This window comes from Lygodium microphyllum, chromosome 12, assembly GCF_053477565.2.
Source record: "Lygodium microphyllum isolate KBCC chromosome 12, Lygodium_microphyllum_v1.1.10, whole genome shotgun sequence".
NCBI lineage: Eukaryota > Viridiplantae > Streptophyta > Polypodiopsida > Schizaeales > Lygodiaceae > Lygodium > Lygodium microphyllum.
Window position 1 is genome coordinate 101,145,489 of NC_141146.1, and position 144,179 is coordinate 101,289,667.

A 144,179-nucleotide genomic window follows, 5' to 3' on the forward strand; every position below is an offset into this window, starting at 1 on the left:
AATGTTGAGTTCAACTTCCACCGAATAACAATCAGAACACTACTTAGTTATATAACATCAAGGAGGTACCTGAATACACTCCAAATTGAACTATGGATACATTGAAACAAGATGCATCAAATCAGGAAAAACTTACTACAACTATTTTTTTACATGTCATGATCTCATTTAAAAAAATGGGTTAGGAGGTTACAAGTAGAAACTAATCCTACAAGGTTAAATCTACATTTTAAGGCATTAGATATTATGGAATACAAAAAATCAAAGGGTTAGAAATTTATATGGGTCCATATAAAGAAAAATATATCTTTCTAGTTGCATCTCTTCAATCATCAGATATCATACTTTGTATGACTTTCAGACATCAATTTAATCTTACCATCAATCATCATACTCACACTATAACTTTTGAATTCCAAGGACAAACAATTTATTTGACTACTGACCTTGAGATTGAATTATTTCCAATGATTAGTCACATTCAATCTAAAAGAGTACTTAAAAAGCAACAAAAGATATGCATGATTTTTATGACTAAAGTAGAAACTCTAAAATCTTTTGTATTCACATCTACACAATGAAAGTTTTTAGATTCATATAAACATTATTTTACCACTGAATTGCCACCATCTCAAAGAGATTTAGATCACAAATTTGAACTTTTTCCAACTTTTTCCTAGGATTTCTCCACTGCATAGAGCTCCATATAGGCATAGTTGTTTGTAACAAAAAAGAAATCCAAAGACAAGTAATTGAACTATTAAATAAAGGTTTGATTCATCCTAGTTCTTCTTCTTTTGGTGAATCTGCCTTATTGGTTGAAAAGAAAAATAAAATATATTGAATGTGCTAATATATCATCAAATTCATATGGATTCATCTGATGTATCTAAGATCCCATGTAGGACGTAGTTTGGTCACTCTATGAATTTATTGTTATGCCCTTTGGTCTCATTAATATACTAGCTACATTTACCCAGATGATAAATGTAATTTTTTCAAATTATCAAGGTTTGTGATTTTTTTATTTAATGATATATTGATTTGCAATAAATAAAAATAGAAACATACAAGACATCTTCACAGTGTTTGATTTACTAGATAAAAATCATTTATATGCAAATCCTAATAAAAGCTCATTCTTTCAAAATCAAATTAAATATTTGAAACACATAGTTTCTTATTAGCGTATCACTATTGGTCCTAAGAAAATTCAAACCATAAAAGACTTATCTAATCCTAAGATTTATTAGAAATTTTTCATGGATTACATTGCCTTTAACTATGTTGTTGTGTAAAAAAATTATTTATTGTTTGGACTCTAGTTAACAGAAGTCCTTTGACACTTTGAAATATATTCGAATCCATACACCTACCCTTCAATTGGAAAATCATATGGATTGCTTATATCTCCACCTATGTCTAATTAACTATGGAAATAAATGTATATAGATTTTATTATTGGTATTCCCACAACATCCATACACCATGACATGATTTGAACAATAGTGAATAAATTCAATAAACAGACTTATTTTATTCCTTGTATAAAGATTTTGTCTACCCTACAAGCAGCTAAACTTTTTATTATTAGTATCTTTCCTCATTGCAAACTTCCTAGGGCCATACTTTTTGATCATGATGGTTGATTTTGTAATCTTTATGGGTAGCATTGTTTAAAAATATAGATTCTAAGATGGACTTTATATCATGAATCACATGGTGGGAGGACTTGCTTGAGTTGTTGTGCTAAAAACACACCATATATATAAGAGGAAGCTCACTCAAGAACATAGGAAGAGAGATGGAGGCCAAAACATTTTCTTACTGGTTTTTTCTTTTTCTTCTTTTTACACACAATAAAATGTACACAAAGTATAGATAAGATACAACATAAGGAAAAGTGGCCTACTAAGCCAAAAAATGCATAACTGACTATACTAATTGACTGATGTTATAATTATACTAGTTGTAAGCAGGTGCAACAAACCAAACATAATAAGTGATAAGTCAGCGACCATATGAGGATCAAAATGACCACTGACGTGCTAATTGTAGATGTGTGGACCTATCTAACCAAGCAGTACATCATCAATGTCTACATGCATTGAGCTTGCCATCTCAACACTCCCCCCTCAAGCTCAATTGTATCTCTACAACTCCAAGCTTCAAAATTTTTGAAGCTTCTTTGCACCTAATGCCTTTAGGAAAATGTCAGTTATTTGATCTTGTGTGTTGACTTATACTAAGTCAATATCTCCTGCAAGTACTTTCTCTCTCACAAAGTGGTAATGCACCTCAATATGTTTTATCCCCACATGGAACATTGGGTTCCTAGCTAGCTGTATGTTGCTCATGTTGTCACAACGAATGACAACTAGATCATCTCCCTACACATCCAAATCACCCAATAAATTTTGTAGCCATACTACCTCACATGATACCATAGCAACACCTCTGTACTCAGCCTATGTACTCATTAAAGCGATTGTAGGTTGCTTTTTGCTAATCCATATAATTGCTACACTACTAAGGGAAAACATGAATCCACTGGTAAATCTTCTGTCAAACATACTACTAGCCCAATCTTCATCTGTGTATCCAAACACTTGTATATCCTTATCTATCTCATAAAAATTCTATAATGCAAAGTGGATTTCACATACCTCAATATGCATCTAATTGCATCCAAATGACGCTTTCTAGCCATTTGCATAAACTGACTGACAAGGCCTACAACCTAACTGAAGTTTGGCCTTGTGATAGTCATGTAAAATCAAACTTCCTACTATCCTCCTAAACATAGTTAAGGTTTTCTATCTCATCCCCAACATCAACACTCAACTTCACATTTTGCTCCAACGGCACTAAAAGAGGCTTACATGATGTATACCATACTTAGACAATATATCCAAGCCATACTACCTTTGGGATAGCCATATATCATCATCACATCTAATCACCTCAATACCAAGAAAGTACCTTAACTTACCTAAATCCTTTATCTCAAACTTATTCTTCAAAAGGTCCTTGAGTTCAACAATCCCACTATCATTAATATTTGTAGTAATCAAGTCATCCACATATGTCACAACTCTATAGAAACAGAATTTGTATCCTTTTTCATTAATTTGTCTATATAATGATTTATTAAATTTATTTCCTTTGCACTAATTAGATATAAAGAAAAGTGCATTGGAGCTGGCCACTGATGAGTGGTCACAGGTTATGGTGGACCCACGCGGTGGGTTAGAGAAAAGATAGTTCACACTTCCACCTATATGACCCGATTGGGCGCCTGTGACTAGAACTCACGCATATCAGGGTTAGACTCGCACACAGAAAGGATTGATACCTTGAAGTGTGGGCTAGATCCACCAGAACAAACAGTTACAATCAACAAGATGGCATGATCATGAAATGCTTGTATAATGTGCATGTGTGGACTGAAAGCTTGAAATGCACATTTCTTTGCATAGGAAAGTCACATGAAGATTCGGATACCATTTTTGCGATGTACACGGAAAAAGCTTTCATATGACACCCATATTGGGGGGGTCCCTAAATTTTAGGAGATCCCTAAATTTTAGGAGGTCCCTAAAATTTAGGAGCCTCGAATTAGCCTAAAAATATTAGTCCTAAAAAATAGGGATTTCATTCTAAAAATAGTAAGTTCTGTACTCTGACTGTGCTTACTAAATTTGGTTGTTTCTATTCTTGACAGTATTCAACCCAAAAAGGAAGGCCATAAAGAAGAGACAAGTGTCAAGACACTTGTCACACAAGTTTCCAAGTGTCCCACCACTTGTCACATCTCATGACATGTGGCTGGACACTTGTCTTGTGCTACTCCACTTTCCCCTTTTGTACTAGCTCTCCCCTCTCTTATAAATAAGAGCTCGTTTTTCTTCATTCAACATCATTTTTCTTTGCTGTAAACTCATGTACAGCACCCACAGATAGCCAGAAATTGGCCCCATCCATCCCCATCATCATCCCCCACTTCTCCATTATCAAATTCCTCCATATTCCCTCTTCTATCACTGCTATTTTACAGGACAGCAAGCCTATAAATTCATTACAGCACCTCCTTCTCGAGCTCTTTCTTCCATTTTAGCTACAAGAAGCAAGCCCTATCCATGTACTGCTAATCAACAATGGAGAAAGGCTGAATTCCCCTTTTTCTTCTCTCATACTGTAAAGAAATCAGTTATTATCATTGCATAATAGATAATGCATGTGTGTTTGTACATCTTTGCATGATCTTGTGAGAGTGAGAATTACTTCTTCTCACTCTCAGGTTGATTGTAACTGAGCTCTTCCCTAAGGGACTTGGGTTGAGCAGAAATACATTCCTTCGGGGGGGGTTGCCCATCTTCAACCCTCAATCTTGTCTCCATTACTTTTACATTTTCATGGCTGTAATTTTGTGAGTAATTTTCATTTTCAGCTTTAAGTGTTCATTCTCTTTTATATTAAATCTCGAAAACAAGCGAATATCATAATTGTTAAGCATACTACGTTGTTCGGGGCGTTTACAGTGGTATAAGAGCTTTGGCTCGGTCCTCACCCCAACACTGGTAGTGCTTACAACTATAAGTTTGTTTTTTTTCAGCCCTTGCATTGAGTGCTTGAGCATATTTTTTTTCTTTAGTCTCAATGGATCAATCGAGTGCTATTCTTCAAGCCATTCAAAGACTTAGAGAGGAGAATCAGCAAATTCGTGAGCAACTTCTCAAACTAGAAAAAGTTGAGAATCCCAAAGAATTCAAGGAAAGAAGCCCATCTACTTCAAGGAGACAAAGCCATACCAATGAAAGGAGCCGATCAAGAAGTCCAACTACTTCTAAGAGGCAGTCCCATTCTACTTCAAGACAAAGAAAGAGATCGTGTCGAAGCTCATCCTCTTCTTCAAAGTCATCTGGCACCTATTTTGATGGATCCTCTTCTAGTAATGAAGAGTCACACCCTTCTCGTGGGAGACCTCATCATCGTCAAAGGCGTCGACATTCTTCACCCTCGTCTCCATCTTCATCCCCATCAAGCACTTCATCATCTTCAACCTCAAGATCCGAGCATGGACGAAGGCATAAGAAGAAGAAGAAGACTAAGTCACTATCTCAACTTGAAAAGAAGATCAAGTTCAGTATGTATGATGGTTCCCGAAATCCTGATCTTCTTCTGAAGTTTATTCGTCAATTTCAAATTTTGTATGGTCGTGACAAGTATAAAGAAAAAGAAAATATTAAGTTTGCAGCTTTACATTTAACCGACTTAGCCCATACTTGGTGGACGGGGTTGGAATATGATCATGCTGCCCCAAAATCATGGCGGTCCTTTGTTCGCCTGATTACAAAGCCAATTTCTTCCTGTTCATTTCAAAAGAGATGTAAAAATGGAATGGGATCGGCTTTGGCAAAGGAAAAATGAGTCACTTGGTGACTATACCAAGAGATTTTGGGAGCTACTTTTGAAGGTCCAACATTTCAAGAAGATCAGCAGTTCGGAAAAGCTTAGGAAGTTTCAAGGAGGTTTGCATTTTAAACTTCGTACTGCTCTTAATCATTATCATTGTTCTAGTCTCAGGGAACTCATTGACCATGCTGAGACATGGGAAATGGAGCACAATGGCAACAAATCATTCCAAAAGAATGATAAGAAGAAAGTAGCTGATGATGAGGAGTATTCAGCCCCAAATGAAGGACAAAAACAGTGGCAAAAGCAGCCATCAAATCAAAAGAAGATAAAGCCCTATGCACCTCCTAATGCTCCTCAATTTCTCTCCAATCTATACCCACAAGCAAAGCAATTTTCCGAAGAAGAAAAGCAACGCTTCATGAAAGAAGGGAAGTGCTTTAAATGTGGACAAACAGGCCACATAGCGAAGCAATGTCCAAACAAGGGACAAAGCAAGGTTTCTGACAACAAGCCTAAGTCGCCAGTGAAAATCAAAGCTATCAGTGATGTAGTTGCAAACACAACTCACACTCCAGAGACGCGCAAATTATTAAAAGCTTGGGGACAGTTGCAAGGTAAGCAAGCACTATTCTTGATAGATCTTGGGGCGAATGAAAATATCATTTCCTTGCAATTAGCTAAAGAGCTTGGATTAAAGAATGAAGAGATGGACACTCCAGCAGAAGTTTGCCAAGCTTTAAATGTTGATGAAGGTGACACAGTGAAGACTGTGATACCCTACATTGGCAAGCTCAAGTTTCAAATTCAAGGCTACAGTGACGAAGATACCTTCTGTATCGGAGACCTTGATGGTTGCGATGTGATTCTTGGCATGCCCTGGAATCATAGAGTAGATTCAACCATCTTCTCTCAGAAAAAGAAGGTAGAACTCACCAACAAAGGCAAGAAGTACGAGATCCAAGCTGGAGTTTCTGGAGACACCATACCTATGGTAAGCCATATGCAAGTCTCTAGAGCAATTAAGGATTGTGTTCAATGTTTTCTGCTTTATGTCACTGATGTAAAAGATAATATGAATGCTGAAAACCAAGAGCAACTTCAGCTCTTGGAAAAGTATAAAGATTATTTTTCGGAAGATCTTCCTTATCAGCTTCCCCCAGAAAGGCCAGAAGACCATCATATTGATATTATCCCAGGCAGTTCTCCTCCTAATATAGCACCATACCGTGTGAGCCGTCCTCAACAAGAAGAAATCAGAAAGCAAGTCGAAGACCTACTCAACCGTGGGCTAATTAGGCCAAGTAGCTCACCATTTTGTTCACCGGTTCTTCTTATTCAAAAGAAAGATGGCACATTCAGGATGTGCATTGATTATCGAGCCCTCAACAAAATCACTGTGAAGAATCGGTTTCCTATTCCCAGAATTGACGACATTTTGGATCATCTAGGAGGCTCAAAGGTTTTCAGCCGCATTGATCTAAAGAGTGGTTATCATCAAATTAGGGTAATACCACAAGATGTACACAAAACTGCTTTCCGCACTTCATACGGTCTTTATGAATTCTTGGTGGTTCCTTTCGGATTAACCAATGCACCAGCCACCTTTAATCGAATGATGGAGCGCATCTTTAGAGAGCATCGACAATATGTCGGTACTTTCTTTGATGATATTCTTGTCTTTAGCAAGAATGAAGAGGAGCATCATCAACACTTGGAAATTGTTCTACAATTACTACAACAAAATCAACTCTTGGTAAATGGTAAAAAGAGTGAATTTTTCATGCATAAAATAAATTACCTTGGGCATGTCATCTCTTCTGAAGGGATTCAGATGGATCCTGAAAAGATCAGGATAATCCAAGGATGGCCTCATCTTCGTGATGTACATGAGGTGCGATCGTTTCTTGGCTTATGTTCTTATTACCACCGCTTCATCAAGCATTTTGCACATATGGCTTCTCCACTTCATGACCTTACAAAGAAGAAGATCTCTTTCCAATGGAAGGAAAAAGAGAAGGCAGCCTTCACAAGGCTGAAAACAGCTATTACTTCTGGACCTGTTCTTATCATTCCAGATCTGGTAAAACCATTTGTGGTGGAAGCAGATGCTTGCGGTGATTGTATTGGTGCAGTGCTAAATCAAGAAGGCCATGCCGTAGCCTTTGAAAGCCGTCGTCTAAATGATGTGGAGAAAAGGTATGACATTTATGAAAAGGAGCTCTTAGCAGTGGTTCATGCTTTAAAGATATGGAAACATTATCTTTTAGGCAATGAATTCCTTATTAAAACCGATCATCAAAGCTTGAAGTATTTCAAGACTCAAAAGCATTTGCAGGAGAAACATGCAAGATGGGAAATTTTATTGTCTATGTTTCATTTTCAAATTATGTACACTCCAGGGAAACAAAATGTAGTTGCTGATGCACTTTCTAGAGTGCCTCGCATTGCAACTATTACAGTGGCTCATCATGAAGATTTTCAAACGATGAAGAATACTTATGATGAAGATACTGATTTTGTAGAAATTTGGTCAAATTTACAGCAAGGAGGTTTTCATCCAGATTATTCCATCAAAGACGGTTACCTTCTCATGAACAATCGCCTTTGTGTCACTCTTCCTGTTCGACAAAAGGTGCTTAAAGAAAGTCATGAACCCCCTTATGCAGGGCATAGAGGGAGGGCAGCCACTCTAAGTGCAATTGAGCGCTACTTTTATTGGCCAACATTACGAAAAGATACACATAACTTCATTGAGGCTTGTCTGGTATGCCAAAAATCCAAATATGATAGGCAGAAGATTCCAGGATTGTTGCAACCTCTTCCAGTGCCCAAAGATCCATGGGAATCTATCACAATGGATTTCATCTCAGGTATTCCAAGAACACCTCAAGGTCATGATATGATTTGGGTCATAATTGATAGATTCAGCAAACAATCACATTTTATTCCATGTCATAAAACATTGAAATCCGCACAAGTTGCAAGACTTTTCATTCAACATATCTTCAGATTACATGGTATGCCTTCTGAGATCATTTCAGATAGAGACTCCAAATTCACAAGTAACTTTTGGCGTGCTTTATTTGAGAATTTGGGAACCACTTTAAAGTTCTCCTCAGCTTTTCATCCTCAAACTGACGGCCAAACAGAGGTGATGAATCTCACTCTTTTGGATATGTTGAAAGCTTATGTTAGTGAACATAAGTCACAATGGGAGAAATATCTTCCATTATTGGAGTTTGCTTACAACAATACAGTGCACTCATCCACAGGGAAAGCTCCAAATGAAATAGTACAGGGTAAAGTGATTCCTCCTCCAATTATTCGCACTAAAGATAAGATTTTTGCTGCTGATGAGTTTGCTTCAGATTTAAAAACCGCAATGGATCAAGTTCGAGCCACTATCAAAGTTGCCCAAGAGCGACAAAAGAAGCAAGTAGATAAATGAAGAAGACCTTTGGCTTTTGAAAAAGGTCAATATGTCTTACTAAAGTTTGATAAAAGCAGGCTCAAACAAGGTTCTGGTCAAAATTCATCTTTTCCAAAGCTCTCCAGTAGATACTTTGGACACTTCAAAGTGATTGAGAAAATAAATGAAGTTTCTTATCGACTTGAGCTTCCTACTCATTGGAAAATACACAATGCTTTTCATGTAAGTTTGCTAAAACCTTACATAGGACCAGAACCAAAGGAACCCATTACTGAAGATCCCCCAGAAGTTGAAGAAACAGAGCAACTCTTGGAACCTGAAAAGATTTTGTTTCTCAAGGATCGAACCACGAGAAGTGGCCTTGTGACACGAAAATTCTTACTAAAATTCAAGAATCTACCCACAACAGATGCACAGTGGGTAGATGAAAAATTCATGAAGGATTACCCAAATATTCTACAGCAATATCAAGAAGCTTTTCAGTTGAGGACAACTGAATAAAAGCCAGAGGGCTGTCACAACTCTATAGAAACAGAATTTGTATCCTTTTTCATTAATTTGTCTATATAATGATTTATTAAATTTATTTCCTTTGCACTAATTAGATATAAAGAAAAGTGCATTGGAGCTGGCCACTGATGAGTGGTCACAGGTTATGGTGGACCCACGCAGTGGGTTAGAGAAAAGATAGTTCACACTTCCACCTATATGACCCGATTGGGCGCCTGTGACTAGAACTCACGCATATCAGGGTTAGACTCGCACACAGAAAGGATTGATGCCTTGAAGTGTGGGCTAGATCCACCAGAACAAACAGTTACAATCAACAAGATGGCATGATCATGAAATGCTTGTATAATGTGCATGTGTGGACTGAAAGCTTGAAATGCACATTTCTTTGCATAGGAAAGTCACATGAAGATTCGGATACCATTTTTGCGATGTACACGGAAAAAGCTTTCATATGACACCCATATTGGGGGGGTCCCTAAATTTTAGGAGATCCCTAAATTTTAGGAGGTCCCTAAAATTTAGGAGCCTCGAATTAGCCTAAAAATGCTAGTCCTAAAAAATAGAGATTTCATTCTAAAAATAGTAAGTTCTGTACTCTGACTGTGCTTACTAAATTTGGTTGTTTCTATTCTTGACAGTATTCAACCCAAAAAGGAAGGCCATAGAGAAGAGACAAGTGTCAAGACACTTGTCACACAAGTTTCCAAGTGTCCCATCACTTGTCACATCTCATGACATGTGGCTAGACACTTGTCTTGTGCTACTCCACTTTCCCCTTTTGTACTAGCTCTCCCCTCTCCTATAAATAAGAGCTCGTTTTTCTTCATTCAACATCATTTTTCTTTGTTGTAAACTCATGTACAGCACCCACAGATAGCCAGAAATTGGCCCCATCCATCCCCATCATCATCCCCCACTTCTCCATTATCAAATTCCTCCATATTCCCTCTTCTATCACTTGAAAGGTGAGAAGGATCGAAGCTTGCACGCGAGCTATGGCGGGAGAGCAAGAGCAAGAAAGAGAGAGACAAGAAATGGGAACTCCAAGAGTCACAATGTGTGACCGGGCCTTCCTTTATTCAAACTGTCACTAAAAGAATAAAGAATAAAGTGACGTGACGGGCGCCCGCCACCTGCAGTGTGCAGTGGCGGGTACTGTCAGTGTAGTAATACACGGGGTGGCACGGCGGAGGCGCCTTTACCCCCAACAACCTCCCACTTAAAGGCAAATCTGCCCTAGTGAGAGAGAAAAGAAAAAAGAAAAGACAGTACAAATGTATATAGGTACAAGGGATGAGGAAAGGTGACATCTCATCCAACGCCCATCAACCTCCTGAGGAAGGCAAAGCGCTCAGTAGTGAGGCTCTTCGTGAGTAGATCTGCAGGATTCTCGTCAGTGGAGATCTTGACAAGGTCAACAGACTTGTCCTCCACGACACCACGTATGAAGTGATACCTCATCTCAATGTGTTTCGTCTTCGCATGGAAGACCGAATTCTTAGCCAACTGAATGGCACTCATAGAATCTGAATGCAGTGTAGGTGTAGCATCAATCCCAAGGTCAGCAACTAGACGGCCTAACCATATGGCCTCCTTGCAAGCCTCAGTGGCTGCAACATACTCGGCCTCAGTGGTAGACAAAGCCGTACACTTCTGAACCCTGGACATCCAAGAGACAGCCCCTCCAGCATAGGTGAATACATAGCCAGAAGTGGACTTCCTACTATCTGCATGTCCTGCATAATCGGAGTCAGTGTACCCCACGACCCCTGTATCCTGGCTGCCATAGCAAATACACATATCTGCTGTGCCCTTCAGGTACATCATGATACCCTTCACGGCATCCCAATGTCTGCTGCCAGGTGTAGCCATATAGCGTGCCACAACACCAACTACATGCGCAATATCTGGACGAGTGGCTATCATGGCATACATCAAACTGCCCACGGCTGAAGCATAAGGGATCTTGGCCATCTCGGCCCTCTGCTCATCTGTCTGCGGACAATCAGCCTGTGATACCTTCACATAAGAAGGTAATGGACAGCCAATAGGCTTTACGTCCTGCATGCGGAAGCGCTCAAGGACTTTATGAATGTACTCCCGCTGTGAGAGATACAAAAGCACCTGATGCCTATCGCGCTTAATGCGCATCCCAAGTATATGTGAGGCCTGTCCCAAATCCTTCATCTCAAAGCTCTTCTTCAGCTGAGATTTAAGAGCATCTAGCTCATCATGAGCTTTCCCTGCTATCAGCATATCATCAACATAGAGTACCAAGATAAGCAAACTGCCATCACGGGCTTTCTTCGTGTAAAGACACGGATCCATAGCACTCCTGCTGTAGCCCTGTGACTGCATAAAGGCATCAAACTTATGATACCATTCCCTAGGTGCCTGCTTCAAGCCATACAAGCTCTTCTTCAACTTGCACACTAGGTGCTCCCTGCCAGGTTTTGCAAAGCCCTTAGGCTGATCCATATAGATCTCATCATGCAAGTCCCCATGTAGAAAAGCCGTCTTGACATCCATCTGATATAGATCTAAGTCAAGCTGTGCAACCAAAGCCAAGACTAAGCGCAGGGTGGTCATCTTAACCACAGGAGAGAAGACCTCATCAAAGTCCACACCATGTTCCTGCTTAAAACCCTTTGCTACCAATCTAGCCTTGTATGCCGGCTTGGGGTGTCCAGGGGTACTTTTTAGCTTGTACACCCACTTGCATGGCAAAGCCTTCTTGCCCTTAGGCAAGGCAACCAAATCCCAAGTCTCATTCTTATGCAGGGAGTCTATCTCAGACTGCATAGCCCTCTCCCAGGAGTGACTGTCACCCCTGCGCATAGCCTCATCATAAGTGAAAGGCTCTCCTGCATCTATAACCAAAACATAATGCATAGAGGGCTGAAATCTGTCAGGTGGACGTCTATCTCTAGCAGACCGTCTCACCGCAGGCTCTGTTGCCTGTCTAACTGCCTGTCCAACATCCTGGCCCTGTGGAGAAACTGTTGCAGGCTGTACTACTGGCTGTGCTGTAGCTTTAGGCTCCTCCTGAAAGATCACTTTGCGGATCTCAACCACCTTCTCAGGCTGCCTGTGCATCTTGTCTTCATGGAAGACGACATCATGGCTGCGTACTATTTTCCGCGCCTGCGGATCCCATAGGCGATAGCCCATCTCTCCTGACTCACCATAGCCAAGGAATATGCATTTAATGCTCTTTGGATCCAATTTACTCCTCTTGTCCTTGGGCACATGGCAGAATGCCTCACATCCAAAGACACGGAGATGCGCATAAGAGGGTGGCTTACCAGCCCAAACTTCCTCTGCAACCTGGAAATCCAATCCACTAGAAGGCGATCGGTTTATGACATGCACTGACGTACTAACTGCCTCAGCCCAAAAACTCTAGGGTAGGCCTGCATGGCTAAGCATAGAGCGCACACGCTCCTGAATAGTCCTGTTCATGCGCTCAGCCAAACCATTTTGGGGTGGGGTGTAAGGGGCGGTCAACTGACGCTTAATACCCCTGTCATCACAAAACTGCTCAAAAGCATGCGAGACATATTCTCCCCCATTATCTGTCCTAAGGCATTTCAGCCTATACCCAGTCTGGTTCTCAACAAGAGCAAGCCATCTCTGAAAAACTGCCAAGACATCGGACTTCTGCTTTATGGGATAAGCCCACACTTTCCTAGAAAAATCATCAATGAAGGTAACAAAGTACTTCGCACCACCCATAGACATGCAAGGCATAGGCCCACAAATATCGGAATGCACCAATGCCAAGGGCTCACTCAGGCGTGGCCTACCCGATTTCTTATGCGTAGACCTATTCTGCTTACCATAAAGACAATGATCACACGAGTCAAAACGTGCATAGTCCAAAGGCGGAAGATACTGCAAACCAGATAACATTTTCATTCCTTTCAAAGACATATGCCCCAAACGGGCATGCCAAAGTGATACATGTGGGATAGAGCCCACTGCCAAAACATGGTCTACAGAAGACCCAGATACAACAAGAGGATAGAGGCTGCCAACCTTGGCGCCTCTAGCAAGCACAAGTCTGCCTTTGGTAATCTTCCAGGCAGAATCCCCAAAACAGACATGAAACCCTGCATCATCCAACTGTCCTGCAGACATAAGACTGCGCGTAAGCGCAGGTACATGACGTACATCCCTAAGCAAAAATGAACTGCCAGTGGAAAACTGCAACTGAATATCACCCATGCCCACAATGTCAAGAGACCTGTCGTCTCCAAGTCTGACTGAACCAGATATAGTGCGGTAAGAGTGGAACCACTCACGGTAAGGCGTCACATGGAAGGATGCTCCTGAATCCAATAACCAGCACTGTGCATACATACTAGGTGTCTCAGTCAAGTGTGAAGCATCAAAAGAACTAGCTGCAAGTATAAACTCATCACCACCATCGGACTCCTCAGTCTGCGTGACATTAATTTCCTCAATCTTGACGTTGGACTTCGCAGGTACTATGCTGCGATCAGAGGACTTCTCCTGCACTTTCTCTTTGCCCTTATCCTTGCACTTCTCATTGCGCAACTCATGACACTGTGGTCTAATATGGCCCTTTTTCCCACAATGATGACAAGTGACATTTGCATTGCGCCCACGCGACTTACTACGCGACTTGCCACGAGATTTAGACCGACCCTTCTGCGAGTCACGGCCTCGGCCATTACCACGGTCATACCTGTCATTCCTGCCTCTAACTGTCAAAGCATGACTACCACGAGAGGCATCCAAGTTTTTGCGACTCACCTCTTCCTGAAGAAGAGCACTCTCAACATCTGCCAATTTTAGAGTAGCACTAGAGGCACAAAGAGCAGTATGGAAAACATCCCATGACTCATTCAGAGTCCCAAGCAAGAAAAGAGGAGTTACTTCCTCTCCAAAGGTGATATCCTGCGAATTCAGGTTCTTCAGTATAGCATGGAACTGGCTCAAGTGAGCAGACATAGTCGCATTATCCTTCATGCGCAGATCCATAAGCTGCTTCAACCAGTACATTTGACTCGCCGGACTTTTCTTATCATAAAGATTCTTGATCTTATTCTATAGATCCCATGCACTCTGTGCTTCCTCAAAGACATTATAATGTACCTGTTCAGTGAGAGACAATACAATCGTGGACTTGCATAGCTCATCAAGTTCAAGCCAGTCGTCATTGTCCATAGTTTCAGGCTGCTCCCCACTCAACCGAAGTGGCTTAATCTGAGATTTCTACACCAAGACCTGCCAAATTTGACTCTTCCAGTAAGAGTAGTTGGTACCATCCAACTTTGTAATGTTAAAGATGGCACTATCATGCGAAGATGACGCCATTATGCAGGCTGGAAATGCCCAAACAGTCCAAAACTGCTTGCTGTTTTGCTGCAGAAACTGCCCAAAAATGACCAAAACGGGGTCCAAAGGGTGAGCAAAGTGTGCCAAAAGTTGCTGCCCACTTAGTACTAGGTGCGGTACACCAAATCAGGATATTTCAGCATGAAAAGTACACCTCAGTCCACCAATAACTGCTTGCTGTAATAAATTGCAGGTATGCAGTCTAGAGAGCAAACTGTCCCAAAATAGGATCCAATGTCAAGCAAACAATGCTAGGTCCAAAGCCGGCATGAAATGGACATAAGAAAGGCCAATGACAGTGAAAAGAACATGAGCTCAACACCGAAGCATGTCAAAATAACATCTGCCAGTGAAAGGCACACCCCCAGACACTCTAGGCAAAGTGTTCTTGTAACTGTCAAAACCTGACACAAATAGGTGTCTGCTCAAAAAGAAAGATCCAAATATGAGACTTAGCTCATAAGCATCCTGTGAACCAAGAGTACATCAATGCATATCCATAAAGATCGGAGTATGATCCCAAAGTCTCAATGCGTATGTAGCTGCTCAAGACATAAACTGCTCCAAATACATGTAAGTGCTCCAATAGCATGCAACTGTCAAAGGTCAAGCAAGCATGTAAAATGCTCCCACTGGCACAAAAGGCGTACAAAGCGAGCTCAGAAGCTCAAACAACCCAAGAGAAAGCACCAGTGATAAGTGACCCTGTCAATGCATCAAGCGCATCCAAGAGAGCATGACATACATGAAGCACCGGTCGTATTAACCATGAAGCAATACATAAGCCCAAATAAGCTCTCGGTCAACTCAATGACATCCAAATAGCAACCAAGATCAGTGATCAAGTAAGCCGGGAATGCTCAAATACATCCAAATCCAAGCTCCAAATGTCGGTATGGCATACACGAACCAAATAGCATATGTCACGAACCAAAGCATGTAATGCAAAAGCCTAACTGTCAAGCAGAGACATGAGGCATAGGCGGTCCACAAGCATGCCAAGTCGGTCCAAATGCCAGTGAAGACGGAGCTAATGCGAAGCTCAAAAGCATCCCATAATCTCATACATATGCTCCAAGCCGTCCCCAAATGTCAGAGACATCATGCCAAAGCTCAAAGCATACATCCGGTATCGGTAGGTAAGTGCCAAAGCATGTAAAGTACCTTCAGCCCACTGTTATTCCAGCATGGATTTACTATTCTAAACAGTAGATTTCAGCCCCGAATTCAAGCCAAAATCATGGTCAAACCAAATGCATACATCCCCAATACATCCGGGTAGGAAGTAGACCGCATACGGGCATCAAATAAGGTAACCGGAGTAGAGTATAAGCATCAAATGCCAATGCCAAGTGTGGCTGCCCTGTTTCCAGCACTATATGACAATAAATAACAGTCCCAAATCAGCCAATATTTCAGGCCAAAAGCATGGCATAATCATGTGCACACATTCCCAAGGCACTAGGCATCATGTAGACCGCATATGGGCATCAAATAGCACAACCGGAATGGAGTATAAGCAACAAATGCTAATGCCAATGGTGCTGGCCTGTTTTCAGCCTGTTATGACAGTTTATGACAGTCCCGAATCTGAAGAGATCAGCCCCGAATGATCAAGACCAATGCTTAAAGCTTGAATGACATCAAACATGAAGTCTATAGCCCTCTTGATCAAGGTAGAGAGCAAGAAGCAATGGCCAAGTGTGGAGCTGAAGTAGATGAGTGCTCACAGCCTGGAAAAAAATGATGCAATCTGCCATGTTGGTGCTGAACTTGCTGCTGCTCCACATGGGCTGAAAAGGGGGTAATGGGGGGCTCAATGATGGCCCAAGGTAGGCACATACCAAGCCATGAAGGCCCAATGCAAAGGGGAGGGAAGATATGAGCTATGGAGCTCAAGAAGAGTGGCTGCCCTTTGTTCCTGCCCTGTTTCAATCTGAGAATACACTCAAATGCCTGCAAATGCTGAAGCAATACCTCAAGGGCAAGGCCCTGATGAAGCTCAAGAAGGCCAGGATGGAGCTCGGGAAGCCGGGGAGAGTCGGGAGCTCAAGAGGTCGGCTATGGCTGCCAGGATGGAGACCCAATGCGTGAAGCGAGTCAATGCGAAGGTCGGGAAGCACCCAGTCGAGCTCGAGCAAGAAAATGCCAAGCTCTGATACCAGTTGAAAGGTGAGAAGGATCGAAGCTTGCACGCGAGCTATGGCGGGAGAGACAAGAAATGGGAACTCCAACAGTCACAATGTGTGACCGGGCCTTCCTTTATTCAAACTGTCACTAAAAGAATAAAGAATAAAGTGACGTGACGGGCGCCCGCCACCTGCAGTGTGCAGTGGCGGGTACTGTCAGTGTAGTAATACACGGGGCGGCACGGCGGAGGCGCCTTTACCCCCAATATCACTACTGTTTTACAGGACAGCAAGCCTGTAAATTCATTACAGCACCTCCTTCTCGAGCTCTTTCTTCCATTTTAGCTACAAGAAGCAAGCCCTATCCATGTACTGCTAATCAATGATGGAGAAAGGCTGAATTCCCCTTTTTCTTCTCTCATACTGTAAAGAAATCAGTTCTTATCATTGCATAATAGATAATGCATGTGTGTTTGTACATCTTTGCATGATCTTGTGAGAGTGAGAATTACTTCTTCTCACTCTCAGGTTGATTGTAACTGAGCTCTTCCCTAAGGGACTTGGGTTGAGCAGAAATACATTCCTTCGGGGGGGGTTGCCCATCTTCAACCCTCAATCTTGTCTCCATTACTTTTACATTTTCATGGCTGTATTTTTGTGAGTAATTTTCATTTTTAGCTTTAAGTGTTCATTCTCTTTTATATTAAATCTCGAAAACAAGCGAATATCATAATTGTTAAGCATACTACATTGTTCGGGGCGTTTACAACATAGATGACTATGATGTCCAAACCTAAATTTTCCTTTCTCACATAAAGTGAGCGATCAACATTAGAAACATATAGCCAATGTTGACAAGGTACTCTCTAATATTGTCAAAAACCATTCTCTAGGTACTTGCTTCAGTCCATAAAGTGCCTTCTTTAACCTGCACACATATGTGGGATGCTCTAAATCCTCATAACCTATACTAGTTACTCCATATACACCTCTTCTTGCAATTCACCATGCAAGAAGGTATTCTTTACATCCATTTGCTACAAACTTCAATCGAAAGCAATCACATATCTAACAATTGTCATCCTAGCAACAACTAGATTGATTGTCTCTTCTAATCTATGCCACATGTTTGAGCATAGCCTTTTGCAACCATCCTAGCCTTATACCAACTAACATAATTATTTGCATTATGCTTAATTTTGTAGATCTAGTTATAGCCAATAGCTTTCTTTCCCTTAAGCAATGGTACTAGACTCATTAGAGAGGTACTCTCCCCCTCCATTTGATCTCAAGTACTTAACTTTCAAGCATGTTTCTATTTCAACAACAGCCTTGAAAGTTTTAAAGTACTCAAATACATCACTTTTTTCCTTCATGAAATACATCCACAACTTTCTTGAACAATCATCAATAAACGTGACAAAATATTTGATGCCACTAAGAGATGTATTTTATGTAGGCCCCCAAACACCTATATGCACAATCTCAAGTATATTCCTCCTCATATCTCTATCATGTAAAAAATGTTGTCTTTCCCGCTTACCAAACTAACATGTTTAACACACCTTACAAAATTTTGTAACTCTAAAAGTAAGCAACCATATAACCAACCCTTTAGACTATATTAATTTCAACCTTTGCACATTTGCATATCCAATACATTTGTGCCATATTTCAATGTCTATAATCACTCATTTGACTTTGGCATACATAGCAAGAATTCAAGTATCTAAAGTAAACATGTGTCCAACTCTACTTCATTTTGTGACCAACCTACACTTATCATTAGAATCTTCTACAAAATAGCCTTTTGTATTATTAAATCAAACTATAGTCCTTGCTCTATCGTCTGACCAATAGACATAAATTCTTTGTGATAGAAAGCACATATAATGCATCTGCAAACTCTTTGTTTGACCATCATGCAAGGACAAGGGAACCATTTCAATGTATGAAATTGGGTGATACAAATCATCACCCATCTACACGTAACCTAGATTTTGTAAATCATGTATCTCTCTAAACCATTCAGCATAGTTGATCATATAATCAAATGCAAATGAATCAATATACTATACATCATCATGTGTCCCCTTTCCTATAAGAGTATTCATTATATACTACACAACAAACAAATGCTCATTTTTATCTTTATTTTGTCATGAAGACAATGCATAGTTTCTTTAGTGCAATTTACCACTGTGGGCATCATTCTTCTTAGCCAAATAATGGGCTATAATATGATATGTTTTGCCATAATAATGATAAATAATACCAAAATTACTAGAAAAGTTTCCACGGCCTCTTGGAGCATCTATTTCACCGAATTGTTGATTTAACATATTTTGTTGGTTATATTAGCATGTCCCATACCACAAGCTTTTGAAGAGGATCTATCATATCCCCTTCCTAAACTTGAGTAGAATGCTTAGACCTATTCACTACTTCTTTTAGATAATTCACCCTATATGTTGATCTCTTCAATGATCTCGTGAGAGAGACCAACTCATCAAAAATTGAAAACGGCTTCCAATATATATGTATAGAAGTGACAAATGATTTCTAGACCTTCTCATTATTAAGGCCACTCAAAGTAGATGAAACCAAATCATCATCATAAGACATTCCATCAATAATTGCTAAGACATCTGCAATGCTTCTCACTTTTAAAATATACTCATTTACAAACATATTTCCTTTCTTCAAAGTATTCAACTCTTGCTTGAGTTAAATCTTCCATATCTTTACAAAAAATATATTCTCAAAAATTATCCAAGCTACATGTGAAGTTTCTATATTTCTGATATGTCCTAGCATAGTATTATCAATGACTACAAATAGCCAATACATAACCTTTTGTCTTTTGCATTCCATTATTTCCATGCCTTCAATTTTTTTGCAAATGCAAGATTACTTAGTTCTTGCTCATTTTCTTCACTTTGAAACAAACTCATAGAGGCCTTTTCCAATAAGAAAATTTGTCACACGAAACTTCCATAATGGGTAGTTATTTTTATCCAACTTCTCAATGATGGGGTTTTCACTATTCTTTGTCATTATTATAAAATTGATAAAAAACAACAAGCAAGTCTTCTATAACCTTTCACAACAAGCACATAACAACACACCAAGTAGCATTTTTCATTGGTTGTTTAATAGTACATGTAATTTGTAATCTATAAGCAATTAAAATTTTGTTTGCTTCTAGGAAAACACTTCAAAACTTATAGATTCAAAATCTGTAACATGTGCACCCACTTCCGATTGACACACAAAAATCGCAATATATCCTAAAACTACTTTTTGCAACCTTGCTAGCCTGAAATGGGGCCCAAAACAGCCTTATTTGGACAAAAAAGCAACGAAAAGTCCTACAGGGCTAATCTATAAAATATACAATACTCTACTCACCAAATCTCAAAGCAATCTAAGATTTCTACTCTACCCTACTTCTAGTGCCTCCACAAGCACTATCCAAAAGAGAGGGTGGAAGAATGGGAGAGCTTCTTACATGTTGTTGCTTGCTCAAATTCTTACTTCTTCTCCTTCACTTCAAACTTCAAAACTAGCCTCTCTCAATGGCACCACTTTGATACCATGTATCGAATCCCGTGGTGGAGGGAATTTGCTTGAGTTGTCACACTAGACACACACCATACACACAAGAGGAAACTCACTCAAAAACGCAAAAAGAGAGATCATAGGGGCCAAAAGATTTTCTTGTTGGTTTCTTTTTCTTCTTATTTTTACACATAATATAATATATAGAAAGTATAGATAGTATACAATATAAAGAAAAGTGGTCTACTAAGTCAAATAGTGCATAACTAACTATACTAATTGACTAGCACTATAACTATACCAAGTATAGGTAGATTCAACAAACCAAATATAATAAGTGATAAGTCGTGGCCATGTGAGGTTCATAATGGCAATCCATGTGCTAAGTATAGATATGTAGACCCATCTAACCAAGCAGTCCATCATCAATGTTTGTACATATTGAGCTTGCCATCTCAACACTTTATCTTCGCTTTCCACCCTAAAAGCAATAGACAGAATAAAGGAGCTAATAGTACTATCCTTGACCTTCCTAGATTCTACACCATTAATGAACCAAATAACTGGAATCAACACATGCCTATACTCCATTTTGCCTATAATAACACACCACATTGTGCTATAGGTAGACTGCCTTTTGAATTTGTATATGGAAAAAAGCTATTTATCCCCATGTCCATAATTGCTATTGATATTTCTACTATGGACACTTTGGCTAATGACCATAGAAACATTTTATAGGAAGTAACTAAAAATTTTAAGCAATCACAATTGAGGTATGTAGCCCAAGAAAACAAGAAGTGTAAGGCTATTAACTTTTTTTTAGCAGATTTAGTTTGGCTACAAAGTGATAAAAAGAGATTAAAATATATTAAAAGACATCCAAAAATTAAATTGGCACTAGGGTATTATGGCCCATTTTGTATTATGAGAATGCATTTAGATTGAGAATTTCTCCTCACTAGAAGATTCATAATTCTTTTCACATTAGTTTGTTGAAACCTTTCAAGGAAACACCTCTAGTTACACCTGTTATTGTTTCATGACCTTCCTTTATAAGAGAAAGATACAAAAATTTTAATTCATTAAGTAATCCTTAATCATGACTACACCACAACTAGAACTAGATATCACTATCATATGTATCTAATGATGTGTAGAAATAATTATGTAAAAAAATCTCAATGGATTCAAAAGTCACTGCTAACTCCGACTTACAACTATCTAATAAATGTTTACCACTCACAGTTATATTAAATGTCCTACATTAAACACATATTTGCTACATGATATAATGTTTCATATAAAATCCATGGAGCCTTATTTTCATAAGAAGATGCAAATTCACCACATGATGCAACATAAGCATAAAATTGGCCACCCTTATACTTTTCTTTGTTTTATGAAATGGGAACAATTGCTCTTTAGGCCCTAAGAAATGTTACGGAATTATGATAATCATGGTATGATACCAAAATTCATTATGATCAAAATAACTTTATTTTATTTTATTTATTTTGAATTTAGTCTATTTTCCACATGATCCATGAAAATTATTAGATGGAATTATATAGAATAAATATCATGGATATGATTAAAAATTATATGCTAGATTGTGTGGATAAAATATTATAGTTTTTATAGATTCTCATAAGAGAAAAGATTTTACATGTGTATATGCATAATTGATTTATTTTTTATATATTTATTGTAAAAACTTAGAACTATTATTTTTGTGATGTAAAGCTATTTAGAATAGGTTATGCTAGATTTATTTTGTGAAAAGCAAGTAGTGCAAGAAAAGAAAAAGCAAACATACAAAAATGTGTCTTCAATATATTTTGAGCACAAAAGCCTATTACAAGTTATAAATACATGAATGGAAGAGATGCTCACCCATGTATGGAGGAAATTGTACCCAATCTTGTGTCACACAAGCTTTGTGGATTTCTCTTCTCTTTGTACTATTACTATTCATTGTCACCACACAAGTACTCTCTCTCTCTCTCTCTCTCTCTCTCTCTCTCTCTCTCTCTCTCTCTCTCTCTCTGAAAAGATACACCCACTAAGGGGTCTCTCCCCTCAAAATATTAGCAAGAGAGTGGATAAGAGCCATGGTTGATATTATTCCTATGTATAGATGGAACAGTTTGCAAGCGGAATGAACAATAGAGCTTGATCACACAAGGAACCTCCTCCTTGGTGACCCTACCAAGGAGGACTAATGAGTGTTTGAGTGGTGGGCAAGATCCTAGACTCACACACACACACACACACACACATGCTGTGTGTGTGTGTGTGTGTGTGTGTGTGTGTGTGTGTGTGTGTGTGTGTGTGTGTGTGTGTGTGTGAGTGATCCCCCTCCTTTATGGTGATGGAATCAAGGATGGAATCATTAGTGGAAGTGTTTTTTTTTCAAGTCTGTGGTTCAAAATGTGGAATGTGGCATCTGTCCTAAGGCATCTTGAAATTGTTATCATCACTCAAAAACTCTCTTCTTCTTCTTCTTCTTCTTCTTCTTCTTCTTCTTCTTCTTCTTCTTCTTCCTCTCTCTCTCTCTCTCTCTCTCTCTCTCTCTCTCTCTCTCTCTCTCTCTCTCTCTCTCTCTCTCTCTCTCTCTCTCTCTCTCTCTCTCTCTCTCTCTCTCTCTCTCTCTCTCTCTCTCTCTCTCTCTCTCTCTCTCTCTCTCTCTTTGCCTTTACTTCACAATAGGCTTGGGTTGGTTGCTTCTTGGTTCTCAGATAGTTTCAAGGTTTGATTTATTATTGGGTGGAATTGGGAACTCCTAATTGGAGTACATTTTGCTATACACCTTAATGATCCTTGATTTCTAATGTAAAACCTTCATATGCATGAGCAAAAAGACTCAACACATTTTGACTTCAATTTATGTGATGTATCTCAATTGTGACATATTGAACACTTTTCTCACATATGTGTATATAGTGCTTATAAGTGGTTTTTAGGTCATTTGGAATGCTAGTAAAAATTTTGGTGATTACCCACTTTTATCAGAAAAGATTTCAAACATGAGACAATAGACAATATTTTCCATCTTTGAGCTACATTTTTAGTGGAATTTGGCTAAAGGTTGTCTCATATTTGGATAAGGACATCTAGGAGGACATTTTTCCCTCTAACAAGCTTATCCACATTCTCACTATTTTTGAGATATTGGTCTCCAAAATTATTTTTCCCAACACTTGAAGAAAGAAGACAAACACCTTTTCTTCTTCTTTCTACTATCTTAATAAGCCATGCATGCATGTCAAATTTGGAAGAATGCACCGATAATTTAACTTTCTTTTCTTGGGAAACACGCCATTTTGGGAAAATATTCATGGGTGTTTTGACCATTTTGAACCATTCATGGAAGAGGAAAAGCAAGCTATTGCACTTTAGACTTCTTCTTTGTGATCAATAGATTGAGATTGAGGGTGAGATTTCGATTGTGAAAGTGAGTGAAAGGGAGAGTGCAATTGAGATTGAGACCTGCATGTATGTGACTTGTAATTGGGGGTGGTCAAGAGGTTCAATCTCCTTCTAGGAATGCATGTTGTTGCAAGGTTGTTGCTACCATTCTATGATTCTAATCAATTATAATAAAATGTCATGTTCTATTCTCTTATCTCCATGGTTCTCTATGATCAGTTTGATTTTCTATTTGGTCTAATGTAGTGTGAAGAAGTTACCTTGTAATTTAAGTCAAGGATATTGTTATGTTCTTAGGCTTTTAAAATTTTCTTTGCGTGCAATTTATTTTCTAATTAAAAAGTATAATATAAATGTTGTTGGTTTCTTTTCTTCTTTTATTACTTCCGAAGAAGATAGTCATTTGATATAATATGATATAATATGATATAATATGCATTACTCATTACGAAAAGGAATATGCTTTTGGCAACAATGTTGAGCTATTACCATCACTTAGAGTCATCACTATTGGCTTGAAACTTGCATGTTTTAGGCTTGAACTCGAAAAACAACAAATACAAATAGTTGAGTAAACAAAGAAACATTGATTGCAAGCATGGAGAAATTAGCAAACCATATGCCTTCACTCCTATTTGGAGCTCCTCAACATTGCCGACCTTCTTTATAGTGTCAAACTAAGGACTAGAGAACATTGCACAAATTAGCAAATAGTGGAATAGATTAACCTCCCATGAGGATGGAGCTGATTAGAAAAAATCTTGCGAGAAGCACGACGAGGAGTATGTATTTATGCGCTTAGCACAACATCAAGCAACAGGAGTCAGGGTATGCACACATCGAGGAAAAGGGGCAAGCACACACACAGACACACATACACACAGATGCCAAGATGTGGCACTCTCAAATGAAAGTGTAGGGGAGGCAGAGCTCATGCCACATGGTAGCCTCCCCAAACCTTTCCTTTTATAATGATAGAAGATTTTGTTTCTTCTAGCCCAAATAAACTTGAGAGTAGTAGCATTATCCAATTGGCACACTCAAGCTTCCCTTGATCTCCAAAACACATAGTAGTCATCCCCAATTTGAGCCAGCTCACAATTGTTACAAATACAAAATTGTATTTCTTTTTCCTAGTTTGTCGGCAAGTTATTATTAGTATTCTTTTCCTTTTCTCCCTCTTCTTTTCTTTACCTCAATATGATAACTAAAGCACAAGTATATTTGAGGTCACATTCAATATATTTTTAAGAAATAAAAAGTTCCTAGGGTTCATGGAAAATATTTTTCGAACAATGGCAATACAAACACCTTCGATCTTGAAAATGTACATGTCTTTTATAAAATTTTGCAAGTTTTTTCTAGTAATAATACAATTTAAAAAACCGTAAATTTTGAGATCAAGAAACCTTTCCTCTAGGCATTTCAAGGGTGTCTTTTTTGTTTGAATGTAATGATTCGTTTGACACGGAGCCTCAAATTTTAAGGGAACACTTCGGGAAAAACGCGGAGAGGGAAAGGTTATATGTTGTGTAAGGTCATGTTAAGTAAGGTGTGATGTTTGTGCTATGTGATGGATTAAGTGAAGGATGAGGAGGAAGATGTTGGAGTGCGACACACTTCATGCGAATGAGAGGGATTTCGATGATAACGTGGTGTGGAAGGAAATGAGGTTTGGGTGGGCAAGAAAATATGGGGGCACAGCTTTTGAAAGGTGAAGAAAAAGGACGTATGAGAGTCGTCCTTTAGGAGAGGCACTTTTTTTTAAAAATGCGATTTGATAAATTAATAATTCATTACGGCTGATTACTTTTTAAAGTGGCGCAAGGCATGTATGTGACGCGGGCGTGACGTCAGAGTCTCGGGGCGTGCATTCCGCGAGCGGTTTCCCGATTTCCAGCAGCCACGCCTGGCATAAAGATCGTTGGGACCCCATTTGTTATTTATTTCCGCTTAATATATTTATATATTTGTTTATTCATTCCCTTTTGGCTTCTTCTTCTTTTTCTCTCTTTTTTTTTGAAAATTCCCATCTCCAGAAAATCTCGCACAAAAGTAGTATGCTACTCCCTTCTAGAAAATTCATCACAAGTTATAATCTCATCATTCGCATTTCGACATTAGACCCACCTCCTTCCCCACCTTTTTTGTGTGCTTTGCTAAGGGTTGGGGCACACCCAAGTCAATCAAGTCGACATCGTATGTACTCGACCGCGTGTGGATAAACGTTAGTTCACAAAACCATAACGCAGTGGCACAATTTTATCAAAATCTGAAGAGTTTATGTAGCAATACCCTAAAAAATCGTGGTGTTCCCAACTAATCACCCATGTAGCCTTCCAAGAATGGGATAAATTCATTCCATGAATGGTTTAAAGCTCTCTCTCTCTCTCTCTCTCTCTCTCTCTCTCTCTCTTGGTAATCTAGTGGCTACCCTTGTTCAAATCTCACCTTTCATATAGGAATTGAGGTCAAAACCATCTAGTCACCATGCATTCAACTTAACCAACTCAGCTACACCTGGTTGCAGTCCCCGCCCTCTCTCTCTCTCTCTCTCTCTCTCTCTCTCTCTCTCTCTCTCTCATTGGACTTCATTGGATGTTCATTTGGATCCACACCAAGCTTCAACTTGTGCATGTCTCAATCTGCAAGTCATAACGTTCTCTCTCCTAAGTTGATATACTTGGGTGTGGTGGGGCTTTAAACACTAGCACTCAAAGTTCATTCTTAGATAGACTCCAAAAGCTAAGGGTTATGCTCAGCAGTATGGACTAGACTCTGAAGAAACTTTCAACCATGTTGCCAAGATGGCAACTATATGAATAGTGATTGCATTGGCTGCTTCTAAAGGCTGGAAATTGCTGCAGATGGATGTCAAGAATTCTTTCCTCAATGGTGACTTGGAAGAGGATGTTTATATGGATCAGCCCAAAGGATATGTACACCCTTAATTTCAGCATTATGTACGCAAGCAAGAAAAAGAATTGTATGAGCTGATGCAGAAACACTATGCCATGGAAATGCTAAAGAAATATGGCATGGCTGAATGTAAACCACTTGATGCACCTCTTGATCAGAATGTCAAGTTGGACATAAACACTAGAGCTGAAATTGATGATGTGACTATGTCCAAGTAAATGGTTGGAAGTTTGATCTACTTAACCATCACCAGGACTTATTTGATTTATGTTGTTAGGCTCATAAGTCACTTCATGCAGAAGTCAGAAAGCCACATTTGGATGCTGTTAGACAGATTATGAGATATGTAAAGTCCACTATAGATTATGGGCTGTTCTATGAGAAAGATAAGGCCTTGAAACTAGTTGGATACATGGATGCAAATTGGGCAAGATGCTCATATGATCGTAGGCCTACGAGTGGTTATGCTTTTGGCTTTGGAAGCGGAATGATCAGCTGGAGCAACAAGAAGCAACCAACGGTTGCATTGTCTAGCACTAAGACGGTAGAGTACAGGGGTGCTACATTGGCAGCATGTGAGATTGCATGGCTGCTCAAGCTTATGGCTGATTTGGACATACATGTGGATGCTCCAGTGACTTTATTTTGTGACAATCTCAGTAGTGTACTTTTGGCAAAAAATCTAGTATACCATGCCTGAACTAAACACATTGAGATACACTAACATTTTATCAGAGAGATGGTTCTTGCAAGTAGAATAGGTCTTATGCATGTGAAGATGGATGAACATGTTGTAGATATCTTTACCAAGTCTTTGGGTAAAGATAAGTTCAATGTTTTCTGACAGCTACTTGGTGTACAGATGTTGTCTTGAGCTTGAGGGGGAGTGTTAAGACTTCAAGCTCTTTCACCTTTGATTAGTGTGTACCCAACACTTAGTTGTTGTCACAAGTTGTCTCCATATGTGGATGTTGAATAAGTCGATGACTCTAGGTTTAATCACAATTAGTGTAAATGGCCAGTTAGACCTAAGTGTTGTATTCACTTAAGCTATGTGTGATTATCGAATAATGAGAAATGAGAGGAGAAAGCACACTGCTACTCTATGTTGCCTCAACCCTTCTCTGACTTTCAAAATCCAGGAGCCTAGTTTATTAGGTTCATGGTTGATGAGACTCATGCAAATTGGTTGGCAGTGTACAATGTTTCAACAAGGGATAAAGAAATGTAGGTTGTGCTCCTTCCATTGGGAGAAGAGTATGTTGAAGCATAGAAAATAATGAATCAAACCACAATTTTAACAAGAGCATAATGAGCTGTGCCATCAATGGAGGGATCCACCAAGTGAAGCATTCACTTTGGTAGCAAAGGACAAACTCATAAACTTCTAGAGATTGGTTCATGCAGATGAGGACAAATTATAGTCATTGAACACCTGGATTTCTTTCTAGGAAGTGGAAGGGTTCCATAGTGCAAAGGGGATGCTTATTCAAGGAGATGGAAGTCATTACCTCCCCATAACTAATCTTTCTAAGTGTAAGCATGCATCTATGAGGTCATCTCTTAGATATGCTTTTCAAGTTATCTTGTATTCATTGCAATTATTATTTGATTGGAAGACATGACGGATTTGGACCAAGTCTTAGAAAAGTGCATGGCAGGTTTATGGGACTAAGGATGATGGAGTACTATCTAGAAAGCATTTAGTGTATCTAACATCAATAGTAGTAGAGGAGAAATAGAAAATAAAGTGTTGAATTTATAGAATGGTGACAAATTGTGAATTGTTATGTGGAAGCAAAGAAATGCACATGCAAATATTATGTTAAACACTAGCAATCATAGGCTTGAGTATGGGAATGTCACCTAAAGAGACTGATGTGGATATGAGGGAATGGGTTATTTGTTAGCAATGGTAATTTTCAATCCACATGTTGGGGCATGTTGGAGGGAAGTGCAAAGAGATGTGTGTCCTTTGTTCATGATGGATGATGTGGGAAAGCTAAGGGCATGCCTATGCCATCCTTCAAGTTTGGAAGACATGAAAGGGATAAGGAGAGTTGACAAAAGTCTTGTTTTTCCCCTTAACTATAGTGCAATCAATGAGGATTGATAAAAGCATATTTAGAGATTATATAGACTAGCACCACTTTTATGTAAAGTAGCTAATATGATGTATTTAACTATAGAGGAGACATCTAAGTTTGTTTCCTTGATTTTTTTTTTTTGGAGGGTATGAAGCATAGGGTGCCATATTTTTAGACAATAACTTGCAAGGTGTGCTAGTGAGTAGAGGAGATGGCATGTTACTCATAGGTAAAGAGAGAATTGAGCAAGGTAAATAATGAGTGCATTCACTATACTTATCTTTTGAAAAGAAAAATTGTTTACGAGACTGTAACTATCCATGGAGAATCCCACCTTTTTTGGGTTGAAATAGTGGAATCAAGGAAGAGAGAGATTGGATTTGTTATGAATCTATGTTGATTTCATTTTTTGTGAACCTATGTGAGTTTCCAAGGTGCTTCTACTCAATTTTTCTTTATAAGAATTGAAAAGGGAGACCTATATGCCTTGTGTACATCTATATGTTTTGTTCGTTAGGGTTCTTGGCTTGGAGTCCTAAACACATAAAATTATGCATCAAGTAGCTTTAAGAAAGTTGGACATCACTCAAGCACTATCGAAGAGTCACAATGTACCCTCTATGATTAGTGTTTAGGTGGTTTGTATTTGCAAGTGAAGTTTGGGTTTGGAAGATATTGCGTATTTCACATTTTGATTTTTTTAGGCTCGCTAGTTTCACTAATTAGTAATGGGAAGCATAGTCTTGTCCTCATTTTAATAAGGATGGTGTCCTCTAAATTATAGCCCCAATATCTGTTAATTAGTGTAGGTTGGTGTGTTTGGTTTTGGTAGGAGCATACACTCTTCTCAATAAAAGTATATCATGAAAATAGTACATATTGTGTCAAGTCTCATATGTACATAGTTTTTTTATGTGAGGTTTGGCTTGGTACGCAACATGAGTCTCTTCCTAATTTTGGCTAGGACAATGCCCTCCTAATTATGGCCTAAGTTTGTGTTAGTTATCTTAGACTAGTATGTTTGATTCAATGGAAGGTATAGAAGAATAAATGTGCTATTCTTAATAGATTTATAGTATGAAAATAGTCCATCTTGTATTGATTCACTTGCATACATACTTAATCATTCATGCTCAATTTCTTATGTTGCTTGCTCCACATTTGCTTAGTTTTTAGTAATCCTCAAGAGAAGGGACAAAATTGGTTCATTGGGTTGGATGCCATTGAGAAATTCCCATTCGTCTTGCTCAAGGATCTCTTTGTCAAGTCCTTCACACAGAGACTAGTTATATGATGGTAATCTCATCATCTACTAATGAACATTGAGTATTAAGAAAATGAGAGCATGCCAGACTACATCTTCAAAGTAAGAAGCCTCTTTAAACATATACAAGTTGTTGAAAGACCCACTACCAAGGCATCCATCGAGGGAATCTAAAATGAATAGTGTTGTCACTATCACTAACAATTGTTGAGACCCTACGAACTGCTTATCAAGTTAAGCGTTTCAAGTGCGTGGCAATGGCTACCTCTCACATAGCCATGCACCCTCTTGCACAAGGATGTAGTGAGCTTACTATTTAATCCAATCATTGTATTCCTCTTCCTTGAATCCTTCAATGGCTCAACGATTCAAGGTGCTCGCTCAAGCAAGCTCCATCTCCAAGCTTCAAGCTCCAACCTCCATAGCCTCGCGTGAGAAAGAGAAGAGAAGAAGAAGAAGAAGAAGAGCTTCTCCATCGGTCCCTCACTCTCACACACAATCACACTCTCCCTCTCTCATACTCCCTCTCTCATGCACAAGAAGAAAGTAAGAGAAAGAACAAGAAGAGAGCTAGTTTTGCACAAATACCAAGAATGAGCTTATCCATTCACTTTTTGACTTTTATACATGCCCTTCTCTCCTTGGGCACCAACCCTTTTCCATGAATGGCCATTGGGGCTTCGTCCTCTTCCACTTTCTTTCCTATACTTTTTCTATTCTCATGGCTATTTACATGTGTCTTTTCATTTATAACTTTGCACAAGAGGGAGCCTGATGATCTTTTACAAAAGGTAAAAATGTGATTTATTTCTTGCGTGTCTTGTTTTTTATTTTTAACATTTTTTCCATGCTTCTTGGTCTTATTTTTCCAACAAGCTATCTTTTCAAGCTCCTTCATAAGTCTCTTTGTGCCTTCTGTTGTTTTGCACCTTGTGTCATTCCAAGGGTTAATATTACCCCACTCCTAGCTGAGTGCTAGTCCCATGGCACTAGATGGTATGGGTGGAGAGTTGAGGGTGGTCCGGGAAATGGTACTTGGGACTTTTGGAGAATTGATCATGTAGGATAAGATTGCAACATGTGCTTAGAGATTGCTGGTGTTGAGAACATGTTGACATATCAAAGAGAGCCTCTGGAGTTATTGGCTAGCTACATGGTTGCAAAATGTACCCATAAAGGAAGAGTGGGTGCATTACCTAGGGGGTGTGTCTACCTTACCATGTAGTGTATTGTGCAAGTGGTGGTGGAACTAGGAGTTGGGTTGAGCATGAGGTGTTGTCCCACACTTGAGGACCTAGTTCATAGAAGGGGGAGATGAGGGGATAGATCTATCATAATGTCCTACCCTTGATGTGCCCTAAGTAGTATGTGAAGTGGGAAGGGGCTAGGGATTTAATGATCCCTAGATCGTTAAATCCCTAGCCCCTTCCCACTTCACATACTTAGGGTTGATGTATGTTTTTTATTTTCTTTTTCTCCCTCACTCCCTTTTCTTTGTTCTTTCTTTCTCTTCTTATTCTTCTACTTTTTTTATTTTTAAAATAAATATATAATATAAATTAATTACAAGGGTTGATGCTAAGTTGCATCTTGTTCTCCTCAAGGGCAAAGTTGGGTGGAGGCTTAAGTGACCTACTTAGGAAGGATGGCTCAACATATAGTTTTTTAAGTTAACCCTCACATTTAGAGATGAAATGGACAAAAGTGGGTGGTTACACCTCGTGAACTGACTACTATCACTCATGTCCTCTAAGAGGTTCATACAAAAAGTTGGCTATAAGGTAGCCCTCATCGTGAGCCTAGTCATAGCACAACTATCTATGCCTACATTTACATCAAAAAGGAGGGGCAGTAGTCACTCTTCCTCTATTGCTAGATTTTTCTTAAGTATCCTTAGGAGATGCAAATAGTTATAAGTGGTGATAAAGTTGGATCTTGACATGAAGAAAATTCCCTAAGGAAGTGTGTGATAGATGATTGAAGATCTTTTTCTGTGAAGATCATGCACTCTCCTCAAGGCTCATGGCGTTAACATTGTAAATTCCAGGGAAATCATACCTTACATGCACCTCCAAATCCAAATGTACTCCATTTCTTCTTGGGTAGGGCATGTATAGTAAATTATCCCTTTTGTATGGAAAAGTTCATAGCCCTTAACTATTCTATGCTCCTCCACTCTGCCCTCCCAATATCTAGTGGGTTCTCTCTGCCACACAGTGTTGGGTGTCTTGCTCTTTCCTCGAGCCACCTTTTGCCCACCTTTTGCCCAACCACATGAATAGCTTGATCACCTTCTCCACCACCCTTAGTTATAGCACTCGATTAAGTGATTAGGGGTAGGAGAAAGTAAACTCAAAAGGTTTACAGTAGCTTTCATAGTGCTCCCAAAGGGAAAATTATCATGCCCAATTGACTTGTAAGCATTCTTCACATTGAGGGATTGGGGCTTCAGGCACTAGCTCATTTTTGGCACTAAGCTTCCTTTGTGACAACTGTGCCATCTCCCTCCTTTTGCACCTCATTTTCACAATCCTCTCTAGGTTAGTGAGGTCTTTGTCGTGCTCTTCTGCTTGTGATTCAAGTTGTGGAGGTGAGCTTGGCATGTTAGGCTGCTCTTCTTGATCATTCTACTGCTCAAAATTAGGCCCTTCTTCTAGATCTAGCTCTGCAGGCTCCTAAGTTGGGGGTTGTGCTTGTTGCTCTTACTCTTCAAAACCCAAGAGGTCAAGCTTTTGCCTAGACAAGCTTGCATTGACCAAATGTTCCCTTTGCTCTTCTATGATTAGGTTGGTGCTGGCTCTGGCTGCCTTTTCATGGAGATCATATCTCAACTCTCTCCTTGTGAGTTCTAATTTTCTTTTATTGTCTTTTGTCCTTCAGCCTAAGTGGCATGTAGCACTTTGTTCAAGAAGCCCTCTTGCTATGCCAACATCCCCATCTCTAGCACCTCCGCTTTTCCTTTGCCGATTATGTGCTCACTTTTTGATAATGCTAGGTGCTCTGTTAAATCTTTCATCTGATCCCCATTCCTTTTTTTCCATCCTTTCACTCTCTCTTTCATCAGTTCAAGGCTCTGGTCCTATTCTTGTGAGAGGGTAGTCACCATCTACTCTTGCTCCTTCCATATTGCAAGTATCCTTTCTTTGCCATGGCCTTGACATTCCACTTGCTCCTTTAGGATGGCCTGCTCATGGAGTGCTACATGGAGTTGATTATGCAACTCTGCCTCTTCTTCATGGCCTCTTCATTTTTTTGCATCTTTGTAGCATGCAACTCTTGTCTCAAATTCTCTCTCTCTCTGCCTCTTCAATTCCTTGCTTGCTAATTCCATATGTTTATTTTCCTTGGAGTGTAAGGCGCATAGTGTTGAGATATTGAGCTCCACTCGTGATATGCCAGGGTGACCGTTGTGCATTTATGTCACCGACTTGTTAGCTGCAGATGCAGTTGGTACACCGCCCATGAATAATAGCTAGATGACAGCTATCCTTATCTACTCTAGTTCGTGGCTCAATTAGTATGCCACCTTAGTTAGTTGAGTTTGGTTTGAGACCCATATATAGGGTTCTTCTATTTCTCTGTACTAGAGTTCTTTTGGCTTACACAACTAAGAAGAGGAAAATTGTTTTCAGCCTCCACCTTTGTGTGTATTCCCCCATTGTGTAAGTGAGAAAGCTACAAGTGTGACTCCTTCCTTCTCTCCCACAATCTTGACATGGTATCAGAGCCTGGTTCGTGGTAAAGAGCTCAAGAAAGTAAACCAATTTCGCGTTGTTCTGGTAAGAGGACCAGTGTTGCTTTCATTTTTCGAGTTTGGGAGCAAGTCTTTGTAGGTAGCATAGCCGAAAAGTGCAAGAGTGCATTGTCTCAGATTGAGACGCCCTTCGCGGTGTAGCAAGAGGGCAGTATATGCTGCGGATATGGGCTTTAGCCCTTGGTTGCCCTATTTTTTTGATTCAAGGCCATTTCAGGGCTTGTTCTGGATGCGGAAGTTTTCCGCATGCACTCAGGAAAAGGCCCTATTTTTTGTTGTGCGACCACTATTCTACAGGTCGGTGAAAAGTTACTGTAGAAATTGCATCATATGCCTGTGCACAGAGACATTGGGAGTTACAAAATCATCCTTGTTGCCTGTTGATGCAAAATCGTCACTAGGAAGTGACTGTGTGGTCAAATACCACTTTCGTCAGTTTTGCAGATTTGCCCTTGTGAGGCTGAAGCTGTGTTTTTTGCAGTGACAGAATTTTTTGCAGTGTTCTGTAATGGCGTCTGATTCTCTTTCACAGATTGTCACTAAAAAGCTTGATAATAACAACTTCCAAGCATAGAAGTTTAGAATGGCAAATTTCCTTATGGGAAAAGGATATTGGGAATTTGTTGCAGGAAATGAAGAAGAACCAGTTCTTCCTGATGTTCCCAATCAACAGCAAATGCAAGCATTTAAAGGATGGCATGAGAGAGCTAGAAAAGTTATGTACTGGCTGTCTATCAGTATTTCAGACTCTATGATTGTGTATATTCAGGATGCAAGTACGCCAAAGGAGGCATGGGATACTTTGTCAAAAATATATAGCAAAAATATGCAAGCCAAGAAAATGCAGCTCAAGCAAGAGTTGCACAATATGCAAAGAGAAAGTATGAGCATCAATGACTACCACATGAAGGTGAAGAAGATTGCAGATGCACTTGCTTCCATTGGGTCGCCAGTGGAAGATGATGATTTAGTTTATGTGACCTTGAATGGTCTAGGAAAGGATTATGCACAGTTCCGAATATCCATTTCTGTCCGTGAAAGATTTCGTAATTTTGAGGAGTTGATTGCTCTTCTAATTTCCGAGGAGCAGAGAAATGGTGGTGCATCTTCTTCAGGAGGAACTTCAAAAGAAGCTGTCTTCTACTCAAATGCTGGAAGAGGTAGAGGAGGCCGATCTGGAGGCAGTGGTAGAAATCAGAATATGCAGCAAACTCAAGAAAACCAGTCCTATGGACCGTGGTAACTCTAGAGGCAGGGGGAGCCAAAGAGGTCGTGGTGGATGGCAAAGAGGCCAAAATGCAAACAGCAATGTTGAATGCTACTACTATGGTAAAATGGGTCATATGGCTAAAGACTGCTATAAAAAGCAGAATATCATGAATGGAAAATTGCAACAAGGGAATTATGCATCTTCTAGTAGACAGGGTGATGCAGAAATGAGCATTTGTTTATGGTGCAGCACATGAACAATTCTGTGACAAGTGCAGAAGAAAGCAACAAAGTGTGGTATGTTGACTTAGGTGCGTCAAACCACATGACAGGTCATGCAGAATGGATGCAGGATGCAAGGAAAATGAAAAAACCAGGATTTGTGGAGACTGGTGATGATACTGCACATCCTATTGTGTAGATTGGAAAAATTCCTTTGTCTATGCAGGATGGGAAAAAGAAATACCTATCGGATATATTTCATGTCCCGAATATCACCAAGAACCTGGTTTCTGTTGGTCAAATGGTTGAGCAGGGCTTGCAGGTCAGATTTAATCCTCATGGATGCTTTGTTGAGGATATGAAAAACAAAGGTCGCTTGATAGCAAAAGGAAAGAAGAAGGGCAGAATGTTTACATTGGATGCAGACATGCCTGAATTGAGTGCAGTAATGTTTGCACATGGGACCGGTGTAGTTGCAGATATTGATATCTGGCATAAACACATTGGTCATGTTAATGTACAACGACTTAAATCAATGCAGGCCCAAAATATTGTTGCAAGATTGCCTAAATTTAAGGTTGCAGAAATGCATAAGGTATGTGAAGCCTGTCAATTTGGAAAACAAGCAAGGAAACCATTTCCTAGATATGTTCAAGAGAGTAAGAAGCCATTGGAATTAATCCACTCTAATGTATGGACTACTAAAGCTGCATCTATTGGAGGTTGTCATTATTTTGTCGCTTATATTGATGACTATAGCAAAAAAGTTTAGGTGTATTTTATGAAAAAGAAAAGTGAAGTGTTTGGGCATTTCAAAACTCTTAAAGCTATGGTTGAAAAAGAAACAGGCCTGCAAATAAAATGCCTAAGGTCAGATGGAGGGGGAGAGTACCTCTCAAATGAGTTTCCAAGGTTCCTGTAGGAGCATGGCATAAAGCAGCAATATTCATGCAGTCATACCCCACAACAAAATGGAATTGCAGAAAGGAAAAATAGGCATATTGGAGAGGTATCTCGTGCCATGCTCAACGAAAAATACTTGCCAGATTTTTACTGGGCTGAAGCAGTTGTTACAGCAGTCTACATAATGAACATGACTCCCACTGCAGCAATACATGGGATGACTCCAGAGGAGAGGTATACTGGTAGAAAACCAGATATTTCTCATTTGAAAATTTTTTGTTGCATTGCCTATGTTCATGTGCCAGATGAGTTGAGATCCAAGTTGGATCCAAAAGCTGAGAAGTGCATCTTTATTGGTTACTCTTTGCACAGTAGAAAGGGTATAGATGCTATAACCCTTCTACTCGTAAGTTTACAGTGAGCAGAGATGTTGTTTTTGATGAGATGAGTAGCTGGTATAAAACAGTAAATGTGATTGATGATGTAGATGCACAAAATGGTAATGTTGCACAGAATTCACAGCAACAGTCACAAAATATTAGTGGACGTGGAGTGTCCTCTAGCAGTGGTTCACATTCTTCGCCATGGACAGGCAGATTGAGATCAGGAGAATCTCCTCAAAGCAATGCAGATAGTGGCATTGATGATGAGTTGGGTATTCCTTCTATTGTTACACCTGGAGTAAGGAAGACCAGGGATGTTTTGAGAGCACCTGGGAGTGAACCTACTTTGCGCAGGTCTACCAGAGCTAGGTATCCTGTGGATAGGCTGAAATATGATGGATTTATAACCATTCACTATGCCTATATGGTCAAAGTGACACAGGAACCAGAACCCACTTCTTTTGAGCAAGCCATGGGAAAAGAAAAATGGGAGAAAGCCATCGATGAAGAAATGGATGCCTTGGAAGCAAATGCTACATGGGAATTGGTACCTTTGCCTAAAGATAAGAATGCAATTGATTGTAAATGGGTTTATAAGGTGAAGCACAATGCAGATGGTTCTGTGAACAGATACAAGGCAAGATTAGTAGTCAAGGGGTATGCACAAACATATGGCATTGATTATGAAGAAACATTCAGTCCGGTTGCAAGGATGGCAACCGTAAGACCAGTCATTGCTATGGCTACATCAAAGGGATGGTCTTTACATCAGATGGATGTAAAGAATGCCTTCTTGCATGGTGATTTGCAAGAAGAGGTCTATATGGAGCAGCCACCACGTTATGTGCATGCTATTCATCCTGAATTTGTTTGCAGATTGAAGAAAGCCTTGTATGGCTTGAAGCAAGCACCTAGAGCATGGTCTGACAAGATAGGACAGTATCTTGTCACTATTGGCTTTCAGATTTCCAAGGCAGATTTCTCACTTTATGTGAGAAAAACAGAGAAAGGTATTATGCTACTTGTCATTTATGTTGATGATTTGATTATGACAGGTGATAGTGATGAAGGTATCCTTCATGTGAAAATGCTATTGAAGCAGAAGTTTGAGATGAAGGATTTGGGAGGGCTGCATTATTTCTTGGGCATTGAGGTGATTAGATCACCAAGTGGGATACGGCTCTTGCAGAGGCAGTATGGATTGGACATGTTGTCCAAATATGGGATGACAGGCTATAAGCCTATTTCAGTTCGTTTGGAGCAAAATGTAAAGCTAAGCGTAGATGCAGGTGAGCTTCTCGAAGACCCTACTATGTACAGATGCATAGTAGGAAGTTTGGTTTATATGACTATTACCAGGCCAGATTTGAGCTATGTTGTTGGATTGGTAAGTCAGTTTATGCAGGCTCCAAGGAAACCGCATTTGGATGCGGCTAGATGCATACTCAGGTATGTGAAGTCCACATTGCAGTATGGACTATTTTATGAGACTGGGGTTCAGATACAGTTGCATGGATACACTGATGTTGATTGGGCTTGTAGTATTTCTGATAGACGATCTACCAGTGGATATGTGTTCTCTTTTGGGAGTGCTGCAGTCACTTGGAGTAGCAAGAAACAGCCTACAGTTGCCTTGCCGAGCACAGAGGCTGAGTACAGGGGTGCAGCAATGGCTGCATGTGAGGTAGCTTGGTTGCATAAGCTACTTTATGATATGCATCAGCCTACAGATGGGCCAGTTGTCATTTATTGTGACACCATGAGCAGCATACACTTGGCAAATAACCCAGTCTATTATGCTAGAACAAAGCACATTGAGGTGCATTATCACTATGTGCGGGAGAGGGTTTTACTAGGTCTTATTGATCTAGTTTATGTTGGCACAAAGGATCAGGTAGCTGACATATTCACAAAGGCATTGGACGCAGAGAAGCTGCGCAAGTTCAGAGACCTGCTTGGTGTGTAGGAATTGGGATTGAGCTCGAGGGGGAGTGTTGAGATATCGTGTTCCACTCGTGATATGCCAAGGTGACCGTTGTGCATTTATGTCACCGACTTGTTAGCTGCAGATGCGGTTGGTACACCGCCCATGAATAATAGCTAGATGACAGCTATCCTTATCTACTCTAGTTCGTGGCTCAGTTAGTATGCCACCTTAGTTAGTTGAGTTTGGTTTGAGACCCATATATAGGGTTCTTCTATTTCTCTGTACTAGAGTTCTTTTGGCTTACACAAGTAAGAAGAGAAAAACTGTTTTTAGCCTCCACCTTTGTGTGTATTCCCCCATTGTGTAAGTGAGAAAGCTACAAGTGAGACTCCTTCCTTCTCTCCCACAATCTTGACACATAGTTGCTCTTAAGCCATGCAAATTTCCCTTTCTTATTTGTAAAGGTCCTTTAGATTTTCTTCATGCTGTCTTGCCTTCAAGGCCTCTTTAGAGTTGTCACCTTCTTGGTATATATTTTCATTTGCCTTGTTTTTTTCAATCGCCGAAAGGTTGCAAAAGCCTCCTTTTCTACTTCTGGCTTAGCAAACATAGCTTTTCTTTCCTCATTCATCCTCTCACATTGGTTCTAGAGCTCTTTCATTAGCTCATCATATTCTTTTGTGTTGCATGCTGCTAATGATATCAAAGTGGTGGATACCTCAAGTCTTGGCACCTTTGGACTTTGATGGGATTTCACATCTACTACTATTGGTCTATTGGCTCCTACCATTGGGGTCGCTTCTGATGTTGTTGGTGCTAGCTCATCTACTTTTCTCATTAGGCATTGCACCCATGCCATCATGTTACTTTCATTGACTACCACTTCTATGGCTCCTTGTATTGGGGTAGTTGTGGTGGTCACCATGACTAGTAGTATTGCATGTAGCATGGGGGCCTTTTCCTTCCCTTCTACCATTGGCCTTTGCTTCATCTCCTTTTTAGTGGCACTTGTGCTAGGAATGTTTTCATGTTTGGGCTCATCATGGCTAGCTCTTGAGATTGAGAGGGTTGTTCCACTAATCTTTTGATAGCAATGGCTAGGTACTCCTCCTCCTCCTGTCTTAACCTTTCTTCCTCCTCTTCCTAACTCTTTTTACATCCCTCTTCAAGATTCCTTTACTCCTCTTCAACCCTCTACAATTCTCTACTTTCTTTACTGGTGGATTTATTTCTTCTAATGGGAATCTTTAGCATGATTATTTGCATGTACCCATGGCTGGATGGTGCTGAGCCTTGCTGCCCCTACTTGCTCACCGTTCTCTCGCTTAAGGTTTCTAGTTGTTGAAGTTGATGATCAAATTTCCTTTTCTTAGCCACTTGCTTTGCTTCTTCTTGTTGGACCCTCTTAGCTTCTTCTTCCCCAAGGTTCAATGTAGAGTAAGAGATGGGAGGGCTCACTAGAATGGGTGAGTGGAGATCATGGATCGGCAATTGTTCTGGCATTTCCTTTCCTTCCTCTTCTGTGTCCATTTTCCCCACAACCTCTTGGATTAGTGCTATTAGCACTCCTCAAAAACCCATGTTTGCTGCCTTGGATGTGGGTTTTTTTCTTTCTGACTTGGCCCTCGTCATCACTAGGGATTCTTTGCTCATGGCTCTTAGGCCTAAGCTAGCACCTAGATTATTGTTTGTACATAGGATTTCAGGTTCGATTCATCCAATTCCTTGGCTACAAGGCTCTCAAGTACTGGTACCATTATTATGTTTGTGAGTGCATTGCACATTTGGCTCGAAAAGAGAGCATGCACCATCTTGGCTTCTTGCAACTTGATAGTAGGCTCGGGGATGTTTGCTATGTTGATTCCATCATTTGTGTACACTTGCTTCTTATCGAGGGTAGTATTTCTTGATGTGACTACCATTGAAGTAGGTGTGATGAGGGTAGTATTTCTTGATGTGACTACCATTGAAAAAGCCTATACCCTCTCCTTCTAGGGTTTCAAGATCCACATTTCCTGTTCTACTAATGTTGCAGACTTTAAAATGCCCCAACACCCTAAATTTCATCTTTTATTTGAGACCCTTTATAGATTTCAACTCTAAACCAACTCTTGTGTCATTATTTTTCATAGATTAAGGCATGGATTGCAATGAGCCAAGTTTTTGATAGGCATTCTCGTTCAACTAAGTGATTTATCCATGCTTCCTTGCCATCCCATCTCTCTTGGATTGCTATTCTCAAGCTTGGAATGAAGAACTCTACTGGTAAGATTGCTTCAGTTCCATATGTTAGCTTGAATGGTGTCTATCCTATGGCCATTTTATAGGCTATCCTGTAAGCCCATATAATGTTGCCATTAGCTTATTATCCCAATCACTGCGAGAGGAAGGGACCACCTTGGTTAGGATAGTCACTAGGATTTTGTTCATGGCTTCAACTTGACCATTGGCTTGAGGGTAATACATTGAGGATTTTTAATGGATTATCAAGAAGATGGATAATAACTAGGAAATTACTTTATTGATGAAGTACATGCATTGATCACTAACTAATTCTATGGGACATCCAAACCGTGAAATCACTTGCTTCCAAAGAAGTTTGAGAGTGGTCCTAGCATCATTTTTTGAGCTTTAGTCTATTTGGTGAGATAGTCTATGGCTATGATTATGTAGCTTGCTTTTGAGTATTGAGCTATAGGGCAGCTAATTGGACAGATGAAATCAATCCTCCATTTTTCAAATGGTTGGCATGCTATTACTAGGGTCAACTCCATCTTATCCCTATGAATAGGAACTTTGGTTCATTGGCACTCATCACAATGCTTCACAAACTTAACTACATTGCATATTAGTGTAGGCCACCACAATTGGGATTGGAGCACCTTACATGTAGTTCCCCATTGAAGTGTCCTCCAGCAGTTCCACCATGAGGTTCTACAAGCACATCATGCATCTCATGCTCACAAACACATCTCCTCAATAGTCCATCCTATCCTAATCAATAGAGTTGGTCAGCTAATCAATTAATAGGGTTGAATCCTCAGAATGAGATGTTTTAGCCTAGCCTTCTTAATTGGATGTTCAGGAAATCCATGTTCTAGGATGTGAACTATACCATCAGTCCAATAAGGTGTAAGGTCTGCTCTAAAAAAATCTCTTTTGCTAGACATCCCAAGTAGATGTGCATTGAGTAGGTCATCAATAATGCCTTGTCCAACTGCTTCTCTTATGGTTATGTGAGACATATGGTTAGCCATGTGATGTTGTTTTCCCTTGCAGACTACAACATAGAAGTAAAATTCTAATAGCAAAAGTAACCATCAAGCAATGCATCCTGTTGCACAAGGTTTGTTCACAAAATAAAGAAATGCTTGATGATCAACAAAGAAAGTAAAGGATGTAGCTAGAAGATAATGTCGAAACTTCTTATACCATAGCTAGCCCTTCCCTTTCTGTTGTGAAATAGTTCATTTCCATATCAACTCATGGTCCACTACATCTAGGTGCTCTAACCACATGATCAAAATTATCCTTGAATACTCCTCTTTCCATCCTAAAGGTATTGGCCTCTCGAGGTTTACAGTCTGCTCTTCTTTGCTCGATCACTTGTCCTATGTGTCATATTCTGCACTTTCAGCTTCTTCCTTACCTTTCTTTAGGATTTAAATACCCTCTTGTTGGAGTATGTAACCGAGTCAAGATAAATAAAGTCCTCATGAAATATCCCAATCAAAAGTTGAATTGCATAGAGGTTCATAGTAGCATTATCAAATATGTTAGTGCACTAATGTGATTCATCGCAATCTATATAGGTATGCCGTTGTAGGATATTACATCATCCATATTTGTGACCTAGCTACCACCATAGGAGACTACATGAGAGCATAGCACCTAAGAAAAGAAGAGATAGAGGGAGAAAGAAAAGAATCCAAACCTTGTTAATGAACTAGAGAAAAGAAACAAGAAACAAAGATAAGGTGCTAAGCTTAGCTCATTATCTTCATCAAAAGAATCAAATGAAGGAGAAACTGAAGAAGAATGAGTGATCGCAAGAGTTGCAAAAAGGAGATGAAGGAAGAAGTGAAAAAAGCTAGAAGCCAGAATGAAACATTGCCAAGAGGAACATGAGTGGGAAATTTGGGCTTCCCTTCAGGAGTTCTTGTGCAAAAACATCAATCAATCTCGCAACAAGTGGTGTGGATCTTGACAAAGAAAGGAGAATCAAACAAAAAGAAAGAGAATGTCTCAAAAGAGTCATGATTATTTAGGTCAACGATTATTTGTGAGTTGTGAAATATCCCTTTAGATGGTTTTCCACCAGTATCTCTCTTTGATCTTCTCAAAAGTAGACCAAGCACCCTTTTGAGAAATCCACAAGCTCTCATGAAAATCTCATATGATTTACAAATTGAGTCTTCTTGCCACACACCTCTTGTAGTGGAGAAGCCTTTTTACTCTTTGACTATTTTCAAAGAAAACCATTCTAGAAAATGTAGCCATATTCTTTTCCATTGATTCTCTTGAACTCATCATCAATCCATCCATTCATTCTAGTCAAAGTACTCAAATACTATCCAATTTTAGCCACTCTCCATCATAAAGCTCCTCTGAAAAAGTTTCCACTAAATAATCATGACAATCATGAACAAGTGTAATAGTTGCAATTTCAGTCTTGTCATCCTTAGCCAGCATATCCTCCTCTCATCATACTTGGCTCTAGATACCATATCTACTACTAGGTTACCTTCCCTCCAATGTGTCAAAATTTAGGATTTATAGACTTTATATATGCAATCCATCAGAATAGCTCATTATCATGACAAGCAAAGGCAAACAATCAATATCACAATCACTAATGCTCCAATAAAGTAGCCTTCTCATCACTGTAATGCATCTATCTCACTCCTCTTTGTGTATTGCTACAAAGTACTATTTTTTTAGCCATTTCAACTAGGTTTCAATCATCAACAATGATATTTTCATATTCAACAAAGTCAATTACAACACTTGCATTATTTTCATGACTTGTCTAAATCTCCTATAAACCGATTTCTTCATCACCATGTATCATAGCATGTGTAGGCTCTCCAACAAATTGTCTCTTTTTCTTGATCCTATCAATAATTTCCTTGAGAAACTCTCTTGGCTATGCCAAGAATCTCACCAAGAGTGAATTCAAATTTAATATTTAGGATATGATCCTCAAGCATATTTTCCTAATCTATTGAAGTTTTAATATTTGATTGCAATTTCTGCCTCATCTATTGCCCCCTAGACTTTACATGCTCCTACCTTTTCTCATTTGCAACATCTTCCATTGTACATTCAGGAAAGGCCTAGTAGGAGGTAGCTAATCTAAATTAGACCTACCACTCCCTCTGATGATCCTTTTAGATGTACCAAGATTACTGTCATCCCTCTTACTTTTCTCTTCCACAATCATATTTGTATTTTGCAATCTAGCAATATATGCATAAGCAAAAAATATATATATTGGTGTATCCCAACTTGTCATCTCACAAATACTCTTTCCTACATCATTTAATTCAACCCTAGGGGTTTTCCCTTCCCTATTACATGTATATCATGAGACCAAATTTTAGCTTTCTTACCAATTACAGTACCATAACCAAGAGTTTTCTCAATCTAAACACCAAAACTAGAAGCTTTCAGCACAACATAAGTATTCCATATGACCATCTCATCCACAAACTTTTGCATCCCACCCTTCCCAAAGTTTGGAGTAAGTGGTAGACTAATCTTATACAAGTAATTGGTCTTGCTATATTCAAAGAAAATCAAGTTCTTTTTTAGTGCATCCCTACAATTTTTGCAATCTCTGTGCTTATGTTATGTACTATCATACCAAATACATTGGCATACAAATCCTTCTCACACCAAGGCTCTTGATGCAATAAATTGATCATTTTCTTCTATCCTTGCAAATTTCGAATATAGACCACACGTGTCCTTATAACATACCCAATTTTCCAAATCAATTGCACGCTAGTAGGTGAATTGGGTAGTCGGCCTCTAACAACCCCCCCAAGACAACACCAAAGGATAAAGACTGAGGATCTCCTCTTAACAAAACCCATGAAACAACACCACTGAACACATGATCAAATATTCTTGATCACTCACTCCTCACTAAGACTTCAACTCAACACTTAAGTAGTTTAAACCTTCAAGCTCAAAATTTACCACTTTTAGAGAGAATTTGATGTGGAAATAACCATGGCTAAGACTCTGACAACACAAGCTTTCAGATTCACATAACTCCTATTTTTTAGGGATGGCAACCCCACGCAGCAACTGTCCCAAAAAGCGTGGTTGCTTTAAGCAGTGCAAAACCAGCTATATAGATCCTCTCTGTTCTCCTTTTTTCAAAGCACTCATAAATAAAAACCAAAAACACAGATAACCAAAGCTCTATATGGTGAATTTTCATGCCAATTCAATGGTTGCAAGTATTTCACTATTGTAGACATTCCATTACTGCTTCAAAACAAAGATTACACTGACGTAGCAATGGATAATCATGATGAATTTCATGGGAAACCAAGTTGGTGATGTAGATATTGATGAATTCACCTATTTCCTCATAGAGCACAAAAATTGCCTCATAGAACACTACACAGAACAGTTCATAACTTTCTAACCAAATCTCAGTGTGTGGAGCTTCAAAAAGGAAAGTTGTAGCTCTCTTTCCAATCTATAACTGTTCAGAACAACTCAGATCCAAATTTTTTTATCTACTATCCTAAAATAGCTCTACACAGCCTATAGTCCTAAATTTCTATCGCTCTATACAGCAAACACAACTTATTTGTTCCAAGAAGCCCAAACTTGCAAATGGGAAGACACTTTCTTTGATTTCAAATGATCATTTCAGCATAATAGCAAATACATCTCAACATATCTTGCATTAATGAAGAGTTACGAGAGCTTTAAACTTTATGAACTCTGATTCATCATTTTCTTGGCTACAAATCCTTCCAAATTTCCACTAACTTGAGTCCATGAATTCAATACCTACCCATAATACATATTCTCTACCACATACCCAGTTTCAAAAGTAGACATTCTTTACTTCTATTATTCTCTGCTGTGACAGGAAGCCTCATGCAAACAACTGACATACATCACTCTCAACATGATGAAGGATAGCGCTCTGCTATTTTTCACTCATAACCATACTTCAGAATAGATCTGCATACTCTCTACCCCACTCACCAGTAGAAGAAATAAGACAAAAGAAAATACTCTTATTGCCATCACTTGAAAACTAAGAACTTGCATCATCCCATTGACTTCAACAGCCCTATCATGCTCCACAGCTCTAATAACTTCAGCTTCATGGCCTCTTTCTTCTAAAACTTGTTCTTCTTCTTTTGATCGTCAAATTTCTCCCTTCTCTTCAGGCTGCAAGATTCTTCTTTCCCTCTCTTCCTCTCTCTCACACACATTATGTTGTGTCAAACCTTCTCCCTTTCAACTTTTTTACTTTTTTAAAAAATCCTCACGTTTTTGCTTTTTTTCCTATTTTAGCAAGTTGCCCCTTGCTTCCCCTTAGTTGCTAGATGGCAAACATGCCCCTTGCCACGTAAAATTCCACTCGGGGACTCAAAATCAAAAGCAAAAACACATTCCCTTCTTATCTTGCATGAGGCCTGTGTCTCAAAACTAAAATATCACAACCACGTGTCAAACATACATGGTACCACTTGGGATTTCTATTTATCAACCCGACTCTAGGTATTAGAAAGACAAAAAAATGATATCTGCATGTGTTACCCCACTTCACTTAACGCAGCATTATGTCCCCGGTCGCTCATTTTCACCCAACATGATTAGCCACCCTCTAGTTTGGAACACAAAGTGTGAAGAAACCTTAATTAAAAGCTTCGAAAACATCTAACAAAGACAAACTCCATTTCCTAAAGATTTGCCTCATAGAGCACTGCACAAAGCAATTCATAACTTTCTACCCAAATCTCAGATTTCCAAGCTTCAAAAAGGAAAGTTGTAGCTTTCTTTCCAACCTAGAACTTTTTAGAATAACTCAAAACCAAATTCTTTGATCTACTATCCTAAAACAACTCTGTACATCCTACAATCCAAAATTTTTACATGCAATCCACTTCAGACATCATTCTACAATCCAAAAGACCATAACTTTCACATTCTTGCTCTGATTAACACCAAAATTGATAGAAATCTTTAGTAGGTATCAAAGCACACTTTAAATATTCTGTCCATCATTTACAACCACTTGATTAACACCAAATTTTAGAAAATTAAATCTGCCCCAAGCAATAAATTGGAAGCAACCTACTCTATGTATAGTATGTCCATTACTTCGGAACCCATTGATTCTACTGTTGTGAATAGTCACATCTAAATCATGTAGCAAGTAAGTGTCATTTTTAAACTTCTGATTGATGAGGAAAGGTCCTTCCCATCTAACTCGAAACTTGGTTTGAAAAGTGGAGTCCAAGCTATTTTCATATCTCATAACCATCATTCCCTCTACAAGATTCTTCTTCTTCAACTACGTATTGAACCATTTCCTTCTCTTCATAATCTGTTTTTCATAACAATCCATTGCTTGTTGCCTATCCAAATGTAGGGTATGCAAGTTCAATCCTGTATCAACTCCCAATTCTATTTGATCTAATTGATGCTTTCTTACAAACTCCATTGTAGAAAACATGAGATTCTTTAAGTGGGAGGTTGTTGGGGGGTAAAGGCGCCTCCGCCTAGCTGCCCGTGTATTACTACACTGACAATCACCGCCACTACACACTGCAAGTGGCAGGTACCCGTCACACCGTCACTTTATTCTTTATTCTTTTAGTGATAGTTTGAATAAAGGAAGGCCCGGTCACACATTGTGACTGTTGGAGTTCCCATTTCTTGTATCTCTCTTTCTTGCTCTTGCTCTCCCGCCATAGCTCTTGAGTTCAAGCTTCGATCCTTCTCACCTTCCAATACCCCATGAAGATTCACAGCTTGTTGTCCTACATTGCCTGCAATAGTGTCAACCTGATTGGGTCATAAAAATGCATGCACAAGAATACCTCTTGATTGATCTGACCTCAATTGTATTTTCCTCTACCTTTCTTTGGCTATTTTGACTGCATCTTCATATGTATCAGGGTCTTTGATCAGAATATTTTCTCTAATTTCAAGTTTGAACAATGAAACAAACTTGTCCTTTTTCAAGAACATCATTGGAGGTTGCTTCATACTCTGTGCAATTTCTATCCATTTTGCTTCAAATCTCACAACAAATTTAGAAACTTCCTCATTTTTCTCTTGAAATATCCTTTCCAAATATTTTCATAAACTCTCGAGAGTTTGCTTAGCTGCAAACCTTGTAAGAAACTCATTTTTTACTTCATTCCAATTTTCCCTTGTCTCTTCATTCAGTGAGTTCCACCATAATCTTGCAAAACCTTCAAGCATCAGCATGTTGATCATTCGAAGCTTATCTGCATCAATGTCCCTTTGAACTTGGTAAGTCCTCCACTCCAATCTCTTCACAAACTGATTAGCATCCTCATTTTCAGTACCAAAGAAGGGTTCATATCCAAAAGCCGCCATGCTTGAGTTTGTGTATAGTTTGGTTTCCAAATCTTACACTTCCCGACTAATAAGATCAGCAAAGAGATCTTCAACACGGGAGATCCTCAGCGGGGCACCAATCTATGGTAGGTGAATTGGGTAGTCGACCTTTAACAACCCCCAAGATAATACCACATGATAAAGACCAAGGATCTCCTCTTAACAAAACCCATGAAAAAATGCCATTGAACACATGACCAAATATTCCTGATTACTCACTCCTCACTAAGACTTCAACTCAACACTTGAATTTTAAACCTCCAAACTCAAAAATTTACCACTTTTAGAGAGAATCTGATGCGGAAACAACCATGGCTAAAACTCTGACAATACAAGCTTTCAAATTCACACAACTCCTATTTTTTAGGAATAACCCCATGCAGCAACAACTGCCCCACAAAGTGTGGTTGCTTCAAGCAGTGCAAAACCAGCTATAGATCCTCTCTGTTCTCGTTTTCTCAAAGCACTCATAAATACAAACCAAAAATATAGGCAACATAAGCTTTATACGATGAATTTTCATGCCAATTCAATGGCTACAAGTATCATTGTTGTTGTAGACATTCCATTATTACTTCAAAACAGAGATTACACTGATGTAGCAATGGATAATCATGATGACTTTCATGGGAAACCAAGTTGGTGACGTAGATCCTGAATGAATTCACATGTTTTCCCATAGAGCACAACAATTGCCTCATAGAGCACTACACAGAACAATTCATAACTTTCTAACCGGATCTCAGATTGCGGAGCTTTAAAAATGAAAGTTGTAGCTCTCTTTCCAATCTATAGCTCTCTAGAACAAGTTAGAGCCAAATTCTTTGAGTTGTTGTCCTAAAACAGCTCTACACAACCTGTAGTCCTAAACTTATGTTGCTTTATACAGCAAACACAACTTATATGTTCTAAGAAGCCCAAACTTGCAAATGGAAATACACTTTCTTTGATTTCAAATGATCATTTCAGCATAACAGAAGATACGTCTCAACATATCTTGCATTAATGAAGAGTTAAGAGAGCTCCGAACTTTATGAACTCTGATTCATCATTTTCCTATCTACAAATCCTTCCAAATTTTTACTAACTTGAGTCCGTGCATTCAACACCTGTCCATAATACATTTTCTCTGCCATATACCCACTTTGAGAAGTAGAGATCCTTTACTTCCATTCTTCTCTGTTGACGAGAAGCCTCATGCAAACAACTAACATACATCACTCTCAACATGATGAAGAACAACCCTCTTTTTTTTCACTCTCATAACCATATCTCAAAACAGATATGCATACTCTTTGCCCCACATATAACAGTAGAAGAAATAAGACAAAAGGAAGACTTATTGTCATAACATGAAAACTGAGAACTTGCATCAACCCATTGACTTCAACAGCCCTGACATCATGCTTCGCAGCTCCAATAACTTTTGCTTCATGGTCTCTTTCTTCTAAAACTTGTTCTTTTTCTTTTGATGGTCATATTTCTCCCTTCTCTTCAGGCTGCAAGATTCTTCTCTCCCTCTTCCTCTCTCTCTCTCTCTCACTTATTGTGTTGTATCTAACCTTATCCATTTCTCTTCTTTTTTAAAAACTCCTCACGTTTTTGCTTTTTTTCCTATTTTACCAAGCTACCCCCTGCCTCCCTTTAGTTGTTAGATGGTAAACATGCCCCTTGCCACGTATAATTCCACTCGAGCACTACAAGAATATGGAGACATAGCGACGGCGCTTTCCGACGCAAAATAGTGGCGTCACTATTTGCGTCGCTATTAGCATCATAAATGCGTTGTTGTAGTAGTAGTAGTTTTTTTTCTTTTCTTGTTCATTGTTGTTTAGTTTTCTTGTTTGTTGTTGTTGTTGTTTCTTCTTTTCTTGTTTGTTGTTATTGTAGTAGTAGTAATTGTTGTTGTTTTTTCTTCTTTTCTTGTTTATTGTAGTGGTAGTGGTTTGTTGTTATGGTAGTCATAGTCGTAGTCGTAGTCGTAGTCGTCATAGTCGTGGTTATAGTAGTAGTAGTGGTAGTGGTCGTGGTTTTCTTGTTTGTTATTGTTTTTTTTCTTTCTTTCTTTCTTTTCTTGTTTATTGTTGTTTAGTTTTCTTGTTTGTTGTTGTTGTAGTAGTGGTAGTAGTAGTTTCTTCTTCTTTTCTTGTTTGTTATTGTTGTTGTCGTTGTTGTCATTGTTGATTTTTCTTCTATTCTTATTTATTGTAGTGATAGTAGTAGTGATAGTAGTAGAGAGAGAGAGTTGTTGTAGTAGTCGTAGTCGTGGTTGTAGTCATCGTAGTCATAATTGTAGTAGTAGTACTAGTAGCAGTAATAGTAGTTTTCTTGTTTGTTATTCTTGTAGTAGTTGTTGTTTTTTTTCTTTTCTTATTTAGTTTTCTTGTTTTTTATAGTATTAGTAGTAGTAGTAGTACTTTTTTCTTCTTTTCTTGTTTGTTATTATTGTAGTAGTAGTTGTTGTTATTGTTGTTTTTTCTTCTTTTCTTGTTTATTATAGTGGTAGTGGTTTGTCGTAGTCGTAGTCGTAGTCGTAGTCGTAGTCGTAGTCGTAGTCGTAGTCGTAGTCGTAGTCGTAGTCGTGGTTGTAGTAGTAATAGTGGTTTTCTTTTTTTTTTTGTAGTAATAGTTTTTTTTGTTTTCTTGTTTATTGTTGTTTAATTTTCTTGTTTGTTGTTGTTGCTGTAGTAGTGATAGTAGTAGTAGTTTTTTCTTCTTTTCTTGTTTGTTGTTGTTGTAGTAGTTATTGTTATTGTTGTTTTTTCTTCTTTCCTTGTTTATTGTAGTGGTAGTGGTAGTGGTAGTGGTAGTGGTAGTGGTAGTGGTATAGAGAGATGTATTGTTGAAGAAAATTGGTAGTAGAGAGATATACTTTTTGTTAAAGGAAAAGAGAGAGGGGGAGGAAAAGAAAAAGGAAAAAGGAACGAGAGAGGTAATAAACATACAACATAATAAAGAAAGAGAAAAAGAGAGAGATGAAAGGAGAGGAAAGAATGAATGGATAAAAAACAAAGAGAGAGTGGTGGCGAGGTCCGGTGAGGTCCAGTACAATAATATGAGACGGGAAACACTCCGACATACGTTAATGTGTGGGTAGATGGAGACTTTACATACGTTAATTTTTACTGAGTACAAGAGAAGAAATCTCTTCTCAAATAATTTAAGAAAGAAAAGAAGAATGATAACAAAAATAAATTGTTTGTCGTAACATAGACAAAATAAAAAACGATGAAGGTCATGATGTTCAAGATCGTGAGGCGTATCTTAATCAGCGTGTCCCATGTCATTACTCTCAATGTAAGCTGACAATTAGACGAAAACATCGATTGTCTATAGAACACGTACGACACTTCGGCAAGTTTCAATCTGAGATCATTGATCAGGCGATCTTAGATTTTGAGTAAACTGTAAGAAAAGTTTATATCAATCATGCATTGTATTTGCAAGCTAATTGAATACCATATACAAAAAGATTGGGTGTAGCTGGTAAATTTTCTATCTAGGGAGGTGACATCTCGTCCCAAGGAGCGCACCCTTTGCGGCCAGTTAGAAGATTTCGTGGGCATACAATGGATGGAATGCCTGAGTCAATCCACCACTTGGAAGGTACTATCCAATCTATATCGTCGATACTAGAGAAGACAGACAGCATTCGAGACTTACCTACAATCTTGAAGCCTGAGATGGAGGCAATGATCGATGCATTGATGCCCATGGATGTCAAGATTTCTGATCCGCTTAGAGAGGAAACATCCATACCATTATATGATGGGTGCCGAGTATCTCGTCAGAAGACATTGCTTGCACTCCTAAGTGTGCAAACAAAATACAGATGGAGCAATGCGAGTGTGACTTAGTTGATCAGGTACCTTGTATGTACGCTTCATTGATTTCTTTTCGACACTATCATTAAAAACATTTGTGCTTTTTCAATGTGTTTTATAATTTTTTTCAGGTTACTGGAGTATCATATATTACCACTTACAAAGACAAACCATCACTCAAAAAATTCTTAAGACACTTTTCGCTTATCCTCCGTATAAACCACATGTTTCGTACGTCTGGCATGGCGAGCTTGACAACGTGGCATGCGCAAAATAGGTCCACAGATAGAGTTCAACAAATATCAGCAGACTCACGTACATGGAGCCACATTGACTCTACCTTCCCAGGCTTTGCCCGAGAGCCAAGGAATCTTCGGCTCGGTCTTGCAATGGATAGCGTGAACCCATTCGGTCTCTGCGCTCAACTTCTTACAGTATGTGACCTATAGTCCTTGTCAACTATAATATCCCTCCATAGCTTTCTACGAAGAAATGACATCTCATCCTTAGCTTACTCGTTCTCGATCACTACAAAGTCAAAAATATGGACGTGTATCTTCATCCATTAGTCGATGAGCTTAATATTTTGTGGACACCGTGCAAGATATGAGCAAGCGCGATGGTCGATGGTCCGTCAATATTCGAGCCATTCTCATGTGGACGATGCATGACTTTTCGGGATTCGGAGAGTGCTCAAGTAAGTAGGCTTCCGTTCTCATTGGTAATATCTATCATAGCTCATTCAAGTTTGTATTCATTGGATAGAGATGTTAGGACAGATCTGGTTACCTTAGGTTATCATGCATGTCCATTGTGCGGGCCACAGTTAAACTCTCGAAGGTCACGAACCATGAAGAAGATGATATATCAACAAGAACACGCCGCTTTCTTGCCAGAGTGTCATGAACTCAGGGAAGGTTTTCTTGGACAACCTTCAACACCTATGAATGTCCAAAGCTTGTACGAGCTGAAAATGGTCCACATGGAGTCACATCCAAACGGAATGTGACGGTTCTCAATTTTCTACGAGTTGCCATATTGGACTCACTTACAGATCAACCACTTGTTGGATCCCATGCATATTTTCAAAAACGTGAGCAGCTTGCTATGGAACCACATCACAGAAAAGAGAGAGACTATAGGGGCACGAATGGATTTAAAGGAGGTAGACAAGATGAAGGCGCTTTGGCCGCAGTCGAGTGCTGATGGTCGCTTGTAGCTACCTCACGCTCCTTGGGTTTTGTCCAATAAAGAAGAGCGCATTGTGAAGCAAATAGTCAAGTTTAACCGCACTCAGACATGTATGATGCGTTCTCTCAAGTCTGTGTTTTTCAAAGACAACCAATTATCAGGGCTAAAATCCCATGATTTGCATAAGATATGTTAGGTTTGTACTACGAATGGACTGTAAGTGACATGTGTATTTTGCTATTTGAAGTGTAGTCGTTGTTCATAATGCTTTCTCATTTGTGACAATTTGTACTACCGATCGCAATCGCGGAATGCCTTACTCCAGAAATACGCGGGGCAATTTACAGATTGTCGACTTTAGTGCAATGGATCTCACAGGAGATTAAGACGTCCTCTATTGAATCCGTGAGGCGGGGAGCAATGGAGATGGTCTGTCTCTTTAAGAAATACCTACCTACCAGCATGCTTACAATACAAATCCACCTTATTGTGCATCTTGTAGATGAAGTGAAGATTGTTGGACATGTCCATACGCGATGGATGTTTTTTTCTTGAAGCTCTTCACAAAAATCCTGAAAGGCTTTGTGCGACAACGAGCTCGACCAGAAGGTAGCATGGTTGAAGATTAGTTGGTGTCTGAGGCACTAGTGTATTATTGTATGGTGGACTGATGTGTAGTAGTTTCTTTTTTTGCAGAGTCCGTTCGATGCTCCTTTGTGACGAGACGAAGTTTTGGATGGCGATGATCTATAGCTTGCCCTTGGATCCCTGGAGCTCACACACACTTCCTTTTTGGTCACGTGATCTGTGTAGACATTTTCTATATTGTAGTAGAATCTTGCCATAATTATACCGGTCGCTTTCATTATGCGATCATGTATTTATTTCATATATCAGTATTATAAATTAAATACACTACCTTTATTTACACAAGCATTATACATATTTCTGAAACTATTTTGTATGGCCCAAATAAAGCACACTGCCCTGTCCCAAAAAAAATTATTATTACTGTTGCTATTAGCGTCGCAAATTTACTACATGTGTCGCTATTAGTATTGCAAAATGCATCGCAAAGCGTCGTTATCAACGTTCTTATTTGCATCGGTATCAGCGTCGCAAAATAACGATGCTAATATCGACGTTGATACCGGCGCTAATAGCGACGCTAATAACAACGCTAATACCGACTGTTCTATAGCATCGCCAATAACGACACTTTTTGCAACGACGGGAGCAAATTTCTTTATAAACATTTTCGTTGCTTTTAACGTCGATATAAGGCCTATATCTTGTAGTAGATGACTCAAAATTAAAAGCCAAAACACATTCCCTTCTCTTTCTACATGAGGCGCATATCTCAAAATTGAAATATCACAACCACGTGTCAAACATGCATGATATCACTTAAAATTTTTATTTATCAACACGACTTCTACTACGAATAAGTATTAAAAAGACAAAAAAATAATATATGAATGTGTTATCCCACTTGACTCCACGCAACATTATGTCCCCAGTCACTCATTTTCACCCAACAATACGATCACCCTTATTTTCACTTCCTTTCATGCTTAATGAGTTTTCATGTTTATAAACACTTATAACAGCTTACATTCATTTATTTTTTATCAAATTGACTTAAAATATAATATTATTATTTAAGTATGAAATTGTCTAAATTAAATTAAATTATTACTATTTATTATAATTTATCTAAATAATATTTGATTTTTTATAATGATTTATTATCACTTTTTAAATTATCTTACTTATTTAACTTTTTTAAAATTATTATTATTATTTCCAATTTATTCATATTAATAGTTCTTTTAAATTATTTTAATTTTTTATAAATTTTTATTTATTAATATTTATTTTTAACTTTTTAAATTTCACAAATTTTAAATACCAAAATAGTTTTAGATGTTCTACTTTTTCTAAGGCATCTTTGTATATATTACCATTTGGACTTTCTCTCTCTCTTCACATGTATACCTTTAATGGTAGCACCTTTAGGTTTGGCATTTTGGGAAGATATTATAGACATAAGCTCCTTAGGTGACGATGACCTTAAAGACTCAAGTCCAATATTAGATGTATAAGATGATGGCCATGGATCATGTTCCTAGAACTCCCTACACCATGCGCCTAAAAGCCACACATATCCATCATTATATAGCAATTATATATTATCAAGACTTTATTCTCACACCTTGCACTCAAATAGAGTGCTACTTCTCTGCAACGGCTAGCATGAGTATAGCCAATTAGTCTATGATCATCTATCTCACCAAAGAGATGTCTTTGGTAGAAATTGTGGTGCCACGACAAAGTCATCACACAAAGACCTTCCAAACCTAGAAGCACATTAAAGCAACCATCCAAGGAAGGTACTTATCCCCATCATACCAAATCCAAAAGATGGACGAGTTCTTTAGCTTGAGGCAACAAGGTTTGATAATGGAGGGCTACTACTCTTGTTTCATTACCCTACTAAAGTATGTCCCCAAGATGATAATAACACAATAAGTAGATCATTTTTATCACGACTTGAATCTTGGGAGCACCAAGGTAAATCTTTTCAGATTTACATTGATTGTGATGCTACTCATTCCTTTACGTCTCCTAAGTGTATAAAGAAGGTAAACTAGAATCTAAATTTGCTAGGAAACTAATAATCACACTAGCAAATGGGAAAGAAGTCTATTCAACTCAAATAGACAAAACATAGAGCTCCACTTAGGAAACCAAAATACAAATATAATTTTAGATTTTGTCCCTAGGAACTTATGATGTCTCTTAGGTATGGATTGGCTAGTCCTTAATGAAGTAAGTATCCATTATGGAAAAGGAAATATTACCTTTAATGACATTGAAGAAACCTAAGTTTAGACCCATGAAAATGTAGAAAAACCTAGATTGTAATTAGCCAAAGCTAGCTAGCTAGTTAAGGGTCTAAGGAAAGGACTACCTATATATTTGATCAAGCTAATAAGGTAGAGCTACCTCTGGACACTAAAGAATCTTCTTGGCTTAATGAGTACATTGATGTGTTCCCTAAAGACCTAATGAAATTGCTTCCTAGCCATTAAGTAGATCATGAGATTAAGTTAACACCAGTAGCTAAACTAGTTGTGAAAATGCCTTATAAAAAATATATTTCCAAATCCATTGAACTAAAGGAACAACTAAAGCAACTATTAGAAAAAGCGTTCATCTAGCCCAACAACTCACCTAAGGGTGCCCTTGTGCTTTTCCAAAACAAAAAAGATGAAACCCTAAGACTCTGCATTGATTAACACAGATTGAATTAAGACTAGTGTAGTAGTCTAGTAGTGAGACATGCCTTTAGCTTGTCAAAGCTCTCTTGCTCCTTAGAAGTCCACACTATCTTAGTTTTCTTTTTGACATGTTCAATCAAGGTGAGGTGATGAGGGCATAATCTCTAATGAAGATACGATACCATCCTATGAGCCCTAGAAATCCCCTAATTTCTTGGATATTCTATAAATGTTCCCAATCATGAACATCCTTCACTTTTGTTGGATCAACAAAAATTCCCTTGGTAGAGACAATGAAGCCTAGGTCCACGATCTTCTTTTTGAAGAAGGTGCATTTACCCCATTTTTCATAGAGCTTATTCATCCTCAAGATTTCAAGGACGATTCAAAGGTGATATTGATGGTCTTCTTATTCTTTTGTAAGCCAAGACATCATTGAAGAACACAAGAAATAATTTGTCAAGATAAAGTGTGAAAATATCCTCTACCAATCTGTTGAAAGTAATAAAGGACATAATTGTAAACTCAAATAGGATATCCTCATCTTTTATTCAAATTTGGTAGTATCTTGATCTTAGATCAATATTTGAATATATTTTTGTTCCCTAAAGCCTATCAAGTAACTCATCAATCAGAGGGATATGATATTTATAGTCGTGGATTGCCTACTTTCTCAAGAAAGTCGACACATCACCTATTCTCAAAAACTCAAACCATATGAGAAAATTATGATACTCATGATTTGGAGATACTAGAAGTCATTCATGCTCTCAAAATTTGGCCTACTATCTATTTGGTCATAGATTCACACTTTATTGTGATCATAAGAGTCTTATATAGGTTTTTACTCAACCGAATCTCAACATGAGGTAAAGAAGATGGATGGAAGTTCTACTAGAGTTTGACTTTGAGATCAAATACCATCTTGGAAAAGAAAATGTGGTAGCGGATGCTCTCAGTCGGAAAGTCTTCTTGAATGCCCTAATAATTGAATATCCTTCAAGACAATGCCATCTCAAGACCCTCACCTCAATGTCTAGCAATTCCATTATTGATGCAATGGCCACCACTGACATCCACCAATGATCCAAAATACCTAAGAGATCAAAATGATTGTCCATCTAGAGAAGAAGACCCCAAAAAATAAGGCCAAGTTTAAAAACTATCTTCTCTAATATGAGTTGTCAAACATCCAAGCAATCCCAAAATTCTAAATACAATCAAAAGAAGCTATTGTTGGCCATAAATGAAAAAACATACCCTTAGGTACATGATCCAATGCTTGAGTTATCAAATAATCATGGTTAAAAGGGTCAAATTGCATGGTGAACTACACCCTCTCAATATTTACTTAAATGAAATGAAAATATATCAATATGGATTTTATAGTAGACGTACCCACCACTACCCAAGGAGGACATGATTCCATGCTTACTAAGATAGCTCATGATATCCATGTCAAATCAACTCACAAGCTTCAAATATCACTAGGATATTCATCAAGGAGATATTCTGACTACACAAGGTCCTAAAAAGGACAATCAATGATCATGACACTCCATTTACCTCCAAATTTTAGACTAGTCTCTTTCCGACCATGGCAGACCTATCACCCACAAAACCAATGGGACAAACTGAAAGGGTCAATCAAGTCCTATATGATATTTTGATAGCTTACTATAATAGAGAACCAAAAAAATAGATTGAATATCTTCCATTGGTAGAATATGCCTATAATACGTCACTCCAACAAAGCATCGAGATGACACCATTCTAAGCATTATACAAGTGTGATTATCTTCTCTAAATTTCTTTGAACCTATCATAAAGGTTTAAGGCTCCAAAAAAATGCAAAACAACATGCAAGAGCAAGTCAAAGCAGTCTTCAGATATAAAGACAACCACGCAAAAGGCCTACACGGACCCAAAGAGAACAAATTGGATCTTTACGAAAGACAACATGATCTTTCTAAGGATTCGACCTAAGAAAAGTTTCTTGTCTCTTGGGAAATTCAAAAAGCTTAGTCCCACATTGTGGCCCATATAAAATCATAAAATGCCTTGGGACACATGCCTACAAGCTAGTCCTACCTCCACATCTAAAGATCCATAATCTATTTCATCTAAGCCTATTGAGTTCCAATTAGAGAGAATCTTGGAAATCAAGGAAAAGCCTTTAAACAATCACACCATAGGGAATATCTAATTCAATTGAAGGATTTTCTCAAAGAAGATGCGACCTAAATAGAGGAATCCATTCTCCAAAGGGATCACCCTAAGTTTCTCTTAAGCCAAGGACATCTCAATTTCTTTATGAGAAAGAGAATATAATATACCTAATTTTTTTAATCAACCACTCACATGATCGCCCCTATTTTTACCTTCTCGCATGCTTACAAATGTATTTTCATATTCATAGACTCTTATAGAAGCTCAAATTAATTTATTCTCTATCAAATAAACTTAAAATATTTTATTATGATTTAATTATGGTTTTTTAGATTAAATTGAATTATCTGCATTTCTAATCAAGTTTTTTTTATTTTTTACTTATAATTTATTATCAATTTTTAAATTATTTTATTTATTTAAATTTTTAATATTATTTTTTAGCTTTACTTTTATTGATAATTTATTAGCTTATTATAACTTATTACTAAATTTCTCACTTTATTAAGATTTATTTATAATGTTTTATAAAAAGTTACAAAATTTTTAATACTAAAATATTTACAAAATATTGTATATTTTATTTAAAATTAGATAATTTCTTTAAAAATTATACTTTTATTTAATTTAATTATTTTTATTTATGAATTATAAAAGTCATTATGTTTAAGCTTAAAGGGAACCCAAGGGGAGAGTCCCCTTTATGGAGGTCACACAGTACATGAGAATTCCCCCCTCCTCCTCCTTTCCCTCCAATAAGGGCTTTGTTCCTATACCATGATATTGCTAAAACACCTATATAGGGCGTAGTAACTTTGAGCCTTGTTTGGTTTCCACTCTATGTGTGATTCCCAATACCCAATGGTGAATCCTCATATGTGCCACGTCACGAGGGTGTAGTCCTGGGATGTCCCTTTTTGTGCATGTGTATTACACTTGGTATCAGAGCAACTCTTGCTTGGAGTTGAGGAGTGCTTACAAAAGCAAAAGTGAAGATCGAGTGCCCCAAATTTGTCTCACAATGCCCCACGTCGGGCCGACCCCCATCAAGATAGACCCCTAGTACGATAATCCCGGCACAAGTTACTCTCTGAAGACATGACATGATTTTCCCGTGGCACAACTACCACCCGAAGGCAAAACACGGCTTCCCCGTAGTGACAACCCCAAAGTCAAGGTGCAGCTTCCCACAACATGGAAGACAATGGAGAGAATGCACCCATCCCAGTAGTTGAAGAGAGAAAAATGAGCCAAGTTCAAGAATGGAGAGAAGCTCAAGAAGAGAACATAGTCGAATTAGAGAGGTAATTAGAGGGTATACCAAGCTTGCCAGACTCAATTTGGAAGGACATGCAAATGAAAGAGGAGAAAAAGAGAAGAAAGTTTAAAGAGCAAGGATACATGTAGTGATTGAAACAACAATAGGAGGAGAAAATATGTAAATTACAAGAACAAGAGCACGAGAAGAGACACAAACTACAAGAGGAGATAGATTCGCAAATAAGTTAGCTATGGAGGAAGCATCCATGGGGTCTCAAGACACGAAGAAAAACAAAGAGAAGGAAACTCAAGTAGGAGACAAGAAGAGGGACTAGAAAAAAGATGAAAGACAAAGCAACAAGATGGAAAGGAGAGTCAATGTTTAGAAGATGGCTGTGAAAAGTTCAAGATGCCTCAACCCACCAAGTATAAGGGAGAGAGAGAGAGAGAGGCTGATCTTGAAGAAATGGATTACAAAGGTAGATAGATACTTAAAGTATACTAGGATCATTGAAAAGAGAAAGGGAGAAGTGGCAGCCATCTATACGGAAGAGGATGACACTAATTGGTACTTGTTAGAGCAAGAGCAAGGACGCTCTCATGAGAGGAATTATGAGAGGAGCTCAATGATTACGTCATCCTGAAGATGGAAAAATTCAAAGTTAGGGACGAGTCGAGAAACTTCAAGTAACCACAAGGGTTACCCCCAAGTATCTCTCCAAGTGCAAAGGATACCCTTTCAAAGAATCCACTTGGATTTTGGAAGCAAAGGCTCATGAATACGACAATGAGGCCTTCGCTACCTGGCTCAAGGAGAATACCAAGAATACTTCTAATGTGCCTTGAGTCATACCTTAGATTATCATAGGACTTTGAAGCCTCCACTCCCCAAATGTAATTGAGTCGAGGGTGGGCGGAGCCAAAAAACTAATAAAAACAAAGAATCTAATGAGCGGACACTAGCTACCTTGATAGAAGAAGCTATGTTAAAACCCCCAAGTCATAGTGCGGTAGACACTAACCAATTTGATAGAAAAGATTGTATGAAACCCCCACAAATGAGTCCAATCCTAGTAGACAATGACAAGATGCTAGCATGAGCTATGTTAAGACCCTAGAATAAGTTAATAATCACTACCCTTAGATTACTAAGAACAACAATCCATTACGTAGAGGTGAGTATAAGGGCTTGTAGCTATACCATGGTTTGCTGCCATAAACACCTATATAGAGAGTAGTAATGACTTTGAGCCCTACTTGGTTTCCACTCTACATGTGATTCCCTATACCCAATGGTAGTGAACCCTCATATGTGCAACGTCAAGAGGGTGTAGTCTTGGGATGTGCCTATGTTGTATCATTTCTTTCATTGAATAATACAAGAGTATACCTTGCTCACATATCATGTTACCTTTCTATGGAGTGTCGAGTGAGTGATTGAGTACAAGTGCATTACAACCCCTCCCCCCCCTCCTTATGGGGATCATGCAACATGCGTAAAAATTGTCTTAAGATATTTTTTCTTCCTTCTAAACCTTAATATAAAAACAAAAAACTCCCCTCAAGTAACAAATAAACAAAGCCCTCTTACTAATCAAACAAATAAAGACACCCCCCTTGGAGGGTCCGCTCTTCACAATTGAACTCACAGTTGAGAGGAGGCTGCTCTTGAGAAAGTAAGAGTCAACATAACAGCGAAATAGTGATTAACGAGAGGCGATATAATTTTCACAAGGAGATAGTATATGTTCATACACCAACACTCTACCTATAAATCCCTTCTTTCTATCACCCTTTCTCAACTACCATGGCCCCATGCAACCGTGTTGATGTGGCAGAACCATCGACCAATCAAAACATCAAAAATACGATCGTAGATACAACATATGTTTACTACTTTATTTTGAAAATTTCCTAAATAATTTGTAATATTCAACTTTTAATCATGAAATCCTCATAAATTAGAATTATAACTTATCTTCATTAGCACCACTTGAATTAGTATTTAATGTTTTTGAATTAGAAAATATAGTAGATATTATGCTTAAAATTAATAGTTTAAAGTTGAAAACTATATTTTAACTTGTATAGTAGTATACAATTATAATTAATTAAGTAAAAAATCAAAAGAGACTTAGATAAATAGAATAAATTATACAATAAATTACATGAATAGCTAAAAACTTAATTTTATCAAAGAAATCAATAAAATAATCTTAAAATATTTAAAAGTATTAAAAACGTATAGTTTAACCTTATAAATTATCAAAAATTTTACAAAAATAATAATTTTCAAATGATTAAACTCTCAAACGGATTTTTGGTTCATAATATCAATAATGATCAATGAAAATTAGCATTTTTATAGTCATAACCTAAAAAACATATCAAAAAAAGTAATTTTCTTATAGATTACACGCATCACACTTATTTTTTTGTAGTTAGCAATAATATATATAATAAATTGTAAGCCATTATTTCACATTTTTTTAAGTTAATCAAAAATCAATTTAGATTCCATAATTCCATTAATGTACATTCATAATCATAAAGTTAAACTCAAATTGTGAGTTGAATTTTTAATGTTTGAATTGAAATTATTAAAAATTTATATTGAAAAGTTTAGCTAGATCCTTGTTCGGAAAGGACTAGTTATTTGATTATCTTATTAGGCTAATTTTGATTCCACTAAATTCTTAAAAGAGATTTTAATGATGTCCATGCCTTCAACTCAATGAGGCAGGATTAAGGCCCGCGCCCTCTCTAGGGCCACACCAAAGATCCTACACCTTGAGTTGTATATAAACTCCCTAAGGTAGCCAATCATTGCCTAGGTATGTATGGTCTTCCTTATAGGAAGGTTCTCCCTTACAACAGTTTCAGAACTAGGGAGGCTCTAATCTAAGGTTATAATCTCAATCCCGATCTTAAGTTAGGAAAGAAAATCTATTCAAGCCCATTGTGGTTTAGCATTGGAAAACCCGAGATAAATAGCGTAGGTTGGCAATCTAGTTTTTGGGTTGATTTACTCTTTAGTGCAATTGTAAATATGACAATAATATAATACTATGTTCTCCAAAAGGATTGTATTGGTACTCATAATTAAAAACATGCCAACAAATCGGTGTAACGATTAATTAAGAAAGTTGTTTTATATGTTTCATAGTGTGAGTAGTATGCTTGCTTAGATAACTAAAATACGCCATAATTAATATTTAAGCCCTACTCACTAGTCTCATCTTCCAAAAGTTCTTCCAAGCTTAATTGCAAAGTAGGATCTATAGCTTGTAAGAATAATTTCTATCTTCTCAATTTGAAGAGCCTACTACTCTATATTATCTAGCTATCCAAATCTATACTGAAATCCACACAAAAGCTCTATAGATGCAAGAACTTTTCTAGGTTTCATAACCCACTCCATGAAATTCCTGAGTCACCAAACATATCTTCAATTAAAAAAAATCCTCCATAGCTTTCTTGAACTAATCCTATTATACATATTTCACATAAGTTTCATTTATGTGTAGCTTTAGCTCATGCATTGCAAGCCACATAAAATACTAGCTCATCCTATATGGAGATCTTTTTAGCATAGACCTTCAAATAATTAGAAATGTTTATGCCCCACCAAACAATTTCACCTAGCTTTCCATAGCCTACAACACGTTGTTAACAATAGATTCATGCTTGGAAATAGAATCCAACTGCTACTTCTATTGCTACTACTACAAATAGGCAGTAAAAGTCTACAACATTTGCCTTGCTCATCCATAGAGCTTGTAACATCACCCATCCTGCCAAACTCTTCTAAGATTTTCACTATTTCATTAGTTCACATCTATTTATTGTAGGCCTTTCACGTCGAACTCACTTAAGATGTGGAGAGAATAATTATGCTTGGTCGAAACTACCAAGGTTCTAAAAAGAAAACTTTACAAAAGAAAAGCAAGAGAGTCCCTAGAAGAAGAAGATAAGATTCAATTAAAATAACTGAGACATAGGGAATAGACAACAACTCAACTATAATCTATATTGGGATTCAATACAACATATACAATCCCTTTCAGACAACTAATCTAAGATAACCAAAGAAAATTCAATTTGATTCAACCATTATTTATAGTCTTCTATACATCAATCCAAGCTTAAAATAATGTAATTCTAACACAAAATAAGGCTTTAGACATGCACAAATCAAACTATGACCAAAGCAACACCCTTCAAAAATGCCATGTTCCTCTCTTCAACAAACCCTTGTTTTCAACCTAAACTCCCTACCTTCAGTGATGGAAAAAAAAGTTTCCAATTCTATCTACAACAAACCCCTCAATTGAGAGTAGAATATGCAATACAATCACTCTAAATCAAGATAGAACCTCCTAAGCAAGTAGTGAATAGCATTAAATAGTGTGATATCTTTCTTTAAATATGTCCATAACAATCCAAAGACTCTAAGATTAGTCTTTCCACATACATCCAACCACCACAATCAGTCTTTTATTAGTAAATGTCTATTATACCATGTATTCTTTCAATTTGTGGCTAGCAAAAAGCATATAATCCCTGTCCAAATACACAAAGTAGTAAGCATCCTATTTCAACTTGAAAATTGCACGAAAATTTATAGGCTATCTCTAGTGCGCTTCACATAGCATAAAACTCTATTGTCACTAGTCCAAGTTCACTTAAATGACCACTTACTTGTTTATAAAAGGTGCTATCACTTGGTAAAGACCATCTAGATGTACACTGACTTTTAAAAATACTAAGATCTAGCCATAAACAAAGTAAATTTCAACAATTACACTAACAACCAAGTCCCATAGGCTCACAAGTGAAATCTAGTCATTAACAGTCATAGTGTAAGGTTCAATTTATAGATACAAAACTACGTGACATTGTAAGTAAGAGTTTGATTTCAAACTTGATGAAGAGAGAAGGTTTAGATATGCTGCTTTCCTTGCATCCAATTGCTCATATGAACAGCTACAAAAAAATCTCTATAATTTAAGAAAGACGAGTCTTTGGCCACTACAATTAGTATTACCCAATCTTGCAAGGCTAGTAACTATATATGTATCTATGTAACAATACCAATTAAAACTAGTTACATTGATATAAAGAGTCTTTGGCCACTACAATTAGTAATACCAATATCGCAAGGCTAGTAACTATATATGTATCTATATAACAATACCAATTAAAACTAGTCACAATGATACATATTACAAGTGTTATCATTCCTAACCACTTGTTATTAATGTCAATTATAGCAAGTAGACACTAATCCTAGCTAACCTTGGACCCAAATAAATATGAAATGAGAAAACTACTAATTGTGTATTACTTGATGCAACAAGGTCTACTTTGTGGCTTTTTAATGTAGGTAAGGCCTTTGTCTAGTAACATAATGAGTGGTTACTTCAACTCAATTTCATTTGTACCATACTATGCCTTACCAAAAGTTTAAGCTTAGAATGTTACATCCTAGTTTTGGATCAGGTCAATTTTATACTGATGAATGAAGGTAGTCTTAGGAGTTTAACCCTAAAACTTACCATGTAAATCTAATTTAAGATCTCCTATAAAATATAATTTATACTTTTCCTAATCTGTTGAAAATACCAACATAAAAGTTAGATCCAAAAGTACTTTTGCAATTTGCAAGTACTATCAGAGATCTTCCAAATAGGCAAAACATCATCATAACTGTTGATTCTAAAAGTACTTTCAAAAACCTTCTAATGAGTCATTTTACTTAAACAATTCAAGGTAATTGAAAATATTAAGGATACTGAGCATAGTTCTAAGAATCATGTGTTACCAAAGATTTAGCGATGACTACTCAAGGAATTTCCAAATAAATAGTCTTAGAACTAACAACACGATCTCCCATAAGATATTGGTCAATTGATTGGGGGTTTTTGCTTACCAAGAAGCTTACAATCAATCAACATATTATATATAGTTTATCCTGAGTTGAGAAGGTTTGAATGTAACATCCAACAATACTTGGATTAAGCACATATTTATTATGGAACATAGTCGATTAACTCGGACCATTTCCATAGAATTTTTAATTCAAAATTATATTGCTAATAAGGGGGACAACAAAAGGGGCTCCTATTTTCATGCATTCCCGTTTGCTTGCTTACTCACATGCTGTGGAAATGGAATACTACAAGGTCCAAAGGACAAAAACATAGATCTAAATAACCAACCAGTGGGTTCAAATAAAACTCTATAAGGTTTCAGCAAACTCTCCAATATTAGAGAGCTCCCTTACTATGATAGCCCAAGTGCATCAATCTATGCATAAACATGTGCCCAAAAACATAGCATACATTTACATTAAGGTAACTCACATCTATTTGCTGAAATGCCCATTATATTAAGGACCCAAAGACTCAATATACATCACTTAACTTTAGTGAGATCAATACAACAGCTTCAAAACAGATCAGTAGACACGCACACGCGCACACGCACACACACTTTTTTGCAAATGATTCAATTTTACAATGACTACTAATCATGTGCAATAACCAGTTATTGTACTGCTGCAACAGAAGCAAACACATTTTTTTGGAAGTAAAGACCAAGAATAGTAATTAGTAGAGACATTTGCATCATTAAGCGAAGTAACAAATTCAACCATCACAATCTGACAAATCGAGCATAGAAGATTGAAGACACAGAGGTAGTCCTTTGTTTAAAAAACTGTGAATTTAAAGATTGAGAAAAAACAACATGACATACTAAACACTACTAGTATGCTGTTTCATAAACAGTCCTATAACTCCTTATCAATATACACCTTTTAGCAAGGAACACTTTGCAAGACTATGAGTAGTGTACTTCTACCATGATAGAAAGGTTTGCTCTATTGAAGTATGCCATACATTTTCCAGGGTAATACCCTGATAGAATTACAATTATGTGATTGTAAAGGTACTAGCATGGAGATGCCTAGCACCAATTACTTTATGCAAACTATGTAAATATGTATGGTCAAGCTACCAACTCTAAGCCCTATTAATAGTCAGATAAGAACCCTGCAGATTTTGTTAATGAAAGGGTGAGAATAGTTTATTCTACTCAAGTTTAGGTTTCATAGAAGAGATCCCATATATGGTGTTTATGGAAAAAGGACTGCATAATGCTAACGCTAGGTTTCATGCTAGGGATTTTTAAGTCAATGAAGAGAGGACAGTTATGAACACCAATAACTAGAAGACATAGGTTAAGATGGAAAAGCTCATGCATTCATGAGATATGTACTTTTTCAGCAGACTAGAGCTAGCATATCCAGACTAAGGCCAGCATTTATTGAGCAGACTAAAGTCAGCATATTTAAACAATTCAATTTATGCATCTATTTTAGGTAAAGCTGAGTCTGTACTCCCTGAGCAGCATTTGGACCTTAATTTCATAATATGCTTCCACATTTTATAGTATCTTCATAAAGAGTCATGCCAAAAGGCATGAAAACATCTAACCACTATTTCTAGCTCAGCAGAATAGCTGGAAACCACTTATGAAAATATGCCCAATCTGGAAACCGGCAATCATCCATGTTGAGATGACTCAAATTTACTTTGTTGAGATGCCCACAGTCTGATAGAAATGTAGGGCTGAGTCAAGAAAAATTCCAGCCATGGTACTGTTACATCAAAGGCATCATACTCAAGAACACCTAATTACTAAAGACCATCTGCCTCATCCAGCAGTACTAAATTCATCCATCATAGACCAATAAGGTCAGTATAGGGGACTAGAGGTAGTCTATTTTAATTAGACCTGTGAACATAACCTATATTGCATATGACCTATCCCACTAACAGAGCAGTGTTAATTACAAAGCATGAACCATGCCATGCTGTGCAGAAAAGGTTTAATTTGATCGTTAGTAGAATACTTGAATACCTATATCAGGTATTGTATGTGTCAAATCCCCAACCGGATTAAGATCCTATTCTCTATAATATACTTGAATACCTATCTCAAGTATTGTATATACCAAAACACCAACACAGTTGATTTACCTACTCCCTTTTCAACTTTGGACAGTATATGCAAGCATTGTATACACTTAAGCTTCATGAATCCATCATATGTGCGAGCACAGCTCTAATTCTTTGCGAAATTGCTCAGACCATTAATGCAGAGATCCTATCTTTTCAGATAATGCTTTAGAGAAAGCATGCACTACAAAATTTCAGAAAGGACACCCATATAACTGGTTGAACCAGAGAAGGGGAAGGCATATCATTAATAACTCAGTTTACGAGCCAAAAGTTCCAACATTCTTTCTAAAGCAAAGCAAGATTCTACAACCTAAGAGCTCGATGTGGAGGGAACCACCGCCATATCCTGTGTAGCAGTCGCAGACAGTTGGTGAAGATCCGAAGTAGTGAAAACACCCGAGGTACTGCAGGTATTGCATCCGACTGTATCCTTCTGCTGCGGATCTGTAGTGTCAAATGCCCGACGTACAACAAATGGCGCAGATGATTGAACAGAGAAAGGGGGAGGGATTTGGATCAATTGTGTGATGATCCCCCAGCGATCGCCAACATCCTATCCCGTCAGAGAAGAGAAGAAGAAAAGGAGACCTTCTGTAAGGTTATAATCAAGTGCACATGCACCTGTTTTTATGACAATGGTAACTGTATGTGTGTGTAAAGGTCAACTTTTAAATATACGTAATCAGGTTAACCTTAAGTAATAAATCATCACACTTCATTATAATGGCATGGCTTATTCCAGTCCCTTTTGGGGCTAAACTATGAGGATGACAAAGGTATATTTACTATGGATAGTGCACCGAGTAGTACTACATCTCTAGAGCGCCACATAACTACTAGATCTTAGTTAGGATCACTTGTGGATGCACTAAGTTGGCTTCAACAATGTGGCATTTCCATGCAATTGTTGTTTAGCCACACTGATAGCCCTGCAAAATGACGATGTCAAAGGTGGATGCTGTGCAACTAGCTTGAGAATAATTCTTTTTGTGCCTTTAGGTGTGTTGCCATGTCAAATGAATTTATGAGCTTATGGTAGAATGCTCTCTCTTAGCAAATGAGTCGATTGGAGCCTCCTAAGTGCAATATGCTCACAGTATCACATATCCTCACATTGACCTCTTCAACTATAGCCATGTAGGTTGTTACATGCTTACATATTTGTGTCAACCTGGGATTAGGATTGTACTATATATGTGTCTTTTCTATAATGTAAAATATTAGCTTAAACGTATCTTTAATGCCTAAGAATTTTGAATCTTAAATGAGGCTAGAGAGAGAGAGAGAGAGAGAGACGTGACAAACCTATTAGAGTAAAAATATAGTCTCATAAGGGAGTTTTTTGGTGATAATAATGAAACACTAATTTGAAAATTAGCCAACAGCTAGGTGACTTCTAGACCAAAAACTATCTTGGCTTGTGTTTCACCAACCTACATGAATGAGCCTTGACCAGGTAGATTGCACCACAACTAAATCAACAAGTGACAACCTAGTCACTTATGAAGAACTACGTGGGGATCTTATCAAGTGATGAATCAAGTAATTAGCTAAAATTCCAGTAAAAGAACTACATGGGGATCTTATCACTTCACTTGTAGGTTAATACCTAGCTTGGTGGCTACAATTCTAAGTATACAACTAGTTGGTTTGCTAGATAGTTATTGGATAAGCAACTACCTAGGTAGCCACACTTCCAACTGTTAAGATAGCTAGGTAGCCAGTTGCTAGTTCAATGATGAACAACTAGCTACCTTTCTAATATTCTAGTTTCCTAGACTATTTAGGTAGCTACTCAATGGTCTTCAAGTTGAGAGCTACTTAGGTTGCTAGTTAGGGAATGCTTGGTTCAATAACTACTATGTTAGTCATGATATGCTTAGGTTAGGGATGCTTCGTTAAGGTAACACCTAGTTAGTTAAGGGATGCTTAGGGCAGGGATAAGAACTACCCAGTTAGTCAAGGGACGATTGGTTCACGAAATACATTATTAGTCAAGGGATGATTGGATGTGGTAGGAAAATTAGCTCAAATTGTATGTATAGTCATTCCATGAGGAGATAGTTGTACCTATCATAGACTTTGTAGAGAATTACACTTTTTAAGAGTAGAATGACGTAAAGCTACTTCCTAGTGTTGTTGTTGGTGTCAAGTAACTGGTTTAGAGTATTCATTCTGTACCCCTAGAGTTCTATGAGTTTATATCCCATAGCCTCAAGGTCATGGTTGAAATATCAAAGTTTGGAGAGGATGTTGGAAGTTGTTGACAATGGCCTAAAAATCACCTTAGGCTCCTCCTAATGTTTCAGCTCTCTCCATTATGCTCGATATAGTCTCCATGGTTTCTCACTTCACCAGCTAAATTACATGGTTGATGAGGTGAGGGACAAGTGTGTTTTCTATATCAAGAGAGTGGTTAGGAATAGGGTCTCAACTAGTTATGGTGGCTGGGAGATCATGTTCATTGGATAGACACATGCATCCACATTATAGTTGCAAGCACTCTAGGCTTTCTTCTTTGGTTCAAATTCAATGTTTATGTTGTTTTACTATCATACCCATTTGGTTTTGATAGCTTTGGAATTATCAAAAAGAAAGATGCCACAATCCACAATATGCATCTCATTATTCTTTCTAAGTGCTTTGAGTGCTTTGAGTGTTTATGTTGTTTTACTATCATACCCATTTGGTTTTGATAGCTTTGGAATTATCAAAAAGAAAGATGCCACAATCCACAATATGCATCTCATTATTCTTTCTAAGTGCTTTGAGTGTTGCCATGAGTACTGTATAGCATAAAATCCTCAAAAGTGTGTATTCGGGGTGCCCTATGGTTTATTATTGGGTCATGTTGTGAGTGTGGTTGGCATCACCATTGATCCTACCCACGTTCATGGCATACCCTTGTAGGGTAGGTGTGGATTTTAATGCCACCCTCCATGGGCGTTATGATTTTCCTATCATCTATAACTCTAATGTTGTCTCCTTCGAACATGCCCTCCTCTTCAACTCAGAAAGCTTGGATGACTCCATGACGCGTTTCCTTGCGGATTTCTCTTCATGCCCCGATCCAACTTTCATAACTACTTGTAATTATCTTAGGTTACTTAAATTATTACTTAAGCAGGACCCAACTCCACAAGAATGTGGCTTGCCTCCCCTCTTCTTTGACCCTAACGCCATCGATAGCTGTGCCATGGCGCGTCTGATGATGAGGGCTGGCCTCCTCCCCTCTTTTTGCCTAGCTCTCCTAGAAGACATGAACGACAGCCAACACTAGATGCAATCATCCTTTCCTCTCCACCACCTCCCTCCACATCTGCATGAATTTGAAAGGATACATACAAAGCTATCAATTTTTGAGCAAATCCATCCGATCCCCTTCCCCACCTAACTCGGACGATGAGAATTAGGCACTGGCTGTCGTTCTACGAGTGTAATACTATTATTATTATTATTTTTTAAGAGAAAAGAAGAAATAAAGAAAAATAAAATCATGAAAGGAAAAGCAAGAAGAACATTACACACGGAGTGGACAAAACAACTCACTTGCAGAAGCACTTAGCACCACATAAAGCACGATCACTGCACCTAGGGGTCCTCAAGTTAGGCGTGCCTGGTGGCTTCGGTCGGCTAGCTCCACTCCTAACCCCCTAGCCCTTTTTGCTCCCCCACCTCACGCTTAGGGCCCATCAGGGCAGGACATACCTAGGAGATAACACTCGCCTATGGTTAGACCTGTCACCCTAAGCTACTTGCACTGCACCTCCCTTTACACAAATGAGGTCCTCAAGTGTGGGACATCATCCAAGCTAGCCTGTGGTTAGACCCAACTCCCCATTCCACCAGCACGAGCACAATGCACTACACAATAAGGTAGACACCCCCCTTAGGTAGAGCACCGCACCTTTTCCTTTCAAGCATCACAAAGGCGACAAACCACCAACTTCAAAGGCCCCCATCATCCACTTGCCATCCATTTGGCTTTCCCAACAAACATCATTACCAAGCTTCCAGAAGCACCTGAGTTTACATGTGGCCCTACCCTCACATGACTACTTTGCCAACTGCCTACCATTCCCCAATAGCAACCAGAAGTGCTATGGGACTGGCACCCGTCTCGGAGGGAGATAATGTTAACCCCAAGTCGAGATGGCAGAGAAAGATGACGGAGAAATGAAAGAAAAAGCAGAAAAAAGATGGAAAAAGAGCAAAGACATGCAGGCGGCCTCTAAAGCTAAGTTGGGGCAAAAAGTGCAATTTTAAATGAAAGGCGCCTCAAAAAGCTCTAAAAACTCTTGTAAAAGAGCGCCAAGCTCCCTCCTGTGCCAATTGTAAAATATTAAATGGGTGTAGGCTAGAGGCATAAGGCTAGAAGAGGGAAATAGAGAAAGGACCTTACCACAACGACCGGTCATGTTAAAAAGGGATAGGTGTCCATGGGAATTTAGGGTTTTGTATATAAAGTTCAAAAAGTGAATGAGAGCTCATTCTTTGGTGTGTGGCTAACAAGAGTTCTCTTCTTCTTCTCTTCTTCTCTTCTCCTTGCTTGTGTGTGCTCTTGAGAGAGGGAGTGTGAGAGTGTGAGAGAGTGAGTGTGTGGGAGTGAGGGATCAAGAGGGTGAAGCTCTTCACCATCTCCTCTTCTCTTCTTCTCTTCTCTTTTCTCGTGCACGTGGCTATGGTGGATGGAGCTTGGAGATGGAGGAGGATTGAGGATGCTTAAGCTAGCATCTAGGATCGTGGAGCTACCAGTGTGTGCGAGAGAGGAGGGAACTCATATCGGTATCAAGGTAAGCTCACTACACTCGTAGGATCGACGAGTGTCGGCTAGGTGAGAGATAGCCATTAGAGCTCGCTTGAAATGCTTGAAACAATAAGCGGTCCGTGGGTCTTGGCGGTTGAGCGTGAGCTCCTCCCACACCATGGCCTCACAACCAGGAGCATCTGGATGCTACATTCTGATCTAACCAAAGAAGCATTTGTATGACTTGTAGTCCAACCAATAATCCTTTCCAAACTCCTCACAGGGAGTCCCTACACATATTGGTGTCATACACCTCATAAAACAGACAACACAAGGAGCACCCCTCAGCTAATTGCAATGCTTCCAATACGGCTCCCCTACACCTTGAGGATTGGCCACGAGATGCGTTGTAATTGAATACATAAAGCATGTATGGCACATAATCCTCTCTTTTGAACAATACTTCTAGGAGATAAAAGATAATCCTCACTGTGCACTCCCCAAAGGAAATGAATAACTAGACCTACGACTTGGGATACCTCACTCTCAGCATGGGTCAATATTTATGAAGACAATTTCCATGCATCCAGGATGATACCATGTGTTGGATGCAATGCAACTATGATTGATTCATAGTGCTCAACCATTTCTATTCATTTAAAATAGCATTGTGACAATGTAAAACCATCTCTTTTCATACTTTCATCACCCGAGCATGCTTGTGCTATTGAACCCACACATATCCTATATGCAAAGTGCATTTAAAAAAATCAAATTCAGCATGTAATCAACACTTATTACCCCCTCCTCTCCCTACCATTTAAGATTATGCATTCGGTGGTAGGTTTAGAGAGCGTTTTGATGTATTTTTCTTCAAAAAGGGCATTAAATACTCACTTTAACATAAAGATAGTGCTAAACTAAGGCTAAAACTCATGCTTCAGTCATACCATACATCCATGGACACAAATATTATTTTCTTCTATTTTTTGAGCGTGAAAACTCTATTTGTTTCAGTTTTTCTTTCTTTTTTTCTATTTATTTATCAATAAATACTGATATTTCCTCATTTTTTAATGTGAATTGATTAGACTTGCTAGGAAACATTTTCATCCCCATGCAGACACATTAACACATCAAAATCCCTAAAATCCATGATTTATCTTAAAATTACAATTTTACGGGTTTTACATGTTTATGGAAAAATTAATGCATGATTGAATCTTACTGATTTCCTTAATGTTTCTCATAAAATAGATCATTGACAATCGATAAAAATCATCTTCAATCATTTGTAAATGAGATTTATGATTAAAAAATAAAATTTATCACTTACTCATAAAACCATGCTTTATCTCACATGTATCTCGTATTTGGATGGCCATTGATGCTCATTAACAAGTGTTAACACTCCTCCAAACATCAATCTATGCCCCATCATGTCTTAGCATCATCCCCCAAATCAAAATCTCTCGAATCATCCCACCTTCTTCTCTCATAGATTAAAACATAGAACATGCATCAAGAGGAGAGAGAGGGAGGAGAGAGAAAGATTGATTTCTGAAATTCCCATTCGAATAGTCATTTCACGCAAGACAACAAGAAATGAAGAGTGAAAAATTTAGTAGTTTCATGGCATTGATCTAATTGGCTGCTTGCTCTTGGCCTCTCCACCCCCATCTCACAAATCATCATTAAAGAGGAGGCCATTTTGCTTATTGCTACTATTTAAAAGACCGTCCCGCCCTCCCTCTCCATCCCAATAATTGTTAAATTTTTGGGCCTCCAAGGCTCCCTCAAAGGCCCAAAGGACATAACTATTATACTCTTGCTTCATTTGACCCCCAATTGCCCAACCTCCCGCAACTTTTGTGTTTGCCGCAACTTTTGTGTCTGGTTGTTTGGTATCCAAGAACCTACCAAGGCCTCGCAAGGTGACATTTAAATATGTGTTTCTTCTACTCACTTTCATTTTTTATCCAATCTTCCTTAGTATTTTTTCTAGCTAGATGCCACCCCTAGGAAGACTAGGCACATTGGCTGACTCGTCCCCAGGAAGACTAGGCATTGGCTGACTCGTCCCCAGGAACCTACCAGGCCCTCGCAGGTGATGATTATCTGTTCTTAAGATTTTTCTTCTTTTAATTTTCTATTTGATGGGTTAGTATTTTTTCCAGCTAGATGCCACCCCTAGGAAGACTAGGCATTGACTGACTCGTCCCCAAGAACCTACCAGGCCCTCGCAAGGTGATGATTATCTGCTCTCAAGATTTTTCTTCTTTTAATTTTCTATTTGAGGGGTTAGAACCCCTCTTTACACACCTTTGAATTTTTATATTTCAACTATATTCAAAATTTCTCTTCTTTCTATTTTTTCAAGCTTATCTAATTGCCTTACTACTAACAAAATCTCCTAGAAATAGCTGTCTAGCTAGCAGGCTAGCAGAACAGGGTCACTAGGACCACCTTCTAAAATAGTTCTTAGAGTGCTCTACAATGTCTTGATAGGAGTTCGACAATTGCTTAGACCTCCCTCAAACACACCTAACCTAACTTTGAGACTTCATGCCTTGATTACCAATCCCCAACAAATGCAAAATCCCCCACAACTACTTAAATACATTAGAAAGTAGTCGTAAAGGAAAAGTATCACCTGGACTTGTGGCCACAAGAAGCTTTTGCACAACAAGAGGCTCTCATAGGTTCTGATGAATTTGTATAGCACAACACTAAAATAAAACCATTAACTCAACCTGCACTAGAAAGACACATGGCCCTCTTGGCCTAATGAAACATATCACTTCACTTTAGAATACTGGCCCTCTTGGTTTAATAAAATAAATCTTGAAACGACCACAGTTGAAAAAGATATCCTTGATAAAATCATAACTCGCCAGGGAATCTACAAAGTAATTCCACTGTCAAGAAATGAGTTGACAAGTCACTTTCTCAAAAATATCATCATATTCAAGGCTGCACAGTGGTATATCCGCAAAATAGGATCCCTCACACTATAGATCCCATTCAATTAATTGATCACTAGCTGCAAGTCACCTTTTACCAATAATCAATGGATAGCACCACCTCAGGCTACATTCAGTTTCATAATTAAGGCCTTGTATTTTGCCATATTATTCATAAAAGCAATGCAAAGATATGCTCCCATTTCCATAAGAACTCTATGTCGAGGATCTTTAATGACCATACCAACACTTGCATGCTTAGCGGGCTTTCTAGAAGCTCTGTCAAAATACAAAGTATAGACCCAGTCTTCATTGATAGGCCACACCATACTGATCAGCTCACTCATACTTATGATAATTAAAGTTGAGCCGAGAGAGGATGTATAGCAAATACAATTCCTCCTTCCTTGCTCAACTTGATAGGGATACTTGTAAAAATCCTTTGACAATGGTGGTAGTAGACCTTAATATCCCACGTAAAAGATACATCTTGCAACTCAATAACCTAATAACCTTTACTCCACTAGATTACTCGACCTTGGTGATAATGCTGCTCTAAATAGAGATGGTCAAGAAAAAGAATAATATTTCCCATCCAATTGTCTCGGTACCTATTGTACAAGTTAAAGATGAATCCTGAAGGACATGCATAGGCACCAAGCCCAACGTCAGCCCTCACACATAGTAAGGCTTCAACTTGTTAAATTTTACCTTATTTTTAAACTCTACACCCTTCAAGTCTACTAAAAGGGTTGTAAAGCCATTCTTTCCTATATGGAAAATTTTATATAGACCATCCCATTTGGATTCTAGTTTACCAAGAAATAGCTCACGACGAGCATCATAGTACAACACCAACTAACCCTTCACAAACTTATATTTCTTAGCCTAAAGGCCATGAAGTGCTTTCATTCTCTTCTTTCCTACCTCTTGATGTAATAGAGTCTACAATTGAATTTCATCAAGATGTGCAAGAGAAATAAATCTTTCATGTAGTACTTCTGCCTCACCCAATGAATGATTGAGAGCAAATCGCATAGTGGACAACTTTATTTTCAATGGTAAGACACACTGTTTCCCATATACCAACTTGGATGGGGTGTGGCCTATAGCTCTCTTAAATGTTGTATTGTAAGCCCAAACTGCCATATACAATTTCTTATCCCAATATCACTTACTTTTAGACACTATCTTGGATAAGATCCCTACAAGATGCTTATTTATACTCTTGACTTGACCATTTGCTTGTGGATTATATGGGATGATTTTATTGTGTTTAATCTTCAAAGCTTCCATTAAGGCTACTATAACCTTATTCAAAAAGTGTGTCCCTCTGTCAAACACTAACTCCTTAGGTGGACCAAAATGGCAAACAATTTAGTCCATAATACAACAGACCATCTCCTTAGCTCTATCCTTCATTGTTGCTCGAGCTTCAAACCACTTTGATAACTAGTCTGTCGCAACAATGATAAAATTCTTCTGTGTAGTTGATGAAGGGTGTATTGGTCCAAAAAAATCAATACCCCTTTTTTGAAGGGTAACATAACTAAAATAGGATTCAGTGGCCGCTTACAATTCTCCCTAACATCGTGTTTTTGACAGACATCACAGCGCTTAACATAATTGAAAGCATCCTTGAAAATTGATGGCCACCAATATCTAGCACATAGAGCTTTCTGGGTAGTAAGCTTTATAGCAAAATGTCCCCCACATGCTGAATCATGGCATTCCTCAAGAATAAATAGTACCTCATTAGGTACTACACATTGACGATAAATCTCATCCACACCTTTCTGATCCAAGACACCCACTATAATCAAAAAGTGTAGTGCTTGCTACTTAATATTTCTCTTCTCCGACTTTGATAGAGTGTCCCCAATCTCTCCTCTAGATAGATAATGTGTTATAGATGTATACCAGGAAGGAATGGAAGTGGTATCAATTTTGAATAAACCTTCAATGTCACTTCCTTTAGCCAAAATTTTCTTTGGCTCCTCGAAATCCACAAGACATTCCATAATGCCTTACAGCTTCAATGGCTTATTCTAATCTCATAATCAAACTCTTGCAAAGTAATTACCCACTTTGCTAAACAGTTAGGCAGCTACAACTTGTTCATTAATAGTCTTTTTCTGTCTGCAACCACTATTCTTGCAGAGCTAACCACATGGTCCAATAATAACCCATAGGACACCCCAAAGATGCACTTTCGTGGATAAAGAGCAAATGTAGAATTTCCTACAACACTCAAAACATTTCCTTAAAATGATCAACTGTCCATCTGTTATGGTGGCCACCCCCAGATCATTGATGAAAACTTTTAACTCCTTTGGGGAGATGTCACCAAAAGTCTTATCAATTGTTTATTGCCTAGAACCAAACACATTGCATAACCCAAAGGCTATCACATGATATGCAAAGGTACTGAAGACAATTATAAACACCATTTTCAGCTTATCTTCCTCTGCAATAGCCATTTGGTTGTATCCAGCAAAGCAATCCATAAATAAATAGATTTTTCTACCCGCTAATTGATCTAAAATATGATCGATGAATAGTAACGGATATTAATCCTTAACCATATGCTTATTAAGCTCTCTAAAATCTACATAAAGCCAAATTTGTTTATTCTTCTTCTTCCTAATAATGCCTGGTGAATACCACTATGTGCGTTGTATCGAAAATATCATACCAGCTTTCCATATTTTTGTCAATTCCTCTAACGACCCGTCCCTTAGTTCAAAAGGCATACACCTTATTTTTTGATGATAAGCATCACAATGCTTCCTTTCATGTTGCAAACTATCACACCACATACATCTTTTCTCTAGTTTAGGGGCTGTTGCTTGTCCCCTTTCCTCTTGTCCTTGCTCATCCAATTGTACAACCTTCAACTGAAGATCTCGCATGCCTTTGACCAATTCATCTAATACATCTTCCCTAACATGGAACAACAGGTGTAGTCATAGGGTTAGCCACAAAAGTGGGTGGCTTACTGCATATATAAACTATTTTGTCGTAACAATGGGCAAGCTAGATACATGCAATCTTTCTCTTGTTTCTCGGGGAAGTTACTATATATATATCCTATATAGCACATGGGTTCAAGGCCTATTTATAAATATCCTAATCTATGATTTTTTTTAAAATAAAACATAGTCCTTTTGTATTCAATCTGTAAATAACCCCTTTATATTACACCCTTCTGTATGTAAAAAATGTATAAATATGGTATTTTAAAAATACCTTATTTTGAATCCACATGATGCACACATATATTCATGAGTAACTTATCCGAGTCTTCTTCTATGCTATTTTACCAATGCAATAGTAGCTTCCTTAACATGCCTCCACTTTGTTTTAAGTCATATCTATGTAGTCTAATCCTCTAACAAATCATCAAGCTTCTCTTGAAGCTTAAGATTTGTTACTTCTAGAAACAATTTAATTTTCTAACTTGCAAGAGCTTACTCTTTTGCAAGATCTAAGTACTCAAATTGACTTTCCAATTCTCCTAATAACTCTGTAGTAGTAGCCACAAGACCCGTATTGCGTTGTAGAGCAAACTCCTAGAAAGTCCTACAAGTAATCAAACTGGAGTCTTCAAAGTAAAATTCTTCCTCCAGTTTCTTCTTGAAAGCTACCCAGCTAGCATTTGTATGTACAATTCAATAACTCGGGCTTTCAATTCATGTATAGTGACATGTACAAAATACTAGCTCCATGCAAGTTGAGCCACCCCAAAGAACTCCATCTTTTGAGCATAGGTATGCAAATGTGTAGATACATTCCTACCATTAAATAACTTCATCTCATGCTCTGTTGCTTGTAGAGCATTTATCGTAACCGTTTCTGTTTGAGTAGAAGCTTGTATCACCTGTTGTTGTTGTTGTACCTACATAAGCATGTGCATATTCTACACTAATTGTGAAAAAACATCACTAGAACTTGTGCTTGAAAGCTCTGTCATCCTTTCTTTCCTTCTGACTACCTTTCATATCAGGTTCACCAATGCTGAAGGCATTTTAGTCGAAAGGTCATATCCATCGGGGATTAGAGATAGAAGGAAGTATAGGATAGGAGATAGAAGAGAAGAAAAAGAATAGACAAGAGGTACGCAAGATAAAGATAAATCTCAATGAATCAAAGCACTATGTATTGATAGAATCTGAGAATATAAATAAAATCCTTGTTTGGGACTACTCAGAAAAGCAATCTCCAAGCATTAGATCTCTTGGAGCTCCCTAGTAGACCAAAAATGTGCACTAAAAATTAGCTTCTTCTTTGTTGCTCCGATCACAAATGTGATGGTCTTGTTGGCTCTGAAAGGCAGGTAAAACCCTAGGACACCTAATCAAAATTCTTCCAAATCACTCATTCTTCTTCTCCTCATTCTTCAAAGTGATGTTTGCTACCTATAAACTGTGATCGCACACCACATGAATTTGGAAGTCCCTTCTTTTTCATAAGAACTTTCAAAATTTGCTAAAAAGACACTTGCTTTTTGTAATTCACTCTATTCTAAAAGTTTTCTACGCCTTTTCAAGATATTTACAAGAAATAATATCCAAAATATTAAAAATAGGCTAAACTTGTCCAAAAATCCCGTATTTTGGAACTAACTATACTATGGACAATAGCACTAATGACTAAGATGACATTGACTCTCTAGATTAATAAGAAAGCTGGATGATGATGCACTCCAAGTTTTTTCACAATGTCTGCATAGTGGTACAATAACGAATCCACAAAAAATGCTCTGAAAATCCTACAAATTGTACCTCGAAATCCATCTTTCATTTGCAATAGGAAAAGAGACAACTAAAGAACACAAAAAATATAAAACATTCAAGTCCACACACATGGGTTGAATGGCCAAAACTAGGACCAAGAAATGAGGGCCTCCCAAGAGAATAACAATCAATAACTATGCTTGCTATTAAGCACTCACAAGGTAACCCTAATGCCATCCTAGCCTAGTCGAATAACCACCTAAGGGACAACTCACTCTTATATAAGGCTCACAAATATTAGCAAGAGCCTAGGCTGACTTCCTATCACTTGAGATCCACTAATACCAAAGAAAGTTACTTATTTTTCTCTTGTTTTGGGCTTGGAACAGCTCGTCCACTTTGTAGAGTCCAGGCCTATATCCGTGTTGAATTTTGGGTGACTCCATCTTGGGTGTGGGATTATCTTCACACCTCATTATACTCCTTATGCTGGTGGGGTATGTGCATCCTAGCTAGTTAGACTGTAGACAATTCATCTCCTTTCATTCCTATCAAGGTCTTAGCATTCCAATTATCCTTGTGGTGCAGTAAAATCTTCTCGCACGAGCTCTCATGTTGACCACCCAGCCATTTGATGATGAACTTTCTCTTACATTGCCCATGAAGTGCCTATGGGCTTCAATGCACTTCTTTGTATGTTTTTCTGGATTGCACATGAACATCCGGCTTTGTCAATTCCTTAATTTTACCTGTGTTGGCTTTGTGCTTGGGTATTGAGTCTTGTCCTTGCCTTTTCTAGGCATCATATGCTTGAGATTTTGGACACTCGGATCTCCACTATCCTTCCTACATACAAAAAGACAATGTTTAGAGAATAGCCAAAAATTGTATCGACCTCTTCCACCTCCACCATGCATATCATGGCCGCCTCAGGTTGCTAGTACTCCTAATTTGTGTAACCAACTACAAGTTTTGGAACTTGGGTGGTTGGGAATAGTGGTCCAATGGTCAAATGGGGATGCTCCATCCTCTTGGGTGGGCCATCTAGTATCAGCCACACCATTATACTAGCAATACTCAATGTTATGAGTGGCCATGTTACAAATACTACACCATCTTTGATTTAGGCCACATTCAGCCTAAATGTGGTTGGGATTATTGAATTGTATGCACCATATGCTTTTTACTTCATTTTTTTGAATGCTTTTTGAGGTTTTCTTGGCCTTATCCTTCTTCTTACTCTTGCCTAAGCTAGATTCTACCTCCAAATCAGAATGAGAATTGGAATCACTAGTGTCATCACTTTGGCTTTTTTGGGCTGACTTAGTGGATTTCTATCCTTTTTTAGTATTTTTCTTTAACAAAAACTATTCTAATTTGAGGGATTTTTTGTAAAATGGGTTGATATTATTACCAAACAAATCATCAATATCAAAAGCTTTCTGGATTGTCTCATTAAAGCCTTGGACATACAAGGTATTCAAGGTTTCATCTTGGGGTTGGGCAATTGGGTCAATTTTTCCTATTGAGGATAGTGAACTTGGCGATATAGGCTAGGATATATCTATTGTCTTGTTTAAGATTTCAAAGCATTTTTAGCTTTTACACATCTATTGGATCAGGTTGAAATCTAATATGGAATGCAATGAGTGCATCATTCTAGGTTTGCCATCAATGCTCTACTGCTAGCTAGGTCATAACCTTTTTCTGCATCAAAGATTCAAACATGACAACTTTTTGTGGCTCATTGACTTGACCAAGGAAGTTAACCATGTAAGCCACATCAAATTGGAAAATGAAGCTGTCCAGATCCTCATTGGAAGATCCAAATAACTTCAAAAATGAAATACTAGACAAGTGGGCCATTCAGGATAGGAAGTGACGATGATTGAGGGGGTATTGGTGGGATAGCAACCGATTGAACAGTAGCCAAGAAATGACCTCCTAGATTTATTGGAGTAGTGGAAGCAATTAACAAAATTGTGAATGTGTGACCCATTGATGGGAGATAGTACCATTTGGCATTGATCAGACTTAGATTGCTGTGCTTGGCCTAGAGTTGGTAGGCACCTTGGGAACAAGTATGCATTCAACTTAGTATGTGTAGGAATGATGATCATGGTCACTATGTGTCATTAGGTCCAAGCATCACCATTGAGTAAAGGACAGTCAAACTCAGAGCTAACATAGGTAGACAATGTTATTATAATCTATAGTCAACTTTTGAAGTACATAGTTCAACATAGTCAAAGCAATGAAAAATAGATATCAAAATACTCAATGAAGGAAATACTCAAATGTGTATTACTAGATTAAATGGTATAATAGTCTCAATAGGGACTGTAACGTGCCCGATTTTCCAAGCACGTTTTTAGTGGTCCATCAATAAATAAATCTAAGTGACGTTGCCCGGCACTCCCATGGAATGTTACGGGGTTTGTTGCCTAGGGTTTCTTGAGTCTACCTTGCAACGGAACATTCATGGCCGAACCCACTGGGATCGACTTGAAATTTGAGTCCCTAGTGGTCAAGGTCTTCTGACAGCATTCTAGCATTGATTTCTGGACATCCAACTTTATGCAGAGATACCCAAGACAAAACAGACCCATGCCGCACTTGGTTCAAAGAGAATGGGAAATGAGAGGGATGCACCACTCAACCTCCCTACCCATAGGGCATAGTCCCACTCCCATCCCCTAAAATGGTATGACTTGGGGTTCTAACTTATGTGAGAAGCCTCTCAGTTCTTTAGGACCACCCTACCGTACCCGTCGAGGGTCTACCCACCCGCTTTCCTCAATAAGTGTTCTTTAGTTATCTAATTAGGTCCTATCACACTTATGTGTGACATTTAAAATCGTCTTCCTTAATTAATCCTTTTAGGGAAGAGGGTTCATTCGCATAACTTATAGCACTGTGATAGGAAAATAGAGCAAGCAATCCTTTTGATTAACAAGTTCGTTAACTTATCTTCAAGTTAATATTTGTCTCCTGCCCATACAGGAGAATTTATATGTCCCTTCCGCCTTGCAGAAGTACTCAGTCCAAATCACATGGCACATAATTTCCATCCTTTATCTAGAATAGGATCTTCCAATGCCAGAGATGTTGGACTCACAACAATCTTCAACTCTGTTTTGGACTAGACAAGGTGTGTCCAGTGCTCCACCTAACCCACAAGCAGCCTAGGAGTGAAACATCATTTTTATGGTTGGCCTTTTCACCACTCCACCTTTGGCCCATGAATCGAGCAGTGCCCTTCTCAAGTTAATCCGCTGTGTGATCTTGGAGATGATCTGCATATGAAAAATATCATTTTCTTAATCAATTCATTTAAGAATCAAGTACAGTCATGGCAATCTGTCCTAATATCATCTTTCAGAAAACATTCCTTTATTCCCATGGCAACTTGTCATCACAAACCCTTGCCATGTATTTACCATCAATTCACAAGCACTTGGAATACTCACCCAAACCACAATCCAATAATTGGTTGAATGTAAAAGCATTTAGGCTATTCTTCGATCAACCAACAAAAACCAATTGTATTCTTCCAAACAATATAAGAATAGACGCGATAACATTTTCATCCGCCACACTTAGGTGTAGATGCGTTTACCATACATGGATGAGTACAATTTTCTTTTTCATAATCTTAACTCTTGCACTTGAATATGCATCCTACAATTATAAAAATGGAATTTATCCCTTCCAATTACCTATTCTCATACGGCATAGTAAGGAACCTTATGTATCTCATGCAGGAATCAAAGTAAGTAACTAACAATTTGGAACTATATTACTTATATCTGGTACCGTAGTTGAATTGAAAGTGATACCCTTGCTCGAAGCTTCGTGCTGGTTGTGGGATTGCCATCCGCACTCGACATTTGTAAGGTGCCCACATATCGCATGTCCAGGTATGCTTTTAGAGGTCTATCAAGAGACGAATCTAAGCGATGTTGCCTGGCATTCCCATGGAATGTTACGCAGTTTGTCACCTAGGGTTTCTCAAGTCTGCCTCACAACAAAACGTTTGCGGCCGAACCCACTAGGATTGACCTAGAATCTGGACCCCTAGGGGTCAAGGACTCCTAACAGTATTCTAGCGTCAGATTTGGACATCCTACTTAAAACAGAAATACCCAATCCAAAGCAGACCCATGCTGCACTTGGTTCAAAGAGAATGGGAAATGAGAGGGATGTGCCGCTCAACTTCTCTACCCATAGGGCATAGTCCCATTTCGGTCCCCTAAAATGGCATGAATCGGGGTTCTATCCTAACACTTACTAAGGGTCAATCGTCATCAGTAAAATTTTGTGAGAAGCCTTCCAGTTCTCTAGGGCTACCCTACCATAGGACAGGACCCATCGGGGGTTCCTCCCACCTGCTTCCCTCAATAGGCATTCTTTAGTTGTTTAATTAGATCCTATCATATTTATATGTGACATTTAAAATCAGCTTCTTTAATTAAGTCTTTTAGGGAACAAGGTTTATTTGCATAATTTACAGCACAGACATGAATACAGAGCAAGAAATCCATTGACAAACAAGTTTAAACAAGTTCTTTAACTTAACTTCAAGTTTTTCTTTATCTCTTGCCCATACATGAGAAATTATGTATCCCTTCTACTCAGTAGAAGTAATTGGTCCAAATCACATGGCACCAAAAACTCTATCCTTTATCTAGAATAGGATCTCCCAACATGCCCAGACGTTGGGGGCCACGGAGATCTTCAACTCCATTCTAGACCTAGCAAGGGGTGTCCAGGGCTCCACCTGACCCGCAAGCTATCTACAAGTGAAACATCATTCCTGTGGTTGGCCTTTTCACCACTCGACCTTTTGGCCCATGAATCAAGCAGCACCCTCTTCGGGTTAATCCACAGTGCGATCATGGAGGTGATCCACCTATGCAAAATATCCTTCCTTAATTAGTCTAATTAATCAAAAAGCAATTCTATGTAAAATTTACTTAACACATGTATACACAATTTTTAATGTCATTCTTTTTTTACAATTATGCCATTCATAACCCCTGACCGAATCTTCCTTGTAATTGCTCTATCAACAAATAACCCATATGCAACTAGGTGCAATTAACTTCCCTTGATATATGTACTTTGCAAGCTCCATCTTTTGAATAGGTGGGATGAAATTTATCATTTCTGATGACCTATACTCATGCATCATAGTATGGGGCCTAACGTATCTCATACGAGAATCAAAGCAACTATCTATCAATTTGGAAATACATTACTTACAATCGGTACCATAGTTGGATTGACAGTGATGCCTTTGCCTGAAGCTTCGTTGTTAGTGGTTGTGGGATTGCCATCCGCACACGACATTCTTTGCTTGGGGGCCATCGTCCACAAGTAGATTTGAGAAATAAAGAAGGTGGAATCTCGGGGGGTTCACTAGATATATATTCTCTATATAGCGTGCGTTCATGGCCTATTTATAAATATCCCAATCTGTGAATTTTTCTTGAATAAAACACAACCCTTTTCTATTTAATATGTAAGTAACCCCTTTATATGACACCCTTCTATATGTAAAAAAATGTATAAAAATAGTGTTTTAAAAACCCCTTATTTTGAACTCACGTTATATATACATATATTCATGAGTGACCCCCCCGAGGGTGGAATAGATTTGAGATAGAAGAGCGTAAGAGAAGATGGCTTAGTTGAAGACCAAGATAGGGAAAATTTGAGCTAACTCTCTCTCTCTCTCTCTCTCTCTCTCTCAAGCTCCTTCTCATAATCTCTTGGAGGGGTATCCCTCTACCTCTCTTTCTCGTAGCCTCTCGGGGTCTCCTTGTGCTCCCTTGTGCCTCCCCATGCCTCATATTTATAGTGAATTAGACAAGAAGGCTTATGGCTAAGAAAAATAGCTCTTTGTGGAGGGAATCTTGGAAAAATCAGTGATCTGATGATCAGAACATAAATCTTATGGTTTCATTGGCTCCAAAAGGGGGGGTAAAACTCGAAGACAATTGGTTAGAAATCTTTCTGATCACTCCTTCTTTCTCTCCTTGTTTGAAGTGTTGTTTATTGCCTGCAAACTATGATTGCAATGCTCACGATTTCACAAATCTCTCTTTTTTTGTATTAAATCCCCAAAACTAACTAAAACATCACTTGTCCTTCTTTTAAAAATGACATCCAGTTCTAGAAATCTCCATATCTTTTTAGGATCATATCTAAAATGTGCTAGTTTTTTCCCAAAAATATAATATTTTGGGACCATCCATACTATACACATTAACACTAGTGATTAATATGTCGCATAGCTCTCGTTCATATTGTAACTTTCGTGAAGGGTGGCTATGATCCTTATCAATCTGAGAAAAATATCAAATTTATAACTCTCGATTTTTTAACATATATTTTTAATTTAAATAAAAATGATTAATTATTAACATTAGTTAGTTTATAATTTAGTTAGTCTTTAGTTAGTAATCTTACTAACTTATTAATTGACTAACTAACTTTCATAATTGTATGGAAATATTACAACATTATTCGCTTAGGGGCCATCGTTCGCAAGTAGATTCGAGGGATAAAGGAGGAATGAATTTGAGATGGAAGAGCGTAAGAGTATATGGCTTAATTGAAGACCAAGATAGGGGAAATTGAGCTAACTCTCTCCCTTGCAGCCTCTCAGGGTAACTCCTCTCTCTCTCTCTCTCTCTCTCTCTCTCTCTCTCTCTCTCTCTCTCTCTCTCTCTCTCTCTCTCAGGGTCTCCTTGTGCTTCCTTGTGCCTCCCCATGCCTCATATTTATAACAAGAGAAGAAGGGTTGCGGCTAAGAAGAAGAGCTCTTCATGGAGGGGATCTTGAAAAACCTAGTGATCTGATGTTCAAATCATAAATTTGATGGTTCCGTTGGCTTTGAAAGGGAGGTAAAACCAACTAATTTTAATTGCGTGGAAATATTATAGGGACAAAAATGATAGTGACAAAATACTTAGGAGCAATCGATGGAGGGACAACATATCTCATAGACTTAAGACAACCAATGATACATATGTTGAGATGTCGAGCTCTACATGACCTAGCATCCTCTACATGCTTGGGTGATGTGGCATGATATTATTCATTGGTGTGTTAGGTGATTGACATGAGGGTACACCAGTGATTCTATAGTTGGATTATACCCACGTAGTCCATCCTTGGTTATGGCACATTTATTGTGCCACCTCTTCCTTCTTAGCTTATTTACACTTAGTGACCACATGTACATATGTTGTGGTACTTTCATATTAGTTTTTTATCATGTTGTAAAATTAGTTCTTTTGTGTGGAAGAAGAAGAAAGAAGAAGAAGAAGTTTTCAAACCTAGCTCTCTGTGTTCTCAAGTCTCCATTTATTTTGTATGTGTGTGTGCTCTAAAGGGCTTCACCTCTCTCCCCCCTTGTTTGTTTCATGGTATTAGAGCCATCCCACGACTACAAAAATCTCGATTGAAGCTTGACGTGAAGGCATAGGAGCATGGAAGCAATCGTGAGGTAAGAAGTTTTTCCACCTTGCTCAATTTGCCTTAGGTTATAGAGGTAGGAGGCTCTTGAGGCTGGTAGGGTTGCAGTCTCTAATTGCAGTGAAACTTTGTAAGCAAGAAGAATGGTGTATAAACTTTAGTTAAGACCTTAGGGCTTGCCCATTGTGATTTTTGGCATCTGAGGTCATTTTGGCCTTCGTTCTAGACCTACAAGTGATTCTAATAATAGTTTTTGGATATACTGTAGTTTCAACTATTTTTGCCAGAATTGATGTGATCTCAACAACACTTTCTGGGTATACTACAATTTTGGCTCTGTTCTCTCTTTACAGGTGCACATGTTACACATTTCAAGTTTGTAATAGTTACTATTGTGCAATCACTGAAAAAGGCATCATGTTAAATTGTGGTATACCTTGTATCAGCTTGCTTGTAGGTTGCAGATTTTGGCAATGTGCTCTATTTTGTCAAAATGTATGATAACCTCACCCAGATTGTCAATAAGAAACTTGATAAGAACAATTACCCTACATGAAAGTTCAAGATGACAAATTTCTTGAAGGGCAAAGGTATTAGGAATTATATTGAAGGAGACATGATAGTAGCACCTAAAGTTCCTGCATGGAATGCTACTACCAGAACAGTTAAAGACTAAGAAAGATTGGGAACAGACACAAAATAAAGTTCATTAGTGTTACAAATAGCATGATGGGATATTTATAGGAATTTGAAACCACCACTGTTTCATGGAAGAATTGGGCAAGGTTGTTCAAAGTAAATACAAAGACGAGAAAGCTACAGCTCAAGTCAGAGCTGAATCAAGTGAAAAGAGGGAACATGTCCATATACCTTGAAGATCAAGAGTATTGTGGAAGCTCTTGGATCTATCAGTGTGGTAGTTGATGATAATGATGTTTTGTGTGCATGCTTAGATGGACTTGGAGATGAATACAAGAGCTTCAGGTCATCTATGAATACAAGGGATGATATCCTTGATTTCCATACTAATCCTTGAGGAGAAGAACTTAGCTTGTATTTCTTTTCTTCTCAAAGCAAGAACAAGTCTAGAATATAAAAGAGGTAGAGGTCATGGCAGAGGCCAAGATGGTGGTCATGGTCAAGGTTATGATGTACATCAAAATAGAGGACGAGAGTCCTGAGGAAGGGGGAGTTGAAGAGGAAAATTTGTAGATTCTAACAAGTTGTAGAATTTTGATGATAACAGAGAATGCTAGCATTGTGGTAGGAAACACCATATTTCTAAAGATTACTTCAAAAAGAAGGCTAAAATTAGAAATGGAAAAAAGCATCAAGGTAATTATGCATCCAATAGCAAAAAAAATGACGATAGAAGTGAACAGTTATTTGTTATGCAGCACTTTATGAATACTATGATTGCTAATGGTTCATCAAAGAATGATGTATGGCACGTAGATTCAGGTGCCTCTAACCACATGACTTCTCATGGAGAATGATTTAGAGAGATGTGCAATCTAGAGTCTCCAGGATATGTGAAGATAGGGGATGATATAGCTCACTCCATTACTCATGTTGGAAATATTCCTTTCAATACGTAGGATAGAAAAACTAAGTACTTGGTTGATGTGCTACATATATCAAATATTACAAAAAATTTGGTTTCTGTTGGTCAAATGGTAGAACATGGATTTTAGGTTCGATTTACATTTGATGGTTGTTATGTAGAGTATCTAAAAAAGGATTGCAGGTTGATTGCAAAAGAGAAATGTACTGGTAGATTGTTTATTCTTGATGTAAATCTACATGAAATGGATGCTATTATGTTTGCATTAGGTTCATGTGTTGTGGTTGATATTGAAATTTAGCATAAGAGAATTGGTCATGTGAATGTGCAGACATGTAGTCAAAACAAATTGTGGATAGCTTAGAGTTGATGGGATACACAATGTATGTGAAGCATGTCAACTTGGAAAGCAAGTAACGCGCGTATTTCCACATGAAAGACATGTATATAAGAAGCCACTTGAATTGATACATTTTGATATATGGGGTCCTACAAAGACTACAAATTTGAGAGGTTGTAGGTATTATATTTCCTTCATTGACGATCATACTCGCAAAGTACGGGTCTACTTCATGTGTGAGAAAAGTGAGGTATTTACTCACTTTAAAATCTTTAAGGCTTTAGTTGAGAAGAAGGTAGGGCTACATATTAAATGCCTAAGGTCGGATGGAGGGGAGCAATATCTCTCTAATGAGTTTTCTGATTTTTTGCAAAGAGATGGTATATAGAGGCAATATACATGTAGATATACCCCATTAAAAAATGGAGTTGCTGAGCGGAAAAATAGGTATATTACATAGGTGGCTCATTCATTGATGCCAGAAAGAAACTTGTCTCATTGCTATTGGGTTGAAGCAATTGCTTCTGCTGCATACATTATGAATAGGATACCCATTGTTGATGTACATGGTATGATTCATGAAGAGAAGTTTATAAGCAGAAAGTCAAATCTGTTTCATCTAAAGGTATTTGATGTATTTGCTATGTATATATGCCTTCTGAGTTGCATAGTAAATTGGATCCCAAAGCATGAAATGTGTATTTGTTGGATATTATCTTGAGAAGAAGGGATATAGATGTTACAACCTTATTACACGTGAGTTGAGAGTTAGTAGGGATGTTGTTTTTAATGAAATGAGAAACTGGTATAGTAATGTGAAGAATGAATTAGGGTTGATGAGAATGAGAGTGTGACTATGTAGAAAATAGGTCAATAGTCCACAAACACTAAGTCAACAACAAGAGTTTCCTAGTCATGGTTTTGTTGAAAGACCTTGGAGTGGTAGATTAAGGTCACAAGCTACTCCACCAAATACATCACAAATGTCAAGAAAATGTAAAGAGAAGGTTGGGGACTCACCTATTGTGACTGATATATCATCGGGTTTGTCTCATGTTGATGTTGATTCAGATGGCTTTGAGTAGAGCTTGGATGAGGAGCTTAGGATTCCATCTATTAAAACACATGGTATGTGGAAGGTACAAGAGGATGCTATGGAAATAGGTAGTGATCTAGGTCCACATGCCTTCTTGTAATAGGGGGAGTTGCAAGAGTAAGTTTATGTGGAGTAGCCACCTAGTTATGTTAATGAGAATAATCTAGATTATGTATATAGGCTTTGTAAGGCCTTGTATGGGCTGGACATGGCATGACAGGATTGCAGAATACCTTGTTACCATTGAATTTTGCAAAGCACAGGCTGATCACTCACTCTATATATGTGAGGGTGATATAGGTATTGTGGTCATTATTATATATGTAGATGATTTGATCATTATGGGTGATACTGAGAAAGAGATTGACAATGTGAAGGGTCTTCTGAAGGATGATTTTGATATGAAGGATTTAAGATAGCTGTGCTATTTTCTTAGTATAGAAATTATTAGGACTTCGGAGGGTATATGGTCACAGAGACAATATGCATTGGATATATTGAAGAAGTATGGTATGGCTAATTGCAAGCCTATCTCTATACCTTTGGATGTTAATGCTAAGTTTAGTGTACATGAGGGTGACATTATTGAGGATGTCACTATGTATTGGACGATTGTGGGAAGCCTTATCTATTTGACCATTACTGGGCCAGACCTAAACTATAGGGTTGGTTTGGAAAGTCAATTTATGTAGCTTCCATAGAAGCCAAATTTGGATGCAGTGCAGTGCACATTGCGCTATGTCAAATCCACATTGGACTATGCCTTGTTCTATGGTGCATGTGTACCATTAGACTTATATGGTTACACACATGCAAATTAGGCTAACAATATTATAGATAGGAGATCTACTAGTGGTTTTATGTTCTCCTTTAGTAGTGGTGCTATTACTTAGAGCAGCAAGAAACAATCGATAGTTGCCTTGTCTAGTATAGAAGCAAAGTATAGAGATACTGCAATTATATCATGTGAGGTAGCTTGGTTCATAAGCTACTTGGTGATTTGGGGATGCAAGTGGATAAGAAGGTTATCATCTATTGTGATAACCTTAGTAGCATTCAATTGGCTAGGAACCTAGTCTATCATGTGTGGACCAAACACATAGAGGTCCATTACCATTTTATTTGAGAGTGGGTTCTAGCAAGTGATATTGACTTAGTTTATGCCATCATAGAGAATCAAATTGTTGCAGTTTTTACAAAGGCCTTGGGAGATGAAAAGCTTTGATGCTTCAAGTCTATGCTTGGAGTTCACGAGCTCAAGGGGGAGTGTTGAGATGTTGAGCTCTACATGAGCTAGCATCCACTACATGCCTTGGTGATGTGGTATGATATTATTCACTAGTGTGTTATTAGGTTACCAACATGAGGATACACCAATGACTCTATAGCTAGACTACACCCATGTAGTCTATCCTTGGTTATGGCACATTTATTATGCCATCTCTTCCTTCCTAAAGTTTTCACACTTAGTGATCATGTGTACATACATTGTGGTACTTTCATATTAGTTTTTTAATCATGTTTTAAAGTTGTTCTTTTTGTGTAGAAAAAGAAACAAGAGGAAAAAGATTTCAACCTTAGTTCTTTGTGTTCTCAAGTCTCCATTGATTTTGTATGTGTATGTGTGATCTTGAATGTTTTATCTCTCTCTCCTCTTATTTCTTTTAACATACACAATGGGAATACTACTTCCAGAAGAAGGATTGGTCAAAGGGACATACACAAAAATCTAACAATCAAGCTTTTGTTTGCTTAATCCTCTTTTGAACCTTCAACTTGGGCAAGTATCTTTCTTATATAGCTTGTTTCCTATTGCAATATTCCCTCCTCCCATGTGACATGCCAATGGACTTTGTTGCTCTTGCACTTATTGGCTCATAAATGCACCATTGGTGGACCATGCTTTAAATATTGCTACTATTGTTGCCTTGAATACCATGTCAAAAGAAGAAATAATAATTGGTTGGATTATTCAATCCACTTTTTTTTCTAAACAAATAGCAAGTTATGTTTCCACATGTACTTTGCCTCCACATCTATGTCTGCCAGTATTTACTACAATGATCATTCTAGAGCACTTCAACTTGCTCCAAGGCCTCATCCTACTATTTCTCAAGAGCTTTGTAGTGTTCCAAGAACAGAAACCATTTGGGGTCTTCTAAAGAAGTGCATCCTACCATTTGGGGTCCTCTTGAGCCCAATATGCAATGATCAAGATAGTAGGCTGTAGGCCCATCCTACCATGAGCTACAACATCTATGGTAGCTACATACTTGGAGTCAAGGCTATTGTTACCTTGCTAAGATTTGCAAGTACATCTTAGGGAAACTATTCCTCCTACTGCAATTTGGCTATCAAGCATGTTCTTTTTAGAACTAGAGGTGGCATGGGCAAAGGAAGAGAGAATACCTACCCTAGGAGTGGTGGCAGGTTGCAGCGTCAACTGGATCAAAGGCTAGGACTTCGTATCCACATATGGATCATCTTGATGAGATAGGGGTGAGAGCTGGGAACATGGATCCATTAAGGCAGCCCAGAATCACTGCAATGCTTCATTTGAGGCATAATGCATTTCCATCTAGAAGGACTCCAATAGCTCTTACAAGATGTAAGGATTGATGGACATAGATCCTTTGGGATTAGTAGCCATTGTCAGTTGTTCGCATAGGATTATGGACTCTATTTGCACCCACTATACCTCCTTCTAGATGGAGTCTACAAAGTTGAGATGAGCCTCTATAGACTAGAAGGCACTATCGTTGCTCCTAGAGTTCCACTTTGCTGATGTTGAACTTGGGCATGGAGAGCCACATTGTCTTGCTGCACCTACTCCATTTCCATTCAAGTATCAGAGCTTGTTGTTGAACCTATGGATTCCTACTATTACATAAGTGAGGAAGTGCTAGGAAATATCTAGGTACAACTCCACTGGGATGATAACTTCAGTGGTTAGGGTGAGTTGTATAGTTTGGGTGGGTGTTAGGATAATTTGGATGGTTATCCCAGTAATAGTCATAGCAATCTAGCTTGCTCTGGTTGGAGCTAGAGGGTTCTACTATAGATGTGGACTAAGGGGTGGCTTCCAAGGTCACAGGTTTATCTTTGTTGGTGCTTTTTTCAAGACGTCTCTAACAAAAGTGGTTTCCACCTCCACATATACTATGTTGGGCTATCCATCTATTTGAGCCCAAGTAGTAACATGTGGGGATGAAGGCGAAGGGTGGACAATGTCAATGGAAGAGAGTAGGCATGATTCATGGTGCAGGAGGGGGAAAGCGGAAGATGAAGTGTTTGCCATGCACTTGGGGGGAGGGGAGGTCACTTATGGATATATGTATGTATTAGGTGGGTTTAAAATAAGGGATTTTTAAAATGCCAATTTTATATATTTTTTACATATAGAAGGGTCTAACACAAAAGTAAAAATAGTCCAACTACTTAGTAAATTGACCCTCTAACACCATATTGGGGAATATGGGAATTTTCCATAAGTTTGGGACACGTGGTCAAATCTTTGGATTTGTCATAACTTGAACACTATAACTCCAAATTGAGCGCTCTATAGCTCAATAGATTCCATTTTTCAAGCGCTTTCCAATAATAGGGCACATCATATGGTTTTGAGAAACTTATGGGCATGTTATCCGAGTGCCACCTTTTTAGTGTTCAAAAAATGGGAATTGGGAGATTCCCAAACTCACTAATATTGTGTTCTCTTGACATTCCTAAAATGAAGTGGGAGTATATTAACATGGATTTTGTAGTAGCCTACCTACTATGCAAGGAGAGTACAACTCCATCCTAGTGATTGTGGACATGGTAACCAAAGTAGCTCATGCTACCCCTATCAAAACAACTCATAAAGCTTTGAATATCTCCAAGATATTCATCAAGAAGATATTTTGATTACATGGATTCCTGAAAAGAATTGTCAGTGATTGTAACACCCTTTTCACATCCAAATTTTGGACTTCAAGCCATTGAGACCCAACTAAGGTTCAATAAATCCTATCATCCCCAAATCGATGGGTAAACAAAAAGAGTCAACCAAGGGTTGTATGATATTTGGAGAGCCTACTGTAGTAGGGAACCAAAAATGTGGATTGAATACCTTCCATTAGTGGAATATGCCTATAATGTGCCATTTCAATAAATCATTGGGATGACACTGTTCCAAATATTATATAGGCTAGATGTTTATCTCCTCTCAATTTTTTTGACTCACCATAAAGGTTGAAGTCTCCAAAAGGATGCTAGAAAATATCCAAGAGTAGATCAAGGTAATTCATCAAGACATAAAGGCAATCCAAGTCCAACAATAGAAAGCCTATATAGACCCAAAGAGGACAAATCAAACCTTTAATGAAGGAGATATGGTCTTCTTAAGGGTTCAGCCCAAGAAGAGTTCATTATCTTTTGGAAAGTTCAAAAAGCTTAGGTTCATATTTATATTTTTTGTGGTATGTATTATGGAAGTTACACTAGTCATAGGGAATTTTTTGGTGTGTTGGAGTGGTTATTCCTTTATTAATGATCGTTACTAATTTTATAAGCTATGCATTTTCTTGGGGTTAAATGAGTTTTTGGGGAGCTACTACAATTACTAGTTTATGAAGTGCAATATTTGTTGTAGGAGATACTATAATTACCTGGCTATGGGGTCCAAGATATTGTAGGCCATACAAAATCCTAAAATGCCTCAGGACATAGGCTTACAAGTTAGACATATCTCATCATCTAAAGATCACTATTTTAGCCCCAAATGTATACCACATGCACAATAGGACTAAATTGCCTCATATAAGAATATAAATCTCACTGCTATAAGTAGTGCAGATAGGAAACCCAAATATAATGACACATAAATCTGAGAATAGATATCACAATACTCATGATACTCAGAGAATCTAATATGTAAATTAGAAAGAGTATGTTGGAAATGTATAAAAAACATAGAAAGAGAATGGCACCATCTGTCAGATCTCACATATCAAGATGAAAATCCGTCATACATTAAGTCATGAACCTTAGGAATGATCCAAAATGAGAATGGCAACCTATTTTCCTCTTTAGACTATGCTGAAACTATCTACATAACTATAACTTCAAGAGGCATTTTAAGATTGCTTTACACATATAACTACTATGACTAAGGTACTAACCATGCAAAGGTGAAAATAATGCATAAAGAGTAAAGCATTGGCTAACACTTGGCACAACTTGGTGGATGATTGGTACAGCCATGACCCGAACCCTTGCATGAATCATGGTGTCAATTTCCTTATCCAATATTGATATACAAAATGAGAAAAATTATTCCTTACTCATAGCCTTGCACCATGAAGTAAGCCAGAAACAATAAGTAGAGCCTCTCTAATAGGATACTTATAGCCCTCTACTGTAGTTGATAATCCACTCAAAAGATATCAAGACAAATAAAGGCATGCATATCATAGTATGATGGAAAAAAGAAACAAAGTTTGTCAGTGGTATATATGACTCTCATAAACTGTGAGACTCATGAGCATCATGAGAGTCAATGATAGAGACTGCTCATGTGCATTCTAGTCATGTGATAAAAAAAGTGAAAGATAAACCTCATGAATCTTGCCAATTGTAATCTTGCTAATCTTAACCTATTTATTGATATCATGAAAGACATAATTGGCATCAACCTTCATAACATCAACATCCGAAGACTAATTTTTAGCATTATCAATCTGCTCAACACTTTGCAACCTAGTAATCATGCCCAAAAGACTCAACCTACATCCCTTCAAGCTTCTCTTTAAGCACATCCTTTTTATGTGTTAATCCTTTCACATTTTCAAAAACAAATGACTGCTACAACATGGCATAGGGCCGAGAAATAACCTGAGACATCCTCGTAGCAATAGAAACCCATTACTCGTACATAACCCTAGGCAAAGTATTCTTCATAGTAGCCAAATCTTTCTGCATCCATCTAAATCAACTTCCATATCATTCAAAAGCTTCTTCTCAACCTTGATAAAAGGTTCCAATTGCGCATCTAAAAGAATTCACTCAGCCTTGAGTTTAGCATTCTCTTGAGCCACTAAATCAAGCTCACTCTAAAACTTGTCCTGCATAGTGGTGGTCCATCCCTTGAAAACAGCTGAGGATATCTTACACTTTGACAACATATCACCATACTCATCAATATTTCTTCTCAAAGCATCCACTTCAATAGCATGTAACTATTTCATTTTATCCATCTCAATGAGCACAATATCCTCATTTGACTTCATACAAGACAACTACTCTTATAATGGCTGAACAACATCCGATTTGACAACACCACATGCATTCATATCCACGAGAAACCTATGCAATCCAAACACAAGGGAACATGATTCCTCAAGGTTGAGGAACATAACTTGTTGCCAATGATTTCTTGTCATGTGACATAGCATCTCCCTATTGCATGCAATTTGATTGCTTGGACATAGTCTCCATCTTCACGTTAGAGAATCTAACTTTCTTTTGCATACATGTAATGTCAACATCCTCATGAGCCACATCATGCTTAGCATCCTCATTCAAAAATTTAGCAAAATCCAAAAGCATAGCATTTTCCATAGCATCAGCATGTAATACACCATGTAAAGAATAGCCCATATTCAATGGAACAAGTTGCTTGTTGCCTTGATCATTTTCACCATCCAATAAAACATCAGAGGGACTCAAATCCCTATCATAGATATCCACAAGGATATCATCCACTAACTTTTGCTTCTTGAATGCATCAATCCTGTCACTCTTTTGTGAATCCCATAGAGAGGAATGAGTAGTCAAACATACCACTTGTAAATGCACATATAAAGCTGTTAATATCAATCCAATTCGACTCTTCTGCTAGTGTTTCCTAATAGTGGGCACATGTACTTCCTACATAAGCTTGTCACAAAGAGTACTTGGCTAATTAGGAATAGCTACACACCAAAGGATTCCAAAGGTATCCTTAGTGATTGTGTCCATATTGATAAAGAGAAGAAATCATTCCATAAACCATTGATGAAATACCTTCTCTTAGGATCGACATGTCTAAGAACATACTGATTCATTGCATTAGTGCATTCCCAAACTCATTTTGCATCACCTCATCCATGCATTGCCAATGTTTAGGATGGTCATTAAGATCAAGAGAAAAAACTTGAGACAAAAGAGAGGGTGTAATCTCCAACTTCCCCCTAGTTTTACTACTCTCCCGAAGTATAGCAAGTTGCTACTTAGCATGCACATTATTACTCCATTTTTCGCATGGTAATTCAGCAAATGGTAATAAGCCAATTTGAATCAACCAACCTTTATCAAGGGGGTTGTCAACTCACCATCTTCATCACTAGACATGACTGATAATGGTTTCAAGGTCGTATCCTTTGCCCTAGAAGGAGTAATCTCAGAAAGGCTATCACTCCATTCCTCCTCATCATCAACAAGCACTTCTTTTGGTTGTTGTTGCAACCTCTTCATAGGCAATTTCTACGCCTTCTTGCCCCTAGTTTTCACCATGTTTGTTTCAGTAAAAACTTGCTGAGAATCAAGTTGTAGAAGAGATTGGGAATACAAAGAAGGATGAAGATGATGAAGTGAGATATGGCACCGCTAGTTAGTGCTTTTGCCAAATGAATGCACAAGGCATCATACCCTCCAGTGATCATTTCCCCCCTTTTCCCCAATCTACAACATTAAACTTCTAGAAAAGAGAGAGTGTGCTACATATTGATTACAGAAAATATTCTCAAAAAATTTGGCACTTGTCTTGTGTCAGGACCTAAATTGGGCCCAACACTAGCTCTAAGGCACTAGTTGACTAGGAGCATCTAAGGGATATACTACCCTAACCTCTAATGTAGAACTTCAAATTTTTTTGGATTGTAATCCAATGAATAACCCTTCCCCACACTCCTTAGAGGGAGTCTCTACACATATCGGTGTTATACACCATGTAAGCGCACAAACAAAGGGAACACCCCTCGGCTGATTGTCGTGGCATCACTATGGCTCTCCTACATCTTAGGGATTGGCCCCAAGATGCACGATGAACACATAAAGCACATTCGATACAACTCATCTCTTTTAACCAATAAATCCTCAGGAGATAATAGATAGTCCTCATTGAATATTCCTCAAGAAATGAGCCACTAACCCTATAGCTTAGGGTACTGTACACTCAATGTCAAGTCATCATCCATGAAAACAATTGCTATGCATCCAAGATGACACCATATGGTGTGTGCATTGCAATTGTGTATGACTACAGTGCTCAAACAAGTTTAGTCATTAACAACTAGCATTGTGAAGGTGGAAAAATAGTTCTTTTCATGCCTTTACTCTAAACGGGATTGCTACATTGCATAGGGCCAATAGCACTGAACATTCTCATGCTATTGAACCCTCTTAATTTTAACACACACGTATCTAATATGCCATGCATCAGAAAAATATCACAATTTAGTGTATTTTAAGCACTTAACATCCCCCTTCTCCCTACTGCTTAAGATTGTACATTCAGTGGTAGGTTTCAAGTGTATTTTTAATGCTTTTTTCTTCATAAAAGCAATAAAAACCCACTTTAACATAGAGATAGGGTTGAACTAAGACTAAACCTCATGCCTCAATCCTACCATACATTCACAAATAAAAATATTATCTTTTCCTATTTTTTGGATGCAAAAAATGTATTTTTTACCATTTTTATTTTTACTTTATTTATAGATAATTACTGATATTTTTTTATTTACTAATTTAGACTCATTGATCTTACTAAGAATTATTTTATTATCAATTTCATCCCATACGAACACTATATGTACAACAAAACCCCAAAAACGTATAATTTTTCTTAAACCACAATGTTGTGAGTTTTGAAAGTTTAAAAAGAAATTATTAAATGACTATTTTTTTCTTGATTTATTTAACATTAGTGATAAATCAAAGCATTGGCAACCAAATGCAATAATTTCTAACCATTTTCAACCAAATTTCATCATAAAACAATTAAATGTACCGCTTACTCATAAAATCGTGTCTTATGACATACATGTCTCATGATTGGAGGCCCGCTCATGCTTTTCAATAGCCACTAATGATCCTTCCAACATCGATCTACGCTCGTTTATGCTCCCAGCATCATCTCACAATCAAAATCTTTCATCTTAGTCCACCTCCTTCTCCCATACATTAATCCATGGAAACACATAATAAGAGGAGAGAGGAGAGAGAAAGACTTAAAACTGATCTCTTGATAGAATGCATCAATTTTTGATCAAATTGAAGCATTGGAGAACATGGAAATTCAGTATCTTGCTGCCTTCTAGCCTTCCCTTGATTCTAACAGGCATGAAAATGATTTTTTAATGCAAATATGGAGGCACTAAAAAAAATGGCACCCTCCTCTCCCCTTGATTCATGTCTTTTGGGTTTTCTTTAAGTTAAGCTTATTAAGCTTAGCCATTAAAATAGCTAGCTCCACTTTTGAAGATTTCACACTGTGCAAAAAGTGGGTTTTTAATGAACGGAGGCCTTAAAGAACTCGAATTCATGAACGGAGATCGGCTTCGTAGTATCACAATCTATAAACTTGGCCTCTGTCACACACTTTTCGGCTCTCAGATCACATAGCTACTTTATAATGCCAAACCTTGCAGGGATTAAATGGGGGGTCAAACAAACTCCAATCGACAAACCAAGACTTGCCTTGGGTTCCTAGCATCGAACTCCATCTAAGAAAACTCTAGCTCATCGATCCGCAACCGTTTCATTTTGTATGAAAAATTGGTATTTCATGCCTCACGAGCTCTTTTTCACTTCAAAACGGTTTCTAAAATCCAATGTCATCTTTCCTTTCAGTTGGCCTTCATCCAACTGACATTTCATGACCTCATACAATTTCAGTAGTAAAATAGCTTTACTTAGAATCACTTGCTTGAAGGTCCCATCATCCACAAACTCATAATTAGGGGTCAAAAGTCGTTTTAAAAAATACTTAATCAATGCCATGACAATATTCTCCCATATCATGATAGGTTGTAAAAAATCTTTAAATATATATTCACCAATGCCTAAGTTTTCATGACCAAGCCTTAGCTGTAAATAATGCCAACACTTCATGACGCCCCATAAGGCTTACAATAGAATTGCAGACAATTCCAAAATATCCCACACCTCATACAATAAAGTCAAGACTTGAGTAACTTCCACATAAGACCTAAAAATAATCTGCAAGATAATAACAAGTTTCATTAACTGCTATAATGTGTCATGTACTAAATCTTCCAAATATAACCTCTAAGTTACTACCACTCTCACACTAGGAACTAAGAATTCCATATGGACCATTGCTTCAAGTCCATAAATTGACTTAAATGTAGTTAAACATGTTGACACCTTATATGCTGTGCAGAAAGACCATAGTGTTGAATCTAATTTAGTGTCCCAATCCTTATGGTTATCAGTAACTATCTTCTTAAGAATCCACAACAAAATCTTGTTAGAGCTCTTAGCTTGCCCATTTGCTTAAGGGTGGTAAGATGTTTATTTCTTAAGTAAAATCATACGTTTGGAAGTTAACTCCTTAATTACTTCATTCAGGAAATGCTTACCATGGTCACTTGCCAACTCTATAGGAGGGCAGCCAAACGGAGTCATTATATTGGAATAGAGAAATGATGCTACACTTGCTACCTTATTATCCTCTGCAAGGCTTTAGCTTTAGCCCACTTAGTGTATTAATCCATATATACCAAAATATACTGATTTTTACTTTGATGGGCTACTGGTTTAATGGGTCCACAAAATCAATACTCCATTTTTGAAAAGGCTCTAGAGGCAAAATCGGATGATCCTCATTTTGTCTCCAGGTTGAGATTGGCCTTCCCTCATATAGATAATACATTCCTTTGCATATTGATGAGCATCCTTAAGCACCATTGGCCACCATAAACCAGTCTGAAGAATCTTCTTGCCTATAACCTCACCTTAGAAATGGCCTCTTGTCAATCCCACATGTGCCTCATATAATATAAAATTATGTTCTTCCACAATTACACATCTTCTCAAGAAATTGTTAGAGCCAAACTTTAATGTCCAAGACATGCTGGAAAGGAGTGAATGATGTGAATTTAAAGTAGAATTTAAAGCTCGATGGAAGCGGAAGACACGAATTTGATGATCTTAGGTGACCATGGAAGATGGGGATGTGAATTTTGACCTTTGCAATGGTTGCATATTTTTTATACTTTTTTTGGCTCTACTAGATTGAAGTAAGAAAACATCTTGGCCATTTTAGACCTCAAGCCAATATGTAGGATTTTCCAAATTTCAAATCAGTCACTAAAACAAGGACATGGAAGTTGCAGGAGGTCGAGCACTTTTTGGGGGTCAAATAAAGCAAGATTATAATAGTTATGGCCTTTTGGAGGGGCCTTAGGAACCCAAAAAGTTTAACAATTATGGGGGGGCAGGGCACATTTTCTTAAATGGCATTGATCAGCAAAAGGGGATCCTCTTTCATCATCATGATTTATGAGATGTGGAGAGGCCAAGAACAAGCAACCAATCAGATCAATGCCATGGAGTGGTTTAATTTTTTGTTCTTCATTGCATGTTGTCTTGTGTGAAATGGCTACCTAAATGGAAATTTCAGAAATCAATATTTCTCTCTCCACCCTCCCTCTCCTCTTGATGCATGTTTCTATGTCTTAATCTGTGAGAGAAGGGGGTGGGCTAATTCGAGAGATTTCGATTGGAAAATGATGTTGAGACATGATGGAGCATAGATCAATGTTTGGAGGAGCATTAATAGCTGTTAGTGAGCATTAGCAGCCTTCCAAATATGAGATACATGTGAGATAAAGCACAATTTTTATATGTGATCAATTTTATTATTTTATGATAAATCTCGATTGCAAATGGTTGAAAATGGTTGCTACCGATTGTCAATGATCTATTCTATGAGAGACATTAAGGAAATCAACAAGAGTGAATAGTCTATTGAATTTTCTATAAACATGTAAAACCCATAAAATTGCAATTTTAAGGTAAATCATGGATTTTGGGAGTTTTGATGTGTTAATGGTGTTCGCATGGGATGAAAATAATTCCCAACAAGTCTAATCAAGTCACATTGGAAAATAAAAAAATATTAGTGTTTATTGATAAATAAATAGAAAAAATAGAGTTTTTACGTTTTAAAAATAGAAAAAAAAAACATATGCATCCGTGGATGTATGGTATGGCTAAAGCATGAGATTTAGGTTTATTTTAGCCCTATCTTTATAATAAAGTGAGTATTTATTTCTCTTGAAAAATACATCAAAACGCTATCTAAACCTACCATTGAATGCACCATCTTAAATGATAGGGAGAGAAGGGGGTAATAAGTGCTAATTACATGTGCTGAATCTAATTTTTTTTAATGCACTTTGCATATAGGATGCATGTGGCTTGAGAATTAAAGGGTCTAGTAGTAGAAGCATGCTTAGTGCTTTGCTGACCCCTATGCAATGTAGTAATTACGCTTAGAACAAAAGCATGAAAAGAGATGGTTTTGCACTGTCACAATACTATTTTAAATGAATAAAAATGGTTGAGCACTATGAATCATTCATAGTTGCATTGCATTCAACACATGGTATCATCTTGGATGCATGGCAATTGTATTCCTAAACATTGACCCACGCTGAGAATGAGGTATCCCAAGCCGTAGGGCTAGTTATTCGTTTCCTTTGGGGAGTGCATAGTGAAGATTATCTTTTATCTCCTGAAAGTATTGTTCAAAAGAGAGGATTATGTTTCATACGTGGTTTATATGTTCACGACGCATCTCAGGGCCAATTCTTGAGGTGTAGAACAATAGTAGTGGGGCCACCGCAATTAGCCGAGGGGTGCTCCCTGTGTTTGTTTTACGAGGTGTATACCATCAATATGTGTAGGGACTCCCTGTGAGGAGTTTTAGAAGGATTATCCATTGGACTACCATCCATACAAATTCTCATTTTATTAGATCAGTGTTTTGTAGCCTTTGGACACTCCTAGTGGCCGCAAGGCCATGTGGTGTTTTGGTTGAGCATTGAGGCCCAGCAAGAGCCTTAGAGCTAGTGTCGGGTCCATTCTAGGTCTCGATAGAGGTAGTGCGATTGCCGAGAGTTGCTAATAAGTAGCGGTGTTTGAACCTTGGTCAATGGGTATCAATTTATTAGTGCATGCCAAAAGGCAGTGAAATAGATCCAAAAGACTGTCAAGCTAAGCTTCAAAAGCAAGAAAGAGCTGAACATGCTAGACGACAGGCTAAGCTTATGAGGAGATATTGTCCTCAATGGAGTGGTCCAATATCCCTACAAGGGAGGGATCTTAGTAACCCTAATTCTATGAATAATTCATTAGGAGGAGGAAGTACTAGTACTTCTCCTCTTGTAGTTAGTTAGCCCACTTCGAGTGGAGTAATAGTTCCCATAGTTCAGGGACCCTTAGTGAATCTAGTTGTAATGGTGCAACCCATTGCAATCCTAGTAGGAATGCCTGACTTCCCAGTCTTAGGATTTCCTCTTCCCATTTTTAATGGGTTATCAAAGGAAGATGCAGAACTTCATATTAATGAGTTCCAAAAGTTAATGTTCAACTGTTGAATCCAAGATGAAAGACACTTGATGATGTTCTTTAATATGACTCCGAAATAATGAGATACAATATGGTATCATAACCTAGCGGTTGGAACCATAGCTACAATTGATCTATTTTTTACGGCCTTTTGAAGAGAGTTCGCCCCTGAAAGGGGAGGTCAGTATTGGCTACATGTTCTCAATGTGACACATCAAGAACCTCACTAGAATGTTTGAGGCTATGCCAAGAAACTAGAGGAAGTATTTTGTAAGTTGCATACTTATATTCCCATTCCAGCTAATGCTCGACTCTTATACTTTTTACATGGGCTGGACTTTAACATCAAGGTGCAATTGAGTAGTGCTGCTCTTGCCGACACTGATATCACTATTATATGAGCAGAGGAGGTAGAGTCGCGATTACAAGGGGCCTATACCTCTAGGGAAAATGTAAATCCAAGTCTAGGTGCTAGAAATACTTTGGCATTGACAAATGGAGATCAAGGGACACCCATGAGTACTTCCTATGTAAGAGAAAGCATGGTTCAGAATGTGCCCATGTTGCCAGCTCCTCCTAGTGTGACCATGTCTATGGTCAATCTAATGGCTCCACCAAATGTTAGAAGCCAAAAAATAAATTCTAATGTTGTTATAGGGAATTAGTAGCAGATTCCCAATCAAGTGGTTAGGCCAATGGAACGATAGGTAAATGATCACATGGCTAGAAGTCAAAAGTGCCTCGAATGTCCTTTGTGAAGTTAAGGATACGATGATGAAGCACTATACTGACATGATCACCAAACAATATAGGAAAATAGCTATTAATGTCAATTTTCTAAAGAAACAATAGAATTCCTGAAGAGGGTGCCCCTTCAAGATTTAGTTGTAACTGGTGTGACGGCCAACATTTTCCTAGGAATTGTCCAAATGTTAAATGTGACATATGATGCAAGTTCAACCACTTAGCTAGTACCTATTGGAGCAAGATTAGCTCTCTCGAGCAAGGAAGTAAATAGCCATGTCTATTCAACCACTGAGCATAAGGGAATAATCTCTAGCAAGATGAGGGACCAAAATAAATACTACAAAGAGGGAAGGCTATTGTAGAGGATCTACCTAGTGGTAGTGGAGTCATCCTTATTGAAGCTATACCTGTCAATGGCACTGAAGCTTCTAATCTATAGGTCATTACAAGAGGTCAAAAGGGTAAAGACGGTGACAAAGACAAGGTAAAACCTATCGAGAAAAATCCTAAGCAAGATGATAAGGGGACATAAGTCCTAAACCCTAATGTGAAAGGTTAAAAGTCGTTGATAGCAAAGTTGACCCCAAGAAGGATAAGAAATTTCCAAAGAAGAAGAAAAAAACCCACAAAAGAGGCACCAAAGCCTGTTCAAAGAACAAAGGAGAGAATGGTTTGGTGGGAGAAGAGAGCTATTGCTAACTATCATGAATTTGATTTAGCAAGTTTTCTAAGCATCAGTGAGCTTAGTTCTCGATCCTTTCTCATTGCTCACTTCTCCAAGGACCACTATATCTTGTAGCTATTTTCACATTCTCTCAAACTCACTTGTCCAAAATTAGGATGGCTTTACACACTTAGCTACTCAATTCTTAAACGTCTGTCCAATGCTTTTGCTAATTCCACCTTACTTTCTAGCTCACCTCAAGACTCTCTTCTATGGCACTTTTGACTTGGTCATGCCTCTCAACATGTTCTCCACAACAACTTACCCACAAGAAATTTGTCCTGGGCAGCCCACCTCCTCTCTCTCAACTTCCATTTTGTCAAGCTTGTACTCCAAGCAAAGCCACATACCTTTCCTACTCCAAATCTCATTCGATTACAACTCAACCCCTTCAGCTAGTACATTCTGACATTGGTGATCCTATCATTCTTGCATCACTTATTGAAGAAAAATATTTCATGGTCCTCATTGATGATTATGCTAGATATAATGTTGTATATTTTCTCACATGGAAGTCACAAGTATTTTCAAAGTTCCAAGAGTACAAGAAGTGGTGGACAATAAGCATGAGTTATGATTCAAGGCTCTATGGATGGATAATGGAGGAGAGTACACATCCAATGAGTTTAAAGACTACCACAAAGCCTTTGGAATTCATCATGAGCTTACCATACCATATCATCCACAACAAAATGGAGTTGCTGAATGTAAGAACTACACTTTGCTAAATGCTACAAGAGCTATGCTATCAGTGCCCTGTCTTGATAAAGAATATTGGGAAGAAGCAATTGCTACAGTAACTTATCTTCAAAACAGGTTATATTCTAGCTCTCTTTGCAATCACACTCCTAATGAATCATGGTGGACTTATCACATCTAAAGATATTTGGATGCATTGCCTTTCTAGTCAAGATGGACCACAAATCAAAATTCTCACCAAGGGTCACATAGCTTATTTTCATTAGATATGGTGAGCCTTATGGTCACAAAGCCTACAAATTTTATGACCAATATACAAAGTATTTATCTATGGTAGGAGTGCTATCATTAACAAAATTCATGTCTTCTTGGCCTTCTCAACCACCAAAACTCTCAATATCTTACTCTCTATCCAATTGCACCCTTTGAAATAGCATCTTCTAATTCATCCCTTGCCAATCACACATCTAGTTCCACATTTGTCTCGCATATTATCTTTCCACTAATCTTCCCATATATATGAGGCCTCCAATATATACACATGGGACATCCCCTTCCATAAATCAAAAGACATTTAATCTCTCCAATGTTCAGCAAAGGCCAAAATCCAATTAGCATCCCCTCTAGCTCATGTCTTGGATTCACGCCTATTGTATGTGCCCCTATTTAAACACCTTCTTCTACTCTCCACTCCAGGTTTAATCCTCATCTATAATATCCCCACATCTCTAATAAATTTTTAAAACATAAATGTTAGTTAGTAAGGTTAGTTTATACATTAGTTAGTAAGTTAGTTTATTAGCTAGTAAAGTTAATTAGTAAGTTAGTTAGTAAAGTTATAAGTTAGTAAGGTTAACTTATATAGCTTACTAACCCTTATAACTAACAGACTAACATTTTTTTAAAGAGAAAACAAAATAATAAAAAAGAGAGAATCTCCCACTCTAAGTGAAGGAGTTTCCTTAGCTTAAAGAGAGGAGAAAGAGAGGGGAAGGAAAAGGTAGCATGCACTCCCTTTTGCCTATATCAAGGCATGCCCTCTACTCAGAGGTAGAGATAGAAGGATGCCTCGAGAGGTTGCGAGAGGGAGAGAGAGAGAGAGAGAGAGAGAGGGAATTACCCTGAGAGGCTGTGAGAGAGAGAGTTAGAGAGGGACAGAGTTAGCTCAACCCCCCTCTCTTGGTCTTCAACTAGGCCATCTTCTCCATGGGGGATTCACTAGTAGTAATAAGGAGACGTCACCTGCGTGTAAGAAATATATGAAAATACCCCTTATCTACCCCCTATTTATGGGACCTTACCTTATAAAATGTACCTTCCTTCCCTTAAATAACCCCCCTCCCTTACACTCACATGGTACCATATGGTAAATCCTAGTGGACCCCCTAGGATCTTCTCTCATGCTCTCCCATCCTGAATTCATATCTCTTCTTTATCTCTCAAATCCATTTGCAAACAATAGCTCCAAAGCAATGAGGTGCAAAGACCATGAGATCCACTACAACCAATCAAAAAAAATGTATTGCCATAGATACACGGGAGTGCCCAAGGTTTCTAGAGTTGCCACTACCAAACGGAACATCGGGTGTGGCAAATGCTAGTGCAAGCAAAGACAAAATTTCCAATGTTATTGTGCTAAACTAGGTTATTTACAACTTAGAAATAGGCTATTATTTTCATATCGTCAGATAAAATAATAAGGTTTTGTCAAAATTTTACATAAAATTTTAGCTTTTGCATCAAATAGTATAAAAACTACTTGTTAAATTGCATGGATAACATCCATATAAAAATTAAGTACATAAAATATTAGCTTCCATATTTACACTTACACAAAATGACAGCTTTCATCTAGAGAGCATATTAGTATATGCATACTAACTGCTACCAGTGATTTGTAGTTAGATTAGTCAAGATTATATTCCGTAGAATCATGATAGAAATAGTTGAAGGAGGATACTGCACAAAATGAGTAAAAGACTATATGCGCACTCGTAATTAGTAAAATAACTCGATATATTTATTGTCAAACATGACAAGGTTAAGTGTTAATTAACGCTTGTTATAAAAAGTGAAAGTCTATTTAAAGGTCTTGCAAATCGTCTCGTTAAGTCACAATATTTTTCTAAGTACCAACTAAAGGAAATTCACTTCTATTGGGTAAGTTAACCCTAAATGGGGAATTCATGTCTTGCTTAACAAAGTTGAAAGAATTGTACTCAACACTTCTTTATGGGGAGGATAATTCTCATTATATTGTAAGGTTACCTTAGGTTAAGGTCTCCCTTGGCTATGTGAAGTTGTGAGCTACACGATGGTGTGATTGTCATTGCATCATTGATATAGTGTTTGCTAGAATCTAGATCTCTAATTAAAATCATTGCCAAACTAGGATAAAAGGAAAGATCACACTAAGCTACCCCCAAGCTAGCTACAAGACCCCACTCCAAGGGGGTCATGGTTATTGCTTCAAGAGGCTTAGACTGGCTCCGTAGTGGAAAGGTCTATCCATAGGGATAGTCTCGAGTAGTAGGAAATGTGGATTCTAGGGGGGGCTCTAGCCATAAATTTCGTATTACTCCTAGAAACTAATGAGCCCTGCGTGACCCAAGATGGGACCCTAGAACCCTAATACTAGTTACAAGGGTGGAATCTTGGTAAGCAGAATACCCTCATGGAATTCTTAATATCTTTCGTAGGATCAAAAAAATAAAATTTGTAATAAAATTCCAATATAATAAAGGAAATTTTTTTGCTCAATTGTATGTGTGGCCGTGAGATAATTACATAAAGGAACATGTGATTTAATAGACTAATTAAGGAAGCTCGTTGTATATGTTTCAATAAATGTGTTGTAGGTAATTAAAAAAACTAAACATGATACTGCCATCAAAGGAAAGCGGATGGGCGGGACCCCCGACGGGTCCAACAGTAGGGTGGTCTCAATTAGTTGGGAGCTTTTCTAAATCAGTGATAAATATAGGAAAATGATAAATTGACCAACTAATCACTAGTTAGGTAGAATCAATTTACATTGTTTTAGGGGGGCGGAATGGGATTTTGCCTTATGGATAGGAGGGTTGACATATTGCACTCCCCTATCTCCCATTCTCTTTGAACCAAGTGCAATGGCAAGTCCGCTTCAGTTTGAGTAATCATGTAGGAAGTGGGAACTCAAAATTATTGATGCTAGCTAACTGTTAGGAGACCCAACTGATTTTAGAAACTTGAAAATTCATGTTGATCCTAGTGGTTTTGACTGGAACTCTTTCGTTGCGATGTAGACTCAGTAGGGTCTAAGTGACAAACCCCATGACACTCCAAGAGAGCGCTAGGTGGCGTCATTTGAAAAACCTATTGATAGACTACAAAAAGGTGCGCCTTGGAATGAACCAACGCACATTAGTATAGAATATGATGTAAGATTTTTTTTAAAAAATTGGATTGTAAATACAGTCTAGGACATGTTTTCTTCTCTTTGTTAATGTATGTTTTTGAATTATGGTAAAGTAACGAATCTTGGAAATGATTCTTGATCTTCCAAGTAATGTTTATGTCAGCTATGCATTCATCCAATCTTGCCTGGAGGAATAAGAGGATGCAGATATTAGATCAATTGTACAACCCCTCGCCTCTATATCGTGAAAGATGGTGGATGATTAATAGAGGATACTGCTATATCGATGCAAGCCATCTAGCTTATCTTCAGAATAATCTGAAAAAGGTGAAATGAATGTAAGATCTTAAAGTTTTCAAGATCTATCTATTTTATGAAGTGACTATAAACTCAACCCTGTATACTAGGGGCAAAAAGATCAAACTAAACTAGTATATCTATGAGGAAGTTACAAATACCCTTCTAATCGATAGAGTAAAAGTCGTATGTCACCCTAGCCGATGTAACTACGAAAGGATGGATTTCGTGATCTCCCTCAAAAATAAGAATTCCTAGATATCTACTCTCAAAATCCAAGTTACTTTATAAAGGATGTATCAGAGTGTCATGCTTAAATTGTAGCAGGGAATCCCTTTCTGAAGAAAAAAAAGATGAACATGTGAACTATCTGAATAATGTATTTCTTTCCATTTGATTACCTTGTACATCCATTATAATAAATATTGATTGATACTTTATCAATCAGAGAAATAATGAAACCCTACTTTTTCCTTGGAACCTCTGAAATTGCAGTTTAACTTTAGCACTGGGAAAAGAGTTTTATTTGAAATTTTTTCAACAAATTAAGAGAAAATTAATTTGAACACTATCAAACTCTAATATTAACGCTATATAAATTTTGTAAAGTTTAACTTGGGAATTGTTGAAATTTTCCCAGAATCCCACACCCACAAGAATTCCCAACGAAGCCTAAGAAAAAAGGAATCTTTTGAAGCAAGTCAAGCCTCCGGAATTTGACAGGAGAGGCAAGAATGTGGAAGCCAATGCAAAAATTTGGATTGAATCCGTGGAAGATTATTTTACTGCTATTGGAAATATCCTAGCCAACCAAGCCATGATAGCTTAGCTAAAATTAATTGGCAAAGCTCGACTCTGGTGGAAGCAGTGATGTTGAGATTAAGGTGCCCCTGAAAATACCATTACTCAGGATTTGCTAAAAGAAGCTATAAGAGGAAGGTATTTACCTCCAGCTTATTGTACCCAGAAAATGAATGAGTTCTTTAATTTGAAACAATTGGGACTGACCGTGGAGGCATATTACTCCAAGTTTGTTTCACTTCTTAAATATGCACCCTCCATGGATACTGCTCAACAAGTGTCCAAGTTTTACAATGGGTTGAATTCTCCTCTAAACACTCGTCTAGAATCAATGTGCCCAATAGACCTCCAATATGCTTTGATTCGAGTTGCTCCTTGTTGAGAAATGTGCAATCACATCCACCATAGCCTCTTTGTATGGGACAAACAAGGCAAAGAAACAGACTGCAAATAAAGCCTTAGACTAGGTCATGTATTCACGGTTTATTAAAACCACGGTTGTTGAATACCATGATCCCTTTCCACCTATCTCCCCCTACCAATACCACCTATTGTAAGCTTATAAAAGGCACACATCCCCACACTCATTCCATCAGTCATTATCAATCAGTTGTACTTGCATTATGCTTGGATAATATTAGTTGTTCTTCCTTGTCAATGCTTTTACCTCAATATGATTGTCTATTTGCTCATTAGTGATCCTCCATAGCATGCATTCTCAATATTTTAAGATGGTATCAGAGCGGGTTTTAAGTTAATGAGTCATCAAGCCACTAATTGAGTCATTCCAATTTGAATTTTTGGGTCCCTCCACTTTTCCTTGGATCTCTCACCTACCTCCATAGCTACCCACCTTCAATTGAGGACTTGTAGCTCCCAATCGAGGCCATTTCAGCTCGTGTTTTCTTCTGGCTAAACCTTCTCTGACTTAGGGCGCTCCTCCCTGTCATCTCAAACCTTGACATCATCAACTATCAACCTAGGCATTGCGTTTTCTTCAGCCCATTGCCTGTCTATGCCTGTATTCTGGTCGTACACTGCATATAGTCCGTGCGCCCTACAATCTTGATGGGAATCATGGGGCTTTAAAAGCCTACTAAGTAAGCTATCTCTCCATGAAGCATTGTGGCAAGTAATCTCCTGTACATGCTGTAGTAGTGAAAAAACCAGTCGGGTCTGGTAACCCTAATCACAAACTCCATAGCTAAGCTTCATCTCCTACTTTATTCTCTCACCCACTGGAGTCCTCAAGTCTTGGCTACTAGAAATTACTCAATCTTCAGCAACCACAACCTTATTTTAGCAAGCATTCAAGCAATTTACTAGCAAGGAGGGGAGATCTTGACAAGATTTGCAAAGCACTTCAAGAAGATACAAAGCACAATGTCCATTCACACTCATCTAGTGTTGTAGCACCTATGGTATCTAGCACAATCAACCTTGCCCTTTATCAAATCTGAGTTTTTTTTTTTACTATTCTAGCATCAAATCAAGGAGGGGAAGACTTGTGGACAAACTCGAACTTGCAAGACTTGAAGATCCCAAGTTCAAAGGGTATAATCACCTAGTATCTCTTGATACTAATTACCTAGTGCTTCTTGGCACTTGTCATGTTGATGATTGTGAAACCTCTTACACGACATGGGATCGATTAGAAACCTTTTTTGGAGTTCATTCCAATTCCTCAAAATATGGTTTACGAATTGAATTTTTTAGGCTCGACATGCAAAGTAATGCCTCACTTGTAACTCATTTGAATTATATGGAAAGCTTATTGACACAACTTGCAGGAATCAACTTGAAGATGGATGAAGACATTTGCATTGGAGTGCTTCTCAAAAGTCTTCCACCTGAATTTGATAATGTGTCTACCACATTAATCAACATGCCAAAGTAGAAACTTGTGGACATCAAAGCCTTTCTCTTGGAAGAGGAAAAGAAGATCAAGAACAAAGGAGAAACAAGCATCCCAAGAGGAGACCAACAACTCCTTTATGTGAAAGGGAAGAAGAGCATAGTCTGTGACTTTTGTAAGAAATCTGGGCATATTTAGAAATTTTGTTATGCTAAGAAAAAGTCGCAAAGAGCATATCTTGCTACAGTCAAAGAAGATGAAGACAACATTGAAGAAGAAGGAGAAGAAAAACCCCAAGAACACTAAACAATGAGTACTACCTAAGAAATTTGATCAACCCCCACAAATCTAAGCATGACACCTTGGAGTTCTTGGTCAAAGCCATGTACATGCAAGCCAAGGCATTTAATGTCTCAAAAAAGGTAACTTCTCTCTTCTTCTCCCCTTCTTCTTCTCCCATTTCTTGGGCCCATATCTTCCATGTGATCGACTCTTTGTAAAGGCAAAATGCCTAGCTTAGAGGCAAATTTCCTAGCTCACCACAGCCATCTAGTGCCAAAACCATCAAGGTGATGTGTTGATAATACTTCACTTTGTTCTTCCCCTCACTTACTCTCCTTATCCCACCTTGGTAGCTCTTGACACCTACGATGGATGTAACCCAGTCTCAATCTGAGATTGGCCCCCAATCCCAATACTCACCAAGATCTTGTGGAGCGACCCCCCAAAGATCAAGTCCTTCAAAAGGAGGACCAAGTAGACATAGACACCTAAAAGCCAATCCCTAAGTCAAACCAGCCACCCTAGGAGAACCAACCCCCCAAATCACCTAAAAGGTCAACCTTTGCCATTAGCCTCTCTGCTAAACTTTCCCTCCTCAAGTCTAAGGGTAAAAAGTGCTAGTGGGAGGAAGAGCCTTAAGAAGAAAAAAAGCCCATGACCCCATCTTGACAATCCTCACAAGCCTCGATAGCACCTCCTCTACTACCACATTTCTCCTTTCCAACCTATCCTAGTAACTTGTGTTGATCCCGCTTGAGTTTAGTTGGGAAATGACTCATTGATCATTGAAATTAGTGAATGGGTTCTTGACTCGGCAGCATCACCAATAGTAGAAACTCACTACCTAGGTGAATTGCCTCTGTTGGAAGAGAGAGGGAGAGAGACAATGTAATGGAGCAGCAACCTGACCTTTAGGTCATTCATCATCTTCCATTATTTCATAGACACTAACATAACATAAGTGTATACAATAGTAGTAAGGTCCGTAGGACCATTCACACTGGGTATAAGACCACCGACTTATTTAATGTCCCACACTTGTGCTGATACAACTAGACACAGCTAATGTCGGTCATACATACTGACAGGAGAGTAATGGGAGCTTGATATTCTAACACTTCCCCTCAAGCTCAAATCATCTGATGAACTCCAAGTAGCTGTCTGAAACTACTAAACTTATCTTTACCCAAAGACTTGGTAAAGATATCTGCAACCTGTTCATCAGTCTTCACATGCATAAGATCTACTCTCCCTGCAAGAACCATCTCTCTTATAAAATGGTAGTGTACCTCTATGTGTTTTGTCCTGGCATGGTATACTGGATTCATTGCCAGGAGTACACTACTGAGATTGTCGCATAGTAAGGTCACTGGAGCATCCACCTGAATATCTAGATCAGCCATAAGCTTGAGCAGTCATGAAATCTCACATGTTGCCAATGCAGCACCCCTGTACTCTGCCTCAGTGCTAGACAATGCAACCATTGGTTGCTTCTTGCTGCTCTAGCTGATCATGCCACTTCCAAGGTCAAAAGCATAACCACTCATAGATCTGCGATCATATGAGCATCTTGCCCAATCTGCATCTGTGTATCCAACTAGTTTCAAGGGCTTATCTCTCATATAGAAAAGCCCATAATCTATAGTGGACTTAACATATCTCATAATCTGCCTAACAGCATCCAAATGTGGCTTCCTGGGCTTCTGCATAAACTGACTTATGAGCCCAACTGCATAACTCAAGTCCGGCCTAGAGATGGTCAAGTAGATCATACTTCCAACCATCTGCCTGTACATAGTCACATCCTAAATTTCAGCTCCAGTGCTAATGTCCAGCTTGACATTCTGATCAAGGGGTGTATCCAATGGTTTGCATTCAGCCATGCCATACTTCTTCAGCATTTCCATGGCATAATGTTTTTTCATCAGCCATAAACCATTTTCAGCCTTGATTACCTCAATACCCAAAAAGTATTTCAATTCACCTAGATCTTTCATGTCAAATTCAGATTTCAGCATCTTCATTACATGCTGTATACCCAAGTCATCATCACCAGTGATTATCAAATCATCAACATATATGACCAGCACTACCAAGCCACTGTCGGTCTTCTTTGTAAATAGGCTATGATTAGCCCTACCAATAGTAAAACCCAACCTCTGCAAGTAGTTATGGATCCTAGCATGACAAGCTCTCGGAGCTTGCTTCAGCCCATACAGTGCCTTTTTCAGCTTGCATACATAATGCTGAAAATCATGGTGAGCATACCCTTCTGGCTGAACCATATAGACATCCTCTGCTAAGTCACCGTTAAGAAATTCATTCTTAATGTCTATCTACTGTAATTTCTACGGCTGAATGTTTCCTCATAATCAAGTCCATATTGTTGGGCATACCCCTTAGCAACCAGCCTGGTTTTGTACTTTTCCACACTGCCATCTGACTTGCATTTGATTTTGTAGACCCATTTGCAGCCAATGGTCTTTTTTCCTTTAGGTAGTGGCACAAGATCCCATGTCTTATTTTCAGCCAAGGCATTCATTTCTTCATCCATAGCTGCACACCAGTTCTCATTTTCCACTGCTTCAGTATATGTACCTGGTTCTTTGATCTCCATCACTTTTGTCATGTAAGCATAATGCTTTGTAGTGTAACCACTATATGTCAACCTGTCAACAGGGTATCTAACCCTCTGTGAGCGTCTAAGCTGTGGTGCACTGCTCGATTCCCCTCTCTCATGAGGTGGAATGTACCTGCTCTGCCTTGCGCCAGGTGTATAGACAGTCGAAATACCAAGTTCACTGTCTAAAGTGTCAGTAGACTCATATCCAGAAGTCATTCTACCAGGTATCATCATACCAGATGAATCCTCAGTAACTTTCTCTTTTCCTTTGCTGTCCAAGACATCATATCTCCCCCTCACTGACATACTGGTGTCAGTGGACGGTGAGCTCCTCAATCTCCCTGTCCATGGGGATACTGTCTGACTACTAGGTCTTGTCATAGCAGTGCTCTATTGCATATCAATTGTAGATACATGAATAGAAGGCATATCTGATGGCACTGTTGCTGATGATACATATCAAGAACCCATCTCATAAAAAATAACATCCCTGCTCACCAAGGTCTCCCTAGTAGAGGGATCATAGCATTTGTATGCCTTCTTCTCTTGCGAATATCCAATGAAGACACACTTATGCGCTTTTGGATCCAGCTTCTTCCTTTTTTCATCTGGAATATGCACATAAGCAAGACAGCCAAAGACTTTCATGTGACTTACATCCGGCTTATAGCCATACAGCTTCTCAAACGGTGTCATCTCATGACTACCTGCAGTGGGAGTCCGACTCAAGATATACATGGCTGTCATAACAACCTCAGTCCAATAATAGAGTGGCATCTTCTTCTCATTCATCATGGCACGAGCAGCTTCCATCAAGACCCTATTCTTCCTTTCAGCTACCCCATTTTGCTGAGGAGTGTAGCTGCAGGTAAGCTGCCTACATATGCCATTTTCAGCCAGAAAGTTGTCAAACTCATTTGACACATACTCCCCACTGCTATTTGACCTCAAGCAAGATATATAACAGTCAAATTCCTTTTCAACCTGCTTTTTAAATTGCTGAAAAACAGCAAACACCTCATCCTTTGTCTTCAGAATGTAAACCCAAGTATAGTGATTGTAATCATCAGTGAATGTAACATAATACTTCGAGCCTCCCATGGATGCATTATGGGCTGGCCCCCAAACATCAGAGTGCACTAACTGCAACGGATGTGTACTCTGCCTTACATGCTTGACAAATGGCAACCTTGACTGCTTACCAAACTGGCAAGCATCACATACATGACCAATATCTGAATATTGGAACTTGGATAAACTTGTAACAAGCTGTTTTTTCTGCATAATTTGCAGCCTTTGCAAATTTACATGCCCCACTCTCTTGTGCCAAATTTCCAAGTCTCTGATAGTGCCAGAACCATGGGCAAACATGGCTGAATTCAGCTCTGGCAAGGTAGCATCAAGAGTAAACATTCTACCATTCCTGTGACCACGAGCTATTACTTGCATCCATTACCAAACTCTTCAATAAAGCAACCATGCTTGTTGAATCTAACCTGCAAGTTCTACTCCATCATCTGACCAACAGACAGTAGGTTCTTCGTAATCGAAGGAACATGCAATACAGCATGCAAATTTTTCTTTTTGCCATCATGAACCACAAGAGACACTTTGCCTTTATGCTCAATGCTATGCTGTGTGTCATCACCTATACAGACATAGCCATTTTTTTTAGCCACCATATCAGTGAACCAATCACCATTAGGAGTCATATGGTTTGATGCCCCTGAATCAATATACCAAACTACATCATCAGTGGATTTTTCAGCAACTCTATCTTTTACATACTGCATGGCAAACAATCTATCTCCTGAAGTATCATCTGCCTGACTAAATGTAGCAAAATGCCCATCTTGTTTGTCTTTCTGATTGCCCTTCTTCTTCCAGCAGTCCTTGGAAATATGCCCATACTTTCCGTAGTAATGACAATCCTTATCCTTGTTCGGATTGTCAGATGGACGCTGCTGTTGCCAGGAGCCTCTACCTCTAGGGCTAGATCTCCCCCTGCCTCTAAAGTTTCCACCAACTCTTGCATTCGATATCTGCTGATTGTTATTGCCATAGGATGCATTTTGCTGGCCTCCTTTGCCAAATCCATAGCCTCTACCACGGTTTCCATGGCCACATTGATTGGAATAGAAAACTGCATCCAGCTCTAAAAACAAGGATGCAGTTTTCAGCCAATAAATTGTCAAACCAAGATGTATTGTATACAGCCAATAAATTGTCACACATTGTATACAGCCAATAAATTGTCAAACCAAGATGTATTTCAGCCCAAGACATCCTCAAGCCACTTCATACATATGCCACTGTGTGTACAGGTCAATACATGACCAAACAAGCATCCGCAGACACTCTATCTGTAAGAGGCAATGCAATATAATGCATTCACTATTTATGACCATCCAATACACTGTCAAAACATTTGTTTCCAGATTCAGATTTTAGTTTTCAAGAGCTTTCAATGCTCATCTCAATGCTCATAGCATTCAACAATCATATCCCGTACCATACAACTCCCTGTAGGTAACAAAAGGCATGTATTTCTTCAAGTCAATGAGTGTATGATGATGACAGGCTTATGACAGTTTTTAGCCTGTCATAAAATTTCAGATCTGAATATTTTATTAGTAAAATGCAACCCAAATGCATCAAACTCAGTACATATGCTTCTTGAATGAACCCTCACTTCAATAGAGCTCAAAATACTCATCAAATGGCTTCAAATCTTCAGGAGGACTCTAGTGTATGCTGCCCTGTTCAATGACAGTTTCCAGCCATTAAAAAATTCTAGATTTGAATATTGTTGCCACCAAGACTTCAGCTCATAAGCATACCAACCAATACATATGTCTGCATAAGCATATCTATGCTCAAATCTCATGCCAGAGATACATACATGCTGTGTATTCCCTGTTTGTAACTGTCCTGGACTGTATTTCAGATCTGAAGCTCACTGTTCCAGCTCATACATCAGCTCCAGACCAAGCAATGGCTTATCAAGGCATCAAAGGACCTTCCAAGAAGCATTTTCAAGTTGGAGATCAAGTAGGTAGTGATTGATATCTTCATTAGCAGTAGAAAGTGACCATTCAAGATTAGGCGCAAACACACCAGCAGCCTTGGGGGTTTCAGCAGCAAGTATACTCTACAAGGATAGTTGATGCTTGCTCTTGAGTGCTCAATGAAGCCTCTACAATGCTTCAAACAGGCCAGGACAACCCTCTTGTATAATGACAACCCAAAATGACAAAATGCATACCTTCACAGATACAATGACAGCCTACACACTGTCAACTTGCTTCTCTTCAACCACTGCCCTGAGTCTTCAGGTTGCAGGTCTTTCTCACAGCTTCATGCCTTCAAGAACCCATCCATGATGTCTCTGATACCATGTTGGAAGAGAGAGGGAGAGAGACAATGTAATGGAGCAGCAACCTGACCTTCAAGTCGTTCATCATCTTCCATTATTTCATAGACACTAACATAACATAAGTGTATATAATAGTACTCAGGTCCGTAGGACCATTCACACTGGGTCTAAGACCACCGACTTATTTAATGTCCCACACTTGCTGATACAGCTGGACATAGCTAATGTCGGTCATACATACTGACAGGAGAGTAATGGGAGCTTGATATTCTAATAGCCTCGAGCAGGCCAACACAGCCCTCTTTGAGCAACTCCGAGAGAGAGACATCGCCCTCAGCAAATATTGACAAAGGTTGAAGATATGCCAGCAAGCCCAGGTGGCCTTTGTAGATGATGTCCAAAGCTAAGCCCACTAGTTGGAGAGGGAGAATGTCTTTCTCTAGGTGCATGTAGTAAGAGTGGAGAACACGGATGGCATAACCTCGCTCTACCCAGAGATCATTGAGAAACTCCAATCCACTATGAGCATGAGTGGATTGATATATGGGAGAAGCTTAACTATGAACTCGTGGCCACTATGATGGACCAAGATCCCGCCTCTACCTATACCAACAAGCCAGATGAGGTAGACTTTGAAGCTGAGTTTTCCCCCTCTACCCAACCTTATTCGTGGAGAACACGGATGGCATAACCTCGCTCTACCCAGAGATCATTGAGAAACTCCAATCCACTATGAGCATGAGTGGATTGATATATGGGAGAAGCTTAACTATGAACTCGTGGCCACTATGATGGACCAAGATCCCGCCTCTACCTATACCAACAAGCCAGATGAGGTAGACTTTGAAGCTGAGTTTTCCCCCTCTACCCAACCTTATTCCCAACTGCAATGAGAGCATCCTAGCCTACTATTGCACTCCCACTCTACATCTAGCTGTGCGTTCATGTTCAAACTTATTGCCCTTTCTCAAATGGGTGATTGCCCACACTCTATATGCTCGTAGATTGGATGCCCAAGGAGCAAGGAGTAGTAGAAAAGCCTGCCATGCCCCTAGGAAAAGGCAAGTGCATTGCCATGGAGGAGCCCAAAAACCCTCAAAGTGAGGAGGACGCTTCACCAAAACCCTTGGCTCTAGACTTCTTCATTGACTTCTCTATTAGCACTAGCTCTACAGATCTCAAGTGGTAGATGATGATCGAGCACAGCCAAGCATTGAAGCAATGAAACATTGAGGCTAAAGAGAGGATTCAAGTAATACAACAAGGTATGCTAAACCTAAACCAATAATAGGAGGTGGAATATGACCCTCTTTGGTAGCACATCCTAAAAGAAATTGTGGGTTAGAGTGTCTTGAGACATGAAGAAGGCTAGTATTCTCCATCTTGGTTAGGATTCAGCCACACCCTCGATCCCCTCCCTCCACCAAAATGCCATCAAAGCACTCACACCTCCAGCCCAAATCCGAAGTCAAGGAGGAACTCCACTCGAATGATGGAGAAGAATCCCCAAATCTTGATGTTCCAAGCAAGGATCAGGGAGGTGGAGATCCCTAATCGTGATGACCTACTCTTTGAAGACTCCTCTGCTCCCACCCTAGACATCATGAAGTTGGCCAATATTACTTAGCTATCAGCCCATCTGACCAAATTTGAAGCCCTATCACTCAAGCAATGGCATTGGATGCATGCCCTCTAGAGCTCCGAGTCCATGCATAAGCTCAAACTTGAAGGATTGTAGGCCTGCCTCACTAGGATCATCTTTAAGTGTGACCAAATCTAGCAGTAAATCCAGCTCAAAGCAATCTACTTAAAGAATCTCTTGACTCATGAACTCTTCTTCCATGGTGTCCCACAACCTCCCCTTTAGACCTCGATTGATCTTTGGCTACAATAGTACCACCTCTAATACAACCCACTCCTCCCACTATGACACCAATACCTTTGTCCTCCTCCCAACCCCAATCCACCTCACCCCCTTACTATCTCCTATCACTCCTTTGACCCTCCTTGCCCCACCTCCACACTAGAACCAAACCCATCATGATGATGTGCCCACATAGAGGATAGCAAAAACATCAATGAGTAATTTTGTGGGTCCGAGTATGTTCAAGGTGGTGGTAGTAGTGGCATTTAAAGCAAGGGCCACTTGCGGCACATTTATGAGCCTCGACAAGTGTAGAGTTAGTAAAGACCATTGGCACGGCACATGGACAAAGGGAATATTGCAGTAGGTAGTAGGCTATTTAAGGAAGAGACCTGCCCAAGCAGAAGGTTTGGGAGAGGATTGATGGAACAAAAGGCTGACTATTAGATCAACTATTCTTTGACTAGCATACTAAGTGCTACCACAGTAGCAAGATTGTCTTCCTCGTATGTCCTAAGTCACAGCTTCTAGTAGTAGTAGTGCCATTTTGTATGTATCATTTGTTTTTTGAAGTCTATGAGATATTACTATCTGTGTTCATCGATTGCTCCTAAGTATTTGGTCATTATCATTTCTGTTTATTCTAAGATTGTATTGTTTCATCTAGTAATATACATTTAAATATTTCCTTCATTATCTTGGGATTTATTTTTCATTGTTTTGACTATGTTAAACTCTATACTCTAGATGCTCACTGTAGATTAGGATGTCGGTGTCCACATGTGTCGACTTTGAGTATGACCACAATTTACTCTATGGTAGTGGTGATTGGACTTGATTACATTTGGCTTCACCACCTCTTGCCTCAACAGGTCCCGACACCCGAGCTCATGCATCCTTTGCCAAAGGTCCATGTAGAGGTGATCAACCGTCGAGACCCACGGATCGCTTATTGTTTCAAGCATTCCAAGTCGAGCACTAATGGCTACCTCTCACATAGCCAACGCGCTATCTATCTCTACGAGTGTAGTGAGCTTACCTCCAAACCCAATCAAGTTACCTCCTTTCCCGAGCACTCTGGTAGCTCCACGATCCAAGTGAAAGCTTCAAGTAAGCTCCATCCTCAAGCTCCACACTCCAAGCTCCATTTCCACGAGAAAGACAAGAGAAGAGAAGAGAAGATAAGAAGAGAGGAGAAGATAGAGAGCTTCTCCACCACGGTCCCTCACCCTCACACACTCACTCCCTCACACTCTCACACTCCCTCTCTCAAGCACAAGCTCAAGCAAGCAAGAAGAAGAAGAAGAAGAAGAGAGCTACTTTTGGCCACACACAAGAATGAGCTTCTCATTCACTTTTCAACTTTATATAAAAAGCCCTAAATCCCTTTTGGGCAGTCATCCCCTTATCCCTTTTTTTACATGGCCGACTAGGCCCTTTTTCCCATTGTCCTTCTATCTTCCTAGCTTCTTTCCTACTACCCATCTACCTTTACAATTTGCACGGGTGAGAGCCCCGAACCTAGTGCTCTTAAAATAAATCATGATGCACCTTGCATTCTTTTACAAAAGTATTGACTTGCGCTTTTTCTTGTGCACATTTCTCCTTGATTTAGGACTTTTCTGCACTTCTTATGTATCCATATTTTTCTTGGCATGCTTTTGTCTTTGTTTAAAAACCAATTGTAGAACTCATGATTGTACTGGAGTGTGGCACAGGCATCTAGTACTCGTGGCAGCCTACTCAATAACAACATATATTTTGCAACATCGAGTAGCATGGTACCTTTTTCGAGTCTACTAGCAACATGTATCTCCTCCTCAGTGATAATTTTATCAATCAAAGAGTTCTTTTGGCTAGCTCTGGCTATGTCCATACCCCGAACGACAGTTAGTACTCGAAAGGAAGTTGACATCACATAGGTTGGGTCTCTTTGAGATCACCATTTGGCCAATCGCTCCTCTGAGACTGGGCTCCAAGTTTGGCCATTGTAGCGTGGTTTTCAAACCAATTATTTTCAAATTGACTTTGACCCTCTGATTGTCGCTTTAGCTACTCTATCTCAAAGAAATTTGGTTGGCAAAGCACTTCGTTGAATGTCATAGTTAAGTATAGTTTGTCGATCTCCTTGTTCTGAGATGGGTTGCATGCATTCACATAGGAGCTTGTCATAGTGCTCATTAAGATATTCTTGCTCTTCCCATGATAGAGGATATGGCAAGTATTTCTCAATTTTATCTCTAGGGAATGTGCCCATGTCTGCAAGGATATAGACATGTGCGAAAATTTTGAGTTTAGCATCGAACTCAGTCAAGCACTCTGTGGCACTTCTATGTTCTATGAAGGCTTTCTCGGTTGTTATCTCATGCAAGGTTGTGGGAGTTTCCCTAGGCTTTAGCGTAGCTAGGGACTCAGGCCTAGATGAGCAAGATAGGTCAATGCTAGGATTGCTTATGTCCTTGGGGTTTTCATGTTTCTCTCGAGGCTTTGTTGCTCTTGCATCATGGTTCTCCTCGGATGTGACTTTTGTCACCCTGTTGTGACTGTGTTGTATCCACTCTTGATTGGTCAATGCAAGTTTTTGTTGTCAGTGGATTGAGTGTTGCAAGCAACCATTGATGGTAATGGTTTCTTTGACTTATCAGAACACATGGATGCATTTGAGGTTTCACCGTTGTTAGGAGAGATGGCAATGGGTTCATTCGTAGGTGGACTCGATGCTTCATTCCTCAGCCCTTCAGCACTCTTGGTCTCAATCTTCTTGGCGTCTATAGCCACTTGCAACTACCATTGTTTTCATTGTTTTCTCCTCTTTTTCTTGGGTAATCGAGGTGTATCCCTTGAAGATTCAGGACCTTGAACTAGGTCAGCCACCATTGATGTGCTTGGTTGGGCCTCAGCATTCTCTTTCTTTGGACGCATTCAACTGAAGAGATCAAGGTTGTATTGATTGGAAGCATAGGGATCTAGGATTGGAGGGTCTTGGGTGAGGCAGAAGACAAATGTGCTAACATCAAGTACCATGCTCCCTACTTCTAGCCCGCTAGCCAAGTGTAGATCTTCTAGAAGCAATTTATCATATAAGGGATGCTTTTGGATAGTGGTAGAAATCTAGACCTCATGGAGCTATCAAGAATTGCGTGTGGTGGGGGACTTGCTTGTGTCAAGAATCGCGTGGTGGGGGGATTTGCTTGAGCTACTGCGCCAAACACACACTGTATACAGAAGAGGAAGCTCACTCAAGAACACAAGAAGAGAGATGGAGGCCAAAACATTTTCTTGCTAGTTTTTTCTTCTTCTTCCACACACTATACAATATACACAAAGTATAGATAAGATACAACATAAAGGAAAGTGACCTTCTAAGCCAAACAATGCATAACGGACTACACTAATCGACTGGCGCTATATCTTTGCCAGTTGTAGGTAGGTGTAAAATACTAAATATAATAAGTGATAAGTCAGTGGCCATGTGAGTATCATAATGACCACCAACATGCTAAGTGTAGATGTGCAGACCCATCTAGCTAGGCGGTCCATCATCAATCTATGCAGGTGTTGAGATTGCCATCTCAATACTCCCCCTCAAGCTCAACTCTATCTCTGCAACTCCAAATAAGCTTTGGAACTTTCAAACTTCTTTGCACCCAATGCCTTTGTGAAAATGTTAGCTATCTAATCCTATGTGCTAATATATACCAAATCAATATTTCCTGCAAGTACCTTCTCTCCCACAAAGTGGTAGTGCATCTCAATATGTTTTGTCCTAGTATGGAACACTGGATTCCTAGCTAGCTATATGCTACTCATGTTGTCACAATGAATGACAACTAGACCATCTCCCTCTGCATCCAAATCACCTAATAACTTTTGCAGCCATACCATCTCACATGCTCCCATAGCAGTACCTCTATATTGTAACATGTTTGCTTGTGGGACATGTCTTAGCAGCCCATCGGGAGGAGGGTCTAGAAGGCTCCGCCTAGCATTCACAAGGAATGACACATGGTTTGCGATCTAGGTCTTCCCGAGTCTGCCCCTGAGCCGAAGTGTCCCGCCGTTCCCACTAGGGATCGACCTGAGGTCAGGGTTCCTTTCCTATCAGCAAGGTCTCTAGAAGAAGCTAGCATCGAGCTCCAGATATACCTCCTTTCGTAGGAACAACAGAGTCGAAGTGGTTTCATGCTGCACTTGGTTCATGGAGAATGGAAAACAAGAGGGATGCGGAGCTCAACCTCTCTGCCATATGGCATAGTCCCATCCCCTTTCCCCTAAAACAAAATAAACCAGGAATTCTACATCTACTGACACTAGGTCTTCATTGTCTTATTATATAATCATTTGAGAAAAGTTCCTAGCTAACCGGGACCACCCTTCCATAGGACGGACCTAAGTCACATCCACCACACTTTCCTCAGTTTGCTTTATTTATCTAATTACCTGCCACCTTATGTTTTGACATGCAAAAGCAGCTTCCTTAATTAACCAAAATACTCACGGTTTCCTTCATGCAACTTAGGCACTGACACAAAAACAATGTCAAGAAAATTCCTTTTTCTCCAATATCTGCTCTTTATTTATCAAAAATCTTGGAGTACATCAAATATCACGCCCGAAGGCTATCCCAGCAATCTACAGGATTGCTGCTCCAAGTTGCGCCCATTGACTAGTACACGGGCCTCAAGATCCCATCTCGAGTCACGTCGGCCTCTTGTACAGGATCCGAAGGCAAGGGATTTACAGCCGGAGCCTCCCCTGGCACCCAAGCATCCTCCTGCTCCAAGCAGCACCCACGGAGAGACCTCTTGCGGCGGGTTAGGTCCATATACTCGGGGCGGCTAACAACCCCCTTGGATAGGGCCAGGTAGACAATGAGAGGTAACTGTTCCTGCCTCTCCCTCAAGGCTTTCAACATGAAGCATTAAGTGTTTTCCTTGAATTAGTTCCTTGAACAAAGAGATCAAATAATGTACCTAAGTACAAGCACGAACATTTCGGAGGTCGTTTGTACGACTGACTGCTAAGGTGTGACTCCTTTTTTCCCGGATGCTCCCATCATCCGATCTTGGGTCTTTTCACGACTTGGCAAGATCCCAATAATCTCAAACAAGATTACGCAAGCAAATGATCTTGGTAAGTTAACTTATTTTGACTTGCCCTTTTCCCTTGGGTTTCACCTTAGGGTATCTTAACCCTAACTCAAGCATTAGCTGGTCAGTCAAGGCAATGGACATGCCTTATTCGCAACCCAATCAAGGGTCTATTAATCTCATAGTTTCAACCAAGCTCAATTAACACACTTGGCAACACATGATTCTTCATTTAGACCTTCAAGTTGCAGTCTAGATACATGCGATCCTTCCAATTCTCTTAGTGCGGTTCTATGCAAGATTTTCCAATCAGCCTTATCCATCATGCACATGGTGCATTTATTATAGTTGTACCTCCTAAACGACCTTTATCTCTCTTTATTCTTGGCAACGAGTACTTATTTCTAATGCACCAGATCACATGTATATGAAAGTCTAGGGTTTTGTCCAACGGTGCAAGTGTATCTCATGAATAGAAACTAACATTTTCATGTGTTTCTTTTAACCATGATTGCAAAACGTGAATTCTAAATGACTATTCATGCACTGATCTGGTTAAAAAGATATCATTTTATGTGAGGTAAGGTGATAAGCTATCATTTCATGCATATAATCTTATGCGAATTCCAAACTCTACTGTTTCGCTCATGCAACTTAGTACTTAGAATAAACAGAACCCTAAGACTCATTCTTCTTCCATACCCTTCCATCTCTTCCATGAGAAATAATACCTACTTAATTTTAAAGCTTAGAACCTAGGTTTGATTCGTGTTTGTTGCGTTGGTCGCTCCGCTCGCCTCTCCAACATTACCAGTAGCTTTGGCGCCTACACTTCCCATGACTTTCTTCTTGGGAGCCATTCGCCTCGCGGAGATTGGTTAGTCCGGACTTTAACCGATTTTGGGACGACAGGTTCGGGTAGGAAAGATCGTTGGATGGGGTCCTTCGCCAAGGGGGTGGTTTGAGTGTGGCTCCTTGTAGCTACTCACCAACTCTCACTCCCTCTCCTTCTTTCTCTCTCTCTCTCTTCCTCTTCTTTTCTCTTATCCTCCTACTTTTTCTCTCTCTCCTCCACTTCTTCTTTTCTCCTATTCTCCTTCTCTCTCTCTCTCTCTCTCTCTCTCTCTCCTTCTCTTCTCCTCTCCCTCTCCCACTTCTTTTCTCCTTCTTCCCCTTCCCTATCTTTCTCTTCTTCTTCTCTTCTTCTCTCTTTCCACTTCTCTCTCTCTCCTTCTCTTCCCTCTTCTCCTTCTCTCCCTCTTCTTCTCTTTTCTCTCCCACTCCTCCTTCTCTCTCCCACTCCTTCTTCTCTTCTTCTACTTCTCTCCCTCTTCTTCTCTTCTCTCTCCCTCTTCTTCTCTTCTCTCTCCCACTCCTCTCCCACTTCTTCCCTTCTCTCTCCCACTCCTTCTTCTCTTCTTCTCCTTCTCTCCCTCTTCTTCTCTTTCCTCACTCCTTCTTTTTCTCTCCTTCTCCTTCTCTCCCTCTGCTTCTCGTCTCTCCCCCTCTTCTTCTCTTCTCTCCCACTCCTCCTTCTTCTCTCCCACTTCTTCCCTTCTCTCTCCCACTCCTTCTTCTCTTCTTAATCCTTCTCTCCCTCTTCTTCTCTCTCCTCACTCATTTTTCTCTCCTTCTCCTTCTCTCCCTCTTCCTCCTCTTCCCTCTCTCCCTCCTTCTTTCTCTTCTCTCCTTCATAGTGGCATCAGACAACTCAGTGCCATAGAGCCTCCGGACAACACGATGGTAAAGGCCCCTCTCTCCTTCACAGGGACCCACGGCGACGACTGACGGTCAGGGGGGAGGGGGTGGCTTTGTTCGGAGGGCCCAGGGAGGAACCTGCAGCGGCTGGCAAACGGGGGGAGGTGACTACCGTCGAGAGACCCCAGGGGGGGGAACTTGCAGTGACTGGTGAATCAGGGTGGTGGCTATGGTCGAAAGCCCCAGGGGGGGCTACAGTTACTACAGACGGAGGGGGGGATGACCTTGAGTCGGAGGCCCAAGGGCCCGCGCATCAGCTGATGGGGGGGTGGCAACGTATGGAAGGGGGCATAGTCTCCTCTATCGCCGAGGGAGGGGAGGGGCCTCCCCTTATATAGGGGGGGAGGAGGTGGGTGGCATGGCCACCCCTCCCACCTGGGGGACTGCATGCCCCCTAGCACTACCACTCCCTCTCTCTCTCCTCGATGTGCTGTCGGCAGGGGGAGAGAGGGGGGTTAAAAAAATTTGTATTGATGATATAAAAAAATTTCCTTGATATTATAGAAAAGGGGGGGGATGTTGAGATATCGAGCTCCACTCGTGATATGCCAGGGTGACCATTGTGCATTTATGTCACCGACGTGTTAGTTGCAGATGCGGTTGGTACACCGCCCATGAATAATAGCTACATGACTGCTATCCTTATCTACTCTAGTTCGTGGCTCAGTTAGTATGCCACCTTAGTTAGTTGAGTTTGGTTTGAGACCCATATTTAGGGTTCTTCTATTTCTTTGTACAAGAGTTCTTTTTGGCTTACACAACTAAGAAGAGGAAAGCTGTTTTCAGCCTCCACCTCTGTGTATATTCCCCCATTGTGCAAGCAAGAAAGCTACAAGTGAGACTCCTTCCTTCTCTCCCAAAATCTTGACATGGTATCAGAGCCTTGTTCGTGGTAAGAAGCTCAAGAAAGCAAGCCAAGCTTGCGGTGTTCTGGTAAGAGGAGCAGTGTTGCTTTCATTTTCTGTTTTGGGAGCAGATCTCTGCAGGTAGCATAGCCGGAAATTGCAAGAGTGTATTGTCTCAGGTTGAGACGCCCTTCGCGGTGAAGCAAGAGGGCAGTATATGCTGCGGGCGAGGGCTTTAGCCCTCGGCAACCCTGTTTTTTTTTATTTGAGGCCATTTCGGGGCCTGTTTTGGAGGCGGAAGTTTTCAGCACGCACTCAGGAAAAGGCCCAGTTTTATGTTGTGCGACCACTGTTCTACAGGTCGGTGAAAAGTTACCACAGAAATTGCATCGTATGCTTATGTGCAGAGACATTGGGAGTTACAGAATCATCCTTGGTTCCTGTTTATGCAAAATCGTCACTAGGAAGTGACTGTGTGGTCAAATACCACTTTTGCCAGTTTTGCAGATTTGCCCTTGTGAGGGTGAAGCTATGTTTTTTGCAGTGACAGAATTTTTGCAGTGTTCTGTAATGGCGTCTGATTCTCTTTCACAGATTGTAACTGAAAAGCTTGACAAGAATAACTTCCAAGCATGGAAGTTTAGAATAACGAATTTCCTTATGGGAAAAGGATATTGGGAATTTGTTGCAGGAAATGAAGAAGAACCAGTTCTTCCTGATGTTCCCAATCAACAACAAATGCAGGCATTCAAAGCATGGCATGAGAGAGCCAGGAAAGTTATGTACTGGCTGTCTATCAGTATTTCAGACTCTATGATTGTGCATATTCAGGATGCAAGTACGCCAAAGGAGGCATGGGATACTTTGTCAAAAATGTATAGCACAAATACGCAAGCCAGGAAAATGCAGCTCAAGCAAGAGTTGCATAATGTGCAAAGAGAAAGTATGAGCATCAATGACTACCACATGAAGGTGAAGAAAGATTGCAGATGCACTTGCTTCCATTGGGTCGCCAGTGGAAGATGATGATTTAGTTTCTGTGACCTTGAATGGTCTAGGAAAGGATTATACACAGTTTCGGACATCCATTTCAGTTTGTGAAAGATTTCCTGATTTTGAGGAGTTGATTGCTCTTCTAATTTCTGAGGAGTAGAGAAACGGTGGTGCATCTTCTTCAGGAGGAACTTCAAAAGAAACTGTCTTCTACTCAAATGCTGGAAGAGGTAGAGGCAGAGGTAGAGGAGGTCGACTTGGAGGCCGTGGTAGAAATCAGAATATGCAGCAAACTCAAGAAAACCAGTCCTATGGAGGAGGATGTGGTAACTCTAGAGGCAGGGGGAGCCAAAGAGGTCGTGGTGGATGGCAAAGAGGCCAAAATGCAAACAGCAATGTTGAATGCTACTACTGTGGTAAAATGGGTCATATGGCTAAAGACTGCTATAAAAAGCAGAATGACATCATGAATGGAAAATTGCAACAAGGGAATTATGCATCTTCTAGTAGACATGGTGATGACAGAAATGAGCATTTGTTTATGGTGCAGCACTTGAAAAATTCTGTGACAAGTGCAGAAGAAAGCAACGATGTGTGGTATGTTGACTCAGGCGCATCAAACCACATGACATGTCATGCAGAATGGATGGAGGATGCAAGGAAAATGGAAAAACCAGGATTTCTGAAGACTGGTGATGATACTGCACATCCTATTGTGCAGATTGGAAAAATTCCTTTGTCTATGCAGGATGGGAAAAAGAAATACCTGTCCGATGTATTTCATGTCACGAATATCACCAAGAATCTGGTTTTTGTTGGTCAAATGGTTGAGCAGGGCTTGCAGGTCAGATTTAATCCTCATGGATGCTTTGTTGAGGATATGAAAAATAAAGGTCGCTTGATAGCAAAAGGAAAGAAGAAGGGCAGAATGTTTACATTGGATGCAGACATGCCTGAATTGAGTGCAGCAATGTTTGCACATGGGACCGGTGTAGTTGCAGATATTGATATCTGGCATAAACGCATTGGTCATGTTAATGTACAGCGACTTAAATCAATGCAGGCCCAAAACATTGTTGCAGGATTGCCTAAATTCAAGGTTGCAGAAATGCATAAGGTATGTGAAGCCTGTCAGTTTGGAAAACAGGCAAGGAAACCATTTCCTAGACATGTTCAAGAGAGTAAGAAGCCATTGGAATTAATCCACTCTGATGTGTGGACTACTAAAGCTGCATCTCTTGGAGGCTGTCATTATTTTGTTACTTTTATTGATGACTATAGCAGAAAAGTTTGGGTGTATTTTATGAAAAAGAAAAGTGAAGTTTTTGGGCATTTCAAAACTCTTAAAGCTATGGTTGAAAAAGAAACAGGCCTGCAAATAAAATGCCTAAGGTCAGATGGAGGGGGAGAGTACCTCTCAAATGAGTTTGCAAGGTTCTTGCAGGAGCATGGCATAAAGCAGCAATATTCATGCAGTCATACCCCACAACAAAATGGAATTGCAGAAAGGAAAAACAGGCATATTGGAGAGGTATCTCGTGCCATGCTCAATGAAAAAGACCTGCCAGATTTTTATTGGGTTGAGGCAGTTGCTACCGCAGTCTACATAATGAACAGGACTCCCACTGCAGCAATACATGGGATGACTCCAGAGGAGAGGCATACTGGTAGGAAACCAGATATTTCTCATTTAAAATTTTTTGGTTGCATTGCCTATGTACATGTGCCAGATGAGTTGAGATCCAAGTTGGATCCAAAGGCTGAGAAGTGCATCTTTATTGGTTACTCTCTGCAGCAAAAAGGGTATAGATGCTATAACCCTTCTACTCGTAAGTTTACAGTGAGCAGAGATGTTGTTTTTGATGAGATGAGTAGCTGGTATAAACCAGTAAATGTGATTGATGATGTAGATGCACAAAATGGTAATGCTGCACAGAATTCACAGCAGCAGTCACAAAATATTAGTGGACCTGGAGCGTCCTCTAGCAGTGGTTCACATTCTTCACCATGGACAGGCAGATTGAGATCAGGAGAATCTTCTCAAAGCAATGCAGATAGTGGTATGCAGGTATCACGAAAAGGAAAAGAGAAGGTTGATCAGCCCATGTTTGATGTGAATGTAGGTCACTCTTATGTGGATAGTGAATCCAGTGGCTCAAAACAGAGCATTGATGATGAGTTGGGTATTCCTTCTATTGTTACACCTGGAGTAAGGAAGACCAGGGATGTTTTGAGAGCACCTGGGAGTGAACCTACTTTGCACAGGTCTACGAGAGCTAGGTATCCTATGGATAGGCTGAAATATGATGGATTTACATCCATTCACTATGCATATATGGTCAAACTGATACAGGAACCAGAACCCACTTCTTTTGAGCAAGCCATGGGAAAAGAAAAATGGGAGAAAGCCATGGATGAAGAAATGGATGCCTTGGAAGCAAATGCTACATGGGAATTGGTACCTTTGCCTAAAGGTAAGAATGCAATTGGCTGTAAGTGGGTTTATAAGGTGAAGCACAATGCAGATGGTTCTGTGAACAGATACAAGGCAAGATTAGTAGTCAAGGGGTATGCACAAACATATGGCATTGACTATGAAAAAACATTCAGTCCGGTTGCAAGGATGGCAACCGTAAGAGCAGTCATTGCTATGGCTGCATCAAAGGAATGGTCTTTACATCAGATGGATGTAAAGAATGCCTTCTTGCATGGTGATTTGCAAGAAGAGGTCTATATGGAGTAGCCACCAGGTTATGTGCATGCTGTTCATCCTGAGTTTGTTTGCAGGTTGAAGAAAGCATTGTATGGCTTGAAGCAAGCACCTAGAGCATGGTCTGACAAGATAGGACAATATCTTGTCACTATTGGCTTTCTGATTTCCAAGGCAGACTTCTCACTTTATGTGAGAAAAACAGAGAAAGGTATTATGCTACTTGTCATTTATGTTGATGATTTGATTATGACAGGTGACAGTGATGAAGATATCCTTCATGTGAAAATGCTATTGAAGCAGAAGTTTGAGATGAAGGATTTGGGAGAGCTGCATTATTTCTTGGGCATTGAGGTGATTAGATCACCAAGTGGGATACAGCTCTTGCAGAGGCAGTATGGATTGGACATGCTTTCCAAATATGGGATGACAGGCTGTAAGCCTATTTCAATTCCTTTGGAGCAGAATGTGAAGCTGAGCGCAGATGCAGGTGAGCTTCTGGAAGACCCTACTATGTACAGACGCATAGTAGGAAGCTTGATTTATATGACTATTACTAGGCCAGATTTGAGCTATGCTGTTGGATTGGTAAGTCAGTTTATGCAGGCTCCAAGGAAACCGCATTTGGATGCGGCTAGATGCATACTCAGGTATGTGAAGTACACATTGCAGTATGGACTATTTTATGAGACTGGGGTTCAGATACAGTTGCATGGGTACACTGATCCTGATTGGGCTGGTAGCATTTCTGATAGACGATCTACCAGTGGATATGTGTTCTCTTTTGGGAGTGCTACAGTCACTTGGAGCAGCAAGAAACAACCTACAGTTGCCTTATCCAGCACAGAGGCTGAGTACAGGGGCGCAGCAATGGCTGCATGTGAGGTAGCTTGGTTGCATAAGCTACTTTATGATATGCATCAACCTACAGATGGGCCAGTTGTCATTTATTGTGACAACATGAGTAGTATACACTTGGCAAATAACCCAGTCTATCATGCTAGAACAAAGCACATTGAGGTGCATTATCACTATGTGCGGGAGAGGGTTTTACTAGGTCTTATTGATCTAGTTTATGTCAGCACAGAGGATCAGGTAGCTGACATATTCACGAAGGCATTGGGCGCAGAGAAGCTGCGCAAGTTCAGAGACCTGCTTGGTGTGCAGGAATTGGGATTGAGCTCGAGGGGGAGTGTTGAGATATCGAGCTCCACTCGTGATATGCCAGGGTGACCGTTGTGCATTTATGTCACCGACGTGTTAGTTGCAGATGCGGTTGTACACCGCCCATGAATAATAGCTACATGACAGCTATCCTTATCTACTCTAGTTTTCGTGGCTCAGTTAGTATGCCACCTTAATTAGTTGAGTTTGGTTTGAGACCCATATTTAGGGTTCTTCTATTTCTTTGTACAAGAGTTCTTTTTGGCTTACACAACTAAGAAGAGGAAAACTGTTTTCAGCCTCCACCTCTATGTGTATTCCCCCATTGTGCAAGCAAGAAAGCTACAAGTGAGACTCCTTCCTTCTCTCCCAAAATCTTGACAGGGGAGAGTTCCTATGGGGGGGAGACATGGGGGGAAAAAGAACACATGAATATTACATCCTCCCCCTTAGAGGAATCGAGATGTCCTCATCTCGAAAGGACCTGGGGGTACTGTTGGTTGAGAGTATCTTCGTCCATCTAGGTGGCATCCTCTTCGGATTAATCTTTCCACTGGATGAGGTATTCTCTCAAGGTCCTTGACCTCAAATGCCTCTCCCTGACATCTAGGATTCTATCAGGCCGTAGCTCAAGGACTCCTTGGCTAGGCATTACAATTTGCTGATCATCAAGTACATGATTCGGATTAGGTAGATACTTTTTCAATAGGCTAACGTGGAATACATTATGAACCTTTAGGGTTGCGGGCAGCTGTAGTCTGTAAGCATTAGGTCCTAGGCACTTAGTTATCCTATAAGGCCCACAATACCTTGGACTTAGCTTCCTGTACTCCCCCAAGGACAGTGAGCTCTTATTAGGGTGTACGCGGATGAAGACCATATCACCTTCAATGAAGGATCTATCTTGCCATTTCAAGTCCGCGTAAGCCTTCTGTCTATCCTTGGCAGCTTGGATGTCTTATCTTATTGACTTGATTTGATCATCCATGTCTTCCAGCATCTGCCTTGAAGCTTCTACCTTCAAAGTTGGGTCCGAGAAGCTCAGAGGGTACCACAATTGTGCCCATACAATGCTTGAAAAGGAGTCATCTGAATACTCTGTTGGTAAGAAGCATTGTAGGCAAACTCAGCCAGTGGAAAATATTGAATCCACTTTTTGGATTCGCGACAGCAGTATGCCCTAAGCATATCTTCAATGACTTGATTGACTCATTTTGTTTGACTATCAGTTTGGGGATGATAAGCTATACTGAAACAGAGTTGAGTCCCAATAGCCCCGAAGATAGCCCTCCAGAAGTGTGATGTGAAGAGAGAGTCACGATCACTAATGATTCTTCTGGGGTAACCCATGTAGTTTGAATATTTCCTTGATGAATAATCTTGCGATGTCTGAGGCTTTATAGTTTGTCTTGATAGGGATGAGATGTGCAACCTTGGTGAGCATATTTACTACAACCATAATAGAGTTGTATCCTCCCGAAACTTGGGGTAGGCCAACAATGAAGTCCATACTAATGAATTCCCATTTCATCTCGGGAATGTCAAGTGATTGCAATTTCCCAGGCATTTTGACATGTTCTGCCTTGATGCATTGACAAGACAAACATTCTCTGACATATTTGAGAACATCACCCTTGAGCCTATCCCAATAATAGCTCTTCCTGACCACATTAAGGGTCTTGGCATAGCCAGGATGTCCTGAGAAAGGGGAGTCATGGGCTTCCCAAAGAATCTTTTGCTTGAGAGTATGGCTTGCGGATACATAATCTTGTTCTAAAGTAGACAAGTCCACCACTGACAGAGAATTCTTGATACTTCGTCTTTAGCTTCGGGTCTTGATCCTTGACGGGGATCTCCTTAGCAATTTTTGATAGACTAGGCCATGACATGCCTCTTCTTTAGCTAGCTCAAGAATTGAATTGTTTGGCATTGATACCTTTGTGGCTAGAGATCTTGCTGTTGATGGATCCTGCAAAATAAGAGAATTTAGAAATGCCTTGCAACAACTGAGTGCATCGGCAACTACATTCTCCTTTCCAGGCCTGTATTTGATTTCAAAATCATATTCTTCCAACACTTTGATCCATCGACGTTGCCTCATATTGAGCTCATTCTGGGTGAAGATCCATTTAAGACTCTTGTGGTCCGTCGCTAGGGAAAATTTGTTACCTAGCAAGTAATGTCTCCAAAGTTTGAGAGTATGGATGACAGCCAACAGCTCCAGATCGTGGGTAGCATAATTCCTTTCATCGCTCTTCAATTTCCTTGAAGAATATGCTACCAAATGACCTTCTTAGATAAGTACACATCCTAAGGAAAGTGCATTAGCATCAGTTACCACTTCAAACTCCTTACTCAGATCAGGAAGTTTCAGGATAGGTGTTGATACTAAGCTTTGCTTTAGTTTGTCAAAGCTCGTCTGTTTGGCAAGTGACCATACAATTGCTACTTGCCTCTTTAGTAGATCAGTTCAGAGGCGCTGCAATCAAAGCATAATCTTTGATGAAGATCTTGTACCATCCTATCAATCCAAGAAAGCTACGTATTTCTTTGACAGAAGTTGGTGTTGGCATTGAATTCCTTCTGCTAATACAATGAATCCCAGATATTCAATCTGTCGCTTGAAGAATGCACACTTCTTCTTCTTGGCGTAAAGCTTGTGTGCTCTCATTGTTTCAAGAACAATGCAAAGTTGGGGTTCATGATCTTTTTCTTGTTTAGAGTAGACTAGGATATCGTCAAAGAAGACGAGTATGAAGTCATCAAGATAGGGCCTAAAGATATCCTGCATTAACCTGTTGAAGGTAGCAAGAGCATTTGTTAGCCCGAATGACATCACTAGGAATTCAAAGTGTCCATACCTTGTGCTGAATGCAGTCTTTGGGATATCTTCTTCCTTGATCCTTATCTGATAATATCCAGATTTGAGATCTATCTTAGAGAAAGTTTTCGCTCCTTGAAGACGGTCAACTAGTTCATCTATTCTTGGAATGGGGTATTTATTTTTTATGGTTGATTGATTCAACCCTCTGTAGTCAATGCATATTTGAAGCGTTCCATCTTTCTTCTTTTGGAACAGCACTGGAGCTCCCCATGGTAAACTGCTAGGATAGATGTAGCCTTGGTCTAACAGTTGCTTGAGTTGCTCTTTCAGTTCAATAGCTTCTGGAATGGACATCCTATATGGCCTCTTTGCGAACTGGTGCAGGTCCTGGCGCTAGCTTGACTTCATGGTCGACTTCCCTTTGAGGAGGAAGTTCTGTCAGCTCCTCAGGAAATACGTTTGCGTATTCCTTTAACCACGAAGGTTCTTCCCCAGATTCTTGATTCTGATCTAGCTTATTCAGTTTAATCAGATAAACAGGTAGGCCCTTTCTAACTCCTTTTATTATCCATGTTGCTTTTGCCAACTGTATTTTTGGCTTATCAGCCTCTCCTTGAGTTGTAACTAGTTCCCCTTCAGAATTTTGGAAGGAGACTTGGCCCTTTCCACAGTGGATGTGGGCATCATTGGGTATTAGCCATCCATTTCGAGCAAACATTCCTACACACCTAGGTTCATTACCCTAAATCTCACCAAAGTCGGCTTCCCACCCAGTAGGAATTTCACCTTAGCAGTTTGCCTAGCACAAGAGACCTCACGACTATTTGCCAATTCCACAGGTAAAGTAGGTGTGCCTATTGTGGCTATCCCTAGCCTTTTTGCACAGATCGGTGAAATGAAGGAATGTGTACTACCACAATCAATTAGGGTTTTGAAGCTTTTACCTTCATAATCTGATGGAGTTTGAATTGCCGAGAATTGGCGATTCGGACCCTTCTTATGTGAAGAGCGGAGTGAACCGTTGCCCTCTCAATGTCAGCATCCATGGACGGATCTTCTTCATCGCCCAGCTCCTTGTTGGAAACACTGAAGGTTCTCCCTCTGGCCATGACGGTGGTTCCCTGGCCATGGGCGGCTCCATGGAATCGCCCTTGGTGATGTCCTCTGCTAAGCTTGGGGCACTGCCTCTTGAAGTGTCCAGGATCGTTGCAATGGAAGCAACGTAGATTGCAGTCATTACCTTGTGTAGGAACAAAGTTGTTGACAGCATTGATCCTAGCTTTCTTCTTTGCCCCTGATTCTGACCCTGCACACTCTCAGTCTGAGCCCTAAACATTCCCTTGTTCTGATCCGTGTAAGGCCAAGTCCTATTGTTCCTTGGCTTGGTCTGCACTTCATGTATTATTGGAGCAGCTCGAATGAGTGTATCCTGTAGGTCCGTTGGGCGCATTGATTCCAAGTGGGTGTTTACGGGTGGATCCAATCCAACACAAAACTTTGACACCTGTTGTGTCATATCCATTGCCGCGTACTTTAGGAGAGAAACGAACTCTGAATAATATGCATCAAGGGATAGTCCAAGCTGCTTCAATTCATAGAATTCATTCATCTTCTGTGTGCGGTAGGCAGGTGGAAGATACCTCCCTTGCACAGCTTCCTTAAGCTTCTCCCAAGTGACTCTCCCTTCCGAGATCGCTTGGTCTCTCCACTACTGTTTCCACCAAAGTCTTGCTTCGCCTGTAAGCTTAAGTTTGGCTAGCATGGATTGGTTAGTAGGTGCAGTTCCTGCTGCCTCAAACAAGTCATCAAAGGACTCGATCCAGATCTCAGCGTCAGCTTGAACAGTCCTTCCCTTGCCATCAAACTCAGGTGGCTTAATTTGTTTGAGAAGGAACTTCTTCTCTTGAATCACAGTTGAACTTAGTACCGGAGTCGGACTTGGAAGATGCGCTTGGGTTTACGTCTGGACAATAAGATTCTTTATGTTAAAAACTTATCACTCATTCCCCATATCACATTTTTATGACTTGCACAGCTTTTAGCCAAGTGACTTAATCACTTAACTCCTTTGCGAACATTTACAATCAAGATAGACGATAGTAAAAGTCTTGTTCATTCATGAGGACATAGCCCTTTGAGTACATTTATTTTGGGAAAGTAAAACAAGCTGATTGGTACATCAGTTTAGGGAAAATAGGATTGTGTTACAATCGACTATAGGGAGACTGAGTAATAATATGGAGTGGGGTCATGGATTTTCAAGAAACGATAAGTCATAGGAAGCTGGGGTATCCCTTCCTTTGATACCCGTTCTTCTCATAGCGCCCTAGCACTTTGATTCTATCGGCAGGGATCACCCGAGTCACTTCTTCATACATATACTTGTTCTGCTTGACTTGCCGACCGCCAACATGCAGGGTTGTGTTTGCGTGAGCTTCGACAAAGATGAACAGCTTCATGATCTTTAAATCATCTATCCACTTGATTCTCTTCAAGTTGGTCTGAAGGTACCCGAGTCGGTGGGCTGCTATGTAGTATATTCTTGATTCTCCCATCCATCTCCGTTCCACATACAGGGGTGAAGGATTATAGATGCGGTCCAGAATATTTATCATGCCTAGCCTCTAACGATAATTTGAAGCACGCATTGTAGTCATGAACATGACTTGGAATACCAAGAACTAGCTCCATGCTTCGTGACTTTGCAACCCAGCATCCATAAGTGAGTAAAGGAATTTTTTCACAGAAACACTACTCTATTCTACTCACCTTCCCCTAGCTACCCCCTTATTCCCACTATTTTCCTCCATTAAGTTTCCTTGTAAATCTTAGATCCCGTTGGTTTGCTCTAATACCAACTATAACGTATTCGCTTGTCCGCTTATGGGACACGTCTTAGCAGCCCATCGAGAGGAGGGTCTAGAAGGCTCCGCCTGGCACTCACAAGGAATGACACAGGGTTTGCGATCTAGGTCTTCCCCAGTCTGCCCCCGAGCGGAAGTGTCCAGCCGTTCCCACTAGGGATCGACTTGAGGTCAAGGTTCCTTTCCTATCAGCAAGGTCTCTAGAAGAAGCTAGCGTCGAGCTCCAGATGTACCTCCTTTCGTAGGAACAACAGAGTCCAAGCGGTTTCATGCTGCACTTGGTTCATGGAGAATGGGAAACAAGAGGGATGCGCAGCTTAACCTCTCTGCCATATGGCATAGTCCCATCCCCTTTCCCCTAAAACAAAATAAACCAGGAATTCTACATCTACTGACACACTAGTCTTCATTGTCTTATTATCTCATCATTTGAGAAAAGTTCCGAGCTAACCGGGACCACCCTTGTGTAGGACGGCACATCCAGAACACTCTCCTCAGTTTGCTTTAGTTATCTAATTACCCGCCACCTTATGTTTTGATATGCAAAAGCAGCTTCCTTAATTAACCAGATTACTCACGGGTTCCTTCATGCAACTTAGGCACTAACACAAAAACAATGTCAAGAAAATTCATTTTTCTCCAATATCTGCTCTTTATTTATCAAAAATCTTGGAGTACATCCAATATCATGCCCGAAGGCTATCCCAGCAATCTACAGGATTGTTGCTCCAAGTTCCGCCCATTGACTAGTATATGGGCCTCAAGATCCCATCTCGAGTCACGACGGCCTCTTGTGTAGGATCCGGAGGCAAGGGATTTACAGCCAGAGCCTCCCCTGACACCCAAGCGTCCCCCCGCTCCAAGCAGCACCCACGGAGAGACCTCTCACGGCGGGTTAGGTCCATATACCCGGCGCAGCTAACAACCCCCTTGGATAGGGCCAGGCAGACAGTCGAAGGTAACTGTTCCTGCCTCTCCCTCTAGGCTTTCAACCTGAAGCATTAAGTATTTTCCTTGAATTAGTTCCTTGAGCAAAGGGATCAAATAATGCACTAAGTACAAGAACAAACATTTCGGAGGTCGTTTGTATGACGGACTGCTAAGGTGTGACTCCTTTTTTCCCGGATGCTCCCAGCATCTGATCTTGGGTCTTTTCGTGACTTGGCGAGATCCCAATAATCTCAAACAAGATTACGCAAGCAAATGATCCTGGTAAGTTAACTTATTTTGACTTGCCATTTTCCCTTAGGTTTCACCTTAGGGTATCTTAACCCTAACTCAAGCATTAGCTGGTCAGTCAAGGCAAGAGACATGCCTTATTCGCAACCCAACCAAGGGTCTTTTAATCTTCTAGTTTCAACCAAGCTCAGTTAACACACTTGGCAACACATGATTCTTCATTTAGACCTTCAAGATGCAGTCTGGATGCATGCGATCCTTCCAATTCTTTTAGTGCGGTTCTATGCAAGATTTTCCAATCAACCTTATCCATCATGCACATGGTGCATTTAGTATAGTCGTACCTCCTAAACGACCTTTATCTCTCTTTATTCCTGGCAATGAGTACTTATTTCTAATGCACCGGATATAGAGTAGTCAATTGAAGCTTAATACCTCTCTCATCACAAAATTGATTAAATTCTTTACATACTCACCTCCATTCTCAAATCATAGGTATTTCAGCCTATACCCAAACTAATTCTCAAGAAAAGCAAGCCAACATTGAAACATAGCCACAAGACTTCTGATTTTTGCTTTATGGGATATGCCTAGTTCTTATGTGAGTAATCATCAATGAAAGTAATGAAATAATTTGTATCACCTAACAACTTGAAGGGCATAGGTTCACAAACATTAGAATGAACAAGAGCCAGAGTCTCATCCATGCCCGTGATGCCAAACTTCTTATGCAAACTACAGATCTATCTACCATAAAGACAATGATCACAATAATTAAAACATAAAGATACTACAAACAAGTAAGTATTTTTATTCCCTTTAATAACATGTATCCAAGGCGATGATGCCATAACAATGCATGTGGTCCTACAACCATTGCCAAAATATCATCAATAGGCCCAAATACAAGTAACGAATATAGAGTGCTAGACTTGGCATCTCATGCCAAGTTAAGATTCCCATGGGTAATCTTCCCTTAGGAATGCCCAAAGGATACAAAGTAACTTGCAACATCTAACTAGTCAGTAGAGAATAGACTTTTGGTCAAAATCAAAACGTGGGGTATATCATGCAAAGTAAAGATACTACCCTGAAGAAAACTACTACAACTGGGCATCTCCAATACTAATAATATCCAATGCCAAGTCATTACCCACCAATCTAGCAAATCTTGTCATGTTATGAGAGGAGTGGAACCATTATTGATGAGGGGTAACATGAAATAAGGCCCCTTAATCAATTAGCCAATATTGAGCATATATAGAAAAATTGCAAAATATATAGAGAAGAAGTTGCAAGTATGTAAACATCCAGTCTACACAACATTAATTTCTTCAATCTTGACACTAGACTTTCTAGGAATAATACTACTACCATCATTCTTTTCATGCACTTGCCCTTTTCCTTGCACTTTCCATCACGTATTTTATGGCACTACAGCCAAATGTGACCCTTCTACCCATAAGAATGACAATTCAATGTGGACTTATGACCATGGGACCTACTGTGAGACTATCCACGTGGCTGAGAATGAGACTTCTAAGAGTCTCTCCCATAGCAATCCTTACCACTCTTAGCCTTATTATCTCTAACTATCAAAGCATGAGAGCTATAAGAAACATCAACATTCTTTTTATTAGCCTCTTGATTCAATAATGCACCCTCTACATCCTACAATGTCAGCCTATCAGGAAACATATTTACACACATAGCAGTATAGAAGGTGTCCCATGATTCAAGTAATGTAACCAGCTAGAAAAATGGTGAAAGATTTTCCTTAAATTCAATCCCCTACAAAAATGTGGCTGAAATAGAATGTAAGTCTTTCAAGTGGAAAAAAATGAAAGTTCCCTCCTTCATACAAAGATCCATGAGCTGCTTCAACCAATATATCTAAGTAGGGCTCTAGTTATTATAGATATCATGGATTCTCTTCCATAAGTACCAAGCAATCTACCCTATAGAGATAACATTATAGAACACCTACTTAGAGAGTGACAAAATGATTGTAGATTTTTATAACTCATCCAATTCATCCCAATCCTTTGCATCAAAGTGTTTGGGCTTGATACCCCAATGTCTCAATGGATTAATCTACAATTGTTGTATCAAAACTTGCCATATCTGTGCCTTCCAATAGCTATAATTAGTACCATCCATTTTGTTAATGTTTGCAAGGTGCCCACCCATCGGTTGTCTAGGTACGCTTTTAGCGGTCTATCAAGAAATGAATCTAAGCGTCACTGCCCAGCACTCCCATGGAATATTCTGAGTTTTGTCGCCTAGGGTTTCCCAAATCTGCCTCGCAACGGAATGTTCACGGCTCAACCCACTAGGATCGACCTCAAATTTGAGCTCCTAGTGGCCAAGGTCTCCTAACAGCATTCTAGCGTCGGATCTTGGACATCCTACTTTACGCAGAGATACCCAAGCTGAAATAGACCCATGCCGCACTTGGTTCAAAGATAATGGGAAACGAGAGGGATGCAATACTCAACTTCTCTGCTTGTAGGGCATAGTCCCATTCCGATCCCCTAAAACGGCATGAATCAGGGTTCTAATCTAACAATTCCTAAGGGTCGTCAAACATCAGTAAAACCTTGTGAGAAGCCTCCCAATTCTCTGGGACCACCCTGTCATAGGATGGACCCATCAGGGGTTCTACCCACCCGCTTCCCTTAATAGCTTTAGTTTTCTAATTAGGACCTACCACATTTATGTATGACACTTAACGTCAGCTTCATTAATTAAGCATTTTAGGGAACAGGGTTCGTTTGCATAACTTATAGCACAGACATGAAAACAGAGCAAGTAATCTATTGACAAACAAGTTCCTTAACTTATCTTCAAGTTAATCTTTGTCTCCCGCCCATACAGGAGAAATTATGTATCACTTCTGTCCAACAGAAGTATCCCTTCTGCTCTGTAGAAGTAACTGGTCCAAATCACATGGCAGCAAAATTCAATCCTTTATCTAGAATAGGATCTCCCAACATGCCCAAACGTTGGGGGCCACGGAGGTATTTAACTCCATTCTAGACCTAGCAAGGGGTGTCGAGAGCTCCACCTGACCTGCAAGATGTCTAAGAGCGAAACATCATTCCCGTGGTTGGCCTTTTCACCACTTGACCTTCGGCCCATGAATCGAGTAGTGCCCTCTTTGGGTTAATCCACGCTGCAATGTGTAGATTCTTGGGTACATGTGTGTTCTATTTGATATGGATTCCTCACTTTGCACATGTAGATGATGCTCTATATCATCTCTTGAGGAAAGGTCAAAGATTTCATTGGGAAAGGAAGCATCGAAAAGCAATGAAGAAATTGAAGTAGCTCTTAAAATCTGCTCCTATATTGAGAAAGGCTGATTATTCACATGAAAAGCCTATCATTATTACTATTGATATGAGCCCAATCGGGATTGGATGGGCAATTGGGCAAGATGATGAGGAAGGGCAAAGATATGCAATTTGCTTTGGTGCTAAAGTATTGACTAAATGATAGAGAAGGTGTCCACAAGTAAAAAGAGAATTATGAGAAATTGTGACAGCCCTTAAATGTGATAAGGAGTATTTTATGTGTGCTCGTGTAGTCATTGCAATTGATTGTTTGCCAGTATTGGGTATGAATACTAGTTTT